Consider the following 135,640-nt stretch of genomic DNA (forward strand, 5'->3'; position numbering starts at 1 on the left):
TCCCTGCTGAGCAGAGAGCCCAGTGCGGGCCTCAGTCCCAGGACCCCGGGATCATGACCTGAGCCAAAGGCAGAGGCTCAAACCTCTCAGCCACCCAGGCGCCCCATCATGTAGTGTATTTTTATTTTTATTTATTTATTTTTTTAAAGATTATTTATTTATTTGACAGAGAGAGATTACAAGTAGGCAGAGAGGCAGGCAGAGAGAGAGAGGAGGAAGCAGGCTCCCTGCTGAGCAGAGAGCCCGATGCGGGACTCGATCCCAGGACGGTGAGATCATGACCTGAGCAGAAGGCAGCGGCTTAACCCACTGAGCCACCCAGGCGCCCATGTAGTGTATTTTTAATATCCGTTATTAGGTTCTTCATCTCTGATTCATTCTTTTTTATGTTTTCTCTCTCAGTTGAGTGTCTCACTGAGGTCCTCCATTCTTTTCTCAAGTCCAGTTAGTATCTTTATGACCACCACTTTAAATTCTTAGGTATTTTACTTATTTCATTAGCTCTTCCTATGGTTTTGTCATGTTCACTCATTTCCTCTGTCTCCTCATTTTGTCTCTGTGTTTGTTTCTCTGTGTTAGGAAAGTTAGCTAGGTCTTCTGCCTTTGAAAGTGGTGGCCTTATGGAGTAGAACTGGAGTGTCCTGCTGTATAACACCCCCTGTTCATTAGAATCTGGCACTGCAGGGGACTAAAGTTCAGGGGAATTCAGTTCAAGGACACTTTAGAGGTGTGTGTCCTACTCTTGTAGCTGAGCCATATTTGCCTTCAATCTAGTCATCTGGAATGGCCCTGTTGTGAGCAGGGTTTTGTCCCTGTGTTAATGGGCCAGTTTGGGGCTGCCTTGGGCTTGAGTTGGGCACACCAGGCATTTGCCGGAGCTGTGGTAGCCCCAAACTCAGGGGACTCTCCCTGTGTTGATCTCTGAGAAGTTTTTTGGGTGGGCAAAACCTGCAGTCAGACCAGATGTCTGCCCCCAGCCTACTGCTGGGCCCGCAGTTGAACTGATGTGTGTGGTTAGCTTCTCTCCTCAGGGCAAGAGTCACTTTGGTGTGGTGCTGGTTTCTTTTTGGGCTGCTTGTACACTGTCAGGTTCTGGCAACTCCTGCTATAGACGGGTTGGAGTAGGCAGTTCCACAGGAGAGCCGCGAGGGGGAAGGGACCGTTCGCATGCTAGGTGGAGAGTGTTTGCATTGGGTCCCACAGGTGTCCATGTATCTCGGTTGGGGGTCAGAGAAGGTAAATGGTGGCCGCGAGCTTCTCTGTTCTTGGAGAAGTCTGAAAATCCCTGCCCCTCCAACACACCTTCCAAAATTAACCAATAAATCCTTAGCAAATACCCCAGGTGCCTCACACCACTGCTTGTATGCTGTATTTCAGTGTGGCTGTTTGTAATGGTATCTGTTTTAGGGCGGGAACTCCGTTTCTTTCAGACCCCAGCTATTGATTTTTTTTAAATTAAGATTTTATTTATTAGACAGAGATCACAAGTAAGCAGAGAGGCAGGCAGAGAGAGAAGCGGAAGCAGGCTCCCTGCTAAGCAGAGAGCCCAATGGGCGCTCCATCCCAGGACCCTGAGATCATGACCTGAGCCAAAGGCAGAGGCTTTAACACACTGAGCCACCCAGGCATCCCAAGCTATTGATTTTTAAAGTTCCCAGTGTTAAGCCTTATTGTAAGAACTTTGTAAAAGTTGTAAAATCTCCCTACACTTTCAAAACCAAATGTTATGGGGATTCATCTTCCCAATGTGCGCCCCCCATGCCTGGAGTGCCTGGTGAGGGATCTGCTCCTCTCCCCGATTAGTGCCTATGGAGGGTGTACCTCCCTCTCATGGACAAGCTTGGTTCCTAACCAAATCTCTGCCTTTCTTAGTACTTTTGATGTGGCCTGTTCTCTGCATCTGCTTGTACAGAGTCTGTTCTGCCAGTCTGTTCATTTTCTGGATTATTTACCTTGATGTCGGTGTTATCTGGGTGTATCTGTGGGAGGAGGTGAGGTTAGGATCCTCCTACTCTACCATCTTCTCCAGAATTCTACTTAAGATCTTTGCTTCTTAGTGTAGGTGATTATTGCTATGATCTTCCCACTTAGAATGGTGTTATAGTTCATCCCATAAGTTTTGCTGTGTTTTTCTATTTTCATTTGTCTCAGTATTTTTATTTTTATTTTTTTAAAAGATTTTATTTATTTATTTGACAGAGATCACAAGTAGGCAGAGAGAGAGAGAGGAAGAGAAGCAGGCCTCCTGCTGAGCAGAGAGCCCGATGCAGGGCTCGATCCCAGGACCCTGAGATCATGACTTGAGCCAAAGGCAGAGGCTTTAATCCACTGAGCCACCCAGGTGCCCCTTGTCTCAGTATTTTTAAATTTCTCCCTCTCTTTTTAAAGATTTTATTTTATTTTTTTTTTAAAGATTTTATTTATTTATTTGACAGACAGAGATCACAAGTAGGCAGAGAGGCAGGCAGAGAGAGAGAAAGGGAAGCAGGCTCCCCACTGAGCAGAGAGCCTGATGCGGGGCTTGATACCAGGACCCTGAGATCATGGCCTGAGCCGAAGGCAGCAGCTTTAACCCACTGAGCCACCCAGGTGCCCCTAAAGATTTTATTTTTAAGTAATCTCTACACCCTATGTGGGGCTTGAATCTGCAATCCCAAGATCAAGAATCACATGCTCCGTTGACCGAGCCAGGCAGGTGACCCTTAAAGTTCTCTTTTGATTTCTTTTCTGACCCATGGGTTGGTTAGGAGTGTATTGTTTACTGTCCACATATATGTAAGTTTTCTTCTTGTGATTGATTTCTAATCCTTTTTTTTTTTTAATATTTTAGGTTTTTTTGTTTTTTTTTTTTTAAGATTTATTTATTTATTTGACAGAGAGAGAGAAATCACAAGTAGGCAGAGAAGCAGGTAGAGAGAGAGAGGGGGGAGGAAGCAGGCTCCCTGTGGAGCAGAGAGCCCAATTCGGGGCTTGATCCCAGGACCCTGGGATCATGACCTGAGCCAAAGGCAGAGGCTTTAACCCACCGAGCCACCTAGGCGCCCCATCTAATTCTTTTTTTTTTTTTTTTAAGATTTTATTTATTTGACAGAGAGAGAGATCACAAGCAGGCAGAGAGGCAGGCAGAGAGAGAAAGAGAAGGAAGTAGTCTCCCCTCTGAGCAGAGAGCCCAGTGTGGGGCTCGATCCCAGGACCCTGAGATCATGACCAGAGCCAAAGGCAGAGGCTTAACCCATTGAGCCACCCAGGTGCCCCTGTGTTTTCATTTTCTTAAAAATGTCTTTTGCATAGCAAGATTTTCGAATTAAGTACAATTTATGAATTTTTTTCATTTAATGTTTGTTTTTGATGTCAAACTAAGAAATTTTTGCTCAATTCCAAGTCACAAAGATTTTGTCCTGTGTTTCTTTAGAAGATTTCTATTGTTTTGGCTCTTATACTTTTATAGTGATCCATTTTATTTAAGTTTTATTGCATATCATATTAGCATGGATCTTAGTTCTTTTTCTTTTTGTATGTGGATGTATAAATGTATGAGTATGATTTTTTGAAAAGACTAGACTTTCCCCATTGAGTTACATTGGCATCTTTGTGAAAAATCAGTTTACCAGGGCACCTGGGTGGCTCAGTGGGTTAAGCCTCTGCCTTCGTCTCAGGTCGTGATCTCAGGATCCTGGGATGGAGTCCCACATCAGGCTCTTTGCTCAGCTTGGAGCCTGTTTCCCCCTCTCTCTCTGCCTGCTGCTCTGCCTACTTTTGACCTCTCTCTCTCTGTGTCAAATAAATAAAATCTTTTTTAAAAAAGATTTTTTTAAGTTTTTTTTAGATTTTTTTGTTAAGATTTTATTTATTTATTTGACAGAAAGATCACAGGTAGGCAGAGAGGCAGGCAGAGGTGGGTGGGGAAGCAGGCTCCCTGCTGAGCAGAGAGCCCAATTCGGGGCTCGATCCCAGGACGCTGAGATCATGACCTGAGCCAAAAGCAGAGGCTTAACCCACTGAGCCACCCAGGCACCCCAAATAAATAAAATCTTTTAAAAAATCAGTTTACCATAAATACAAGGGTTTCTTTTTCAACTTTCTATTTCATTGAGATATATGGCAGTCCTTATGCCAATACCAGACTATCTGAATTACCGTAGTTTATAAATTTTGAAATCTTGTAGTGTAGGTTCTCCATTATCTTTCAAAAGTGTTTGGCTATTATAGGTTCTTTATATTTCCCCATAAAATTCAGGATTCTTTTGTCATTTTTTTACAAGAAAGCCTGCTGGGATTTTACTAGGAATTTTTGTTGAATCCGTAGATCAATTTGGGTGGAAATGCCTTCTTAATTATTGAGTCTACTATCCCTCCACTTATTTGGATCCTTATTTTCTCTCAGCATCCTTTTTTGGCTTTTCTTGTACAGTCTTATACTATTTTTTAAAAAAATTTTATTTATTTGAGAGAGAGTATAAGAGTGGGGAAAGGGTCAGAAGGAGAAGTAGACTCCCCACTGAGCGGGGAGCCTGATGTGGTGCTCTATCCCAGGACCCTGAGATCATGACCTGAAGGCAGATGCTCAACTTACTGTGCCACCCAGATCCCCAGGTCTATGTTGTTAAATTTATTTCTAGGTGTATTGTTTTTCATTCTGTTGTAAATCAAAGTGTTTTATTAGTGTTTTCATTTTCATAGTCTGCATATAGTATATAGAAATAGCATTGATTTTTGTGTATTAGCTTTGTATCAGTGACCTTCCCAAACCTGCTTATCAATTTTATAATATTTAGCCGTATAATATTTTGTAAGTCGCTTTGTATTTTCTGCATCCAATTGTCAGACTTTTTCTTAAAAGATCAAATAGTGATGATTTCAAGACTGTGGCCATGTGGTATCCTTTGCAAGTACAGTTGACCCTTGAACAAAATGATTTAACCTTCATGGGTACACTTATATACTCCCCCAATAAATACAGTACAGTACTGTAAATGTATTTTCTCTTATGATTTTCTCAATAACATTTCTTCTCTAGCCTACTTTATTGTAAGAATACCATACATTATATATATATATAACATACCAAACGTGATAATCAATTGCATCTTATCAGTAAGTCTTCCGGTCAACAGTAGGTTATTAGTATTAGTTTGGATAGAGTCCTTAGTTACACACAGCTGTTCGACTGTGCAGGTGTCAGCACAGTTGTTCAACTCTGTTGTTCGACTCTGACATGAAAGCATTATTCAGCAATACTACATAAATGAATGGGCAGGGCTGTGAATCAGTACTTTATTTCCAAATTTACGTACTCTTTGTATTTGGTAGGTAAACCGCAGGCTGTAGTTCTCTAATCCCTTTTTTATATACATAGTTATGTCATTTACAAATAAACACCATTTGTGTGTGTGTTTCAGTTTATAATCCTTTCATATCTTGTTGTCTTTTAACATTGGATAGAAAATACTGTAGAAGATAAATGAATAGTGTAGAATCGGTCATCTTTGTCTTACTCCTTATCTTAGGGATAAAGAATTCAACATTTCACTGTTAACATTATTCTTAACTGTAGAATCTTTTGTAAATGCTCTTTATCACGATAAGGAAGTTCTCTTCAAATCTCCCATTGTTGAATATTTTTTAAAAATCTCAAATGTTTAAGTGCTTTTTAATCATTTATGATAAAACATCATCATGAGACTTTTGTCCTTTATTCTTTTAATAAGGAATATTATATTAATTGGCCTTTAGCTGTAAACCAATCTTGCATTCTTGGGATAAATCCCTTTGGTCATGTTTTATAATCTTTTTTGTTAGTTGCTAAATATGGTTTGCAGTTTTTTTTTTTAAGTAAACTCTATCCCAACCTGGGGCTTGCACCAATGACACCAAGATCAAGTGACATGCTTCACTGACTGAGCCAGCAGGTGCCCCTGATTTGCTTCTTTTTTTATTTTTCTTTTTCTTTAGTGACCTCTGTGCCCAACATGGGGCTAGAACTCACTCATGACCCTGAGATCAAAAGTTGCATGCTGTATTGACTGAGCCAGCCAGGGTCTCCTGGTTTGCACCATTTTTTTGTTTGTTTGTTTAAAGATTTGTACCTCTATGTTCATGGGTATTTTGGTCTCTAACTTTTATGGTGACTTTTTCTAGTTTTAATACTGGGGCAATACTGGCTTCATTGAATGAATTGAGAAATATTCCCTCCTTTATTTTCTGAAGGAAATTGTGAAGAATTGGTATTATTAAAACAAACAAACAAACATCTCACAAAGAAGCCATGTAGCCCTAGGCTTTTCTTTTGGGGAATTTTTTAGACTCTGTTTCTAAGACTATGCCCATTTTCATCGTGGCTTCGCATGAAATTAAAATTTTTTCTTTTATGCGTCTGGATTTTAATGACATTGAAAACTTTCCTTTTCATCCAGCAGCACACCAGTCAGTTCTCAAACATTTCCCTTGCTCCTCCATCCACTCACCACTCTCTCCAGTGACTCTTTTGTTTCTCCCCACCAACCAATGTAAGTCTGCTGAGTACATCTTCTGAAAAATCAAGGAAACATGATCCCTACAACCAAGGATACAATTTTCCAGAATCTGACTCTAAAGAAATGGAGATCTGTGTTTGCCCTGATGGAGTATTCAAAATACGTGCAAGGAGGAAACTGCAAGAAAATACAGATAGAATGCAATGAAATTAATAAAATGATATGCAAACAAAATGACACTTACTTCAGAGAGTTAGAAATAAGAAAAGAACCAAAGAGAAATACTGGAACTTAAGAGTACAATTAAGTGGGCGCCTGGGTGGCTCAGTGGGTTAAGCCACTGCCTTCGGCTCAGGTCATGATCTCAGGGTCCTGGGATCGAGTCCCGCATCGGGCTCTCTGCTCAGCAGGGAGCCTGCTTCCTCCTCTCTCTCTCTCTGCCTGCCTCTATGCCTACTTGTGATCTCGCTCTGTCAAATAAATAAATAAAATCTTTTAAAGAAAAGAATACAATTAAGTAATAAAATGAAATACAGAGATCAGCAGACTTGACCAACCAAAGGAGATAAACTGTAAACTCGACAAGAGGTCATTTCAAACCATTTAGTTAAAAGAAGAACAAAGAAATAAATTAAAATGGTTAAGAAAGCCTATATGAATTAAGGGAGACCATGAAGAAAAGCAATTTATATATTCTGTGGACTCCTGGAAGGAGAAGAGATGGAGAAAGGGACAGAAAGCTTATTTAGAGAAATAATGACTGAGAGCTCCCCAAATCTGAGGAACAATTTGGACAGTCAAGTTTAGGAAGCTCATAGGTCCTTGGAGAAGGAGATCTTCTCCAAGATGCATTATAGTAAAACGGTCTAATAACAAAGACAAAGAAAATTTTAAAGCAGGAAGACCAAAAAAAAAGTCCTCATCTAGAAGGAAACATACATGAGGCTATCAGTGGATTTAACATTGTAGGCCAGGAAAGAGTGGGTGTATATATTCTAATGGTGAAAGAAATAAGCTGCCAATAAGAATACGTTATCTAGCCATTGCTTTAGAAATGGATGAGAAGAGACTTTCCCAGATGAACAGCTGAGGGAGTTTACCACTTCACCCGCCTTACAAGCAATGCTAAAAGGAGTTACTCAAACTTAAATAAAATGGCACTAATTAATAATATGAAAAAATATGAAAATGTAAAACACATTAGTATAGGTACATATATACTCAAATTCCATTATTTGAATATTGTAATATGGTGCTGTTATAACCATTTGTTTTTAGTATAACTGTTAAAGGACAAAAGTATTAAAAAATAACCATGGCTACAATCATTTGTTAATGGATACACATTTTTTAATGGATACACATTAAAAAATGTAAACGGAGACCTGAAAAATGAAATGTGTGTGCTCAGTTTTGCAGCACATATACTTAAAAATTGGCATGATTCAGGGGTGCCTGGGTGGCTCAGACGGTTAAGCATCTGCCTTCGGCTCGGGTCATGATCCTGGGATCCTGGGATCGAGCCCCGCATCGGGCTCCCTGCTCGGTGGGGGGCCTGCTTCTCCCTCTCCCTCTCCTGATGCTTGTTGTTCCCTCTCTCACTGTCTCTCTCTCTCTCTGTCATATAAATAAATAAAACCTTTTAAAAAATTTGGCATGATTCAGAGAAGATTATCATGGTCCCTGTACAAAGAATGACACGAAAAATGAAAGGTGTGTACGGGGATAAAAGAGTAGAGTTTATATGCATTCTAAATTGATTTATCAGTGTAAAAGAGACTATTATATCTGTAAGTTGGTTTATGTATGCCTCGTGGTAACCAAACAGCAAAACCAATAGTAGATACAGAAAAGATAAAGAAAAGGGAGTCAAAGCATAGTACCACAGAAAATCATCAATTCACAAAAGAAGACTGCCAAAAAGGAAGAAAGGAACAAGGGTACTATAAACAGCCAGAAAACAATAAAATGTCAATAATAAGACCTTATCTATCAATAATTACTTTAAATATAAGTGGATTAAATTCTCAAATTGAAGGCATAGTGTTGTTGAAAGATTGTAAGAATAAGACCTAATTGTATCCTGCTTATGAGAGACTCCTCTTAGTATTAAGGACATATATAGGATAAAAGTGCAGTCAAATGCTCTACCACTGAGCTATACCCCCTATATAGGATAAAAGTGAAGGAATGGAAGAAGATGTTCCATGCAAGTGAAAACCAAAATATAGGGTAACTGTACTTATATTAGAAAAAATACACTTTAAAGTAGAAAGCTTTAACAAGAGAGGGTCAGTCCATCAATTGACATCAACTGAAGGTCAGTTCAGCAAGGCATAGTAATTGTAAATATACATGCAACATTGGAGCTTCTCAGTATATTAAAAAAATAGCAGATATGAAAGGAGAAATAGATGGAAATACAATAATAGTAATGGACTTCATTACCTCTTTTTCAACATGGATAGATCATCCAGATAGAAAATCAGCAAGGAAACACTGAACTTGAACTACCCTTTAGAAGAACTGGACCCCCTTCTTTCAGTTTCCCCTATAATTAGTATCTTGTATAGGTGTATGATACTTTTGTTATAATTGATGAGGCAACATTGATATATTATTAGTTGAGCCCCATAATTTACATTTGGAATCACTCAGTGTTGTTTAGTTGTATGCATTTATAAAATGCATAATGTCATGTGTCAGACAGCATCATGTTACTCCCATAGAAGATCACACAGAATAGTTTTATTGCCCTAAATATCCCCTGTGCTCCAGCTGTTCATCTCTCCCTCCTATTCCAGGGAATCCATTGGTAATTTCATTGTCTTTACAGTTTTGTTTTTACACAGTGTCATGTAGTTGGAACCATACAGTATATAGTCTCTTCAGAGTGGCTTTATAAAAAATTGTCCCAGGATTTGTTTTAATCAGCTGTGGTAAGACACAACCACAGAGATGACTGTCATGAAAGGAGTTGTTTTTATACTTAGAGGAGGTACAGTGTGCAACATAGGCTTACATGGGGAAGCACCTGCCTCTGTTTTGAGGTAGAACAAGGGGAAAAAAATGGACAAGAGACTTTACTGTGATTTCTGCAGAAAGGAATGGGTGGGTTAGGGTAAGCAGGCTTAGATTTGATTAGTTTGAACAATCTCAGAAGGCTTTATGGCAAAGTGTTGTCCCTAGTTGCTAGTGTATGTGATTAGGGCAATGGAATAGTGGCCCTGAGTATGAGCCCAGTAAAGGAGGTTCAAGTTTGTACTCTGGTTGGTTGGTTTGTATGTGAAAGGCATACTTCCAGGTACATTTTTAAATTTTTTATCTGTAAGGAATTGGTTGCCCTAGGAGACACAGGTAGCCACAGAGACACACACTCTCCAGAGTCTGTAAATCTCCTGGTATGAAAGAATCAGAAATCGAGAAAATAGAAAGGCACTTATTTCATTCACTACACAGTATGCATTTAAGCTTCCTCCATGTGTATTTGTGGCTTAGTAGCTTAATTTTTTTTTTTAAATCACTACACAAAAATCCACTGTATAGATGTATCACAGTTTGTCTTCATCTTTTGAAGACCTTTTAAGGACCTCTTGGTTGCTTCCAGTTAGAGAAAATTAAGAATACTGTGAACATCCAAGTGTGGATTTTTGTGGACATGAGTTTTCTCCTTATTTGGGTAAATATATAGGAGAAAGATTGCTAGTTCATATGGTAAGAGTAAGTTTAGCTTTGGGAAAAACTGCCAAATTCTCTTCCAAGGTGATTGATCCATTTATCATTCCTACCAGCAATGAATAAGTGTTCTTTTGCTAGAGGTCTTTGTCAGCATTTTGGATTTTTGCCATTTAGATAGGGGTATATTGGTAGTGCATTATTTTAATTTGCAGTTTCCTAATTGCTCTAAGATAGTGAGCATCTTTGCATAAGCTTATTTGCTATCTGTATATACTTTTAAAATATTTGTTTATTTGATGGAGAAATAGAGAGCACAAGTAGGCAGAGTGGCAGGCTGAGAGAGAGGGAGAAGTAGGCTCCCTGCTGAGCACCACTCGGGGCTCCATCCTAGGACCTTGGGATCAGGACCTGAGCAGAATGCAGCCACTTTAAGGTCTCACCCACCCTGTGCTATCCGTATATCTTCCATGAGCAGTCTGTTCAGATCTTTTCTGTTTTTCAATTGGATTGTTTGCTTTCTGTTAGGTTCTAAAGAGTTCTTTGTATGTTTTAGATTCAAGTCATTTATCGTACATGTATTTTCCAAATAATTTTCTCCTACCCTGTGGCTAGTCTTTTTATTCTCTTAAGAGTGTTTTTTGCGGGGCGCCTGGGTGGCTCAGTGGGTTAAGCCTCTGCCTTCTGCTCAGGTCGTGATCCCACCGTCCTGGGATCAAGCCCCACATCAGGCTTTCTGCTCTCTTTCTCTGCCTGCCTCTCTGCCTGCTTGTGATCTCTCTTTCTTTCTTTCTTTCTTTCTTTTTTCTTTAAAGATTTTATTTATTTATTTGACAGAGAGAGATCACAAGTAGGCAGAGAGGCAGGCAGAGAGAGAGAGAGAGGAGGAAACAGGCTCCCTGCTGAGCAGAGAGCCCGATGCGGGACTTGATCCCAGGACCCTGAGATCATGACCTGAGCCGAAGGCAGCGGCTTAACCCACTGAGCCACCCAGGCACCCAGTGATCTCTCTTTCCGTCAAATAAATAAAATCTTTTTTTTTTTAAAGTGTTTTTTGCACAGCAGAAATTTTTAATGACAACTGACTTAAGAGGATTATGCTTTTGGTTTCTTAAGAAATCATCCCCAAGAAATCATTCCCAAGCTACCTAGTTACCTAGATTTTCCTCTGTTTTATCTTCTAGAAGTCCTTTAGTTTTGCATTGTACATTTAGGTTTGTAAAGAATTTTGAGTTTCTGAAGAATTTTGAAACCTGTCCCTAGCTTTATGTTTTTAATGTGGATATCCAGTTTTTCCATCTGCTTTTGTTGAATGACACCTTTCCTCATTGTATTGTATTTGTTCCTTTGTAAAAGATCAGTTGGCTCTATTTGTACGGATTTATTTCTGAGCACTCTGTTCTGTTTCATTGATCTGTCCGTTTTTTTTGACAGTACATAGTCTTGATTACTTTATCCTTGTAGTAAAGCATGAAGTCAGTGTTAGTGCTCCAACTCCTTTATCTTCAGTATAGTGTGGACTTACTTTGGGTCATTTGCCTTTCCATATGAACTTCAGAATCAGTCAACATCTACATAATAACATACTGAGATTTTGATATAGTAATGATTCTGTAGCTCACGTTTGGAATAACTGTCATCTTAACAATACTGAGTGTTCCTATCTATGAATATGGAATATTGCTTCATTTATTTAGTTCTTTGATTTCTTTCATCAGTTTTTTAGTTCTGTTATACATATTTTTAAAAAATTTATTCCTTAGTACTTTTTTATGTGCTAAATGGTTATGTATTTTTAATTTTAGTTTTTTATATTCATTGCTTGTATGTAGAAAAGAACTTGACATTTGTATGTTAACCTTGTAGCCTGCAACCTTGGCTATAATCACTTATTAATTCCAGGAGTTCTTTGTGTTGATTCTTTTGGAGTTTTGCATTGTCAACCATGTTGTCTGCAAACAAAGATGGTTTTATTTCTTCCTTTTTAATCTGTCTTCCTTTTAGTTATTTTTCTTGACTTGTTCCATTAGCTAGGACTTCCAGCACAATATTGAAAATAGTGGTGAGAACGGATAGGTTTTGGTAGGCGTTCTTATCAAATTGAGTAATTCCTAGTTTGCTGTGCAATTTTTAATCCTAAATGGTATTGACTTTTTTTTTAAAGAATACTTTTTCCACATCTATTGACATGATACTATGACTTTTCTTCCTTTAGCCTGTTGACGTGTAATGGATCACATTACTTGATTTCGCAGTGCTGAGATAGCTTTGCATGTGTAGGAGAAATCTTCTCAGTTGGTTGTGTTGTATAATTCTATACATTGTTACATTTGGTAATGTTTTGTTGAGGATGTTTGCTTTTATGTTCTCGAGAGATACTACTTTGTAATTTTTCTTTCTTATAATGTCTTTAGGTAATTTTGGTAGTAAGGTATTGTTAGCCTCATAAAATGAGTTAGGAACTCTTGTTCTATTTTCTGGAAGATATAGAGTATTATTATTACTTCCTATTTAAATGGTGGGTAGAATTCACCAGATGAAACCATCTGTGTCTGATGCTTTCTGTTTTAGGTTGTTAGGGATTCAGTTTCTTTAACAGGTACAGACATAGGTTATCTTTCTTTTTGTGTGTGTTTTGCTAATTTTGACTTTTTAAAAAATATTTTATTTCTTTATTTGAGAGAGAGACGGTGAGAGAGAGTATGAGCGAGGAGAAGGTTAGAGAGAGAAGCAGACTCCCCATGGAGCTGGGAGCCCGATGCGGGACTCGATCCCGGGACTCCAGGATCATGACCTGAGCTGAAAGCAGTCACCCAACCAACTGAGCCACCCAGGCGCCCTAATTTTGACTTTTTAAGACTTTGTTTAATCTAAGTTATCTAATATGCTTTCATACAGTTCATAGCATTTTTTTTAAAAAAGATTTTATTTGACAGACAGAGATCACAAGTAGGCAGAGAGGCAGGCAGAGAGAGAGGAGGAAGCAGGCTCCCTGCTGAGCAGAGAGCCTGACGTGGGGCTCAATCCCAGGACCCCGGGATCATGACCTGAGCCGAAGGCAGAGGCTTTAACCCACTGAGCCACCCAGGCGTCCCTTCATAGCATTTTTTTATAATACTTCTAATTTCTGTGATGTGAGTAGTCAGACACTTTTTCATTATGGATTTTAGTAGTTTTAACCTTTTCCTTTTTTATTTTCATGATCATTTCAGATAAACATTTCTAATTTTGTTGATCTTTTAAAGAAACATAGTTTTGTTTTATATATGTTCTCTATTTTGTTTTCCTATTCTCTCATTTATTTTTCACCTATTCTTTATTTCTTTAATTCCTTTTGTATCAAGTTTTTCTCCTTAGTTTCTTAAGGTACAAAATAAGGTTATTCTTTTGAGATTTTTTTTTAAAGATTTTATTTATTTGACAGAGATCACAAGTAGGCAGAGAGGCAAGCAGAGAGAGAAAGAAGGTTCCCTGCTAAGCAGAGAGCCCAATGCGGGACTCGATCCCAGAACCTTGAGATCATGACTTGAGCTGAAGGTAGAGGCTTAACCCACTGAGCCATCCAGGCGCCCCTCCTTTGAGATCTTTTAAAAATATTGGCAGTTACAGGTCTAAATATACCTTTTTTGTAATGTTTTATATGTATCTCTTATGTTCACTTTCATTCATCTGAAAGTTTTCTAATTTTCCTCACAATTTTTTCTTTGACATTTTAGTTAGTTAAGAGTGAGTTGTAGGGGCACCTAAGTGGCTCAGTCAGCTAAGCATCTGACTCTTGATTTTGGCCCAGGTCATGATCTCAGGGTTGTGGGATCAAGCCCTGCTCTTGCTCCGCACTCGGTGGGGAATTTGCTTGGGAGTCTCGCTCTCCCTCTGCACCTCCCCCAGTGCTCTCTCTCTAAAATAATTTTTTTAAAAGATTTTATTCATTTATTTGACACACTGAGATCACAAGTAGGCAGAGCAGCAGGCAGAGAGAAAGGGGGAAGCAGGCTCCCGGCTAAGCAGAGAGCCCAATGTATAGTTTGATCCCAGGACCCTGAGACCATGATCTGAGCTGAAGGCAGAGGCCTAACCCTCTGAGCCACCCAGGTGCCCCCAAAATAAATAAATCTTCTTAAAAAGTAAGTTGTATACATTCCACATAGTTGTAATATTTGATTTTTTTCACATTTTTGTTATTGACTTCTAATTCATTATTAGAATATACTTTGTATGATTTTTATTTCTGTAATCTTATTGAGACATGGCCTAAGACATGTTCTAAGATGTATTCTATCCTGGAGAATGTGTTGTGTACTTGAGAAGAATTGTATTTTGCTATTATAGATTAGCATTTTTATTGAAATCTTTGATCTGGGCGGTTTATAGTCTTGTTCATGTCTTCTGCTTTTTGTTGAACATCTTCCTAGTTCTTCTAGCCATTATTGAAAGTGGTTTGAATGTTCTTAGTACTGTTAAATTGTCAGTTGTTACTTCATGTATTTTGTAACTATGTTTTTAGGTGCATTCTTTGTCACTGAAGCATTTTTATGATAGTAGCTTTAAAATACTTGTAAGATAATTCTAACATGTTTGTACATCTTGTTAGTGTTTTTTGGTGGTCTTTTCTCATTTACGTTGAATATTCCTCATTCTTGCTAGGATGAGTTAGTTTTGATTGTACTCTGATAATTTGGTCTTATGACATTCTGGTTTCTAGGTAGATGTTACTTGGTGAGCTGGAATTTAGTCATGGCTCTATTCACACACGCAGTTTGTGGAGGCCACCGCTTGGTGGAAGGGGAAAAGGCCTTTGTTCCTGCTGTGTTAAGGGCGGTAGTGTCTGATTATACACTGCCTCTTCGGATGCCTGTCAACTAGTAGAAGGTGGAACACCAATGCCAGGTCACAAGGATAGTCAAGGCCCTAATCACACTCACACCTTCCCAGTGCACCTGTCCACCAGGAGATGATGAGGTGGGTTTTATTTCTGGGCTATGATGTCAGTGTTCCACTCACATCTTTGTAGGGTCCACATTATTGATGTGCCAGGATTGGCAGCCGGGTTTCTGCTCATACAGCAACTCAATGTACCTATTGTTGGGGAGAAGGGACAATGCGTCTTTATTCCTGGGCTGGGATGATAGCACTGACAGATAACTTACCGGCAAGGGAGTGGTGCTCCTGGTTGGTGTGCAGGACGGTGTGGGAGATAGGGAGCATTTCTCTTTGTACCATTCAGGTAACACAGAGTTGGCATCGTCAAAAGGGCTTTTTGTTCTGGAGGCCACAACCTTTTCAACCCTTGTCTGAGGAAAACAGGCATATCATGGATGTTTTTTTGTTTTCTTGTTATTAGGGCGGGATTTGGTTTTTTTGGTAATTATTTACATCTGGTGACCTTACTAATTTGCAGTATTCTCTGGTAATTAGGTCTGAAGCCAAAAAACAAAAACAAAACCCAACTCTCCTCCAAGGAAGTTACCACTGGGCTGGGTTGTTCCTTGAGTCCCAAAGTCCATAACCAGTTTGCCCCCAGTTCTGTTTCAGATTCTTCTTATGTTTGTTTCATGTACTTATCCTCATGGACTTTGTCTAGTAAGTGGGGAGGAATGGGGCAAAATATGTTGACTCCATCTTCAGAATGCTTTGGGCTATCTTTATTCTTTTGCACATAGGATTTTTGGGGTTTTTTTCCTCCTGATGTTAAGATTCTTCTGTTATGGCAGCACCTGGGTGACTCAGTCAATGTGTCTGCCTTTGGCTCAGGTCATGATCCAGGGGTCCTGGGATGAAGCCTCACGGGGAGCCCGCTTCTCCCTCTCTTACTCCCCCATCTTGTCTGTCAAATATACATAAAATCTTTAAAAGAAAAAAAAAGATTCTTGTTATTACTGATTTTAATCCATTTGGTTGTGATTGCTTTATTGTGATTTGCTTGGATGAGTTGAACTTCCTGGATGTGCGGGTTTATAGTTTTCACCAAATTTGGAAAATTTCTTTAAATTTCTTTTTTGGTCCTGCTCATTCTATTTGCTCTCTTCCAGAGACCCCAATTACAATAAAGAGGTTGACTGCAATTATTCCATAGTTTTGTTAACCAATTTACTTAAGTCTGATTTTCTGTTTCAACTTGTAGTTTTTGATGCTGTGTTCTCAAGCTTACTATTTTTTCGTAGTGTCTACTCTATGTCGTTGACTGTATTTTTCAATCTTGGATATTTTTTAACCTCTTGAATTTTGTTTAGGCCTTTTTAATATTGTCCACTTCTTAACATAATTTCTTCTTCCTTGTTGGGTATGTGAAATAGACGGTTGTAGTGACAGTATCTATTGCCAAATATAAAATCTAGCAAATCAAATATAAAATCATTTTGTGATTTCTGCAGATAAACTCTTCCCCTCACACCCCTGCCACACCCAGACTCTAGCAGAGCCCAGCTGTTGAGCGAGCAAGGTTTGGTATAAGCCTCAGATGGCGAAGCATCCCCCCCACACCCATGTTATGTATTGTACCTCAATAGCTAATGCTTTAAATGGCCACTTTGGTTTGCATCTGTAAATGAAGGCCTTGGATGTTGTTTAATTGTCCTTAAAAGAAATAAAACTTTTCTGAGTAAAAAAAAAAATTCTATTGATTTTCCTTATTGTACTCATGTATTCCTGCAATTTTACATTCCTGTTTTGTTTCCTACCAGTCATACATCATAAAATTTGCTGTCCTTGGTATTTTTTTGGTTCTAGAAATACACTGAAGCTTTATTCTGCAATATAACTATGTTACCTGGTAACAGTTTTTTCCTATTTAAGATTGTCTTTAGGGGCACCTGGGTGGCTCAGTGGGTTAAGCCTCTGCCTTCGGCTCAGGTCATGATCTCAGGGTCCTGGGATCGAGTCCCGCATCGGGCTCTCTGCTCAGCAGGGAGCCTGCTTCTCTCTCTCTCTCTCTCTCTCTCTCTCTCTCTCGGGCTGCCTCTCTGTCTACTTGTGATTTCTCTCTGTCAAATTAATAAATAAAATCTTTAAAAAAAAAAAAGATTGTCTTTAAACTTTATTAGGTGGGACCAGAGAGCCTTCAGTACTAACTTGCTTCTCTATTGAGGCAATAACTTTTCAAGTAATCTAACCAGTGCCCTTTATATCATGGAATTTATTGCTCTGGATGACGGGGACACAAACTATTCCTGGCTGTGTGAGCTCCCAAGGGTTACCTGTGCTTTTTCTAAGCATTTCTTTTGCTGGCTTCAGGTGGTTACCTCCATGCACTGATCAAGACTTGCTCTAGTAGTCAGGCCTGCAAACTGGCTTTCTGTGCCTCCCTGGGCTCTCATCTCCATCTTGGTATCACGGTGCTCCCCCTGTATTCCTCCTTCCTATGCTGAGATGTGGAAATGTCTACTAGGAAGTAAGTAGAGTCAAAAATATAGATATCACATTAGTTTACACTTGGTTAGGTGTTTCTGCTGTCCATTGTTCAGTATCTGAAAACAGTTGCTGCTTGTATTTTATCTGTGTTACTTTGGGCAGGAAGGTAAATCCAGTCTATTCTCCCATTTTGACTGCAAACAGTATTTTTTTTTAAAGTTCTGTTCTTAAAGAAAAATTGTCAGGAACACAAAAATTCCATACATTCTTCTCCAAGTTTACATAATATTAACATATTACATTACTATAATATAGTGATCAAAACGAGGACATTAACATTGGCATAGTGTTGTCAAATTAAATACTGGCTTTTTAAAAATTTATTTTTATTTTTATTTTTATTTATTTTTTTTTAAAAGATTTTATTTATTTATTTGACAGAAATCACAAGTAGATGGAGAGGCAGGCAGAGAGAGAGAGAGGGGGAAGCAGGCTCCCCGCTGAGCAGAGAGTCCGATGCGGGACTCGATCCCAGGACCCTGAGATCATGACCTGAGCCGAAGGCAGCGGCTTAACCCACTGAGCCACCCAGGCGCCCCAAAATACTGGCTTTTTTTTTAAAGATTTTATTTTTCATTTTATTTTAAAGATCTTATTTATTTGACAGAGACAGTGACAGTGGGAACACCACCAGTATGAGTGGGAGAGGGAGAAGCAGGCTTCCCACTGAGGAGGGAACCCAATGCGGCACTCCATCCCAGGACCCTGGGATCATGACCTGAGCCTAAAGTCAGACACTTAATGACTGAGCCACCCAGGTGCCCCAAGATTTTATTTATTTTAAAGATAGAGAGTGGAGGGGAAGAACGGAAGGAGAGGGATGGACAAACTCTGTGCTAGGCACAGAATCCAAAGCGAGATTCAGCTCCATGACAGAGATTATGACCTGAACCGAAATCAAGAGTTGGGCGCTTAACTGACTGAGCCATCCAGGCGGTCCTAAAGTACCAGCTTTATTTTAATTTCACCAAACCTTCTCCAGTAATGTCCCAAAGATCAAATCCAAATTCCTGCATTGTATTTAGTTGTCAAATATCCTCAGTCTCTTCCAGGCTTTTGGGAGTTTTTCATTCTACCCTTGCCACTTATGACCTTGAAAGGTCATGGGTTTCTGAAGTACTGGGTAAGTTATTATATAGAAAATTCTTCATTTTCAGTTTTTCAGTTTATCTGAAGTTTCCTCATGATTACATTATGGTTATGCTTTTTTTTTTTTTTTAAGATTTTATTTATTTGAGAGAGAGAACACGAGAGGCGGGGAGGGTCAGAGGGAGAAGCAGACTTGTTGCTAGGCAGGGAGCCTGATGTGGGACTTGATCCCAGGACTCCAGGATAATGACCTGAGCTGAAGACAGTTGCTTAACCAACTGAGCCATGCAGGCACCCCCCCCCCGCTTTTTTTTTTTTTTTAACTAATTAAAAAACTGTATTTACTGGGGCACCTGGGTGGCTCAGTGCGTTAAGGCCTCTGCCTTTGGCTTGGGTCATAATCCCAGGGTCCTGGGATTGAACCCCACTTCGGGCTCTCTGCTCAGTGGGGAGCCTGCTTCCTCCTCTCTCTCTGCCTGCCTCTCTGCCTACCTGTGATCTCTGTCAAATAAATAAAATCTTAAAAAAAAATCGTATTTACTTAGAAGCATTCAGAATGTCAACAAAACAGCTGCAACTTTTTTTTTAATTAAAGTAGTGTTCAGTTAACAGAACAATAATTATTTTGTAGAAGCTGCATCAGAGACAACTGAAGACGAAAAACTACCATCCCCGTATATAACTAATTTGTTATTAACAAATAGTGCACCAACAAGAACCTGCTTTAAGTTTCCATGCCAATTTACAACCTCCATACTATACCAGGCAAGGTTAGTGGCTATTAAAAACACCGCCAGGACAGGGCTATCTAAAGACACATTTGGTGGTTTGTTAACTATATTAAAAAAAGACACCATACAGTTTAAAAACAAATCTTACACAGCCTACGTTAAAATTTTTTTTTAAAGACTGAGTTGCATATAGGTGGGTTAAATGCTTTATAGACCAAAAAACCTGCTAGAGCCGCCTTCCTCCTCCTCATCATCATCTTCATTTGCCCCCTCCTCCTCCTCATCTTCCTTCTTTTTCTTGCTCTTTTCAGCCTGGACAATTCCCTTCTTTGCCGCATCAGACTTTCCTTTAGCTCGGTATGCAGCGATGTCCTTTTCATGTTTTTCCTTCAGCTTAGCAGCCTTCTTGTCATAAGGCCGCTCGTTCTCTGCAGCAGCATCGTTCCACATCTCTCCCAGTTTCTCTGCAGCATCACCACCGGATAGGCCGGGATGTTCTCCTTTCATTTGGGGCGGTCCTCAGAACAAAACAAGAAAAGGCCAATGGAGGCCTCTTGGGTGCATTGGGATCCTTGAACTTCTTGTTTCATTTCTCTTTCATAATAGCCCTTGTCCGCCTTTGCCATCTCTTCAAATTTTCCTTTCTCTTCCACCTTTCTGAGGGCTTCTTAGAAAACTTTGAGAAGCTGACTGCAGCATCTGGGTGCTTCTTTTTGTGCTTCTCTTGGCAAGCTGGCACAAAGAATGCATATGATGATGTTTTGCCTCTTAGGATCTCCTTTGCCCATGTTTACTTTCCTCAGTGAGGCACAGAGTCACCCAGTGCCTGTCTGGCTCTCACTTGCTCCAGCGGGTCTTTTTTCTTTCTTTCTTTCTTAAGTCAGACTACTCCTCCCACAGTAAGCCCTTCTTAGTGCCTCACTCTGGGTACTATATACGCCCATGTCTTACTACTGGTGATCATTTCAAAAAGGTGGTTATATGGAATGTTCTCCTTGTAATATATCATATATATATATATATATATATTCCAATATATATATTTGGGATAGATACTTTGATGTAATTCTAATGGCTTGTTTCTCTTTGAACTTTTGCCTTTATGTTTTAGTATCCATCAACGAATTTTGTATGTAATTATTACTATTATTACAGTGTTTTCCTATCTTCCTCATTCCTTTTACATCTGTTAATTAGAATTCTTCACCACTAAGCGGAAAAAGGATTCCATTATTGGAAGCTAATTTCAGGGTTCACTGCAACAAAAAACAAGATAGTCGGTGGGACATTCTCTTGTATTTGGGGGGGAAAAAACCAAAAACTTGTATGTAGACTAGGGAGAATGTGGAAAGGATAAAGTACCACATGAAAATGGAAAGGAATGAAGTTTTAACAATTTGAGCACCGAGAGAAGTAGCAAAAAAAAGTTAATAGCAATAATTACATTATGGTTTATTGAATCAGTACTCTGTGAAATGACAGGGGTTCTTAACAAAGTCCAAAGAAAAATGTTAATGTAATGTGACCAAAATATAGCTGTAATTACAAATAAGACATAATAAGGATATCTTGTATTTATCGAATTTTCATTTACTTATTTAATCATTTCAAAAAGTAAGTGCCAAGATACGTGGTTATTTTGTTTCAATTTTTAAATATATATATATATACATATATATATATGTAATTTTTCAGGTCAGAGAAAAGGAAAATTATAAAATACACAAAAGCGTGTAAGGCAAGGAGTTCTAAAGTATTAACAATAAGAGAGAAAGAAATCAGCATTGATGGTAACTCAGAATAACCAAATAAAATGGGATCAAAGAGCAAATCAGCAGTGTGATCACATTATATAGCCCAGTAAACAGGATTGTAATAAAATAGAGTTGAACTGGTGCCTGGGTGGCTCAGTCCGTTAAGCATCTACCCTTAGCTCAGGTCATGAACCTAGGGTCCTTGGATTGAGTCCCACATTGGGCTCTCTGCTCCATGGTGGAGCCTGCTTCCCCTTTGCCTCTCTCTGTCTCTCATGAGTAAATTTTTTTTTTTTAAGATTTTATTTATTTATTTGACAGAGAGAAATCACAAGTAGACGGAGAGGCAGGCAGAGAGAGAGAGAGAGGGAAGCAGGCTCTCCGCTGAGCAGAGAGCCCGATGCGGGACTCGATCCCAGGACTCTGAGATCATGACCTGAGCCGAAGGCAGCGGCTTAACCCACTGAGCCACCCAGGCGCCCCAGTAAATTTTTTTTTTAATCATTTAATAGTTCAACTCTTTTTTTTAAAAGACATTAAATAGCATATATCCTAATAAAAAGATTAACAACAGAGACTTATTATTTTGTAGCATGATACATCTACCAAATGTGTGTGTATGCATGTGTATACACAAACTTTATGTATACATGTATATGTGTGTGTGTACATATGTGTATCTATGTGTGTGTATACATCTATATCTATGTATACATATAGTTTAAATATTTTATTTACTTGAGAATGAATGGGTAAGCAAGAGAGAAAGCACTGGGAAGAAGGAGAAGCAGATTCCCCACTGAGCAAGGAGCCCAATCCCAGGACCCTGAGATCATGACTTGAGCCAAAGGCACATAGATGCTTAACTAACTGAGCCATCCAGGCACCCCTAAGTGTATATTTTTAAAAATTGATAATTAAAATAAAATACTAATTAGGAATATTTAAAGCAAAACAATTCAATATATCCAGTAAGATTATTGCTGGGTCATGCAAAAATTCTGGGGAAGACCAGTTTGAAAAACTAAAATCCCCTAATGGTGACATAACTGTATCTAACACTAGGTAAATTTTCTTAAAAAACATCTGATAACCAGTGGCTCATAATTAACATTAATTGCATAACCAGGTCAACTCTCCTGACTAAAGAAAGAGATGATGGACAATTAAGAATTGCAATTTTAGGGGCACCTGGGTGGCTCAGTGGGTTGAGCCGCTGCCTTCGGCTTGGGTCGTGATCTCAGGGTCCTGGGATCGAGTCCCGCATCGGGCTCTCTGCTCAGCAGGGAGCCTGCTTCCCTCTCTCTCTCTCTCTGCCTGCCTCTCTGTCTACTGTGATCTCTCTCTGTCAAATAAATGAATGAAGTCTTTAAAAAAAAAAAAGAATTGCAATTTTATCTCTGTTCACTAATTTTTTTCTTTTGTTTTTCCTTTCCTTTCTAAAATCGAAGTTCTATTGATTGTTAAGTTGCCACAACCCAGCAAGCCAACACTAACAGGGAACAAAAAGTATAAATATACAAAACCCAATTGAAGCCATGGTAATAATAGAGTTGAAGACCCTCCAAATTTAAGTTTAACTAAGTTTATAATCATTAAAATAGTTGTAGATTTTCTCCTCCTTTATAAATCTTAAGAGACAGATACAAATTGTCTTAGTAAATTTTACAAAAGATTTATAAGTGCCCCTTTCCTTTGGATGCCTTTTGGTACTGCCTAGAGGTCAAAAGGCTCTTTAAAGGAATTGTGTTGTGGTTGGTAGTTAGCCAGCTAAGTCTGTCACGTCAAAACAGAATTTTTTTAAAAAAGATTTTATTTATCTACCTAACGGAGAGAGAAAGATCACAAGTAGGCAAAGAGGCAGGCAGAGAGAGAGGGGGAAGCAGGCTCCCCACTGAGCAGAGAGCCCGATGCTGAGCTTGATCCCAGGACCCCGGGATCATGACCTGAGGTGAAGGCAGAGGCTTAATCCACTGAGCCACCCAGGCGCCCCCCCAAACAGAAATTTTAAAAGAAATCAATCACTTGATGGCAATGGAAAGAAAATTACTTATCTAACATTAAAAACAATAGAAAATTAAAAACCTACAAAAATATCAGGGAGGGCCACAAGACTTTAAAACCACATACATAGGGGCACCTCGGTGGCTCAGTGGGTTAAGCCTCTACCTTCAGCTCGGGTCATGATCTCAGGGTCCTAGGACCGAGCCCCGCATTGGGCTCTCTTCTCAGCGGAGAGCCGGCTTCCCCCTCTCTCTCTACCTGCCTCTCTGCCTGTCAAATAAAATCTTTTTAAAAAACCACATACATAGTATGTGACTAGAAGTTTTAACTCTGGAGGAAGAAAAGTACATCATGTGTAACAAAAAGTTAGAATGCAAAAGATTTATTTGAATAATATTACAAATTAATAAGCCAAAAACAATAGACAAAAGAATGAAAACACAAACATGTAACTATAAACAAAACATGTCTGGAAAAGAAATTCATGTGAAATTGACTAATTAATAGGTGTGGAAAATGTTTCACTAATTATCAGAAATGAATAGGGACCATCCTATCTAAATAGATATTCAGAATGTTAACCAATATAAAAAGGAGAAATGAAAACAAATATTTGGCAATCTAACAAAAAAAACATACATCACCTGTCACTGAGTAATTCTGCTAAACAGAGTGGCCAGGAAGTCTGGAAACAATAAGAGCAACATAATCCCCTTGATTACTTCTTATTACAATGCATGGACTTCCCTAGTAAAACTCAGAAGCAAAGGCTTTTGTACATGTCTTTCATTCAAAAGACGAAACACCAGTACAACTTTTTTTTTTATGTCAAGTAAGGTGCTTACCCACACTAAAGGCACTCCCGCATTCCTTACATTCATAGGGTTTCTTACCAGTATGAATTCTCTGATGTTTTGTAAAGGAGGAACTGTGTCTAAAGGCCTTCCCACAGGCCTTGCATTCATAAGGTTTCTCTCCAGTATGAATTCTCTGATGCTCAGTAAGGGCTGAACTATGTCTGAAAGCCTTCCCACACACCTTACATTCATAAGGTTTTTCACCACTGTGAATCCTCTGATGTTGTATAAGTGCTGAAGTAAGTCTAAAGAACTTTCCACACTCTTTACATTCATAAGGTTTCTGACCACTGTGAATTCTCTGATGTCGAGTAAGTTCACTGCCTACTCCAAAAGCTTTCCCACATTCCTTGCATTTATAGGGTTTCTCACCAGTATGAATTCTCTGATGTCTAGTCAGCGATGAACTGTTTCTAAAGACCTTTCCACATGCCTTGCATTCATAGGGTTTCTTTCCGGTATGAATTCTCTGATGTCGAGCAAGTTCTCTACAGACTCCAAAGGTCTTCCCACATTCTTTACATGCATAAGGCTTCTCACCTGTATGAATTCTCTGATGTTCAATAAGCTGTGAACTAATTCTGAAGACTTTCTCACATTGTATACATTTGTATGGTTTCTCACCAGTATGAATTCTCTGATGTTCAGTTAGCTGTGAATGGAACCTAAAGTCCTTGCCACATTCCATACATTTGTAAGGTTTCTCATCAGTATGGATTTTCTGGTGTCGAGTAAGTTGTGTATGAACTCTAAAGGATTTACCACAGAAAGTGCATTCATAGGGTTTCTCAGCATCATGAATTACTTGAAGTGGAGGCATTTCTTCAACTCTTCTAATGGTCCTTTCATATTTCTTACATTTATAGCACTTCTGATCATCATGCATTTTCTGTATACTAAGGTCTTCATAAAAACTAAATGCATTTTCAGATTCCATATATTTACAAGGTTTCATACCACTATGTATTTTCAGTTGTAGGGTATGTGGGTCATCGCCAAAGGTCTTCCAATATGCATTATATTGATATGTTTTCTCACCAGTGTGTATTCTCTCATACTCACCAAAATTTAAGTCACAGCTAAGGACCTTCCCATATTCCTTATATGCATGGGGGTTTTTGCTATCATGAGTTGTCTGATGTGATATAACAGACTTGTAATCAGGCACTTTTTTGGAGTTGATTTTCATTTGACTGAAATATCCCACTTCAGATCTTTGTACTTCACACTTGCCTTTGCTTTGCTGGTCATTTCTGAAAATGGAGCTCTCAAGACCAATGAATTTACTCTCTGTTACTTTGCACTGAGACCCACTGTTTTCAGTGATGTCCTTTCTAGTAGACAAACACTTCTTGTCATAGTTGGAATCCAAATCTGAAAGAGAGGGGAAAAGAAACACAATTTTTGTTTTTGTGTGCCATAAAAATGAAACATTTATGCAATGCAGAGGAGAAATACTGTGAATACAAACAATACAAGTGATACAAGTGAGTGATTAAAATACCTCAATTAAGTTTTAAGAAAATCAGAGAATAATGAAAGCATAATGTAAAATTGTGACGTTTATGATAAGGGAAACAGATAAAGTCAGTGGGTCTGACATTTAGGTGTTGATCATCACTTAGTAAACTTGTTGAGAGTGCTAATGTTTGGGAACCAATCCAGGTAAACTGACCAACATCTAAAGATGTAGAACAAGTCAGTATCATGTACAGATAAAGCTAATGCAGATCAGAATTTGATAATCTATACAAACTAGCAATTTTTTTTAAAGTAGGCTCCAAGCCCCACGTGGAGCCCAGTGAGGACCTGAATGCATGACCCTGTGATCAAGACCTGAACTGAGATCAAGTGTTGGACACTTACCTGACTGAGCCACCCAGGCACCCCAGGTATGTTTTTTGTTTTTTTTTTTTTAAACAGTAGAATCCAAATACTTTACTGTGGAAACAAGGTGCTTATAAGACCTCATCTTAATCCGTTATCCCCTTTCACCTAATCTTTTTCTAACCTTTTTTTTAAAATTTATTTTTCATTTTTAACAATTATGTACAAGGGCATCTGGATGGCTCAGTTGGTTAAGGGTCCTCCCTTGGCTCAGAACATTTATCCCAGCATCCTGGGATCAAGTCCTCATCAGGCTCCTTGCTCAGTGAGGCTTCTCCCTCTCCTCCCAGCTTGTGCTCTGTCGCTATCTCTTTCTCTCTCAAATAAAATCTTAAAAAAAAAAGTTATGTATATATAAGAATAACACATTCACTTGTCTCCGTGCCTTCCAACCCTCACACTACACTGCAGTGATCTATATTCACACACGAGTAGTGAGTGTTTATGAACGATTTTTTTCTAATTGACTCTTTACTTACATATACTGTCTCCATCACTGCTGTTAATTTCCTGCCCTGCATAACCATGATTTTCTTTACCCAACATGTCAATAAAGATGAAGAATTTTATTTACTGTTCATTAGCTTTTTCACTGTGACACATCTATCCTACTGAAATCCTAGTCTGTATTTAAATGTTTCCTTCATGCTCTTTCCCAGATAAGCGCTTTCCTTCAGGCTCTTTCATTTTCCTGTACTCAAAGTCAACCATTGTTATACTCTGCAAGGCAGTTTCAGAATATTTTAGATATTACACTAGGTATAAATCATATCATAAGGCTTATGCAATTCTGAAAAGGGAAGAAGCTAATAGAAGCTAATAGAATGGAAAAGGTGGTACAGGTGAGCAAGAATGGAAGGAACTCTGTAATAAAGAATTTGTTGAGCAGTGGCTAGAGACTGGCAATTAGATAAGGAGGTAACCGGAGGAAAATCCAAAATGAATGATAAACACTGGATGATACAGGGCTAAAATAACTTCCTGTGACTGAATTATGTTGTAAGTAACAAAGGTATAATAATGCAACCATTATTTGATTAGAATAATAAAATTCTAAATGAACACCAGTATCAGTAAATCAAAATGTACTTCTACGTAAAAATGAAAGACTTTCCACCAAATGTGGAAAGGTAATTGAAATTACAATAATTTCAGAGAATGACCACATTGAAATTGCAGCTGACCCCAAAACTGGGTTGGGGTGCCCATGCCCTGCACCTTCAAAAACCCTTATAGAACTTTTGACTCACCCCAAACTATTAATAGCCTACTATTGACAGAGGAAACCTTTCCAAGAACAGTTGATTAATACATATTTTATATGCTTATATATTATGTACTTGTACTCATACAATAAAGTAAGCTAAAGAAAAGAAAATGTTAAAAATGTAAGAAGGGCACCTGGGTCGTTCAGTTGGTTGAGCGCCTGCCTTTGGCTCAAGTCATGATCCCAGGGTGGGATCAAGGCCTGCGTCTGACTCCCTAGCCTGGGGAGAGCCTGCTTCTTCCCCTCTGCCTGCTGCACCCCTTGCTTGTGTGCTCTGTCAAATCAATATAGTCTTTTAAAAAAGAAAAAATACATTCACATATTATACTATCTTAATCAAAAAATTCACATGAAAGTGGACCCACACAGTTCAAACCTGTGCTGTTGAAGGGTCAACTGTATTACATATTAAAGTCTATGGAAGTCATCATTAGTCACACAAAAAGTAAGGATTTAAATGTTTACTTATTTTCATTTTTCCTTATTAACATAATGTGTACATCCCAATCAAGAAGATGGGAAACAATATAGTGACCTAATAAAAGGTGAAGGGGGGAATTCAATATATACAGAAGCAGATGTAGCTAGAAATCCTATAAAAATAAGTAAAATTATAAAAAATGATGAAAGAAAACTACCAGAGAAAGTATTTTCTAAACTGTTTTAAGACTGCTATGCTAATCAATTTGAAAATGTTGTCTTAGGGTGAATTATTTTCTAGGGAAATAGATATTAGAAACCCCAGAAGCCAAAAAAAATTTGAAAAAGACCAAGTTGCGAGACAGAAAACTGACACACCTCCCATGAAATAAAAAATCAAAAGTGTGCCTATTGCTCAGGTTGTGGTAGTAAAACAAGTAACAAGCTAGGGCTTCTGAAAGATTTGAGTCATGATGTGTGGCATAGGGAAGGGACATGTGCCCTTGATTATTGTGACAGAAAACAAGAAATCTGAATATATACACACTACTGCGGTGTGAGGATGGAAGACATGGGGACATGCTTTAACCGGACCCAAAACACCTGGAGGAGATAAGGGAGACCACCATCTGACAATACAAAAATCAAAGAAAGGGGAAAAAACCTTTGTGTAACTAAACTATGTTAAGTAAATAAGTAAAATTAATACCTCATATTGGTATTTTTAAAAAGATTTTATTTATTTGACAGAGACACAGCGAGAGAGGGAACATAAACAGGGGTAGAGGGAGAAGTAGGCCTCCCGGCTGAGCAGGGAGTCCAATGCTGGGGCTCGATCCCAGGACCCCGAGATCATGACCTGAGCCAAAGGCAGATGCTCAATGACTGAGTCACCAGATGCCCTCCTAGTATTGATTTTTTAAAAAAATACAACAGAAACAACAAAACTTAGACCAGAACAATACACTTTTTACCAATTCAGGTGTCTGGTCTGGGATAGGGAAGGTATAAGGTGGGCCTGGGAAAGTCTCAAAAAGCAAGAATAAATTTTAAGATTAAAGTACTGAGTCAGGGTGCCTGGGTGGCTCAGTTGGTTGGGTGACTGACTGTCTTTGGCTAAGGTCGTGTTCCCAGAGTCCCAGGCTTGAGTCCCACATCAGGCTCCCTCTGACCCTCGCCGCTCTTGTGCTCTCTCAAATAAATAAAATCTTAAAAAAAAAAAAAAAAAAAAAGGACTGAGTCAGAGATACACGAAAATCACCATAAGAAAGAGCCATACAATTGGGCATCAAGAATTAAGACTGGTGAGCTAAAATAAACTGAACCAATAAAAAAATCCAATAAAAAATTCCATAATGAGATACAAACAAGAGAAAATCAGAAAATTTCAGATGCACCATTTTAAGTCACTAATTAGTTACAATCATAGGAAGAACATAAACACTCTTGCTGGTAACAGAACAACAGGGTAACTAATAAGTGCAGAAGGAATGATAGAAGAAAACACTGATAAAATCTTTAAAAAACTTTTCATTTATGTTTATTTGACAGACAGGGATTGTAAGTAGGCAGAGAGGCAGCCAGCAGGTGGGAAGCAGGCTCCCTGCTGAGCAGAGAGCCTGATACGAGGCTCAATCCCAGGACCCTGAGATCATGACCTGAGCCGAAGGTAGAGGCTTTAACCCACTGAGCTACCCAGGCGCACGATAAATGAAAATATTAATTGTAAAAATCATTAGGCAAATTATTAATAAGGAACTATATATTCATAGAATGACAAACTAAGACCACAGAGATTTCTTTTTTTAAGTATGCTTAACCAACTGAACCACCCAGGTGCCACTTAATGGAGATTGCCTTCTGACCATACTGTGTGAATTCACTTTCTCCCTCATTCTTTATTCCTTTGCTGTTATTTTTACCTTTCTTTATAGCACTTATCACTACTGTATGGGGTACATTTCCTAATTATTTGTTTTCCTATTTATTATACATCTCACTAGTGAGTCAATTCCATAATAACTATCCATTTTTCTCATCTCGTACTAATAGGGCTACCACAGTATTTCTCTCATTGCACACATGGTTTTTTGTTGAGAATTTATAGAAATCCAAATAGCAACATGGAAAAAACATTGGTTGTATGGGGGAAGATCTTAATTGGCTTCCCCAAGTGTTGAGCTTTTTTCCACAGGGCTTTGAATGGAGTTTTCCAGAAACATCACAGGGACCTTACTTCTTCCTAGAAAACCTGGGCTTTTTATTCTGATGATGGCTTTTCCTCTCTTACTAGCCCTCACTCACCTGATCCTCTGTTCTTGTCCTATCCCTCCCAACCCTCCAGAACAACTTCCCTTCCTCCAGTAAGGTGATTGGAAATGGCTTAAAAATGGAACAATCTGCTTACAACAAAGAAATGTAACCTAAGGGATTAAAAAAAGAACTACAATTATATAAAACACTTAAGAGAATTGGTTAAGTTTTGATAAATGAAGTTGAAATAATACTGATAGATTTCAGAGAAATGTGAGGAGACTGAAAAACCATTCACTTAGAGTGACCACAAAATTACAAAGTATACAGAGTTCTTTACTTAAACCCATTTCAACTCTTTGTCTTGTGAGGCAATTTATTATACCAGTTAACAACATCAGCTTTTGTGTCAGATTCTTTGGGTAGAAACCCTCCTTTGGGGGCACCTGGGTGGCTCAGTGGGTTAAAGCCTCTGACTTGGGCTCCAGTCATGATCCCAGGGTCCTGGGATCGAGCCCTGCATCGGGCTCCCTGCTCAGCGGGGAGCCTGCTCCCCCCTCTCTCTGCCTGCCTCTCTGCCTACTTGATCTCTGCCTATTTGATCTCTGTCAAATAAATAAATAAAATCTTAAAAAAAGAAAAAAAGAAAAAGAAAACCTCCTATTGACACTGATGAACTATGTAACCCTGGAGAAGCTGCCTAAATACTCTTTATCTTAGCAAAATAATACAAATATTCATGCATAGAGCTGATGAGGAATTAGGATTCAATAGATTAAAAGTGCTCAGAACAGCGCCTGATACCTGGCAAGAACTATGTGATCTGACAGGAAAACAGGTAGCTTTCTAAAACATTAAGAGATCCTTCCTGGAATACTGACAATGTTAAATGCAATGTTCTTTAACCACAGAACAGGTATAAGACAACAGATGTGAGGCAATGAAAATGAATTCTGTTTATCCATCTAACATACAAATTATGTAGATTCTTTTAATAATCCTAAATCAAGACACAGGTTCTTAGCTATTCTTCAAGAAGGTGGGATAGAAAATAGCAAAGCATTTACAGCAATTCTGACTTTCAATCACATTATAAGAGCTATCTCAAAGGATGTGCCGTATGTCTTCTAAAATTCAAATTAAACTCCCTGGGTATCAGGGAAAATAGAAATATGAAGGGACTGAGAAGATACAGACATCATGAAGAATGATGAATGTGCTTATGGAGGTGTCCTCTCCAACTCATAGTTCAACCGTGCCTCTGGAAACAGGAAAAAGAAATGTACCTATTTTCTTTCAAGATAGCCTTGGGTTTACTAAAAAGCACCTGATATTCAATACAGCATATTCTAAATTATATGAAGCAGATAAACTTACCCAGTGAGACCAAGTTGCTATAGTTCTCCATCATCACATCCCAATACAAGTTCCTCTGAGCTGAATCCAGATATTCCCATTCCTCTGGAGAGAAGGTGATGACCACATCCCTGAATGTCACCAACTCCTGAAAGAACAAACCATATATAGGTGAAATTGAAGGAAATGTTTTGAGAAAAAAAGAAAAGAATTACATTATGGTAAGTAGACTAAACAGTAAACTAGTAGGCCAGGGGTAGAAGGTTATGGTATGAGAAGTAAGGAATTGAGTGCTCTGATAATAGGACCATCTACATATCTTTGTAAATTCATTTCCAGAAAATGGATTTTTTTAAATTTCAAAGTGTATTCATGCACACTGCATACATACTACATGCCTGCTGCATGAACTAATAATGGTGAGTTTCTACATCCTTGAAGTTAGAAATACCTAACTTCGAAAATGAGATGTGAACACTACTTTCTAATTTTTTGCAGCCCCAAATTCAGCACTATGTTAAGTATAATTTAACATGATATGATCAGAATTTTTACTTCTAATGACAAACTATTTAATAAGTACTTTTTAGTGGCTATAGAGTAGTCTGTTTGGTGAAAAAAATATTGGCTTAATTGTATTTAGACATTTATATTGGATAAGGTCTTCTCCCATTCTGGAAGTCTATAATCTTCTATGCATGATGGAAACCAGTCAAGATCAAAATAGTCTACCCAGAAACTCCTGTCTCTTCAGGAGAAGTACAGAGTTTGCCCATATGTAATCAAATGGATCTATCTGATCTTTTTCTCTATCCAAGAATATGAAAAAGGATGGTAAATGCCTCTATCTTTCTACTCTACTTGCTGTTGACAAAAGAATGAACACATAAGAGTGCTGAACATTATTTGGAGAATAGATGGGCACATAGAGTTATACCATTTATGTGTGGTTCCAACTCTCACTAGAAAGTGAAAAACTATGGGAATGTGGGGCGGGCTCTATTTGGTACGAAGGTTCAGAAAAAGGAAATGTTCACAAAGGAAACAGATTCAGCAACTTACATGGTCCATGCTTAGAACTGTGAAGAATTGGTCTGGGAATTCCATTTCTGCCATGACAGTGTGAGGAACGCTGTTGACATGTTCCTCTGTCAAAACTGGTGAAAATTATATATAAAAATATATAGTAAATGAAAAAAAATTTGTTCAAGAAAATCTACTAAAACTTATTACAAACTGAAATTCTGTAGTATCTGAACCAAACCGTTCCTTGTTCATCCCTTCTTAGTGACAAAAATACTCTATACTGGTACAGTCAAGGCTTCCTTACCACTTGTCAGCTCTTCCTCCCAGACAGATGGTCATCCTCCATGGAGGAGCAAGACATCAACATTTCTCATCCTTCCCACACCTGTCTATTGCTCAGGAAAATGTAGCCAATGGATAGATTTTCTTCTGTCTAGCAGCCACAAACAAAATATATACCCTGGATGTGGCACTGGTAAGAATACCAGGGTTCATTTGTCTGCCTTGGATCATGGGAGAGGATGGTGGATCATGCCGAGAGCAAACTGCAACCCCTGACTGAAGCATCTCCCCCCACCACCCCGCAGCCAATCTACCAAGCACAGTTATTAAAAGCAGAGGTGTGACTCAGAGGGAAGCATGTTAATACCCCTAACTGCAGTACTAGATCTGTGGCTCAGGATTTTGTCCAGGGGGAGAAGCAGGCCACAGACAAGAGAGCTCTATATCCCTCTCCAAAGGAAATTACTTCATTTGTAATGATGGAAAAGTTCTGGCATTCTCGAAAACAGGGACATTTTGGTAGAAGACTATTAGGAAAAGACTGAAAGTGCTCACTGGAGGTGAGTATTTGATTTTCACAGGCAGTAGATACTTTTTTTTTTACTTTTCTCTTAACCATTCTGAATATCACTGTATAAAATAATGTACTTTTGGGCCTATTACATATAAAAGTATAATATTTCCATTAATAATGTAAAGGAGATAGGTAAAAGTGAAGCCAAATTGGGCTAAGTAAATGAATATAAATGGTACTTCAGATCCACAATATCAAATCAAAACAAACAGTAAATAAAGGGCACCTGGCTGGCTCAGTAGGCATAGCATGTGACTTTTGATCTTAGGGTTGTGAATTCCAGCCCCATGTTGGGTGTAGAGCTTACTGAAAATTATACATAAGATTAATGTAACAAAAGCTATAGACAGGCTTTCTTTTCTTCCCATACTTTTAAAAAAAGATTTTATTTATTTGACAGATCACAAGTAGGCAGAGAGACAGGCAGAGAGAAAGGAGGAAGCAGGTTTCCTGCTGAACAGGGAGCCCGATGCGGGGCTCGATCCCAGGGCCCTGGGATCATGACCTGAGCCCAAGGCAGAGGCTTTAACCCACTGAGCCACCCAGGCGCCCCTGTTCTCATACTTTTTAAAAAATTTTAAATGAAATAAATTTAAATTCAATTAACATGTATTATTGGTTTCAGAGGTGGAGGCCTGTGTTCATCAGTCTTGTATAATACCCGGCGTTCATTACATCACATACCCTCTTCAGTGTCCATCGCCTAGTTATCCCATCCTTCCACCCCACCCCTCCACTTCCAGCAACCCTCAGATTGTTACCTCTGATTAAGAGTCTCTTATGGTTTGTCGCCCTCTCTGGTTTTGTCTTGTTTCATTTTTTCCTCTCTTTCCCATGATCCTGTTTCATTTCCTAATTTCCACATATCCATGAGATCATACGTCTCTGACTTATTCCACTCAGAGTAACACCCTCTAGTCCATCCACATCATTGCAAATGGCAAGCTTTCATTTTTTTGATGGCTATGTAATATTCCATTGTATTTATATACCACATCTTCTTTATCCATTCATTTGTCAGTGGACACCTGGACTCTTTCCATAGTTTGGCTATTGTGGATACTGCTGCTATTAGCATTGGGATGCAGGTCCCCCTCAGATCACTACCTTTGTATCTTTACAGTAAATACCCAGTAGTGCGATTGCTGGGTCGTAGGGTAGCTCCATTTTCACCTTTTTGAGGAACCTTCATGCTGTTTTCCAGAGTGGCTGCAGAAACTTGCATTCCTACCAACAGTGCAGGGGGATTCCCCTTTTTGCTCACATACTTTATTTATTTATTTAAAGATTTTATTTATTTGACAGAGAGGGAACACAAGCAGAGGGAATGGGAAAGAAAGAAGCAGGCTTCCCACTGAGCAGGCAGCCCGACGCGGGGCTCCATCCCAGGACCCCGGGATCACACCTGAGCCGAAGGCAGATGCTTAACGACTGAGCCACCTAGGTGCCCCTGTTCAAATACTTTTTAAAAGACAAGTACCACTTCCCTGTCTCATTGGATTTTATATGGGAAGCTGTTTCTCATTAGATGTATACATTAAGCGCTGGATCAACCACTAAAAACAGGTGCAAATCATATATCTCATAAGGGGTTAAATACCCAAAATACATAAATGACTCCTCAATTCAGTATAAAAAAAAGACACCATCCAGGTAAAAATGGGCAGAGGATCTGAATAGACACTTTCCCCAAAAACACAAATTGTAAACAAATACATGAAAAGGTGCCGCATATCATTAATCATCAGAGAAATGCAATTCAGAACCACAACGAGATACTGCCTTATACCTGTTAGAATGGCTGTTATCAGAAAGACAATGATTGGTGAGATCAAGTGTTGGTGAGATGTGAAGAAATGGGAGCCTCCTGCACTGTTGGGAATGTAAACTGGTGCAGCTGCTATGGAAAACACTATGGAGGTTCCTCAAAAAATTAAAAATAGAACCACCACATGATCTACGCAATTCCACCTCTGGGTATTTATCTGAAGGAAATGAAAGCCCTCGAAAAGATTTCTGCACCCCCTGTGTTCACTGTAGCATTATGGACAACACACAGGCATGGAAACAAACTAAACGTTCACTGATGCATGAATGGTTAAAGAATATTTGATGTGTACACAGAATAGAGTAGTATTTTGCCATAAAAAGTAAGGATATCATGCCATTTGCAATTGATTAGCCTTGAGGGTATTATGCTAGCTGAAATAAGTCAGAGAAAGGAAAATACTCAATGATCTCACTTATATCTGGAATTAAGATTTAAAAAAACAACTTCACAGATACAACATAGTGGTGGTTTCCAGGGTTGGGGGTGGGGGGAGAGGGGATGTGGGTGGGCAAAATGGATGAATATAGTCAAGGAATGTACAAATTTCCAAGTTTAAAAGTCAGTCAAGGGGATGTTAATGTATAGCATAGCAATTATACTTGATGCTGTATTGTATGTTTGAAAGTGGCTAAGATGGTGAAGCTTTAAAGTTACCAGGAGAATAAAAAGTTCTCTGAAGAAGGTGATGGATGTTAATAGAATTTATTTTGGTAATCACTTTGCAATATATACATATATTAAATCATGTTGTACACCTAAAACTAATGCATTATATGTCAATTATATCTCAATAAAGCTAAGAGAAATAAAGAACAATGGTGAAGGCAACTGAAAGGCAAATATATAATCCAATAATATTGTATTTTGTGTTTGTTCCTCCCTTTTTCCAATGTCTTTAAAGACCTGCATAAAATATAATTATAAACCTATTTAAAGGGCACACAATGTATAAAGATATAATCTGGGTCTAAAACAGCATTGGAAAAGAAGGCTGGAACTAAACTTTTCTATACTATTTAAGTTAAATTGCAAGGTTTGACTCAATAGGTCTGAAATGTTTAAGCCCTGCCCATTCCAAACAAAAGTTAGGCCCTTAACCAGCTCCTAGTAGATTACCTATAGTCCCTGGAATATTTGGCACTTAATGGTTTTAATCAGTATCCTGTTACTAGGGGGGGGAAAGGAGTACAACACCTTTTCTGACATGAGTCCTTCTAGCAAATCATTGAACCTGAGAGTAGTCTTGGGACCCTTGAATGAAGTCTGTTTTATTTCAAACTAGTTCATCATAAATATAAATTTTTAATTGAAATCTATAGGATAAATGCTAAGAAAATAACTAACTGGTATAATGAATAGGAAATAAAGGAGTGACATGGTAAACTACAAAAACATCAATGGAACATAAAACCAATTAGGGACAAAGTAAGAGAGTATACATTGAAAACAGTAGAAAAATGGTAGAAGCAAGTCTTCAGTTATTACATATTAAACGTAAATTGATTAGACTTTTCAACTAAAAGGCAGAAATTGGCAGGATGAATAGAAAATATGGTTTAACTGTACTCAACCTACAACAAACATGACAAATCCAGTATATAAATAGGTTGAAAATAAAAGGATGGAAAAGTAAATTGCATCCAAGTAGTCACCAAAGAGCTTGAGGGCTATACTAATATGAGACTAACCAGGCTTTAAGTCTTACAAGAGCAAAGAAACCTTTCATATGTTGATAAAAGGGTCTGCCTATAAAAAGACACAACTATGAACATATATGCCTTAAACAAAGCCCCAAAACATATGAAGCAACAATTGACAGGACTGAGGGGGAAAAACAGAAAGTTCTTTATTTTTTTAATACTTACTTATTTATTGGGGCACATGGATGGCTCAGTAAGTTAAGTGGCTGACTCTTGATTTTGGCTCAGGTCATAATCTCAGGGTTGTGAGACCGAGCCCTGCATCTGACTCTGTGCTCAGCTGGAAGTCTGAGATTCACTATCCCTCCCTCCGCCCCTTCTCCTCCTCACACACAATGTTCTCCCTCTCAAATAAATCTTTTTTTAATTTTGTCTATCCATAATAAAATTAGAAATAACAGAAAGAAAAATGGGAAACTCAAAAACATGTGGAATTTAAACAAAACACTCCTAAATAATGTTATCAAAAATGAAAAGGGAAACTGGAAATATCTTGTGACTAACACAACACATCAAAATGGTTATGACATGCAATTAATGATTAGAGGAAAACTTTTAAAGCTTAAAGTGCATATAATTAAAAGTAACTATCTAGGTCAAATCCAACCTCCCTCAAGTCACTGGGAAAAGATTAAAGATATCAAATAGGAAAAATACTCCAAAATAAATAAAACTGAAAGCTAGTTCTATGAAAAGTTTTTATAAGTTCATAAATGTTTAGATAATCTAGAATGACTAAAGAGAGACAGGAGTCCCATTACTATAATCATAAGTGAAAGAGGGGACAGGACTACCAACCTTACAGAAATAAAAATTGATTACAAAGGAATAAGATGAACAATTACACAAGAAATCAGAAAATCCAGATGAACTAGATAAATTCATAGAAACATACAAACTTTCAAACTTACTCATGAATACAGAATATTTGAATAATCTCATAACAAATAAATGGAATTAGTTATTTAAAAAACTATCCACAAAGAAAAGCCCAGGTCTACACAGCCTCACTGTTAAATTCTATGAAACATTTAAAGCAGAATACTAATTCCACAAACTTTTCAAGATGTTAAAAAGGAGAGAAAAGGAAAGAAAACTTCCAACTCATTTTATGAAGCCAATATTAACTTGATAGTAATATCAGAAAAAGACACTACAAGAAAGGGGCAACTATCACTAATATCTTTTATGAAAATGGATGCAAAAATCTAAACAAAACAAAGTATTGAACCTGGGAACATATGACTAAGTGGGATTTACCCCTGGAATTAAAGATTAGATTGTTAATCTAATATACTATATCATATCACTGTAATAAAAAAAAAACTACATGACTATCTTCATACATGAAAAATAAGGATTTGACAAAATTCAAAATCCTTTCATGACAAAAGAGTAAATTTAGGAATAAAAGGGAACTACATCCACATTTTAAAACTGTCAGCTACCATTAGACTTAGTGATACTTACCCCTAATATCAGAACAGGATGAGGATATATATACCTTATTGCATCTTTTTAAAACATTTTATTTGAGAAAGACTACGTACAAGTGGGAGAAGGAGATGGAGAGAGAATCTTAAGCGGACTCCGGCTGAGCACGGAGCCCCACTGGAGGCTCAATCTCATAACCCCAAGTTCACAACCCGAGCCAAAACCAAGATTTGGACACACAACCAACTGTGCAACCCAGGTGCACTTACCCGCTTCCTTTTTTCTAATCAACATTGTTCTTTAGGTCTAGCAAGGACAAATAGGAAATTAAAAAAAAAAAAGAGGAAAGATGGAAGGAAAATAATCTCCACTAATAGATGACATGACCTTGTATACAGAAAACCATACAAAACTGACTGTAACATTGTTAGAATTCAGCAAGATCACATGATGCAAATAAATATGCAAAAATCAATTATATTTTTATACAGTGCAATAATAATCTGAATTAAAATAATTCCAAGTTGCCTGGGTGGCTCAGTTGGTTAAGCGACCAACTCTTGATTTCAGCTCAGGTCATGATCTTGGGGTTGTGGGATCAAGCCTCCTGCTCCACACTCAGCAGGAAGTCTGCTTGAGACTCTTTCTCCCTCTGTCCATTACCCCCACTCACACTTGTGTACATATGCACTCTCTAAATCTTTAATAATTCCATTTGTAACAGTATCCAAAAGAATAAAATATTTAATAAAAATGAATACTGTGTACTTTAAAAAAAAACACTAGTGAACTTAAGTTGAAAGTCATCCCACATTTATGAACTGGACTACTAGACAGTAAGATCGCAATATTCCTCAAAACAATCTACACATTCATTGTAACCCTTATCAGAGTCCCAGTTGGCTTCTTTGTAGAAACTGACATGCTGACTTTAAAATGCATATGAAATTGTAAGTGATTCAGAACAAGAACAGTCTGGAAAAAAAACCAAAAAATTGGAAGACTAGCATTTTCCAACCTAATCAAAGCAACTGAACATTGCCATAAAGTTAGTTACGTCAATCAACAGAATGAAACTGATTGGAAATTAAACCCATGTCTCTCTAGTCAATTGATTTTTAAAGGTTTATTTATTTATATATTTGTGGGGGGGGCGGGCACAGAGGGAGAGAGCAAGAATCTCAAGCAGACTCCCTGCTGTGGGGGGACCTTGACTCCTGCCTGGATCTCACACTGAGATCATGACCTGAGCTGAAATCAGAGATGCCTAACTGACTGAGCCACCCAGGTGCCCCAAGTGATTTTTGTGTTTTGTTTTGTTTTGTTTTAAGATTTTATTTATTTATTTGACAGACAGAGATCCCAAGTAGGCAGAGAGGCAGGCAGAGAGAGGAGGAAGCAGGCTTCCCGCTGAGCAGAGAGCCCGATGCCGGGCTCGCTCCCATGACCCTGGGATCATGACCCGAGCCAAAGGCAGAGACTTAACCCACTAAGCCACCCAGGTGCCCCAAATGATTTTTGACAAGCACACAAAGATCTTTCAATGGGGAAAGAACAGTCTTTCCAATAAATGGTGCTAAGAAAACTGGATATCCACATACAAAAAGAATGAAATTAGACCCTTTCCTCATAATATATATAAGAATTAACTAAAAATTGATCAACGACCCGAATGTAAACCTAAAAATACGAAACTTTGAAGAAAATGTAGGAGTAAATCATCATGACCTTCAATTTGGCAATGGATTCTTAGGATACCAAAGCACATATAACAAGAGAAAAGGAAAAACTGGGATTCATCAAAACTGAAAATTTGTGTGTATCAAAGCCACATTTTGTAAACACCCCTACAACTCAAGAACAGAAAGATACCTGGCGAAAGATTTCAATAAACATTCCTCCAAAGAAGATACACATAAGCACGTGGGAAAAAATTCTAAAAGTCATGATCAGGGAAAGGCATATCAGAACCGCAATACGAGTGACAGCGGCAGGATGTCAGACTTGGAAGGCTCCAGGTCCATATTCCCTTATAGCAAAGAATAAAAACTAAAAACAAAATTCTAGGAATTGGCCAAAATAATTTTCATACGCGTTTTAGAAATCTAAAACCTACAGCAACAAGTAAATGCTCAATCAAGTAAAATCACACTGAAGAAGTAGGAAATTTTGTGAGGCTTTTACTTCCTCTTACCCCAATGCTGGCACAATCAGGAAGAACTGTCCTGTTTCACAGTTCCCTCCTTTGGGCTGAAAGCAGCAACACAATTCATTTGCAACATTCCAGTTTGTCTTTGGGCTGCCTAATCGACTTTTCTATCTTCTACCTGAATTGGAGTTCGGACAGGTAATGGTGGCACAGTTCAGATGTTATGCTGTAATGGACCACAGAAGTCAGTGGCAGGCATCATGGTTCAAAAATCTGCAGGGGGACTGTGACCTGTGGATGCCTAGGGCAGAAGATCACAGGGAGAGAAATGCAATAGAACCTGTAAGGCCCACAGAAGATGGGTGATATTCTTTAGAACTTAAGATATTTACTATTTTTTAAAAGATTTATTTATTTATTTGAGAGAAAGAGAGAGGGAGAAACTTTAGCTGACTTCTGCACTGAGGGCAGAGCCTGATGCGGGGCTCAATCCCAGGACCCAGAGATCACAACCTGAAGGGAGACCAGGTTGAATGCTTAACTGACTGTGACACCCAGGTGCCTCTAGAAATTAAGCAGGTGGTGTATGAGGAACACTGAGCAAAAAGCACAGATACAGGCACAGTAAATGCTGGGGGGGAGCGGTGGTATGAAGAAGACCTTGTGTTTTCACCCGGGGCTGACACAAGGCTCAGAACACACCCTACTAATAAGTGAAGGCCTACCCCACCAGTCTGCATAGACTCAGAGACAGTTTTATCAAATGCCCAGTTTTCAACAGAATTCATATGGCATGCAAAGAAACAGGAAAACATGATCCAATCAATGGACCAAAATAAATACCCTGAAACCATTACTGAAGAAATATTAGAATCACTAGGCAATGAGTTTAAAATGACTGTTTTATATATATTCAGCTAACTAAAGGAAAATAGACAAAAGAGTAAAGGAAATTAGAAAAATGACATGAGCAAAATGAGAGTATCATCAAAGAGAAATTCAAAAAATAAAGAACGGAACAAATTCTGGACCTGACAAATCCAATAACTGAATTTTGAAATTCCACAGCTCACTCAAAAAAGTTGTTAAATGAGGGGCACCTGGGTGTTTCAGTTGGCTAATTGTCTGCCTTCAGCTCCTTGAATTGAGCTCCAGGTCCTGGGATTGAGCCCCGCATGGGGCTCCCTGCTCAGTGAGGAGTCTGCTTCTCTTTCTCCCTCTGTCTGCTGCTCTGCCTACTTGAGCTCTCTCTGTGTCAAATAAATACATAAAATCTTTAAAAAAAAAAAAAAAGTTGATGAATGAGTTGGCACATGTGAAAACAGCTCACTGGAAATTATCAAGTCTGACGAGTGAAAAGGAAAAATATGAATAAAAGTCAATTAAGCATTAGAGACTTATGGGACCTTGCAGATTAACACCTGCAGTAAGGGATCCACAAAAGGAAAAGAAAGAGAGAAATGAACAGTGTAATTTTCTGAAGAATAGGAAAAGCTTCCCAAGTGTGAGGAAAGACAAGGATTTACAGATCCAAGAACCTCAATGAACTAATAGCATAAACCCCAAGAGACACACAGCAAAATACATTAACATCAAAATGTTGAAAAACAAAGAATATTAAAAGCAGCAAAAGAAAAGACATTGAGGGACGCCTGGGTGGCTCAGTTGGTTAAGCAGCTGCCTTCAGTTCGGGTCATGATCCCAACGTCCTGGGATCGAGTCCCACGTCGGGCTCCTTGCTCAGCGGGGAGCCTGCTTCTCCCTCTACCTCTGCCTGCCATTCTGTCTGCCTGTGCTCGCTCGCTCTCCCTCTCTCTCTCTGATAAATAAATAAAATCTTTAAAAAAAAAAAAAAAAAGAAAGAAAAGACATTGATCTTGTACAAAGGATCCTCCATAGCAGATTTTGCAGTGGAAACTCTGAAGTCTAGAAGGCAGTGGAATGATAGACTTAAAAAGCTAAAAGAGTCACAGACCTGTACCCCTGGGGATAAAAATATATGTTTATAAAAAATAAAAAATAAAAAAAAAAAAAAAAAAAAAAAAAAAAAAAGCTAAAAGAGGGGCAGGGGCTGACTCGGTTAGTAGAACATGTGACTCTTGAACTTACCATTGTGAGTTCAAGCCCCATATGGGGCACGGACATTACTTTAAAAAAAAAAAAAAAAAAAAAGTTAAAGGGACCTCGGTGGCTCAGTAAGTTAAGCTTCTGACTCTTGATCTCAGCTCAGGTCTGGAGCCTACTTTAAAAAAAAAAAAAAAATTAAAATGCTAAAAGACACCCTGTCAACTGAGGATTTTATATGTGGCAAAACTGTTGTTCAGAATAATGAAGGAGAAACTAAGACTGTCCCCAGATAAAGAAAAACTTAGGGAGTTCATTATCACTAGACATTCTGTACAAGAAATCCCAAAGGAAGAATTTCGGGTAGAAATGAAAAGAAGCTACACAGTGACTCAAAGCTATATGGAAATATAAGAAAATAGTAGAGGCAAATATATGGGGGAAAATATAAAAGCCAGTATTTTTGTAATCTTGGTTTGTAACCATTTTTTTCTCTACAGAATATAAAAGATATATGAATAAAAAAGTCATATCAGGGCGCCTGGGTGGCTCAGTGGATTAAGCCACTGCCCTCGGCTCAGGTCATGATCTTGGGGTCCTGGGATTGAGCCCCGCATTGGGCTCTCTGCTCCATAGGGAGCCTGCTTCCTCCTGACTCTGCTACTTGTAATCTCTCTCTCTGTCAAATAAATAAATAAAATCTTTAAAAAAAAAAAAGTCATATATTTACATTAATGGGTACAAATACATAAAAATGTTAACTTACGACTTCATTATTCTAAAGTGGGTGAAAGTAGAACTGAAAAGGAGTACAGACTTTGTATACAATCAAAGTTCATGTCAATTTTAAACTTTGGATATTATACATACTTCCCACGGTAACCACAACCAAGATATCTATAGAACATATGCAAAAGGAAAACAAAAGGGAATCAAAAAGGGTCATTATTATGGATACAGAGCTTCAGTTTAGGAAGGTGAGAAAGTTCTGGAGATGGGTGGTAATGACTGCATAACAATGTAAGTGTACTTAATGCCACTGAACTGTAACTTTAAATGATTAATATGGGGTGCCTGGGTGGCTCAGCGGGTTAAGCCTTTGCCTTTGGCTCAGGTCATGATCCCAGAGTCCTGGGATCAAGCCCCACATCAGGCTCTCTGCTCAGCAGGGAGCCTGCTCCCCCGCTCTCTCTGCCTGCCTCTCTGCCTACTTGTGATCTCTATATCAAATAAAGAAAGAAAGAAATCTTTTACAAAATGATTAATATGATAAATCTTATTTAAATATATTTTAGCAGAGTAAAACTCTACAATGAGATACTACTTTATACTTACTAGGTTATCTACAAAGAAAAAGTCAGATGGGGAACCTGGGTGGCCCAGTCAGTTGAGTGTCTGCCTTTGGCTTGGGTCATGATTCCAGGGTCCTGGGATAAAGTCCTGCATCAGGCTCCCTGCTCAGTGGAAGTCTGCTTCTCCCTCTTCCTCTGTCCCTCCTTCTGCCTCATCTCTCTCTCTTGTTCTGCGCTCTCTCTCAAATAAAATCTTAAAAAAAAAAAAAAAAGAAAAGAAAAGAAGTGTTGGTAGGATGTGGGCAAATCAGAACCCTCTTACGTTGTTGACTGAAATTTTAAAACTCTGGAAAACAGTCTGGCAGTTTTCCAAAATGTTCAAAATAAGAGCTACCATGTGACACAGCAGTTCAACTGGTAGGGATACAGAAAAGAAACAAAAATGTAGGGCGCCTGGGTGGCTCAGTGGGTTGGGCCGCTGCCTTCGGCTCGGGTCATGATCTCAGGGTCCTGGGATCGAGTCCCGCATTGGGCTCTCTGCTCAGCAGGGAGCCTGCTTCCCTCTTTCTCTCTCTCTGCCTGCCTCTCCATCTACTTGTGATTTCTCTCTGTCAAATGAATAAATAAAATCTTAAAAAAAAACAAAAAACAAAAATGTACATCTACACAAAAACTCGAACACAATATTCTTTGCAGCATTATTCATAATAATCAAAAGGTGGAAAACACCCAGATGTCCTTAATATCATGAGATCAATGTAATGTGGTATAGCCCTACAGTGGCATGTTACTCAGCCATGAAGAGCAGGGAAGCACTAATATGTTACAACAAGCGTGAGCCTCGAAAACCTGTTAAGTGAAAGATATCAGACACAAAAGACAGCATATCAGATGACTGCATTTATATGAAAAGTCTAGAAAAAGAAAAATAGAGATTAGTGTTTTCTGGGGGCTCAGGTGTGAGGTGGAAAATAGAGGGGTAAGGAGATTCTTTTTGGGGTGATGAAAATGTTCTAATATTGGTTGTGGTGCTATGTGCATATATCTGAATATACTGAAAAAACACAACAGTATACTGGTGAATTGTATGGTATGTCAATTATACATCAATTTTAAAAAAATGAAGCAGCAGGGCAAAGTCCATCAGTGGTTCACTGATGGGAGAAGCAGATTCCAAAGAAGCCAGAGCTAGGAGATAAAGGAGACTATTAACAATAGTTATATTAATATTATATTAAATAGTTATATTAATATTAATAACTATTAACAATAAACATGCGTTACAGCTACCAATTTACTTGAATTGATGCAATTCTTTTTCTTTCTATCTTCCTGCTTTTAAACTCCTCTTGCTGAACTCACACACAAAATATATTCAATAAAAGGGACAACGGACAGACCTCTGGGAACAGAGTTCTCCAGTAATGGATTCAGAGCAGAGAACCTTCTGCACTGATGTAGGGAGAGAGTGGAGCAGAAAGGTTTCTAGCCAGTCCACCATCTGGTTGATGTAAATTGGACGAGGGATTATGACACTCACACATGCCCTGGGGAGATCTTCCTTCCTCATCCTACACCTTCTAGAGCTGAGGAGGAATGACATCATCCACACTAGAACCTCTTGCCTGGCTACCACAGACAGAAAGTAGAAAACAGAACTAACCAAGCCCAGCAAGCCCCACACAGACTCTCGGACTCCTTGTTGTATATATCCCTGAAAGAGGTGTGATCTTCAAGTATGATAATGGATTGGTATTTTTTTCTTCTTAATTTTATTAATGTTTGCTTTATATACTTTAAAGTTACATTTCTGTCAAAACAAAATATTTTATCTTCCTCTAAAAATAATCCCTCTATTATTAATGAAATATGCTCCTTTATCATTCATAACACTCTGGTTTCAAAATGTACTTTGGAGATACCAATATACTTTTACAAACTTTCTCACAGTATTAGTTTACTGTATCTTTTAAAAATTTTTTTCTTTTTAAAGACTTTATTTATTTGAGAGAAAGGACACAGGGGAGAGTGAGAGGGTGAAGCAGGCTCCTCCATGAGCAGAGAGCCCAATGTGGATCTTGATCGAGGACCCTGAGATCATGACCTGAGCCAAAGGCAGACAATTAACTGACTGAGACACCCAGACACCCCCTTTCTATTTTTTAAACTTCAATATATCAGAATTCTTTTATTTAAAACACCTCTTACTGAAAATAGCAAATAGCTTTTTTTAAAAAAAAATTCCAATCTGACACTGTCTTTAGTTTGGAGTATTTAGTCCTTTTACCTTTAAAGTGCCTTTTTAAAAAAAGATTTCATTTATTTATTTGACAGATCACAAGCAGGCAGAGAAGAAAGCAGAGAGAAAGGAGGAAGCAGGGACGCCTGGGTGGCTCAGTTGGTTGGGCAGCTGCCTTCGGCTCAGGTCATGATCCCGGCGTCCTGGGATCGAGTCCCACGTCGGGCTCCTTGCTCCGCAGGGAGCCTGCTTCTTCCTCTGACTCTGCCTTCCACTCTGTCTGCCTGTGCTCGCTCTCGCTTGCTCTCTTTCTGACAAATAAATAAATAAATCTTTAAAAAAAAAAAAAAAAAAGAAAGGAGGAAGCAGACTCCCCGCTGAGTAGAGAGCCCAATGCAGGACTCGATCCAAGGACCCGAGCCAAAGGCAGAGGCTTAACCCACTGAGCCACCCAGGTGCCCCGAAAGTGCTTTTCACAGGATTTAATAAGCCTGTTACCCTTTTGGTTTTCTGTCTGTCCCATCTGTACTTACTACTCTCTCCTTTTCTCAACTTTTTTTGGATTAATCAAATTTATTATCCCATTCCATTCCACTATTAAAATTCCCACTATACATCCTCATATAATTTTTTTACATGGTTACTTACACTTAAGCATGTACACTCAAACAGAACAAAATTTCTCCAAATAAGTGAAAATTGATGGAGGGGGGAGAGTCTTACTTCTTTTATGTATAAAGCGCAAATATACACATAGCACATAAAGAGATACACAGGGTATATGTATCTGTGGTTCTAAACTGTCATAGGGGAACTCAATTAGGAAAAAAACAATGTCTAAAGATGTTTCCTCTGGAGGGCAATAGGGAAAAGAAGTTTGCCAGGTGCCCCCAGCTACACTGCATCAATTTGACCCCTAGAGGGGCTTGAAAGGGAGTAGCTCAATTACACCACATAGCTGCTCCCTGCCTATGCTTGACCCTCAGTAAAAACCAGGGACACCAAAGCTCAGGTGAGATTCCATGGCTAAACTTCACATGTATTCTTACAAACTGTTTCTGGGAGAATTAAGCACTACTGTGTGACTCCAGTGGAAGCTCACATCTGGGTTTTCCTGCTCTTCAGCCTATGCGAATTTTCTCCTCACTGATATGAAACTATATCCTTTCATAACCACCATTTTTCCTAATTTTGTAAGCCCTAGCACATCATCAAATTTAAGGATGGTTTTGGGGAACTCCCACAAACCATGGCTTTGATGTAACCTGGTCAAGACCTTCTAGCTTTGGGGATGTCTCCATAATATCTTTCCTCAAGAACTACAAAGGTACACTGCCTCATTTTTTAAATAGTTCTTACCATACCCTAGCAGAGTTTTAGTCCTATTCATAGTGTTCTATTTACACAATCAAGTATAAACAAGGGATGAGAGCTATGTCTCTTTAATGTAGGCACTTAATAAATACCTGATGTTCGACTTATTTTTATTTTTAAGAACTTATTTATTTATTTGACAGAGATCACAAGTGGGCAGAGAGGGAGGCAGGGGGCGCGGGGAAGCAGGCTCCCTGCCAAGCACAAAGCCCGATGCAGGACTCCATCCCAGGACCCTGAGATCATGCCCTGAGCCAAAGGCAGAGGCTTATTAACCCACTGAGCCACCCAGGTGCCCACTGATATTTGACTTATAAATGCAACTTCTAGAAATTCTTAAGAATTTCTTAAAATTCGGGACGCCTGGGTGGCTCAGTTGGTTAAGCAGCTGCCTTCGGCTCAGGTCATGATCCCAGCGTCCTGGGATCGAGTCCCACATCGGGCTCCTTGCTCCGCGGGGAGCCTGCTTCTCCCTCTGACTTTGCCTTCCACTCTGTCTGCCTGTGCTCGTTCTCACTCTCTCTCATAAATAAATAAAATCTTTAAAAAAAAAAAAGAATTTCTTAAAATTCTATCATAAAGATCTATATATATTACAAAGTAGTTTATGATAATTCTAAATATCTAAGATTAGGCAATAGGTTAAATAAAATATGGTGAGCTATATGTTATCACTCTATGGATCTCTGACATTGATCCATATTAAATGTTGATGAAAAATGTTTTCTGATGAATTAGACATCAGATTTAAAAAGAGATTAGAGGCTGGATACTGTCATAATAAAGAACATAGCATCTGTCATCCAAAATTCAGGTTGTTAACTTTATCTTTGGTTGTTACTGTGTAGCTTTTTACTATATTACTTAACTGACTTTATTTCCTCATCAGCAAAATGGGAAAAACAAGATACCTACGTCAAAGTGTTCCTCTATGTATCAAATGAAATAAAACATAAAGCACTTTCAGTGGCATATAATAAACACCAAATTACACCAAGTAAAAGTTGCCCATTAATTAATGAACTTGTAAAGAATATTTCATTTCCCTTGTTTCATTATCTTTTAAAATTCCCTTTGTGCTTCTTTTTCTTACAGTAAAATTTGAAATTCTTAAGCTGTGCTTCCATGTCATGTTAACTCAGTTCAGTGTCCAGTCTTCAGATTTCAATTCTTCCTCATTAATATTTGTCGCAAAGACTCTCAAAAGCAAAGGAAGACAATATATTCTTGCTCTCCACATAAGGCTGCACACATATAACCAGCTCAAAAAATGTGATCTAATAAGTAACGACTCGAGCATAATAATAAAAGGCTCAATCTTGTTCCTATGTCCAATACAGGAGTTACTGCATACTTATTTCTGTTCCCATAAATCTGTCCTTTCAAGTATAATGTGTATAATGATGTGTGTATGACACCTGGATCTCCCAGATCATTCCTATGTCCTATGAAAGAAACCACAATCTTTAAAAAATATGAAATTCTGAATAGCAGTCTTAATTCATATTTTGTTACCCTGGTCACTGAAATTCCAAAAGTTTTGAATACTTGGATGTGTCAAATCACACGGTGACCATTGCCAGTATCTACTTATAACTACTTGCCTAGAAATATGGAAAAACTGCAACTTTGTCTCTTTTATGTGGCAAATCCATGTGCCAAATTTCCTGTTGGCAGAAACAAAATAAAAAACATATCCAGAGCGCCTGGGTGGCTCAGTGGATTAAAGCCTCTGCCTTCGGCTCAGGTCATGATCCCAGGATCCTGGGATCTAGTCCCGCATGGGGCTCTCTGCTCAGCAGGGACCCTGCTTCCTCCTTCTCTCTCTCTGCCTGCCTCTCTGCCTACTTGTGATCTTTGTCTGTCAAATAAATAAATAAAATCTTAAAAAAAAAAAAAACATATCCAGACGCAAATACCCTCAACAAAACAGCAAAATGAATTCAACAATATTAAAAGGATCATATACTATGATCAAATGAGATTCCAAGGATGCTAGGATGCTTCCATATCTACAAATTAATCAACACACAATGAAGGATCAACAAAATGAAGGGTAGAAGGATAAAAAAGGATAAAGCCACATGATCATCTCAACAGATGCAGAAAAAGACATTTGACAAAATTCAACATCAGTTTGTTAAAAATGCAACAAAGTGGGTACTGGGTGGCTCAGTGGGTTAAGCCTCTGCCTTCAGCTCAGGTCATGATCTCAGGGTTCTGAAATCGAACCCCCCACTGGGCTCTCTGCTCAGCAGGGAGCCTGCTTTCCCTGCTCTCTCTCTGCCTGCCACTCTGCCTACTTGTGATCTCCATCCATCAAATAAATAAATAAATAAAATCTTTAAAAAAAATAAATAATAGGGACGCCTGGGTGGCTCAGTCGGTTAAGCAGCTGCCTTCAGCTCAGGTCGTGATCCCAGGACGCTGGGCTCCTTGCTTAGCGGGGAGCCTGTTTCTCCGTCTACCTCTGCCGCCACTCTGCCTGCCTGTGCTCGCTCGCTCGCTCGCTCTCTCGGGCAAATAAATAAATAAAATCTTAAAATAATAATAATAATAAAGGCAATTAAATCTTCAAGGTTTACTTGTTTGAATTTTGTTTTTTATTTTTCCAAAGCATTTGGTGGCAGCAGTAGAATCTAAAGAGAACTACTGGCATTTGGGGAAAATGAGGAACACAGGTGTGGCAGCCCTTGAACCCATCTAAATTCACTGTCTTGCCATTTCCAAAGCCTGCTGGTTAAGTCCCTTCTTAGTTTGAGCTCTGCTCTCTTTGCATTTGAGCAACCGATCTAATTGCCTTTTAATCCAGGTTGAACAGGTCAGTCTAGACTGACATGAGGCTCTAACAGAGCTATTCCTTAGTCCTCGGTTCAGTCTGCAATTCCATGTCGGAATCTCTTCCCCAGTTCCAGTCCACAGTCCCCATTTACTACCTTTCTCCATTTCTAATATGCTGTCTTCTAGTTTGGTTCATGCTGGAATTGCGGGTGGTACACAACTTTCTCTTGGCCCGTCCACCATGACATCTCTTGGTTACTGTCAGTATGTTAAGGTACACACTTGTTTCTCTTGTTTATGGAAATAAATGCTTAGCTGATGGGATCTTTAAATTCCAAAAAGTTTAGCATTCCACCTTCTGGCACACTTGCTTATTTTATATCTAAGGTCTATGGCCCTGGAAGCTATAAAAATCTACCTGCTTGGTTTGAGTCCTAAAGAACTTGGCTTGGTAACCATCCAGCTGGGAACCCCAGAATAAGGCTAGACAGAAATAGGAGTTGTACCTTATTTACATCTAGACATGGTTGGGGAGAAATGTGGGTTAATTCCATTTGTGGTTAGGGTCCTATCAAACTGCTGCCAGCCCTCCTGGGAAATAATACAATGTAGAAATACAGTGGTCATGACAAGAAACAATCCAATTGTGTAAGATCATTTAAGCGCACTTGAAAGCAAGGCTTTCCAAATTAAACAGAACTGGCAAGGAGAAGCCCCCCAACAGTTTAAAAATTCCAAAATAGTGTCACTAAAAGATTAGGCTGAAGAAGCCTGGAAAAAATTAAATATGTAAGAGGTACCTACAGTAAAACACTGTAAGACTTAACTTCTAGGGCTCCCCTCTAACCTCCTTTGAGGGCTCATTCTACCAATCCTCTGAATTGTTTACCCACTGTGAAGATTACATAACTATAAGTAAAAGTCGGCCAAGTTAGTGGCCTTAGAGGCACCCCATTACCACCTTCAAAGGAGGGCCCCTCCCAGAGTTGACAGAAGTGAGGGATTTTCTGGTAAACTTACACATTTTCCTTTAAACAGTTAAGGGGAAACTCTGGTAGATATCAGAGCCTACAGAGTTGATCCTAGAAAAACTGGCAGAAGCCAGTAAAGGGGGGAAATTCTTACCAGAATCACTTCTTTTGAATCTCTATCTGTAATGCCCAGTTGAAAGGAAAATAAAATTTCACATCATCTCCTTCTTTCCAAATCTATATTGATCCTTTGTCTCTCAGGGATGCTACTGCCTTCTTGCACATCTGGTTGTGTGAGACTGGGCTTGGCTTTCTGCCTGCCTGGGATGAGCAGGTTGTTGGTTCTTACTCTTGGCTATATTTGGGAGTAACTCTGGATTTGGGGAAGGTACTATCCTTTACATGCTCTTTGTTGACCGTCTTAGATCGAAGGAAGGTTATTCAGTACTGCCAGAAATACTTAAAATTGGCACTATTTACCCATGAAGAAAGAAGCAAATTGAGGATAATATAGTTGGATAGGTGGATCAACCTACAATGTCAATTTAAGTTACAAGCCAATTCTCTGAGGAACTGAGAGCAACTATCCTTACAAATCCTTTGGACAACAAAAGTCAGCCTTTTTTTTGAGATTTTATTTGAGAGAGACAGAGAGAGAGCATTGAGCGTGGGACAGAGTGAGGGTGAGGATGGAGCCTGATGCAGGGCTGGATCCCAGGACCCTGGGATCATGACTTGAAGTGAAGGCAGATGCTAAACTGACTGAGCCACCGTGGTGCCCCAAAAGTCAGCTTTAAAGGCAATTCAAAATTCACCTAATCCTTACCAATTCCAAAACTTCCCTGGTTTATCTCAGAAGGCTTGTAAATTACTGGCCTTGGGAAACCAAAGGCCTTCTTGGAAGCATTTATATTCATTCTCTGTCCCTAAAAGTTACATCTCTTATCATGTTTTTGAAATATAGACCTGACACTGAAAGAAAGAAAAAGGGAAAGAAGCCTTTTAAAAATACAGACTGCTAAAAGGGCCCTTGTACCCAAACTTTAGCACAACCTCTTTAATATTAGTTCCAAGGACAAAAACATCTTAAAATTTTTCTCCACAAATATTAGTAACTATACAGTCTTTGCATCTGTGTGTTTGTGTCTATGTCCATATACAGTTGTATATGGATGTATATGAGATAGTCTACCTCCAGATGGTATTACTAAAATTAATTTGTAAAAGCCCTATTCAAGTGAAGCACTTGAAAGTATGGGCCATTTCATAACTCTCAGAAAGACAGATACTAATGCAAATGTTTTTCGAGTTTTTGTTATCTGGAGAAACAGTCTATATGAAAACTAATTTAAGGTTGATGTTTTAATTAAAATAGGCAAGTCTTCAGAGTTAGCATTAAATAAAAAACTTTTATTCTACCTGGTTTACTAGCCAAGTAAGTTCATGTTATCTCTTACAAACTCCATCAACAAAAAGTAACAGCTTGGGGAAGACTTCCAGGAAAGACCGTGGAGCAGGAGGATCCTAAAGTCACCTCAGCCCATGGATACAACTGGTAACAGTGCAAATAACCCAGAAAACGACCTGAAGATTGGCAGAACAAATTCCACGACTAAATGTAGAGAAGAGGCCACACTGAAGAGGGCAGGGAGCGCAGAGATGCAGTGGGGAGCTAAATCCTGCAGGACGGAGGGAGCTGCAGATTCGGAGAAGGGCAAGAAACAGACTGTCACACTGGGGAGCCTGCACAGGGAAGATGAATCCCCACAACATTTGGCTTTGAAAGTCAGAGAGGCCAAATATCATGAGTTCTTACATCCAGGAAAACTTAAAGCCTAGAACTTCAAAAATCAGCAGGCTCAGCTCTGGGAAAGGCCAGAGGGTGATACGAAGCTGAGTCCCTGCCCCTAAAGAGTCAGTTTAACAGACAGGCCCACTGAGGTGCAGCCTAGAAGCAGCAGTTTGAAAGAGGCCTGGGCAGTACATGAAGGAGAGCAAGTTACTACTCTCAGGGGTCACTGGGGGACTTTTCCAGGAACAAAGGAGCTGGCAGATACCATTTCCCTCCCCCCACCCCAGCACTGTGGGAACCTGGGCAGTGCAGGTTCACTACCTAATATGTTTACACTACGTCCTGCCCCCTCCAGCCAGGCCTCTCTCAGTCTCTGAACTGTGGGTCCCCTCCCCAAGAGACTGACACAAACCTTGCCAATACTGCGTCTTCTGACCTCTTGCGGAGGATGTGGGCACCTTGGTACAACTGCACCCCTGACCTGAGTGACCTTGCAGGGCACTCGCTTCCCTGGTCTCTACAGTGGCTGCAAGTTCCCTCTGGAAGAGGACCAGCACCACTTTGTTAAAAATGCGTGCTTCACCCACTACTTTCAAGAGAAAGCAACATAGCTGACTTCATAACACACAAAACAGACATAGAGAGTTGGGCAAAATGAGCACACGGCAAAATGAGAGTTGGGCAAAATGAGCGTAGGTCCCAAATGAAAGAACAATAAAAGTATAGTGGGGTGCCTGGGTGGCTCAGCGGGTTAAGCCTCTGCCTTTAGCTCAGGTCATGATCTCAGGGTCCTGGGATCAAGCCCTGCTCCCTGCTCAGCGGGGAGGCCTGCTTCCCCCTCTCTCTCTGCCTGCCTCTCTGCCTACTTGTGATCTCTGTCAAATAAATAAATAAAATATTTTTTTAAAGTACAGCAATAAACCTAAGCAAAATGGAGATACGTAATATGCCTGATAGAAAATTTAAAATAAGGATCATAAAGACTAGCTGTACTTGAGAAGAATCCAGGACCTCAACAAGACTCTTAATACAGAGATAAAAAAGAAACAATCAGGGCACCTGGGCGGCTCAGCTGGTTAAGCGACTGCCTTCGGCTCAGGTCATGGTCTTGGGGTCCTGGGATCGAGTCCCACATCAGGATCCCAGCTCCATGGGGAGTCTGCTTCTCCCTCTGACCTCCCCTCTCATTCTCTCTCACTCTGTCTCTCTCTCTCAAATAAATAAATAAAACCTTTAAAAAAAATCAGAGATGAAAAACACAGTAACTGAAATTAAAAATACACTTGATGGAATAAATAGTAGGCTACAGGAAGAAGAGAGCTGAATTAATGATCTGGAAGACAGGGTAATGGAAAGAAAGCTAAGCAAGCTAAGCAAGAAAAAGTAGTGCAAAATGAGAACAGATAAGGGAGCTCAGCAACTCCACAAAGTGTAATAACATTCACATTATAGGAATCCCAGAAGAGAAAAGGGAGCAGAAAACTTCCTTAATCTCGGGAAGGAAACAGATATCCAGATCCAGGAGGCACAGAGATTCCCCCAACAAAATCACCACAAGGAGATTTACACCAAGACACAAAGTAATTAAAATGGCAAAAAGTAGTGATAAGGAAAAAAAAATTAAAAGCATCAAGAGAAAAGATGACAATTACATAAAAGGGAAATCCTATAAGGCTATCAGGGGGTTTCTCAGCAGAAATATTCCAGGCTAGAAGGGACTGGCATGATAATATTCAAAGTGCAGAGAGGGAAAAAAACCTGCAGCCAAGAATACTCTACCCAGCAAGGCTATCATTCAGAATGGAAGCAGAGATAGTTTCTCTGAAAAACAAAAACTAAAGGAGTTCATGACCACTATACCAGCTCTACCAGAAACATTAAAGGGAATCTTTGAGTGGAAAAGAAGACCATAAGTAGAGTATGAAAAGCATGAAACACAAAAGCTGTAAAATAAGTATATCTATAAAACTCAGTCAATGGATTTATAAAATAAAAGAATATAAAACATTACATCGTATACCTAAAATGTCAGGATAGGAAGGAGTAAATAGATTCAAACTTAAGTGATCATCAACATTAGATAGACTTCTTTTTGCAGAAGATGTTATGTACAAACCAAATGATAACCACAAATCAAAAACTAGTAATAGATAGGCAAAGAATAAAGAGAAAGGAACCTAAGTATATCATTAAAGAAAACCAGCAAACCATGAAAGAGAGCAAGAGAAGGATCAGAGAAAACCTACAAAAATAACCACAAAACAAGTAACAAAATAGCAACATATACATATCTATCAGTAATTACTTTGAATGTAAATGGAGTAAATGCTCCCATCAAAAGACACAGGGTAATGGAATTTTTTTTTTAAAGGCCCATTTATATGCCTATAAGACTCATTTTATTTTTTATAAAGATTTTATTTATTTATCTGACAGAGCGAGAGATCACAAGTAGGCAGAGAGAGAGGGGGGAAGCAGCCTCCCTGCTGAGCAGAGAACCCGATGCAGGGCTCAATCCCAGGACCCTGAGATCATGACCTGAGCTGAAGGCAGAGGCTTAACCCACTGAGGCACCCAGGCATCCCAAGACTCATTTCAGACCGAAAGTCACCTGCAGATTGAAACTGAGGGTATGGAGAAATATTTATCATCAGAAAGCTGAGGTAGAAATACATCAGACAAAACAGACTTTAAAATAAAGACTGCAACAAGACACAAAGAAGGACACATGTTAGCATCCAAATACATAAACAGCTAAAAACAAACATAAAGGAACTGATAGTAATACAGTAATAGTAGGGAACTTTAACACCCCATTTCGTCAATGGACAGATCAACCAAACAGAAAATCAAAAAGGAAACACAGCTTTGAATGATACCCTGGATAGTGGATGGTTGTAACAGAAATATTCAGAACATACCATCCTGAAACACCAGAACACACATTCTTTTCAAGTGCTTATGGTACAATCTCCAGAACAGATTACATATTAGGACACAAAACATGTTTCAACAAATTCACAAAAACTGAAGTCATACCATGCATCTTTTCTGACCACAAAACTATGAAACTGGAAATCAACCACAAGAAAAAAATCAGGAAAAAGCACAAACACACGGAGGCTAAATAACATGCTACTGAACAATGGATGGGTCAAGCAAAAAACCAAAGAAGAAATAAAATTATATAGGAATAAATGAAAATAAAAATAAAATGGTCCAAAATTTGGGGGATTCAGGAAAAGCAGTTTTAAGAGGGAAGTTTAACACAATACAAGCATACCTTGAGAAATAAGAAAAATCCCAAATAATAACCTAACCTTACATCGAAAGGAGCTAGAAAAAGAACAAACAAAATCCAAAACCCACAGAAGGAAAGAATAACGAAGAAATGAAGATTAGGGCAGAAATGAGTGATCTAGAAACTAAAATCAGAAACAAAACCAAAAGAACAGATTAGTGAAACCAGGAGCTGTTTCTTTGAAAAGATCAATAAAATTGATAAGCCTCTAGGAAGAATCATCCCAAAAAAGGGACTCAAAAACAAAAGAAAAGAAAAAAAAAACAGAAATAAGAGAAATAACGACCCATGGCACAGAAATATAAACAATTGTAACAGAATATTATGAAAAATTATATGCCAATGAACTGGATAACCTACAAGAAATGGATCAATTCCTAGAAATATATAACCTACCAAAACTGAAGCAGGAAGAAATAGAAAATCTGAACAAAACAATTGCTAGCAATGAAAATGGATCAGGAGGGGCGCCTGGGTGGCTCGGTGGGTTAAAGCCTCTGCCTTTGGCTCAGGTCTTGATCCCGGGGTCCTGGGATCGAGCCCCACATTGGGCTCTCTGCTCAGCAGGGAGCCTGCTTCCCCCTCTCACTCTGCTTGCCTCTCTGCCTACTTGTGATCTCTGTCAAATTAAAAAAAAAAAAAAGGATCAGGAATGCCAAAAAACCTCCCAACAAACAGAAGTCCAGGACCAGATGGCTTCATAGGCAAATTTGACCAAACATTTAGGGAAGAGTTAATACGCTTCTCAAACTATTTCAAAACATGGACAAGGAAGGAAAACATCCAAATTCTTTCTATGAGGCCAGCATTACCCTGATACCAAAACCAAACAGACACCACAAAAAAACAGGACTATAGGCCAATTATCTCTGATGAACGTACATGCAAAAATCATCAACAAAATATTAACAAACCAACTCTAACAATACATTACAGATAATTCACCATGATGAAGGGGGATTTATTCCTGGGCTGCACAGGTGGTTCCATATTTGCAAATCAATCAGTGTGGTATATCACATCAATAAGAGAAAGAATAAAAACCATATGATCATTTCAACAGATGCAAAAAAAGCACCTGACAAAGTACAGTATCCATTCGTGATAACCTTCCACAAACTAGGTTTAGGAAAAATACTTCAACATAATAAAGGCCATGAAAAACCCACAGCTAACATCACACTCAGTAGGGAAAAACTGAAAGCCTTTCTAAGATCAGAAACAAGAAAATGATGTCCACTCTCACCACTTTTATTCAATATAGTACAGAAGGCTTAGCCATAGAAATCAGACAAAGGAATAAAAAGCATCCAAATCAGTAAGGAAAAGAGTATAACTTTACTATTTGCAGATGACATGATACTATATATAGAAAACCCTAAAGACTCCACCAAAAAGCTACCAGAACTGAAAATGAATTCAGTGAAGTTGCAGGATACAAAATCAATGGACAGAAATCTGCTGCTTTTCTCTACACTCAGGAGAAAAAGAAATTTTAAAAATAATTCTATTTAGGGGCGCCTGGGTGGCTCAGTGGGTTAGGCCGCTGCCTTCGGCTCGGGTCATGATCTCAGGGTCCTGGGATCGAGTCCCACATCGGCCTCTCTGCTCAGCGGGGAGCCTGCTTCTCTCTCTCTCTGCCTGCCTCTCTGCCTGCTTGTGATCTCTATCTGTCAAATAAATAAAATCTTTAAAAAAATAATAATAATTCTATTTACAACTGCAGTGAAAAGAAGAAAAATACTAGTAATAAACTTAAGTATAGAGGTAAAATACTTGTACTCTGAAAAGTAGAAAACAATGATACAAGAAACTGAAGATGACACAAAGAAATGTAAAGGCATTCCTTGCTCATGATGGAAAAACAATTACTGTTAAAATGTCTATACTACCCAAAGGAATTTACAGATTTAATGCAATCCCTATCCAAAATACCAACAGCATTTTTCACAGAACTAGAACAAACAATCCTAAAATTGAATGGAAGCACAGAAGACCCCAAATAGCCAAAGTAATCTTGAAAAAGAACAACAGACTGGAAGTATCTCAATTCCAGACTTCAAGTTATATCATAAAGCTATAGTATTCAAAACAGTATGGTCTTGCTTAAAAACAGACAGTGATCAGTGAAACAGAATAGAAAGCCAGAAATAAACCCACAACTATATGATCAGTTAATCTTCGACAAGAGAAAAGAGACTATCCAATGAGACAAAGATAGTCTCTTCAACAAATGGTGTTGGGAAAACTGGACAGCAACATGCGAATGAAAGAAACTGGGCCACTTCTTACAACATACAAAAAATGAACTCAAAATGGATTAAAGACCTAAATGTGAAACCTGAAACCATAAAAATCCGAGAAAAGAGTATAAGCGGTAATTTCTCTGACGTGTGCTGTAGCAACATTTTTCTAGGATCGAATGCCTCTCCTGAGGCATGTAATCCATCATAATAGAAATATGTCTCTTGAGGCATAAACTCCATCAAAATAAAAAGCTTCGGCACAGCAAATGAAATAATCAACAAAAGTAAAAGGCAATTGAATGGGAGAAGATATTTGCAAATGACATATGTATAAAAGGTTAGTATCCCAAATATATAAAGAACTATTTACATAGCTCAATACCCAAAAAACAAATATCCAATTAAAAAACAGCAGAAGTCATGAACAGACATTTCTCCAAAGACTTAAAGATGGCCTACAGACACATGAAAGGATGCTCAACATCACTGACCATCAGGGAAATGTAAATCCAAAGAATTATAATGGGATATCAATTCATACTAGGCAGAATAGCTAAAATCAAAAACACAGTAAGTGTTGGTGAGGATGAGGAGAAAAAGGAATCCTTCCTCTTGCACTGGGAGTGCAGACTGGTGCAGCCACTGTGGAAAACCATATGGAGGTTCCTCAAAAGATTAAAACTAGTGAGAAGGGGTGCCTGGGTAGCTCAGTAGGTTAAGCCTCTGCCTTCAGCTCAAGTCATGATCTTAGGGTCCTGGGATCGAGTCCCGCATCGGGCTCTCTGCTCAGAAGGGAGCCTGCTTCCCTCTCTCTCTCTCTGCCTGCCTCTCCATCTACTTGTGATCTCTCTCTGTCAAATAAATAAATAAAATCTTAGGAAAAAAAAATCTTCCTCCAACAGTTATTTATAATAGCCAAATTACGGAAACATTCATCAATAGATGAATGGATAAAGAAATAAGAGAAAGACAATTACTGTATGATTTCACTCATATGATTTCATTCATTTACTGTACGATTTCACTCATATTTAAGAAACAAATAAGCAAAGGAATAGAAAAAAAAGACTAAGAGACAAACCAAGAAACAGACTCCTTACTACAGAGAACAAACTTATGGTTACCAGAGGGGAGGTGGAAGGGAGGGGATGGGTGAAAGAGGTGATGGGCATTAAAAAGTACCACTTGCCATGAGCACTGAGCAATGTACAAAATTGCTGAATCACTATTTTGTACACCTGAAATTAATGTATGTTACTATACCAGAAGTTAAATACAAAAAAGAAAATAATAGCTCAAGACAGTGGCTTTGTCTAATGTTTAATAAAGTTTTTGTAGGTAATATAAACATAATAGTTAAAAACAATTAAACAGGGATGCCTGGGTGGCTCAGTTGGTTGGACGACTGCCTTCGGCTCAGGTCATGATCCCGGAGTCCTGGAATCAAGTCCCGCATCGGGCTCCCAGCTCCATGGGGAGTCTGCTTCTCCCTCTGACCTTCTCCTTGCTCATGCTCTCTCTCACTGTCTCTCTCTCAAATAAATAATAAAATAAAATCTTTAAATAAAAACAATTAAACATAAATTAAATGTGGAAGCAAGATAAACTTTGTAAATGCAGCTTTTTTAAAAAAAGATTTTACTTATTTATTTGATACAGAGAGAGAGAGAGAGAGGGACCACAAGGAGGGGGAGTGGGAGAGAGAGAAGCAGGCCTCCAGCCGAGCAGGGAGCCCGACACAGGACTCGATCCCATGCCCCCGGGACCACGACCAGAGCTGAAGGCAGACGCCCAACCGACTGAGCCACCCAAGTGCCCCGTAAATGCAGTTTTCAATAATATTAATGTCTACTAAGTTTTCAAATCTTTATGGTAACCTAAAAATTAAAGTTTTGCTTAGTTAGGTTAAATGATGAGTGAAGTTAAATTCACTAAATATCTAGATCATTTCTAAGTAAGATAAAATACTGAAATATTAATCACTTAACAGATTTAGCTACTTTTGGCTTCTTATGGGGAAGCTAAAAGATCTATGGATGTGTTAATGCTACACTGGAAAATTTAAAAGGCATATGCCTCGAAAATTTATGTAATACGTTCATAAATTTGCAAATCTAAAGACTGCTGGTACACCAGACAGTTCATATATGCTTACTACTTAATTTTCACTAGAAATTAAGGTTTCTAAGAGTTAAGAATGCTAAGAAATGTAATTAAGACTACTAGAAAGAATAAGGGCACCAACTCTGCATGCAAAGAAAGATGTGTGTTTTTGCTAAGAAAAAGCATGAGTAATGGAAATACATTTTTCTTAAGGAAAAGAAGTTGTCCTACAGTGGGGCTGGTTATTTAAAGAAGGAAAACATAAAGCAAAATCTAAAAAACAAAGTGATGTAAAAAACAAAGTGATAGATTTGTTGGGAAAGAATCCTTGGAAAGAAATTTTATAATGTGCTCAAGCTGGCTTTCGTCAGAGATAGCAGCAACGCATCATAAAGATTGTGACACATGTGGATAAAAACCAATTCTGCTTTTGCAAAAATGGCCCCTCATTGCCATACTTTTGCCATCTTGAGGTACGTGAAACACAGCAACAGTTTCCCCCTAAATCAAAGAACTCAAGATGGGTATACAACGACTATAAATTAAAAGAACACTCAGTGGTATGGGAAACCCACAACAGCTGCTTAGTTTTTCCCCCATCCCTGGAAATCCCTGTATTTTGACTTTTGCTTTCCTTTACCTACCACAGGACATTTAGGATGACTCATTATTAATAAGACATTGGTGGGGACACATCTGTAAAACTGCAAAAACAGTCTGTCAATGCCTGATCCGTCAGGTCCATAATCCTGAAAAATTATTATTTTTTTTAAAAGATTTTATTTATTTATTTGACAGACAGAGATCACAAGTAGGCAGAGAGGCAGGCAGAGAGAGAGAGAGGAGGAAGCAGGCTCCCTGCTGAGCAGAGAGCCCGATGCGGGACTCGATCCCAGGACCCTGAGATCATGACCTGAGCCGAAGGCAGCGGCTTAACCCACTGAGCCACCCAGGCGCCCCTGAAAAATTATTTTTGTTCCCAGAGGCCTCAGATGCCCTCCCTCTGGACCCTTTGAACACCTGTAAGTAAATTTCATTCAGCTGCAAGTCAGTATGGATTGTTATTGTAGGTATGTTTTCCCTCAAAGCCTTCACATGTCACAAGGTCTCAAAGTGTCAAAGAAAAATATTATTAACAAGTGTGTTTCCCCATTTTTTTTTATATGATTGCCTGTTTTGTGTGTGTTGAGTTTGAGAAGTTCATTATAGATCCTGGATATCAACCTTTTGTCTGTACTGTCATTTGCAAATATCTTCTCCCATTCTGTGGGTTGCCTCTGTTTGTTTTTTTTTTTACTGTTTCCTTTGCTGTGCAGAAACTTTTGATTTTGATGCAGTCCCAAAAGTTTATTTTCGCTTTTGTTTCCTTTGCCTTTGGAGACAGGTCTTGAAAGAAGTTGCTGTGGCTGATATCGAAGAGATTACTGCCTATGTTCTCCTCTAGGATTCTGATGGATTCCTGTCTCACGTTGAGGTCTTTTATCCATTTTGAGTTTATCTTTGTGTATGGTGTAAAAGAATGGTCGCGTTTTATTCTTCTACATATAGCTGTCCAGTTTTCCCAGCACCATTTATTGAAGAGACTGTCTTTTTTTCCACTGTATATTTTTTCCTGTTTTGTCGAAGATTAATTGACCATAGAGTTGAGGGTCCATATCTGGGCTCTCTGCTCTGTTCCACTGGTCTATGTGTCTCTTTTTCCAATGAAGACATACAAATGGTTATCAGACACATGAAAAAATGTTCATCATCACTAGCCCTCAGGGAGATTCAAATTAAAACCACATTGACATATCACCTTACACCAGTTAGAATGGCCAAAATTAACAAGACAGGAAACAACATGTGTTGGAGGGGATGTGGAGAAAGGGGAACCCTCTTACACTGTTGGTGAGAATGCAGGTTGGTGCAGCCTCTTTGGAGAACAGTGTGGAGATTCCTCAAGAAATTAAAAATAGAACTTCCTTATGACCCTGCAATTGCACTCCTGGGTATTTACCCCAAAGATACAGATGTAGTGAAAAGAAGGGCCATCTGTACCCCAATGTTTATAGCAGCAATGGCCACGGTCACCAAACTGTGGAAAGAACCAAGATGCCCTTCAACAGACGAATGGGTAAGGAAAATGTGATCCATATACACTATGGAGTATTATGCCTCCATCAGAAAGGATGAATACCCAACTTTTGTAGCAACATGGACGGGACTGGAGGAGATTATGCTGAGTGAAATAAGTCAAGCAGAGAGAGTCAATTATCATACGGTTTCACTTGTTTGTGGAGTATAACAAATATCATGGAGAACAAGGGGTGTTAGAGAGGAGAAGGGAGTTGGGGGAAATTGGAAGGGGAGGTGAATCACGAGAGACTATGGACTCTGAAAAACAATCTAAGGGGTTTGATGTGGCAGGGGGGTGGGAGGTTGGGGGTACCAGGTGGTGGGTATTATTGAGGGCACGGATTGCATGGAGCACTGGGTGGGGTAAAAAAATAATGAATACTGTTATGCTGAAAATAAATAAATTTAATTTTTAAAAAAGTGTGTTTCCCATTTGGGGTATATACAATCCACGATCTGCAGTGATTGAAACACCCACTTCATTGGACAAATCATACAAGCCTTAACAAAGACCTTATAAACTTCTTGAAATCCTCTCAGTATATAACCTTCTGCTGATCCTTTATTGTCTCATGCTAGTATGACCAGCTACTCTAATGTCTCTAATGTCTTATCATCTATAGGTAAAGAAGCCTTCCTGGATCCCAGTTCAAAGGGTGTGGTTTGTCAGTACAGAGCCTGGTAATTGGGTGTTCTCCAACAATCACCAGAAAAAGACAACCCGTGAGCCAGTTGTAAAGAGGGCATTACTTACCAAGTGCTCCTAACCGCTAACACTGCTGCAAAACTATAAGGTATCAAGCCTTGGGTATACATCACATAACTAGAGAAGGTTCCACATGACACTTGATGGCATACAGATGCTGGAGATTTATAAATCAAATTGACAAGGAAGAGAAGTAGCTGACATCAAGGTAGACTGCTTTCACCCACGACTACAGATCAAGACTTCATACTTTAACTACATATGAAACCCTTTCTCCTTCTGTTCCTTTTCTTTCCTTTGGTATTGGCCTAGAAAGAGAACACCCTCTTCTTTATCTCCCAGCCATTACTGGGGGCAGAAGGGGTAACCTTTGGTATTTAGAACCTTTTATTCAGGTGAGGAGAAAATCTAACTGTGCCCCTAACTTTTCATAAGTAAAATAAGACATCTGAATTTCCATCATCAAGTTATAAAGGATCTACAAGGAGGCATTCATGATTCAAGATTCACTTGTTTTGGCAGGTTCCTATCCTTAGTGATTAGGGATTGATAAAAATGAAGCTAACGTCTTAGTTCTTGAGATTCTTGCAGAATCTGCTGCTAATGCAGTAACTGTCCGAAAAAAATCTTTAGACTCTCAAGAAAAAAGGTTTTTTTGTTTGTTTGTTTGTTTGAGGGAAAGTGGGCAGCAAAGCAAGATTTATTGAGGGATAGCAAAGTGATAGTACAAAGCTCCCAAAGAGGAAGGGGGCCTGAGAAGGCTGGCCTAGACAAAGTTGTTCTTGCTAACGGCATAACTCTCAATTATCTTTTAGCTGAGCAAGGAGGTATCTGTGCTGTGTACACCACCACCTGCTCTACCTGGATTAACACTCCTGGGGAATTAGAAAATCATTTACATAAGATCACCAAAAAAGCCACTTAAAAAGATGATGCCTTCCGCAGGAGTTTATTTTGTTGGTTTTTTAAAAAATATTTTATTTATTTATCTGACAGACAGAGATCACAAGTAGGCAGAGAGAGAGGAGGAAGCAGGCTCTCCGCGGAGCAGAGAGGCCGATGCGGGGCTCAATCCCAGGACCCTGGGATCATGACCTGAGCCCAAGGCAGAGGCTTTAACCCACTAAACCACCCAGGCGCCCCTAACAGTTTTTCTTTAACTTATTTGAGTTTGATTTTTCTGGGTCTTGGGGATCATGGCTTCAAAGTGCACCCCTAACATTGAGAATTATCCACTTACAGTCATCATAATAATCTCCTTGATGCTTTATATTCTCTCAAAAGCATTAGGTGTACATTTGCAGCCACTGACCACTAACCAAATGATCTCTCTAAGACTGGAAAATCAGAAAGGAAAAAAGAGGATGACTGACTTAAAAACTGTGAACCTAAAGTTGTAACCTATGAATATTAGAGATAAAGCCAAAAGTCAGGACCTGTGAATGCGGCGCAAAGAATCACCAAAAGCGGCAAGAACTAACAAGTGGTAGCAAATTGTACTAATGTGTTAAATTCTGATCTCTCAGTTAAGCTGATCAAAGGAGACGAATTGTTAAAAAGAAAGCCACAGACCCAAAATAGCATCACTTAGGTTGGGCCCTAAGTCAGTAAACTGAGACTTAATACCTAACCTAACTGCAATTTCAACCCCCAAGGAATGTAACCTTTAACCAGTCAACATGGAATTTTCTAGTCAAAACTATGAAATTTACTGATGGACCCTGTCAGCTCTCTTCAGGAGGTTAATCCTGCTTAAACAATGCATTCCTTGCTAATAAAAAAAATTTTTAATGCCCTCTCTTCCTTTTAAAACCTTCCTTTTGTTCAGCTCAGTGGAGCGCCCTACTATTTGTTAAATGGGATGCTGCCTGACTCATGAAATCCAATTAGATCTTCTAATTTACTTCAATTTTGGTTCAGTTTTCCTGAATTTTATTAAAAAGACTAAATAAGAAAACGTGTGTAAATGAGGCAAAAACGTGTTTCGTACAGAGTATGTGCTTATACATGCCTTCATTCTTTTATTATTCAATGAGTGATATTTTAGATATATTCTTACAAGATTGCTTACAAATGCAATCTTAGTAAAACTGATTCATATATAATATTAGCAATCTGAAGTATTCTTCTTCCTATGGAAATATATTGTATAATATTAATATCATTTTCCTTTTTAAGACTACATAGTTTTTCTTACCTATATGTTATTATATCACATTTATGGAATGTGATTAACTTAGTTTTGAACTTTCATATATGTTTCATGTAACCCCAAGAAATTAAAGATACTCTGCAAATAAAACAAACCAAAAATAAAAATTAAAAATGTTAGGCATTATATTAAATGATTTTGAATAGAATTTCAAGAGATTTATGGTCCCTGTGAGAACAAAAATAGAATCAATTTGCCTTAGGTTAAGAAGTATTTTGTTTTTTGTTTTTTTTCCCCCAATTTATTTATTTATTTATTTATTTATTAGCAATTTCTTTTTTTTTTTTTTTAAGATTTTATTTATTTATTTGACAGAGAGAAATCACAAGTAGATGGAGAGGCAGGCAGAGAGAGAGAGAGGGAAGCAGGCTCCCTGCCGCGCAGAGAGCCCGATGCAGGACTCGATCCCAGGACCCTGAGATCATGACCTGAGCGAAGGCAGCGGCTTAACCCACTGAGCCACCCAGGCGCCCCTCCCCCCAATTTATTTTTGAGAGAAAGTGAGCGAACAGGAGCTGGGGGAGAGTGGAGAGGGAGAAGCCGACTCCCCACTGAGGAGGGAGTCCCATGCTCCCTGGGATCATGACCTGAGCTAAAGGCATTCCCTTAACAGACTGAGCCACCCAGGTGTCCCTAGGTTAAATTCTACTGTAGGACATCAGCAAATGTGATTTTCAAAGATTCTTTTAAATGGTCATCAAGGGGTGCCGGAGTGGCTCAGTCGTTAAGCATCTGCCTTCAGCTCAGGTCATGATCCCAGGGTCCTGGGATTGAGCCCCACATCGGGCTCCCTGCTTGGTGGGAAGTCTGCTTCTCCGTCTCCCACTCTCCATGCTCGTATTCCTGCTCTCATTGTCTCTCTCTCTGTCAAACAAATAAATAAAACCTTTAAAAATAAGTAAATGCCCATCAAAATTAACTTTATATTTTCACTGTTCTTGATTTATAGAAAATTTACAGTGAATACTTAGAATCTTCACATAACAACAGTTTTGTTTCTTGAGTACAAAGTTTTGTTTCTTGTTAAGTGCAAGACTGTTATTAAGTGCTCTAGGGCTGTGCCCAGGTTAATGCATCCAATCTTTACAAAAACAGGCATTAATATGATCATTATCTACATTTTACAACATAAAATTATAAAACATAAAGACTAATAACTACTGACCTCCTTGAAATGTGGCTAGAGTGAACAAGGAACTGAATTTTCCATTTTAATTTTTAATTCAAATACAAAAGCAGTATGTTTTTCAATTAAACACAACTTAATTTTTTTGTCTTATTGTTTTGATACAATTTGTTTTGATATAACTAGGCTCCATAGCTCAGGGGTTAGAGCACTGGTCTTGTTTTGATAAAACTACACTTTACCATAACCATTGAAAATTTAGCATTCAAACTGAGAAGTACTATAACAGTAAAATATGTATCAGACCTTGAAAACTTAGTATGAAGATAGGAATTTAAAATATTTCCACTTATTTATATTATTACATGTTGAAATGATATTTTTAAGTTATATTATCCAACTTAATTTCAACTGTTTCTTTTAACTTTCTCAAATGTGTGCAAAAGAAATTTTTAAATTACACAAGTGGCCTGCATTGTATTTCCATAAGAAGATGCTGCTTCTGGGGCGCCTGGGTGGCTCAGTGGGTTAAAGCCTCTGCCTTTGGCTCGGGTCATGATCCTGGGGTCCTGGGATCGAGCCCCACGTCGGGCTCTCTGCTCCGCAGGGAGCCTGCTTCCTCCTCTCTCTCTGTCTGCCTCTCTGCCTACTTGTGATCTCTGTCTGTCAAATAAATAAAATCTTAAAAAAAAAAGTCTTTAATAAAAAAAGAAGATGCTGCTTCTAACTCAAATACCAATATACCATGCTGCCTCTCGCAGTTTATACCACTTCGTGGTCTGAAAGAGAGTCATACTGCCAAATCTCAAGACATAATCATCACCATTCAAATCTCATGGACTCTCGGGAAAAACTCCCTGCCCTCTTCACACGAACCTCTCTTCACAAAACTCCAATCATATTCCTATTCCTAAAATGTCTTCCTGACTTTGAAAATCAAGTCTATGAATAAAATCTAAGGTTATCTGGTGTTTTATTCTACCAAACCACCAGTCTCTTCCTTGACAACACACATTCTAAAATAAGTCCTTAGTTTATCCTTGAAGAGTTCAACTAGTTCTATTTCTGTACCATCCTTTGGAAAGAATAGAGCACATGGGGAAACTGAATAAACCAACAGCGATGTGAATATTAACTGAGAAGGAAAAAGGCATTTGCAAAGGCACTGGAAAGAGAAGGGGACTCCTCCCTATGGTCCTGTTATGAATTGGGTAGGAGCAACCTAGGGACCAGGTAAATGGACAGCACACAATTAGGTCTTAACATTTAGAATGATAGCAAATATTTAACGTTCTGTAGAATAAATATACATGACAGAAAAATAAACATGAACTGACCTTGAACAGGCCTTTAAGTGGCAACGCTCTCCTCCACTTCAGGGGGCTTCTCTTGCAGAACTACAGGACCAAGAAGAAACTCTTGAGACCCTGGACAGGCTACGTAAGAACACACTGTCCACCATCAGACATAACCCATTACCCATCACACACCCAGGTGGAAGTAAGAGGTAACTAGGATACTGCTGACTTTTACCAATTCAGAAAAACAGGTCAACATCACCTGTAACCAGTGCTGGAATCTAAGTTCATAGCAGTTTCTAGGGGGCACAGGTGTGGTTCTGAAACATGTAAATGCCCTCCGGTGTGTCAAAAGAGGTTCGCTCAGGAAGAAATCCTTTCCCTGTGCCCCTCCCCTCATGTCTTCCCAGAAGTCTGTCTTGAAGTCCAGCGCAAGGCTAAATTCTCATCCCATGACTTCGGATGTACCTTCCTGCTTGGGACTTTCATTCTAGGCATGAAATCAATGACTTCCCCTCTGATGCCTGGTTCTCTACAGCTAGACCAAACTGGCCCTAGGGTGTAAGAACAAAGGAGAATCCAGGGAAACACGTTCCAAGGAACCATGGAACTTAGAGTGGATCCTGGGTGGGCAACACTCACTTCACCAATGTCCCCCTGTGTTGAGCACCAGGCTGGGTACTGAGGACAAGGTGATATATATATATATGTAAAAAACCCTATTTTACACACACTTACAAGCTCATCAAAACAACAACGACAACAACAAAACTTCAAACTCCTACAGGTTTACACCCACTTCCTTCAAACTGAGTACAACCGAGCTGTCACAGAATCACTCGGTCCCAGTATCGGACACCCACATCACCGGAGACTATGTAATGATAGTCCCACTAACCCAACTGTATACCAGTCCGGGCACTTAAGGGCCCGTCACACACTCTCACTCACACGCGTGCGCGCGCGTGCTCTAACACCACACAGTAACACCACACACTCGTCACAGACAATAACACCGTAAACCAACGTCCACCCGGGTTCAGGCCGGGGACGAGCCCCCTGGCTCCACCCGCCCCACCCCGCGCCCGCGGAGCTTAGGGCCTCCACACCGAAACCCGCTCCCACAACGTAACCTGGGTCAGCTCAACTCACCAGGCATACTCCAATAACCACGACGATACCGGAAGGGGAACCAAAAGTCGAAGTTCATTCGTGTCCCTGGGGCCTGTGGGAAACGAAGTCCAACACTGAAACTGTCCCGGTTTTCGAGCGCAGCCGGGAGGGCAACGGTCGCAAAGTCCGCGCCACCCCGGGGAAAGTCCTGGGAGTTAGAGGGTGCGCGGGTCGCTCCTCCTGGGCGAAGGACGGTTGCCACAGACGGCCCTTCAGACGCCGAAGAGCCGGCTGATTCTTTGAGAGCGAGGTGGGGTCCTGGGTTGAACCAGAGCCCCAGCCGAGGAAGAAACTGGAAACCTGGTTGGGGAAATAAGGAAAAGGGAAGCGGAAGCCAGCCGGAGGCGGGACGAAGAGGATGATGGAAGAAACCTGTGTCCGGGAGGACCTGGAGAGAAGCGGAATCCCCAATCCCGGAGCGTTGAGAACAAAGGAAAGAATCCGAAACCTAGCGTAGGAGGACCAGGAAGGAATCGGGAATCCGTGCTGAGGGCGGTCGGGCCAAGAAAGGCTGAATGGGTATCGCAGTTTGGGCGGAAACGGCTGAGACGAGAATAGGGAGCCTGTGGAGGTTTCTCTCCCCTCAGGCCTGCATGTTGCGGTACCCCAGGCCCGGGGTCGTGAATCAGAGGGTGAAGAGTTTTCTTGTCGGTTTTGCCCCTTGAGAAAGCCCCAGCACCCAGAATGGCATCTGGCACACTGCAGAGGCTAAGTATGTGTATTCCTGCCCTGGTGCGGGTTTTATACCATCACTGCCAGGAAGTTCTCTGGTGTCTTTTTCCAGTCAGTCTCACAACAGAAACAGCCATAGTTAGGAGATACGTCGCCGTAATTTAGTTTTGTCAGTTCTGCAATTACATATGTCTCCTTTTGCATATCCCAGTTTTGTGATATTTATTAATGTTGTGTGGTTCATTCTTTTTATTTATGGACAGCATTCAGTTGTGTGAATATGCCAGTTTGTTTATTCGTTTTTCTCTTGAACACTTGTTGTATTTCCAGGTTTTATGTATTATGAATAAAGCTGGCACGTTTCCATTTCTCCTTGGTAAATACCTAGAAAAAAAATGCTGGGTAATAGGTCAGTTTATATTTAACTTTTTTTGAGATTTTATTTATTTATTTGACAGAGAGGTCACAGGCAGGCAGAGAGGCAGGCAGAGAGAGAAGGGAAGCAGGTTGCCCGCGGAGCAGAGAGCCCCAAGAAGGGCTCGATCTCGGGGCTCGAACCCAGGACTCTGGGATCAAGACCTACCGGAAGGCAGAGGCCTTAACCCACTGAGCCATTCAGGTGCCCCTATATTTAGCTTTCTAAGAAGCTGATAAACCTTGCAGAATAACTGTGAGTGACAAATGTTTGAAGCTCATTGTGTCTATGCAGTAAGTGGTTTCAAAGATTTGGTATTCTGGTATGGAATTATGAGATGGGCTTAGTGGAGTTATGTAAGGTCCATGGGATTGTGGTTTTGTGAAGTGGATGAGATAGGAAACTGAAGGTGTCTGTACAAACTCTTACTTATCATGATTTTGTATATTCCACGGTGACTGTGAAATAAGAACTGTACATGGTATTAATGAATAATTGAGAAGCACTGTGTCTAGTCAGGTATGTGTCATCTTGATTCTGTTTGCGGAGTTATGATGTTTCTAATCAAGTAAAATAGCAATATAGAGCTATCCAAAGGAAATGAAAACAAGATATTGAAGAAATATCTGCAGTCCCATACTCACTGCAGCATTCTTCACAATAGCCAAGGCACGGAAACAATCTAAGTATCCACTGATGGATGAATCAATGAAGCAAATGTGTATATATATATGCAACAGAATACTATTCAGCCTTTAGAATTAAGTACATCATGCCATTTGTGACCTTGGATCACCTTGGATTGACCTTGAGGTTATATGCTAAGTGAAATAAATCAGAGAAAGACAAATATTGTATGATCTCCCTTACATGTGAAATCTAAAAAACCAAACTGGTAATTGCCGAAGGGTTAGGAGGGTGGGAGAAATGAGATACTGGTCAAAGGATACAAAAGGTGAGTAAGTTTTAGAGAATCTAATGTACAATATGGTGACTATAATTAACAATACTATATATTATGTACTTGAAAGTTAAGAGATTAGGTCTTAAACATTATCACCACAAAAACAAAAAAGATAATTATATGAAAGGATAGAAGTGTTAACTAACCTTATAGTGGTAATCATTTCATAATATATGCATGTTTCAAATCATCACATTGTAAACATTAAACTTACACATGTTATTTTTTTAAACAGAATAGGAAAGTAAGAGGTAAAATTACAGATGAGAGGACTACATACTTGGAATACTATTAGCAAATCCTAATGTGTTGAACTGACTAGGAAAATTTTAAAATAACAATAATAATAAAGAAATGACCAGGATTCAGTAGTAGCACACAAGAAGAACACATTTTTTTTTTTTTAAGATTTTATTTATTTATTTGACAGAGAGAGATCACAAGCAGGCAGAGAGGCAGGAGAGAGAGAGGAGGAAGCAGGCTCCCTGCCGAGCAGGGAGCCCAACGCGGGGCTCGATCCCAGGACTCTGAGATCATGACCCAAGCCGAAGGCAGTGGCTTAACCCACTGAGCCACCCAGGTGCCCCAAAAAACACTTTTTTAAAAATATTTTTTATCACTATGTGCTTTTAACAGATTTGAGAGGTTCCCCGCCTTTTCCTAGATGAAATCATGGTGATTTAATAATTTTTCAGACACTCTAAATATTCTGCAATACTTCTAGTCACAGTCTTATTCTCTAAAAAAAATTTGCTGTAAAAATTACTATTTGAAACTTAGAAAAATGTATTCCGTATGACAGGCCTGCAGTGCAGAGAAGTACATAATCAGTTTCTTCTCTATTACTCAAACCTGTATTGCTGAATTTTTAACACATTGATTCTTAATACTTAATAGTAAATGTTTACTACTTAACTAGGCAGATTTAATCAAGTTATTATGGAAGTTCTTATGGTAAGTAGGGTTTAACATTGCTTCTTTTACCTCTCTTGTCTCCCTTGTTCACTTTTTTAACAAAGAATCCAAAAGAGAAAAAGGTCTTTTCTTGCAAATCTTAAAGCCATGCCTCAGGTAAAATGTTTCTTCTCTCTTTTCTGAAATACTCTTTTTCCCTCTAGAATATATGAGCATTTTCCCATCTTGAAACTTCGTGGAGATATGATTCCCCTTCACAAAACTGGTCATTTCCTTTTATTCTCACCAGATAAACCTGTGCCTTCTCCAGGTTCTTCTAATTTTAAATAATGTTCACTTAATTGGGTATTTCACTTAGTATCTCCTTTCTCATCCCCACAAACGTAAATATATTCTCTTGAATTAAATAACTCTTGAATTAAATAACTTCTTGAATGAACTGTCCTGTCTAGACAGTGATTTGATATCTAAGTAGTGAGTGCTTAGGAGAACCCATACAAAGGAAAGACTTCTTCATGTCCACAGACCCTGGTTTTCCAGTAAGTACAGGCAGAGGTAAAATCAGATTACTAGATTAGTGGCGAAAAGGGAGGTCCCATTTCACACTGTGTCCTCCTTCCTTTTCCAGCTCACCTTTCTGGATCATGTTTCTTTTTTTTTTTTTTTAAGATTTTATTTATTTATTTGACAGAGATCACAAGTAGGCAGAGAGGCAGGCAGAGAGAGAGAGAGAAGGAATCAGGCTCCCTGCTGAGCAGAGAGCCCAATGCAGGACTCGATCCCAGGACCCTGAAATCATGACCTGAGCCGAAGGCAGCGGCTTAACCCACTGAGCCACCCAGACGCCCCCTGGATCATGTTTCTGCATCTCTCCCTTGTAGTCACATCCCTGGAATGCCTTGTTTATATGCCTCCACTCGCTAACAGACACCAAAGGCATGGAAGTAGTCTATGGTTGAAAGAACAGATGGGAAAGCCTACTTTCTTTTTTTCTTCCCCACTTTTTTTTTTTTTTTTTTTTTTTAAGATTTTGAGAGAGAGCATGAGAGAGGAGACAGAGGGAGAAGCAGACTCCCTGTGGAGCTGGGAGCCTGGTGCGGGACTCGATCCCCGTACTCCTGGATCATGACCTGAGCCAAAGGCAGTTGCTTAACCAACTAAGCCACCCAGGCGCCCGGAAAGCCTACTTTCTATACACAAAGCACTCCAAACAAAACAAAACAAACCAGAACAAGAGGGGCAGGTTCATGATGACAAGTGCCTAGGAATAGAGTAGGCCTTGAATCTCAGTAAAAGAGGAAATGGGGTCCTAAGCCTGCCTTTGAACATAAATTCAATACTGTCCACTTTTTTCTTTCATAGACTCACTGGAGAATTTCTAAAGGATGTATGGTAGCAAGAAGTAAATTAAACCTGGAAAAACAGAATGAGATAAAATTAGTAAATATGTTGTGAAGTCTATGCATATACTAAGTAACAATGATTAATGGGATTTCAAAACATTAAAATCACAAGATAACAATAGAAAGAATGTACTTAAAGCATTCTCCTTTTTTTTTTTTTTAAGATTTATTTGAGAGAAAGAGCGTAAGGGGGAGAGGGAGAAAGAGTCCCAAGCAGAGGCCACACTGAGCGCAGAACCCAATGCAGTCCCATTCCCAGGACCCCAAGATAATCTGACCTGAGCCCAAACCAAGAGCTGAATGCTTAACCAACTGCACCACCCAGGCACGCCAGTGCTTAAAGCATTCTAAGGTGTTTCTTGAAATGCCAACTAATTACGAATCAAAGATAAAGTTAAAAATTTAAGGGTAACCTCTAAAAGCAATAGAATATTTTTTAATCCAGTTGAGGAAAAAGAAGAAGAAGAATAAAGAAAACCTGATAGATCCAGTAGAATTCAAAGTCTAACAGAAGAACCAAGTATAAGCTTGAATAACAAGATATTAGGGAGGTGGGATGTGGCACTAAAGGAGGCTTGAGCAACAGCTCTTGGAAGATGAAGGCTCAGCAGGATAACGGGTCAGTTGTTAAGGCTAACGTGCAGTGTCATTGCTTTTCTTAGTCTGTGTATTTGGGAAAATGAAACCTGCTGACTGTAGAAAGAAAAAGTATTGGTTAAAGATTCAAGCCTGTCACTTTGCACTCCCTGCCCTCCCATTACTCCCAGTTTAGAGGTCTATGGGGGCTAAAGTATGAGTGTGAAGTTTTTTTACAATCTGATGTAAAATGGGCTGCCTCCTGACCAGCAGGTATTCCCAGATCCAACCTCGTGTGGAGAGAGTCAGATACAGGTTAATGTTCATGAGTTCTGGGGTCAAACAGATCTAGATTCCACATGCAGCATTTTTCATTAATACAACCTTTAGTATCACGGAGACTCATTCTCTTCAGATAAAAAATGAAGATAGACGTGCTGCTGCTCTGCCCCTTCTCTGTAAATGAAAGGGTATTTATAAAGAATATAAAGTGCCTGCAGTGTAGTCATTCAATAAATGAGTGTTTTTCTACCTGTATGTCACAAAACTAAAAAACAGCTGAAAGTTGTATAATGTAAGGCACTATGCACACCAAAAGAGATTGCTATAAATTCTTGTTAATTAGCTAAGTAAATCATATTGATATGCCCCCTTTCCTTCAGCAGTGTCAACGTGGGAGGTTGCGTTTTGGTGGGACAGGAGGTAATGACAGCCTGGATCCTTACTGAATCCATCACTGGCTGGTGATGGTTAATGGTACAGACAGCCCAGTTCCGAAAGGGGTCAGTAACTGTGGATCTGTAAGCAACGTCATACATTTACCTTTATGTCTTGTGAGTATGAATATATATGGTTTCTTGATGTACATGCTACATTGTTTAGGTGGCTCACATATTCATCATGAGGCAGAAGATGAAACAGTGAGAAACTGGCAAAGATAGGATTGTATAAAACGGAACATGAAATCTCATCCTAACTACAGAACGTCAGATGCTCTACATTATATTGTGTCTTTTAAAAATTTCCTCTGCATTTTTCTATTATATTTTGAGCTTTTAAGTCCTGTTTCATCTTACAAAGTAAACATCTTAGCCTAAGGCTTAATTTATTTCAAAGAACCTGATATAATAAGGTGTTGAACTAAGAATAGTAAATGAATATTGGCCTCATTCTCCTTTCGCTTACCTTCTAAACCTGTAAACCTAATTAGTTGTTTATTTCACTGTTTGCTAGCCTGGTAATAATATTTAAATTGTCATTGGTATTTTACTGAATGCCAATAAATACTTACAAGATTTTATGTTAAGGGAATTGTTTACTTTCTGTATACATAAAGGTATAATACGATCCCATGACCTCCTTTAGCCAACAGGCTAAAGTTATAGTTCAGACCCTACTATTATGCAAAGCAAAATAATAATAAAATAGTACACACCCACAAGGATGGCTATAATCAAAAATAAAGATAATGAGTATTGGCAAGGACATAGGAAAGCAAAAACTCATAACACTGCTGGGCAGAATATAAAATGGTGAGTTCCTGGGGAAAATAATCTAGCAGTTCCTCAGATGGTTAAACATAGATCCACAGTTCTACTCCCATGTATATACACAAGAGAAATGAAAATATATGTCCATGCAAAACACACACATACGTTCATAGCAGCATTATTCATAACAGCTCCTCAGAAAGTGAAACATAGAATTACTATATGACCCACCATTTCTACTCTTCCATATATATTTAAGAGAATTAAAGCATATATTCAATGAAAACCTTGTACATGAATATTCATGATAGCATTACTCACGATAGCCCCAAACTAAAAACAACCCAAAGGTCCATCAACTGATAAAGGGATAAACAAAATGTAGCATATCCACACAATAGAAAGAAATTAATACTGATACATACTATATACAACATGAACCTTCAAAACTCTATGGTAAATAAAAGAAGTTAGTCACAAAGGACCACGTGTTATATAATTCCATCTACATGAGATGTCCAGAAAAGGCAAATAAATAAGTGAATTAATGTTTGCCTAGGACTAGAGTATATTGAGGGGTACTTAATAAGGGCAGTTGATATTTTTCATACCTATGGATACAGTATATACAAATTTTATATCAAAAAGCCCTAAAATACAGTAAAACAATGAGAACATTTAAAACTATTTTCCCTTCCCTTGCTCTCTTTTTCCCACCAGCTAAGGGTGACAGTGTTTAGAGCAGGAGTGGATCAGCCCTTCTATATTCCCGGCTTACCTATTCCTCCCTCTTTAATTTCCATATTGAGGTCAGAAAGAAAGTGATGCAGTATACAACAGATACTCTAACAAAGCCCAAGCGAATGTTGTTCTTTTCAGCAAGTTTTAAACCATGAAACCAAACATTAGTTTCCCAGAATCAAACTTTGTAAAAACAACAACAACAACAACTCCCTTTGTTTTTCGGTTTGGTTTGATTTGGTTTGGTTTTGCTTCATTTATACCCCTTCACTGGTTTTTCTGGGCATGGAACAGTTCAGGCCCTTCTTCCATCTCCTCTTGAAAACACCATTTTCCTCTGACATTTTCCTAAGCTGGTAAATGCAGCAATAACAATATCTTATCTGAAATGTCTATTTGTGGGCCAGCTGGATGTCTCAGTTAAGCATCTACCTTTGCTCAGATCATGATCCCAGGGTCCTGGCACTAAGCCCTGCGTCAGGCTCCCCACTTGGTGGGGAGTATGATTCTACACTGGCAAAAAGAAAATCTGCCTGTTAGAGCAACAGATGTCAGATTTAACACACAAAGACTTCAAAGAAACCACTGTAAATATATTCAAAGAACTAAAGGGAATCATATTAAAGAAATAAAAGCATGATGACAATGCTATATCAAATAAGGTTTCTCAAAAAAGATAGAAAATCCTGGGGCGCCTGGGTGGCTCAGTGGGTTAAAGCCTCTGCCTTGGGCTCAGGTCATGATCCCAGGGTCCTGGGATTGAGCCCCGCATCAGGCTCAGGCTCTCTGCTTACCAGGGAGCCTGCTTTCTCCTTTCTCTCTCTGCCTGCCTCTCTGCCTACTTGTGATCTGTCTGTCAAATAAATAAAATCTTTTTAAAAAAGAGAAATTCCTTCAAAGAACCAAATGGAAATTTTGTTAGAAGGGCTCAACAATATATTCGAACTAGCAGAGGAAAGAATTAGCAACCTAAAAAATAGGTCATTAGAGAGTATACATGTTGAAGGACAGAAAAAATAATGAAGAAAAGTGAGCTTCAGAGAAATGTGGGGGCACCAGTGAAGTGTGCCACTATGTGCATAATGGGAATACCAGCATAAGCAGAGAGGGAGAAAAAGGCATAACAAAACTTTAAAAAACTCCCCAAATTTATTGACAGTAATGAGAGTTTAGCTATACTATTTCATGGTATTGCTGCTTTGGCATACATTTTGTCTGGCTAAGTGCCTCGCCAAAATCTTAAACTGACACTAAGCCCCTCATAAAAGCACATGCTCTACATAGCAGTCTGTAGAGTTATAGCAAGTGGAAGCTCCTGTTACGATTTCCCAAAAGCCTTCTGTTCAAGTCTCCCCTGCCTCCCAGCATCTATGTGCCTAATGTGCCCCTGAAATAAGACCGCTGTGAGCCTTACTAAAATGCCACTCTCAGTTTGTATTGACCAATTCAGCCCCAACCCAGGAACCCTAACACATTCCATCCATGGACTCTAATAAAGACCTGTGCCCCAGGTACTACCTCTCTCTGCACTCTGCCTTGACCTTACCATCTGGCCTCTCGAGGCATGCTATGTACTTCCTCCAAGACCTGTGAGTAATACACTTCTCTATTTCAACTTCTCTTGTGTTCTGTTGTCAAACCACAACTCACTAGCATTCTGTGCTTCAATTAAATGTTATTTTAACAATCATAACAATTTATGCATCCAGGAAGTTCAGCAAATTAAAGTAGTAGAAACACAAAGAAATCCACAAACATATCAGAGTAAAAATGCTTAAAACAAAGGCAAGAACATCACATCTTGAAAACACCAAGAGAAAAGAACTCATCACTTAAAAGGGAGCCCAAATTAGAGTAACAGGTGACTTCATATCAGAAACAATGGAGGCCAAAAGGGAGTGGGGAAACAAATTCAAATCCTGAAAGAAAAATCCTTTAGTCAAGAATCCTATACGTAGAAAGAGCAGCTTTCAAAAATGAAAGCTAGGGGCATCTCGGAGGCTAAGTTGGTTAAGCGTCTCTCTTTTGGCACAGGTCACAAGCTCAGATGTCATGAGATGGGCCTTGTGGCTGACTCTGAGCTCAGCAGGGAGTCTGCTTAGGATTCTCTCTTCACTCTCCCCTCCCCTCACTCACACTCCAAATAAATAAAATATGCTCCTGGGTGGCTCAGTGGGTTAAGCCTCCGCCTTCGGCTCAAGTCATGATCTCAAGGTCCTGGGATCAAGCCTCGCAACGGGCTGTCTGCTCGGCAGAGAGCTTGCTTCCCCCTACCCCATCCCTGCCTGCCTCTCTGCCTACTTGTGATCTCTATCAAATAAATAACATCTTTTTTAAAAAATTAAATAAAATATTAATTAAATCTTTTTTAATTAAGGTTAAAGAAAGACACTCCAAGAAAAAAAACAACTGAGAGAATTTGTAGCCAGCAAATCCACTTTAAGAGACTACTAAAGTAATTGGTTCAAGCTGAAAGCAAATGAGCCATGACTCTAATTTTCATCTACATTAAAAACAAGGAGCACCTGTGAAAGCAATTATGTAATTATAAAATACAGTACAAATCACATTTTTCTACTTTACGTCCTATTTTAAAAGCAATTGTATAAAAAACATGTATATAATGTGTTGGAAAAATAATGCAAAATGTTAACATGTAATACTGCTATACTAGTAACAGTACAAAAGAACAAAAGAGGTGGGAGAAAACAATACCATAGGGAGGTAAGGAAATGACGCCAGATGGTTACTCAAAACCGTAGAAACAAATGAGAACCAGAATAATAAGAAAATTAATATCACAAAATCTGTAAATATATACTTATTCTATTAGCTTTAAAACATGTATAGTTATAGAAAGTAATAAGCATAGGAAAGTACTGTAGAGTTTATAACATAGATGGGAGTATGTATAATAATAATACCTTAAAAATCGAGAAAAGGGAATAAACACATAGGAGTAACAATTCTCTTACTGGATTTAAGTTAGCATAAATCTGAAGCTGTTTCTGATAAGCCCCAGAAGATTATTTAAGGAAATAACTCAAGTAACTATAACAATATATGGGGTGCCTGGGTGACTCAGTCATTAAGTGGCTGCCTTCGGCTTGGGTCATGATCCCAGGATCCTGGGATCAAGTCCCGCATCGGGCTCCCTGCTCAGCGGGAAGCCTGCTTCTCCCTCTCCCACTCCCCCTGCTTGTGTTCTCTCTCTCAATGTGTCTCTCTCTGTCAAATAAGTAAATAAAATCTTAAATAAAAATCAAAATAAACTATAACAATATAGCAAGAAGTCATTAGTTACATGAAGATATTAGAAAATGTTCACATAAAAGAATGTGGTAAGTTAGAAATAGAGGAAGAAAAAGGACATGACACATATAGAAAACCAAATGTACAATGATAGGCATGAATTCAACCATGTCAACGCTATCCCAGTGGCTCTCACCTAACTGGGGAGATTTTCAAAAAGAGACAAGAAGCAGAAGCAGACACATGCCTACTGTCCTCAAAAAAAGCACACAGCCATGTTGTGACTAGGGTTGGGGTGTTGGCAGCTAGTGGCCTCTAGGAGATGAAAGTGACCCTCAGCCAACAACAAGCAAGAAAATGGGATCTCAGTCACACACCTTCAGGGAACTGAATTGCACTAACTACCCTAGTAAGCTTAGAAGAATCTCTACCTCCAGATGAAACCGCAGCACCAACCAGCAGCCGAATGATACAGATAGATACAGTCTAATGTATCTATTCCCTATCATTAGGTAACTCTACTTCTGTGTAAAGAACGGCAATAAGGAAAAAAATGCAGTTAAGTTTTGGAAACTGAACTGCATCCTTTACTTCTGTGATAGGCTAAAGGTGCACGTTTGCTCAGTGAAAATCAGGTACACAAATCATCCATGACAATGTAACAAACACTACAGAGGTACATGAAGGGATTGATGGAAATGCTGCTATTAAGTTATAGTACAATTTTGTACAGCACCTGGAACTACATATTGGTAATGAAACATAACTCATTAAATGTATGTAATGTCACCAAATATGTATTTTATTGTAATATCAATAAACCATTTGCTATGTATATTCATATTTCTAGATTTATGCCTACCTTATGTATATGCCTCAGAGAAAATTCTACTTACATAAAAGAGGAGGACAAATATAATAGTGACAAAAATTTTGTAATAGTGAAAAGTGTTTCAACAAATTAAATCTTGAAGAATGGGAAAAATATATTCCTATATATGAGTTAGAAGGATTTCCATTATCAAATTTATTACATTAACAGCGGTATTTTTTGGCATGAATTTAAGTATAAGTAACATGAATAATATGAAATAGCTTATGATTTATTACTGTGATGAAAAGAAAGTAATTTTCAAATTTACAGACTTTTTCTCTAATAAGAATATCCTAATATTCAACAAGAGGAGGAATTAATGAAAGTTATTAATATTAGTTCAATACATTAAAAATTATCTGATTCTTAGAAAGTTGGGAATGTTGTTATAAAAGCCTTAATACATCTCTTATATGTTTTCTCAACATATAAGTTCTGCTTGTCATTAGTGTATGAATAAAATCTTACCATTACCCAAATTTCTATTTCATAGTGTCTTGGGTCTCATCAGGAAACCTTTTCTGATATACTCAAAAGTATCTTCCACAAAAAGGCCTTGTCACATTCCCTAAATTCATGGGACTTAGCAGCAATATGAATTCTCTAAATTCTCTAAAGCTCTTCCTACATTACTTACATTCATGTGGTTTCTCAATAGTGAATTCTTCAGTGATTTTTAAAGTTTCTACTAATCCTCAAAGCCCTGCATATTACTTGCATTAATAGGTTTTCTAATCAGCTGGAAATATACTGTTGTGGTTTTAGAAAGCAGTTATCTTGCTAATAAATGCTATGTGGAAATGAAATGCCTATTAGAGGGTGATGCTCTTCCAGCATATTTTTTAGTCTATTTGTTTAAATTGAGCTATAATTCATGTAACTATAGAATTTACCCCTTTAAGCATATAATTCAGTAATTTTTAGCCTATTCACAAAGTTGTGCAATCACTACTACTAATTCCAGAACATTTTCACCATCCCAGACAGAAACACTATAACCATTAGCAGTCACTCTCCATTCTTCCCTCTCCCCAACCCCTTAAAACCACTAATCTACTTTCTGTCTCTGCGGTTTTACCTATTCTGAATACTTCATATAATCATACAGTATGTGGCCTTTTGTGTCTGGTTTCTTTCACTTAGGATGATATTTTCAAAGTTCATCTATGTTGTAGAATGAATCAGTACTTTCCTTTTTATGGCTGAATAATATTCCGTTGTATGGATAGATAATATTTTATTTATCCATTCACCATCTCATGGATATTTGGGTTAATGTGCATATTTTTGAGTGGATCAGTTAGACTCTATGATTCACAAAAAAAGCAATCTAGGCTTTTTCTGCTGCCAAAGAAAAACTACTGGCTTTTTTTTTGTTTTGAATCCTGAATTCATTCTAATTGCCTGGGCCTGACACTTTTTTCTTTAAGACTTTATTCATTTATCTGTCAGAGAGAGAGAGAACAAGCAGTAAGCAGAGGGAGCATTAGGCAGAGGGAGAAGCTGGCTCCCTACTGAACAAGGAGCCCATTGTGGGACTCAATCCCAGGACCCTGGTATCATGACCTGAGCTGAAGGCAGATGCTTATCCAACTGAGTCACCCAGGCCTCCTGCATAGGCATTTTTAAAATTAACATATAATGTACTACATGCCCCAGGGGTAGAGGTCTATGAAACATCAGGCTTACACATTTCACAACACTCACCATAGGACATACCCTCCCCAATGTCTATCACCCACCCATCCTTTCCCTCTTCCCCCACCCCCCAGCAACCCAGTTTTTTTTCATGAGTTTAAGAGTCTCTTATGGTTTGTCTCCCTCCTGATCCCATCTTGTTTCATTTTTTTCCCTCCCTACCCACCACAACCCTCTGCCCTGCCTCTCAAATTCCTCATATCAGAGAGATCATATGATAATTATCTTTCTCTGATTGACTTATTTCGCTCAGCATAATACCCTCTAGTTCCATCCAAGTTGTTGCAAATGGCAAGATTTCAGTTTTTGATGGCTGCATAGTATTCCACTGGAGATATGTATATATATATATACATATATATATATATATATATATATACACACACCACATCTTCTGTATCCATTCATCTGTTGATGGATATCTAGGTTCTTTCCATAGTTTGGCTATTGTGGACATTGCTGCTAGAAACATTTGAGTGCATGTGCCCCTTTGGATCACTACATTTGTATCTTTAGGGTAAATACCTAGTAGTGTGATTGCTTACCCAGTAGTGCGATTGCTGGGTCATAGGGTAGCTGTATTTTCAACTTTTTGAAGAAGCTCCATACTGTTTTCCAGAATGGCTGCACCAGCTTGCATTCCCACCAACAGGGTAGGAGGGCTCCCCTTTCTCCGCATCCCTGCCAACATCTGTTGTTTCCTGACTTGGTGATTTTAGCCTAGGCCTGACTCAAGATGAAACCTGACCCTGAGCTGGATAAAAATTGGATAAAATTGCTCTGTTCAATAAACAGGGCTCAGACTCTGGAACTGTTGAAGATTTGGAACACCCCGCTGTGGGGCCATAAACCACAAAAACATCATGATGCTGGCTGGACCAGCTGGGTCACTTAATATCCACAAGTATTAAGTGATGAGCACTGAGTGATGTATGGGATTGTTGAATCACTATATTGTATACCTGAAACCAATATAACACTGTATGTTCACTAACTGGAATTAAATAAAAACTTATAAATGGGGGCACCTGGGTGGCTCAGTTGTTAAGAATCTGCCTTCGGCTCAGGTCATGATACCAGGGTCCTGGGATCAAGCCCCGCATCCCGCTCAACGGGAAGCCTGCTTCTCCCTCTCCCACTCCCCCTGCTTATGTTCCCTTTCTCACTGTGTCTCTCTTCCAAATCATAAATAAAATCTTTAAAAATAAATAAATAAAATAAAATCTTTTTTTAAAAAGCCTTATAAATAAATTAACAACCTTTAGAAAACCATAATGTTAGAAACATTAAATAATTTTTTACTAGTACCTAGAACATACAAGCATAGTGGTCAGATCATAAACTTAAATGCTTATATTAATAAAAATAAAATAATAAAGATAAATAAATGAAGCATCCCCTTCAACATGTTAGGGACAAATAAGTAAAACAAAGAAAAGGAGAAGAAAAATTAATAAACATAGAGGTAGAATGTAATGAGTTGGAAAATATTTAAAAGTATAATAAAATTAGAGGAGAAATAACCATCAGAGAGCATATATTTCCATTTAAATGATAAACAACTCCTATGCCAATCAATTTGAAAATGTAGTCAAATTCTAGTAAATAATCTAAATCCCAGAAAACAAAAAAAAAGTTGAAAGAGATCAATTTCAAGAAAGAGATAAAAGACTCAAAATTAAGGCAAAAAAAAAAAAAAAACCCGAAGCAACCCTTGTTGCTTATACTGTAGTCACTAAATACCAATACCCATTTTATGAACTCCCTGGGAAAATGTCTGAATCTATGGTAGGGAAAGCACAAGATAAGCTCTGAACATTTTGTGCCAGGTAGAAGTAAGCTTTCAAATACTAACTGATCATATTAATCGGCTACAGAACCACCTGAAATAGTTATAACAAGCCAGCATCCTAACTCACAAGAATCAAAATTAAAAATAGAATGTTTGTGGGCCGCCTGGGTGGCTCAGTTGGTTGGACGACTGCCTTGGGCTCAGGTCATGATCCTGGAGTCCCGGGATCGAGTCCCACATCAGGCTCCCAGCTCCATGTGGAGTCTGCTTCTCCCTCTGACCTTCTCCTCGCTCATGTTCTCTCTCACTCTCTCTCAAATAAATAAATAAAATCTTTAAAAAAAATAGAATGTTTGTAATAGGGGTGCATGGGTGGCTAAGTGGGTTAAAGCCTCTGCCTTCGGCTCAGGTCATGATCCTTGGGTCCTGGGCTCTCTGTTTAGCGGGGGGCCTGCTTCCTCCTCTCTCTGCCTGCCTCCCTGCCTACTTGTGATCTCTCTCTGTCAAATAAATAAATAAAATCTTTTTTAAAATGTTTGTAATAAACATAATAAATATTTTAAACAGAATAATATCTACTGATACTGAAAAAGGATACAGAAAAAGGCAGTTGTTTCAATTCAAGTGTCTGCTCATGTGAAGAGGAGGTATAAAGTTTAAGTGTGGCACATCTTGTGTCAGCAAGCAAGAATTAGGGGTGCCTGGGTGGCTCAGCTGGTTAAGCATCTGCCTTCGGCTCTGGCCATGATCCCACAGTCCTAGGATCAAGTCCCACAGGGAGACTGCTTCTCCCTCTCTCACTCCTCATGCTTGTGTTTTCTGTCAAATAAGTAAATAAAATCCTTGAAAAAAAACAAAGAGGGGCACCTGGGTGGCTCAGTTAAGCGGCTGCCTTCAGCTCAGGCCATGATCCCAGTGTCCTGGGATAGAGCCCTGTGTCGGGCTCCCTACCTGGAGGAGAGCCTGCTTCTCCCTCTCCCTGCTGCTCTACCTACTTGTGCTCTCTCCCTCTCTGTCAAATAAATAAATAAAATCTTAAAAAAAAAAAAGCAAGAATTACTTCAAATATCACAATATTAAATCAAATGTCCACAGGAATCAGTTTAGAACTTAACTAGCCAATGTTGAAATAATGGAAACATTGTGGTGGAAAATGTGTAGGTGCTGGTCCTCCAAGAGTCAGGAGTCTGGGGACATTTAGCTAGGTCTTCTGCTTCAGGGTCTTTCACAACTCTGCAATCAAGGTGTGGTTCAGGGCTAGGTCTCATCTGAAAGCTTAATGGGGGAAGGATTTGCTTCTAAGCACACATGCTTATTGGCAACATTCAGCTTTTTGCAGGCTGTTGGACTGAGGGCCTCCTGTTTTTCTTGTTGGCACTTGCCCAGAGGCCAACCTCAGTATTTTGATACATGGACCTTTCCAATTTGGCAACTTGCTTCATCAAAGCCAGCAAATGAGAGTCTCTTGGAAAAACTACTGTTATAGTCTTATTTAACATAAGCCCAAATGTGACAAGCCCACAGCTAGTGTCATAATGTTGAGAAGCTGAAAGCTTTTCCTCTAAGAAAAGGAACAAAAGAAGAATACCCACGCACACCACTTCTATTCAACATCATACTGGAAGTCTTAGCCACAGCAATTAGGACAAGAGAACTGTGTTAGCTATGATTGCTAAATATTTGTTTTGCTAAATGCTAAGGGGGAAAATGGAGCTTTTTGAAACATTCACAGGTCCTTTCTAGAATGCTAACTATTGATAAATGCAAAGTTCATGGATTGTAACTGTCAACAACAAAGTAGATATAAAATGATTTTTGTCGCAGGAAAAGAATATGTTCACTTTATTTTTATTTATCTTTTTTTAAAAGATTTTATTTATTTATTTGACAGAGATCACAAGTAGACAGAGAGGCAGGCAGAGAGAGGAAGGGAAGCAGGCTCCCGGCTGAGCAGAGAGCCCGACGAGGGACTTGATCCCAAGACCCTGGGATCATGACCTGAGCCGAACGCAGAGGCTTTAACCCACTGAGCCACCCAGGCACACATGTTCACTTTATTTTAAATACATTACTTTGTTTCAATCTATTACCATGTAGAGATTATTTTTTATAATTTAAACAAATGAGGATTTTTTTTCATCTAGCTGTTTTCTTTAAAGGTGGGCTGGAAATTAACATTATCAATTTGGAGTTCAAACACAATACAGCACTTGGTTCATTTGAAAATGGACATACCTTAGTTGCCCCACAATTAACATCTAGCTCCCTAAGAATCAAGAAAAGTGGAAATATATAATGGGCCTAAGAAATGTCTGAATATCATGAAGAATGGTGAAGATGTTAAAAGGAGGTGTTATCTGCAACACAAAGCTTTGAATTCACCTAGCTTCTTAAAAGATAACCTTGATATTCCAGAGAGCATATTCTGAATTATTTGAAGCAGATAGCTTCGCTGGTGAGGCCAAGTTGCTGTTCTCCATCATCACATCCCAGTACAACTCCATCTTGAGCAGAACCCAGATATTCCCCCCTCTCTCAAGAGAAGTCTAAGGCCACGATCCTGAATGTTACCCATCCCTAAAAGCACAAACACAAGTATTCCTGGTGAAAATTTTAAAATGTCTTCAAAATAGAAAGTAAGTAGATAAAGGCTTGTAATCCAAGAAGAGGGCTATTACATAGCAAGCAAATAGGCTATGGCTGGAAATCTATCGTAAGAGGAGTTACAGAAATCAGTGTTTCTGATTTCTCTGTAGAGAATCAGATTCTCTACATATTTTTAAGAAATCTAGTTGTTTCAGACAAAATTTCCTATGTTTTTAAAAAAAATTTATTTATTTTTAGAGAGAGCATATGCATCCATGAGCTTGAGGCAGGCAGAGGGGAGAGAGGAAGAGGGAGAAGGAAAGAGAGAATTTCAAGCAGATGCCCCACTAAGGATGGAGCCTGATGTGGGGCTCAATCTCATGACCCTGAGATCATGACCTGAGCCAAAATCAAGAGTTAGATGCTTAACCAACTGAGCCACTCAGGTGCCCCATAAGTTTCTACGAATTATGTAATTCCTCAACTATCCAAACATGTCTAGAAACATGGCTAGAAGTGAAGAAAATAATCACAATTTACCAACTAAGTGAAATAGTGAATATAAGCAAACTGCATGCCATATACCTACCCTATAAATTATCAATAAATGTGAATTCTTACATCCTTTTTCCCATTACTGGCTAAGAAAATATAATTATGGAATTACTTTTCTAATACAGTATTAAATCTCTAGCTTAGATAATAGAGTTCACATTAAATTTAAAAATTTTCTTGAAACCTTGGGCTCACCCTTAGGTCACATACTATTTTTTTCCTAGTTGTCATTGTTTTGTTTCATTTTTCACATTATTATCCCCTACCCTGTTTGGGTTTGGATATAAGACATTATTTTAAAACATATCCTAAGCACTACATTTTCTTATACCAAATTATTTAGTAAATTGTTGTATCGGCTACAATACAGTCTACCTTGTAGATATATGTCATCCTTAATTATTCTTTTATATGCTATACTTATGTTGGGATAAAAAAAAAAATCTCTAACATCTTTTCTACTGATGGAAGTCTAGAGTCATCTACTTTTAAATCTGGATGATCCGCCATCTCTCACTGAACAGTTTCTTTGATTCTGAGTTCGAGGACACAAAATGCAGAATGGTCCAGACACACAGATAATCACACTAAAACAGCAAAACCTTTTTCAGACACAATATATCTTCCTTTTGGAATTCATCGTTCCATGACTGATTCTTTGTGCAGGCCCCAGTCTTACTCCTCCTATTCAATCTTTAAATAAAGCCTCATAAAACATGGAATCTCAACACATACTAACATTGAGATCAGTCAAGTACCAATCTTATATTTTCCTAGAAATTGCAAAGAATTTTTAAGTTTTCCATGAGTAATCAAATGAGACCAATTCTCTCTCCTCTTTTCTTTTTTTAAAGATTTATTTAGGGGCACCTGAGTGGCTCAGTTGGCTAAGTGGCTGCCTTCAGCTCAGATCATGATCCCAGGGACCTGGGATCAAGCCCCACAGCGAGACTCCTTGCTCCTCGGGGAGCCTGCTTCTCCCTCTCCCTCTGCTTGCCTGCCTGCAGCTCCCGCTGCTCGTGCTCTCTCTCACTGTCTCTGTGTGTCAAATAAATAAAACATTTTTTAAAAGATTTTATTTATTTATTTGTCAGAGAGAGAGAGAAAGAGCAAGCACAGGCAGACAGAATGGCAGGCAGAGGCAGAGGGAGAAGCAGGCTCCCTGCTGAGCAAGGAGCCCAATGTGGAACTCAATCCCAGGACGATGGGATCATGACCTGAGCCGAAGGCAGCCGCTTAACCAACTGAGCCACCCAGGCATCCCAAATAAAACATTTAAAAAAAAAAAAAAGATTTATTTATTTAGGGGCGTCTGGATGGCTCAGTCATTGAGCATCTGCCTTCAGCTCAGGTCATGATCCTAAAATCCCAGGATCCAGTCCCACATCAGGCTCCCTGATCGGCAGGGAGTCTGCTTCTCCCTCTGACCCTCACCCCACTTGTGCTCTCTCTCTCAAATGAATAAATAAAAATTTTAAAAGCATTGTATAAAAAAGGAGATCTATTTATTTAGTTGAGAGGGAATGTAAGCAGGAGGGGTAGGGAAAGGAAGAGAGAATCCAAAGTGGACTCCATTCTCAGCAAGAAGCCTGACACAGGGCTCCATCTCATCCATCCTGAGATCACGACATGAGCCAAAACTGAGTCAGATGGTTAACCGAGTCTACCACCGAGGTGCACCGAGACCAATTTCTCTTAATCATTCCTTCACCATTCTTTGCATGGTCAAATATCTCTTCCTCGGGGATTAATTTTACTTCTTTGAAAGAGGACAAACTTATAAGAGATGCTACATATTAATTAGAGGAACCATTCAGGAGAACTTTAGGTTGTCTGGCATCATCTTTAACCTATATGGAAAGACCTGAGCTTCTTTGATATATTTCTGCTATATACGGCAGTTCAAAATAAGAAGTGTTCACGTAATCTGATGTAGAACTGTGCTGAAGAACGAGAGGGAAAGAGGCTTACTAAAGCCATAGTTAGGGGCGCCTGGTTGGCTCAATGGGTTGGGGCCTCTGCCTTCAGTCAGGTCATGGTCCCTGGGTCCTGGGATCAAGCCCCACATCAGGCTCTCTGCTCAGCAGGGAGCCTGCTTCCCTTCCTCTCTCTCTGCCTGCCTCTCTGCCTACTTGTGATCTCTGTCAAATAAATAAATAAAATCTTTTTTTTTTTTTAAAGCCATGGTTAAAAATGCTTAAAAATTTGTCAATACTCTTCAGCAGCCCCTCTTGGAGAAACACAGAGACCACAAAGACAAGAACTGGGAAAAAATTGGTTATGAAACCAGATGAACCTCTCAGCTCCCAAAATGATGAACACTAACGTGAGCTTTTCTTGTCTTCCTGCCTGCAAACAACAGCTTATGAACACACATTCAAAAAATGAGATAGGTGGCCTTAGGGACTATCACATATTGTAAATTCCAGTAAAGCCCACAACATCTCAGGTGCCACATTTTCTTCCCGAACTTTCCCACTTGTTCATGAAGAAGCAGAGTTTATTTCTCTTTCTCTTGAAACAGAGCAGGCCTTTGCGCTTCACTTGGTGAAGAGAATGTAGAGGAAATGCTATTGTTTACCTTCCTTGGCTAGGTTAGGAAAGGCAAAGTAACTTCCTACTCTCTCTCAAGATGCTCACTCTAAAATCCAGCCATTTAGCCACGAGGCATCCAACCAGCTATACAGAAAAGGCCATAACAACATATTCTAACAACAGTCCAAGGTTCCAGTTGACTGCCAGCATCAACTCTAAGTGACCAAGCCTTCAGATGATTCCAGCTCCAAACCTTCCAGCCACCCTAGCTGAAGTCAAATAGAGCAGAGACTAGCCATACCCACAAAGCTCTGCCCAATGAACAGATTCATGATGAACATAAATGTTATTTATCATTGTTCTAAGGCTCAGCCACTAAGTTTTGGGGTGGTTAGTTATGCAAAAACTCGGCACATCTGACCATCTCACACACAAAAGCAGAAAACAATGCTGTTGCAACATTGGCCCACTTAGAGCCCAGCCTGCCCCTAGCACCAGTCCCAGAATCTTCTGGTTTAGCACTTCCTACTCCTTTTTTTTTTTTTTATTAAGATTTTATTTATTTACTCAGGAGAGACAGGCAGAGGGAGAAGCAGGGAGCCTGATGAGGGACTCAATCCCAGGACTCCAGGATCACGACCTGGGCTGAAGGCAGATGCTTAACCTACTGAGCCACCCAAGCACCGAGCACTTCCTATTTCTTAATTCCAATCAGCTACACTGGATTACTTCAGTAACATCATTCACCACTTTTACTTTTCTCCAGAAAAGTAAATTCATGCCCCTTGCAGCGTGAAGAAAAAAAAAGTATTTACTGAGAACGCTATGTGATAGGTGCTTTGTAAATCTAGCCATGTAATTCTCATCAGTCCTCTATAATTTTAGTCTCTCCATTCAACGAACACAAAAGGTAAAGAAGTGAAGCAATTTGCAATTTCAATAAGGGGGATTGGCTGTATATGTATTCTCCAGTTGTTGGATATGCTATTTTATATATGCGAATTAGGTCTTTTGCTAACCTCTATCATTGATGATTTTTTAAAGATTTTATTTATTTACTTTACACAGAGAGATATCACAAGCAGGCAGAGTGGTGGGGGAGGGAGAGGGAGAAGCAGCTCCCTGCTGAGCAGAGGACCCTGGGATCATGACCCAATCCAAAGGCAGATGCTTAACTGACTGAGCCATCCAGGTACCCCATACCTATTAATGATTTTTAGTTTGCTTGTTCTAACCGTTATTGAAATGTATGCTAAAATCTTCAACAATGACTGTAATCTTCAACATGTGACTGTCCCTAATTCATACTTTTGTTATCTTTGATTTGTATATCCTAAAGCTTCTATTAGGTATTTATAAATTTGTGACTACTGTATCTTCTTTTTAGATTTAAACATTCATCATTATGAACTGTCTCCCTGTTATCTCCCCTACTATTTCTTGCCTTAAAGTCTTTTAATATAGAGACACCAACTTTCCCTTAGTTAGTATTTGCATTATTATCTCTTTCATATTTCTATTTTCAACTTTTCCGTCATTATACTTAAAGTGTGTCAGCTGCTAAAATCATATAGGGTGGCTGATTTTCTTTTCATTCAGTCTGACAACAAATTTCTTTTTATTGGAGTATTTAGTCCACTTTAATTAGATTAAATTACTATTAATGTTGAGTACATCAACATTTACTTTTATGTGTCCCCGTTTGTTCGTTCACTCCACCATCCTTACTTTCTGTTGTATTAATCAAATAATTTTATTATTTTAGTTTTCCCCACTAATTTATACTGTCATACACTATTCTGTTAGTGGTTAGCATAAAGACCGCAATATTATGCTCAACTTAGTACAATTAGAAATCTCATGCAGTGCTTGTGAGAACATGACACACTGGAAATCTAAACACAGATATATTACATAAACCAGTAGTCCTATCCCAGAGGATCTCCATCACAAAATTGAATGCCTATGTCCACAAAATACATATACAATAATGTTTATAGCACCAGGATCTCTAAAGAAAAAATTAGAAACAATCCAATCCAAATTTCCAGTAACAGAAGAACATAAATAATCTGTGCCACATCCTATAATGGAATACATAAGAAAAACAAAGGTGCCCATAACACGCAACAACATGAATAAATCTCAAAAAGATGTTGGAAAAAAAAGATTTTACTTATGTGAAATTAAAAAAGGATTTTTTTTAATTTTTATTTTTTATAAACATATTATGTAATTTTAGCCCCAGGGGTACAGGTCTGTGAATCGCCAGGTTTTTTCACACACTTCACAGCACTCACCATAGCATATACCCTCCCCAATGTCCATAACCCCATCACCCTCTTCTGACCCCCCTCCCTCCAGCAACCCTCAGTTTGTTTTGTAAGATTAAGAGTCTCTTATGGTTTGTCTCCCTCCTGATCCCATCTTGTTTCATTTATTTCGAAAGGGATTTTAAATGGGGAGGTACACAGAGGAGATATTTTTATTCGGTGAGATCCAGTTGACAGGGTAAGCACTCCAGTTCCTACATTATTCCCCTGAATAATTACATCTATGCAGGTTGCTCTCATCTGCATTCCACCCAGTAGAAACCAATGCCACATTCCTGAACATACTGTACACTTGAAATGACACGACAAATATTCCCAGAGGGCACTGGAAGAAGTAGAGTTGGTCAAGACACAGGAGCTACACATCAAGTAGAAGAAACTTCCCAGGTAAGATTCAGCTTTAACAATAGTTGAATGGTTAAAATAAATTACATTACTGATATTCTTCTTTTAAAGACTTTATTATTTTTTTAAATTTATTTGACAGACAGAGAGAGATCACAAGCAGGCAGAGAGGCAGGCAGAGAGAGGTGGGGAAGCAGGCTCCCTGCTGATCAGAGAGGCTGATGCGGGGCTCGATGCCAGGACCCTGAGACATGTCCTGAGCCGAAGGCAGAGGCCTAACCCCTGAACCACTTAACTGAACCACTCAGGCGCCCCCATTACTGACATTCTTGAGTACTAAGGTATTCGTTAAATACAAAGTTATAAAAAATACTTATAATTTAAAATATCAATTATATCTAATGGGGAAAATATTAAAATGTTCAAAATGTTCAATAGTAAAAAAATAAAAAGCATATATGCAATATCATTTTGCTTTTAAATATATAATATAAACATATAGAAAAAAATGTTCTAGACAATTTTTCTGTCTAGACAGTTTTTCTAAAAAATTAGAAACAATCCAAATTTCCAGTAACAGAAGAGTAACTAACAGTTACTAACAGTCTTATGTAGCATTGTTCCTCTGTGTTCTCTATGATTTTCTATTTAAGGCTATTTAATTTAACAGCAGCCATGTATTAATATAAATATGCATTTTAAAATTCTGTGAAAAGGGGGGGTACCTGGGTGGTTCAGTTGGTTAAGCTCAGGTCATCATCTCAGGGTCATGAGATAAGCTCCGCTTCATGATTCCTGCTCAGTAGGGAGTCTGCTCAGAAAATTCTCTCTCCCTCTGCCTCCCCCCCACCCCACCCATGCAGGCACATGCTTTCTCTCTCAAGTAAATAAATCTTTAAATAAAATAAAGTTCAGTAAAAAGGAAGCTATTTTTCAAAAAAAAATAGTAATACTGATACAAGGCCACTATTAAAAGGTAGTCTTAAACATTCTTCCCTTGAACTCTGAAAAAATGCTCAGGATGAATAGGTACCAACTCAGAATGGCTTTTGTTTCTTTAGATCCCAAAACCTAATTTAACACTTAGACTTTTACCGGCCAAGGAAGGTGGATTTTTGCCTAGAAAAGAACAGCTAAAAATTCATAAGAGAAGTCTCAGGTACTTCTGACGTTCTAAATGCTGCTTTCATGTCTCTCTGGTACATGGGTTTAAATTGCTTCTAATTCATTCCTTTTAGCCCTGAGGCCTCCCAAATACCTATTTAATCTTGTTCTATTAGTCTCCCTTCACATCTAAGCTTACTAAAAAACTGTAAGTCATAGGGGCACCTGGATGGCTCAGTCAGTTACGAGTCTGCCTTCAGCTCAGGTCATGGTCTTAGGGTTCTGGGGAATCTCCTTCTCCCTCTGTCCCTGCTCCATCCCCCTCCCCCTCACTCAAGCTCTCTCACTCTCAAGTAAATAAAATCTTTAAAAAATTGTAAGGCAGGGACGCCTGGGTGGCTCAGTTGGTTAAGCGGCTGCCTTCGGCTCAGGTCATGATCCCAGCGTCCTGGGATCGAGTCCCACATCGGGCTCCTTGCTTGGCGGGGAGCCTGCTTCTCCCTCTGCCTCTGCCTGCCACTCTGTCTGCCTGTGCTTTCTCTCGCTTCTCTCTCTATGACAAATAAATAAATAAAATCTTTTAAAAAAAATTGTAAGGCATAAATCTTGAATAAAACATATTTACCTCCACAGAGCTCTTATGTCATCAGTACAATCTGGTTATAACCTGAGAATGCTGTCATCAGAACGTCTCTTCCATATGGATTCCCAACATTTGTTTCTTTAAAGCCTTTATCACAGTCTACCTTACATTTATTCCCACATATATTTGATCTTCTTTGTTTAATAATGAGCAAATTACCTCTGTTTAGTGGTGTTCCCTCAAGTACTAGAGTAAGTTCTGTGAGCAGGAACTAGATACAAAAGTAGACAAAAATTTATCCCAAGGATAATCATCACAGAGTTATTTTACCAACTATAAATAATCTCAAAGTAGGGAAAAAGTGAAATAAATTATTGGTAGCTACTATAAATATGTTAATTTTTAAAAATTATTATCTTAATTCATATTAAATGTTGAGGAAAGTAATTTGTAATGAATTAATGAGTAAGAAAGGTTAAAAATTGAGAGGTTATATACAGTCATCAATAAGAACAAGTTCTGTGGTTAAAGCTTCACTTTGTCAATCTTAGCTCTGAAAGTTACTCTGTGACAGTAAGTACATTATCTGCTCTGCCTAGATTTCCTTCTAAAATGAGAAAAACAATAGTACCTGGCACCTCAGCAAGTTGTCAAGATTAACTGAAAACAAGCAAACAAAATATTATCTATTTTTTATTGATGATGGAGAAGCTATTTCATATCCTATAATCCACTATTATTAAAGGAAATTCTCTTCAGTTCTTAACATTTTTTGAGAGTGAAAATTTGAGCTTCTTGGGCTACCTTGTAGGTACTTTGTACCTCTTGGGCTTCCTTATAATGCTAATATATTACAGAGCACAGGCTTGAAAATAGAGTCTTCACTAACGACATTACCATGACGATTTTCAGGAAAAAAAAAGGACAGCAGCTACAGAGTCACCACTCTGCCTCCTAAAACTAGCTCAGAGAATCTGACCCACTTAGGTAACAAACTGAAAATGTTAACAAAAACTCAATCTTGTTTTCTGTCTAACCTAGACTTTAATGTATAACTACTAACATCTAATTCTGTTATCTGAAATTATAAACCCAACCTTGTCAGCAAAAATTATATAACGGAGACAAGATACTTGCTCCTGAGATATTGGTGCTGTCTTGTGAAAGAAAAAAGAAAGAAGAAAAAAATGAAATACTTAATTCTGAGTACCCTTACTTGATAATATGTTCTCCTGGAATTATGCATAAATTGATATCTATATAATTCCAAAAGATGCAAAGAGTCAAAAAGGTTTATCAAATCAGTTGGGCATCATTGTCACTTCCTTCTTATACCAACTGATAAAACTGATTTGTATATCAAAACCCACAAAATGGAGGCCACCCTAGTGACCTGGCCCACATCACAAATCTAAACTTTAGTTGGTCTGCACCTAAAGGAAACAACTGTCAAGGAATCCTAACATATACCAATCACAATCTGTCATCCCAGCTTTAGCTAGCTTTACCTCACCCGAAAAAATAGGACCTACTAGTCTTTTAAAGAAATTCCTGACCTCTTAGCCAATCATACCATTTATGTCTTGGTACTTCTAACATTCTAGAAAACTCTCTCTTGCCCAAAATCCCAGATATGTCCCACTATGTGGGAGGCACAGTACTCCCCCAATCCATGGATTGTTTCCTTTGAATAAAAAAACATCAAACTTATCACTAAATTGTTTTAGTTCTGTCATTTGATGCTACAGACATTGGACTGAAATCCTCCTTCAGTCTAAGAGGTCTTATTTCAACGACTAATCCTTGTAAATTTTTCTAAAAGCACAAAATCATAAACATACATACAAGGAAAACTTCAGAAGAAAGTATACCAAAATGTTAGTGACTATTTCTAGATGCTGAAATTATGCATACTATTTTAAAATTTTATTTATTTTTTATTAATTTATATACCCAAGGTGGGGCTCAAACTCAAAACCCCAAGATCAAGAGTCATGTGCTCTTCTGAGCCAGCCAGGCACCCCTAAAATTATGAGTACTCTTAACTTTCTATTATATAAGTTCACCTTGGATTAATAATTTTTTCAAGAAGACTATGTGAATTTCATCATCAGGAATATAGAACAAAAATTTCCATTTAAAGCATTTTTCTAAAAAGAATTGTGGGATGGGCCATCTTTTACTTATGAAAACTATGACTTAATAAACCTACCAACTCTCTTTCCCTCTTTACTTTAATTCATCAATATGAGACCCTTTCCATTTTAAGACTGGCCTGTGAATGAGCACAACTCAGGTGACATTTTCAGACTAAACTGGTCCATAGTAGAGCTTTTTTTTTTTTAAGATTTTATTTATTTAACAGAGAGAGACACAGCAAGAGAGGGAGCACAAGCAGGGGGAGTGGGAGAGGGAGAAGTAGGCTTCCTGCGAGGAGGAAACCCGATGCAGGGCTAGATCCCAGGACACCGGGATCATGCCCTGAGTTGAAGGCAGAGGCTAAACGACTGAGCCACCCAGAGGCCCCCACCGTAGAGCCTTAATAAATGCGGCTTTATCATTGCCTTTCTCACTGAATGCCTGGTTAATGTACCCTATTGGATATAATTCTTGAAAAACTGCTAAGAAATGCATATAATAGTTAAACTTTATAATCTGGCAATTTCTTGAGTACTTTTGTTCATAAACATGAAAACTGCATAGCATTAAATTTTATATATTTGATATTAGAATATCTCTTTATATAATATTAATCTAGATGTAATGTGATTAATAATACTTACATAATACAGGAAATTAATTTTAGACAAACTCCTCCTAAAGTCAACTTCCAAGTATAAGTTATTATAAATAAGTTAGTGGTTCCAAACTTGTTTGGGTCATGTACACCTTAGACAGTATCATAAAATTATAGACTTTTCCTCAAGAAAAATATGCATTAATAAAATAAATATGCAATAATTGGGTATACAATTCCAAGGAAAATCATTTAAGGCGAAGGATTCCTTTCTAGACCATATGAACATATGGTCCATTTTCTTACTTACAAGTGTCTTTTACAATTAATTTCTCATTTCCACTGCTCCTTATCTATGAAGGTGGACTTAGATTATCCACATAATAACAATTTTTTATTAAAAATAGAGCTTCTCTATGACCCTGCAATTGCACTACTGGGTATTTACCCCAAAGATACAGATGTAGTGAAAAGAAGAGCCACTTGTACCCCCATATTCATAGCAGCAATGGCTACAGTCGCCAAATCGTGGAAAGAACCAAGATGCCCTTCAATGGACGAATGGATAAGGAAGATGTGGTCCATATATACTATGGAGTATTATTTCTCCATCAGAAAGCTTGAATACCCAACTTTTGTATCACATAGACGAGACTGGAAGAGATTATGCTGAGTGAATTAAGTCAAGCAGAGAGAGTTAATTATCACATGGTTTTGCTTATTTGTGGAGCATAAGGAATAACATGGAGGACATGGGGAGCTGGAGAGAAGGGAGTTGGGGGAAACTGGACAGGGAGACGAACCATGAGAGACTGTGGACTCTGAAAAACAATCTGAAGGTTTTGGAGGGGAGAGGGGTAGGAGGTTGGGTGAGATGGGTACTATGGAGGGCACATATTGCATGGAGCACTGGGTATGGTGCATAAACAATGAATTCTGGAACACTGAAATTAAATAAATAAATAAATTTTTTTTCAGATAACAAGTTTTTAACTTAAGTATTTATTATTGTCAGTCACTGTTCTAGTGCCCTATTAATATTAAAGCTCCTAATCCTCAAAAAACCCTTTAAATTCATATTATTTGCATTTTACAAATTATGGAATAGAAAGATGCTGAACATATTATCCAAACTCACAAACACTAAACAGCAAAACTAAGATTTTAATTTAGATACTCTAGATTAGGGGTCAGTAACTTCTGTAAAGGATATTTTCTAATATGCTAAGCTTTGTGGGCCTAAAAGTAAAATCAAGGATATTATGTAGGTGCTTATTTAACAAAAGAGTTAACAAATTTCCACAAACTTTTTAACTGACCAAATTCAAAACTTTATTTGTAGACATCAAAATTTGAAATTCATATAATTTTCACATGTCATGAAATATGGCTCTTCTTCTGATATTTTTTTAATTACTGAAAAATGTTAAAACCAAACTTAGTTCACAGACCCAAATAAACAGGACACAAGCTGGATTTGGCCTGCTGGGTCAAAGTCGGCTGACCCCTGCTCAAGACTCAGAGACCAGGGATGCCTGGGTGGCTCAGTTGGCTTCAGCAGCTGCCTTCGGCTCAGGTCATGATCCCAGCATCCTGGGATCGAGTCCCACATCCGGCTCCTTGCTCGGCAGGGAGCCTGCTTCTCCCTCTGCCTCTGCCTGCCGTTCTGTCTGCCTGTGCTCGCTCTCTCTCCCCCCCCCTCTCTCTGATAAATAAATAAAATCTTAAAAAAAAAAAAAAAGACTCAGAGACGATTATATAGTACACTGAAATCAATCAAAGTATCCACCTTGCCATTTTTCCACTCATGTGTCTGGAGAATATCTAAAGTATCAAAGGTATAATTCTACCTGAATATTGGTTTCTTCCTTAACAAATCACTGTGTAAAATAAAAAAGGACTATGGCTGCATGATGAGAACACAACAAAAAGCATACAAGGGGAAGTGTTGGCAAGTGTCTATATGAAAATTAACTGTAGAAACAGCATTTGATGAGGAACTGGGAAAGGAGATCCATCCTCGTGGTACCATCATTAACTGGGAAGAGAAGACCTAGAGACCAGGTAAATGTATAAGTCACTATTTGGCAGACATTTAAGATGAAGTTATTCTGTATCCTGAAAAACAAAAATGAAATTTCACAAAACAAAGAGAAAGCTCAAGATGACTTCTAGCTTGGCTTTGAGATGTGTGACTATAACAATGTTCTCCTCTCATTGCTCTTCTTTGGAATACAGCAAAAAGGGGAAAGAAAAGGGAAGCACAACACAGCAGGCCTTTCCTGGAGCCCAGACAGACTAAACAAGAACATACTTCCTCATCACTAACAAGCCCCCGTGATATGTACTAAGCACACACTAATGGAGGTATGAGAAAGACTGGAATACTGTTAACTGTTCCCTGTACCATAAGGAAAATTCACATTCATTGAAACCTGGGACTGCAATCTGTTTCTATGTTCACAGCAGTTTTCTGTCAACGGAGCTATAAAAATGCCATGGATCTGCAATACGCAGCCTGACCCCACAGAGCTAAGGGGCAGATTCACAGGAAGTAATCCTATTCTTTTTTTTTTTTTTTTTTTTAAAGATTTTATTTATTTATTTGACAGACAGAGATCAAGTAGGCAGAGAGGCAGGCAGAGAGAGAGAGAGAGAGAGGGAAGCAGGCTTCCTGTGGAGCAGGGAGCCCGACGCGGGGCTCGATCCCAGGACCCTGAGATCATGACCCGAGCCGAAGGCAGCAGCCCAAACCACTGAGCCACCCAGGCGCCCCAGTAATCCTATTCTTGGTGCCTCAGTATCATGTATTCCCAGGACCTTGCCTTGGGGGCAATTCCAACTCTAAAATTGCCACAATAAACATAGGGCTGTGCTTTTTTAGTAGTAACCTTCATTCTAGGTCTCAAATGTTCAACTTCCCTTTGACAGCCATTTTTGTGCAACTAGCATTTCTGTGCAGTGTGGGTATAAGATGAAATGATAGAGGCAGTGAAAGAAAACCCAATACAAAAAATTCCAAGTGGAACTTAAAATTGAGTCAAGAATAGGCTACACTCACTGTACTCTTATTCCTTCAAGCAGTAGGCTGGATAATACATACAGCGTGCACTGATGAAGGCAACAAAGGCCATCCTTCAGAACAGGGGGGTCCCTTGTGGTTAACTAGAGCCTCGAGGTCTTTCACAGGCACAGACTGAGTCACACGGGGATCTTGTCCACAGATTCCTCAGCACCAAAAATGCAAAAATGAAGCTCTGCCTTATCTAAAAAATAAAAAAGCTACACTAGGCCAATTCTGATTAGCCTTCGGTTGGTCACAATAGCGCTGTCATGGAATCACTTAAAGTACAACCCATCTCACAGTCACAACTGAACATGGTCATAAAAAAAGGCTCCGCCCCCACACAGTCCCAGGAGCCTTAATCTGGCCCACTCAGAGCCTCCCCACCACGCGCGCGCGCGCGCACACACACATTCATGATCACATCCCACGCCGATTCAGTCACACAATCACGCACACACAAACGCACAATCACCTTCTCCACACTGGCCTGACGCTCCTGCTCCACCTGCTCGTAACGCACGAACCTGGGAAACTCCGGACCTCCCGCGGGGAGCTCCTCCCGCACCCGGACCGGGGTCACTTCAACTCACCACACGGAAAACTGTGACCGTAAACCTAGAGGAAAATGAACAGAGGATGAAGTTCACTAACTCACTAACCTGTGAGAAACGTAGTCCACTCTGGAAAAGCGCGGACGTTGACACAAACAGCCCCGAGAGCCGGTAGCTTGCACAGTTAGGCTACTAACGCGCCGCCCCGCGGACTCCTGGGAGCTCCGGCCCACGCGGGAGTGCGCAGGCGCAGACGACTGATCCTTGGCCGGGGGTGAGGTTGGTAGGTCCTAGGGGCTCCTGAGGAGGCGGGAACCCGGTGTTCGGACCGAGAGGCCAGGATAGCTATCCGGTCCCGGAGGAAAGGCCAGGGAGGAAACAGGGAGTTCAAGCCCGGCTTGGTAATTCTGAGGAGGGAACCGGAACCGAGCCCACGGTAACCAGTCACTCGGATCCGTGCGAACGGGGCCTCGGGCGTGGCCCGTGGGCGTGACCCTGAGGGTGACAATCAGGTCTGACCTGAAGCGCGAGCTCCGCGAGGGGAGGGGTTTGTCTGTTTTGACGCGGAGGAAGCTCGATCGTTGGGAGCGGGGCCTCAAACAGCAGGCGCTGCGTTTGTGTCCCGAATTGAGGCGGCCTCTTGTGCCCAACCTGCTGCGTTTTGGGTGCCTGCTATCTGTGAGATGTTGGGACCGAATGTGTGTAAAAAGTGGACGGAGTTGTGTAGCTGCCTCGGATTTCCTCCTTATGTGTCTAATTTTAGAGTAGGTGTGAGTCCTGCTTGATCCTATAGGGGACTATGAAGAAACGAAAGTGATTTTGTGACTTTGCCTGGAATTATATGCAGTGTGCTGTCTGAGGTTGTAAATGACATATGGGTACTGTGAGATGGGGGTTTTCTGAAGTAAGTTTGGTTGACTGTAACTGTGCATGAGTTTGTAACCTACTGTTATTATTTGTGATGGTTTTGTGATTGAAAAACTGCATGACCACTGTCTAGTTGGGTTTTTAAGATGTGATTATCTGAAGAGTGGTCATTAAGCCTGCCTCCAAAATTGTACCTCAATAGCAATTTAGCAAATAGAGGTATGAGTATTGGAAAGGAAGAGGTAAGATTTCATTTCCCAGATGGTAAGATTCAATACAGGGAAACACTATGTAAACTAAAACCAATGTGTTGAAATTAACAGTGCTCCATGAATAGGAAGCAGTAAAAAACAACTTTTGTCCATAACTAGTACTTTCAACACTGATGTATGCGTGAGGTTTCCTGCTTCTGGATGAAATCGATGGCAGGGTATACTTGGTATACTTTTAATCACAAGGCCAGTCTCATTTTAATAGTTAAAATAGTTTGCTAATTAAAACATTCACTGTAGCAGTCAGTACTTTAGATTTCATTTAGCATGGTATCATCCTCTCCCCAGGAAACCTACATTACAGAGAGGAAAGATCAATTTCTTCTCTAGTTCCATACCTGTACTATTAAAAAGTGTTGTTCAATAGTTAAATTAGCTATTAGTAAATTAGTAAGTTAATTTTCAATAATTATGCTTATCACTATGATACAGGTGAATCAATAAAGATTAAGTGGAGGAATTTAAAGTTCAGATATTCTCAAGTATATAGGGATATGTAATATATGATAGGGATGCCATTTCACATTAATTGAAAAAATATGGATTACTTATATATTTGTAGTATTGCTAAACAAGAAAACATACAAAGAAAGCTTCACAAGGGACAAGGGGGGGGCGCCTGGGTGGCTCAGTGGGTTAAGCCTCTGCCTTTGACTTGGGTCAGGATCCCAGGGTACTGGGATCGAGCCCCATATCTGGCTCTCTGCTCAGCGGGGAGCCTGCTTCCCCCTCTCTCTCTGCCTGCCTCTCTGCCTACTTGTGATCTCTCTGTCAAATAAATAAAATCTTTAAAAATAATAATAATAAAAAGAAAGCTTCACAAGGTAAAAACACTTTAATAGTCATAGAAGCAACTAAGAATTATTTCTAATTTAAAATAAAGGGTTAGTTTACTAAATAAAAAAGATAATATCAATTAGGAAATTAAAACATGAGAAAAATAGACATACTATAAGAAGATGCCATCATAGGGGCGCCTGGGTGGCTCAGTGGGTTAAGCCGCTGCCTTCGGCTCACGTCATGATCCCAGGGTCCTGGGATTGAGTCCCGCATCGGGCTCTGCTCAGCAGGGAGCCTGCTTCCTCCTCTCTCTCTGCCTGCCTCTCTGCCTACTTGTAATCTCTCTCTGTCGAATAAATAAATAAAATCTTAAAAAAAAAAGAAGATGCCATCATAGAAATAGAAAAGAAATAAAAGGAGCTTATTCTCTCATAGTAAGAAATGTGTAAGCTAGAACTACAATATACATCTATTAGGCAGAGATTAAAAATTTATTATTAACCGCATTCATCAGGGTATGGGGAGGTATTCTCCTGTGCTGATACTAACAGTGTAAATTGGTAGAAAGTCCATGAAGAACTATTTGGAAACATATGACAAACCTGTCTTCCATGGAGATGGAAGGTAGAGCTGCAGAGGGAAAAGCACAATGTTCCCTCTCTCTCTCCACCAACAACAGATTGCCCAGATTCATTCTAATTCATGAAGAGACTAGGTTTCTGGTGGCGAGGGAACAGGATTTGCCCTTTTTCTCAAATAATCACCACCCTGGATACGTGTGGGTACACAGAGTGGGCAAGTGCTGCAACAGTGAAAATCGATGCAGATTTAACGGAATTATTCTGGGAGATCTAAGTCAAATATGATTTCACATGCTCTTTGTATCCTCTCATCCCTGCCTTCTCAGGATTCTTCCCTTTTCCAAAAGAAAGGCTCAAAAGAGAAGGTTCATCTCTTGCAAATCTCAAAGCCATGCCTCAGGTGAGATGATGTTTCCTCTCTTTCTGAAATAAGTTGTTTTCAGGTGATATAAACATTTGCTTCCCTAACTTAAATTTCCAGGATGTTGGCCATTGCTTCCATGAAGCTGGTCATCAGTAGGGCAAGCAAGTGGCCTAAGCATAAAATGTGAGGAGTGCGTTTAGGGTTTTACATCCCTAAATTTTGCATCCTGTGTTCCTTACCTTCCCCACCTAGTTGCAGACCTCTTCCCAGTTTTTCTTATTCCAATCAGATAAACATAAGCCTTTGCACATGTACCTCCTAGGTGTAGCTAATGTTTACATATTGAGTTGGTATATTACTCATCATCTCCTTCCTTAGTCTTCTCACAAAAGTACTGCTAGAACAGCAATGTATTATTTTGATTTAAAAGGGAATATATTACTTTACTGAATCTATCCATCTTTAATGAACCTATCTTGTCTAGACACTGATTTGAGATCTAAGTTGTGAGGAGTCAAGGAACAGACATGGAAAAGCTTTGATCATCTCCAATAACCTAGGTTTTGCAATGATACAATGGGAGGTAGAGTTGGTAAATCACATTATTTGCTTGTGGTAAGCTGTCTTGTTGTGTGAGGTTTCCAAGATAGAGATTTGTTTGCATGCTTGTACAGAAAACCATGATTTTGCATTCTACTTCTGTGGTCCTCCTGTCCATTTTATCCAATTCATACAAACGGTGGCCAGCCAGTGAAAACCTTTCCAGTATTTCAATGCTGTTACAGATTTTTTTTTCTTATCTTTTTAGTTTCTTCTTATTTTTTATATGTGGGTGCAGCAGAATGAAATGCATATGCTAGTCCATTCTTGAAACATTCTACTTTGAATCAAAGGTGGCACTTTCCCCTATTTTCATGTCTGTCAGAAAATTCCTCTTCATCTACCCATCAGCCACCCTGGGTGGCTCAGTGGGTTAAAGCCTCTGCCTTCAGCTCAGGTCATGATCCCAGGGTCCTGGGATCGAGTCCCGCATCAGGCTCTCTGCTTGGTGGGGAGCTTGCTTCCTTCCCTCTCTCTGCCTGCTTCTCTTCACAATAGACTTGTGATCTCTGTCTGTCAAATAAATAAATAAAATATTTTTAAAAAATACTGATTTTCCCCAGATGCCAATTTGTTCTCTTCTCTTCACTGTCTCTTTTTCTCTATGCACAGATCCACTCTAAAGGTTATACTGATCTAATTCTAGTGACTCTCAAATACCTCTCTCCATCCTAGACTTCCATTCAGAGTGTCAGAATCATATATCCAATCCCCAAAAGTTAGGACCACCTGAGTGTCCCATAGACACTTGAAGTACATTTCCAAGGTTTACTTCATTACCTCCTTGGTCCAGCTTATTCTTTCTTCTGTTTTCCATTTCCATTTTCTAGTCTCAGCACCTCCCCACTTGCCTATACAGGTAACCCAAGAGCTATGCTTCTTTTTTGTCAATCTACAACCAATTTATGACCAATTCTTTTGCAACCCATTATCCACTAACCAGTTTTCTCCTCTCTAGACCACTAATACCACCTTAATCTAGGAAACATCTCCAACAATGGTTACTTAATTTTCTTTCCCACTTAACACACCTCAAGCCTTCTCCATTCTTCAAGAGTATTGCCTTTGAAGTACAAATTTTATCAGATAACATAGGTGCTATTTAGCCTTTCTTTATACTCCACAAAGCAGCAGAACAAGCAAAGTGGGGTATGCATTAGAATGGAATGTACAAGACAATATATTGAAAGGGAGGAAAATACTAACAGATCATATTCAGGAGCAGATCATCAACTCTGTGGATTGCCTTTAATGCTGATTGATGCCTTATAAATAAATATAAATATGTTGAGAGTGTTCTCAGTACATTTTTAAGACCACTGCTCTGTAGGAAAATTCTAGTATTATTCCATAAACGTGCCCATTGCCCACCTTGATCTATGTTTCTTCTTAGAGCACAAAGACTCTTTCCTAACATACTGTGCCTTTTGCTATTTCCTCAATTTACTAATTTTCTTCTCCCCATGAATTTTAAAAGCAGATACACTGTACAAAACAAATTCATTGTGAGGACAAAATTTTGATGTCCTCAGTGAAGCCTTGGAATACAAAATGAAATTTTTCTTCACTTCATAGCATTTCCCTTGTACATATTTCTGTCATTCATCTGTAATACCTGTTGAGTGTATGTATTTATATGTATGCCTCTCACGTAACCAGTAACTTTTCATGAGCAAGGCCAGGGTTTTATTCATTTTGGTCCACCAGGCAACCAGTCACATTTAAGGCAAATAGTATGATCTTATATATTTTTAGCATGAGATAATAAGTAAATATTATCAGAGAGAAATTTCTACAGTAGAAAACACAAAATAAGAAAACTAGTCTGACCACTGAACATGGTCTCCAATATCTAGTTCTCACTAGTTCCAATCACTTTAGGATGAACTAGAGTATGCCCTTACAGGGATCAGTGTCATTCAAGGATGTGACTGTGGACTTCACCCAGGAGGAATGGCAGCAACTGGATCCCGCACAAAAGGCCCTCTACAGGGATGTCATGTTGGAAAACTACTGCCATCTCATCTCTGTTGGTAAGGAAAATTCCTTGAATCTTTCAACATCATTCATCTCCTTTCAAGAATTTCTAAAGCATATGGAACTTTGGATTTCAGAGATCAGAGGTGATGACTCCCTTTTTGTTAGCAGACAGTGTGATTAGGTCCTCACTTGCCTAGTGCAAGGTATTAACTTGGTAAGATGTTAATGCGTACCTTGTCTGTCACCTTAGAGCTCTATCTTTCTCTTCCTTCAGTAGTTTTGAAGCCCAAGCAGCTTATACCAAGTCTCATTTTTTACTACCAGGGTTTCACATGACTAAGCCCGAGATGATCCGCAAGTTAGAACAAGGAGAAGAACTGTGGACAGTGGAGAGAATTTTTCCAAGTCAGAGCGACCTTGGTGAGTCTGTATAGAGCAAATCCAGTGGACTCAGGTAGTTGACACATTCAAATATTTTGCGGGATCTATTTTTTTAATTGTGGTAAAATAAACATAACATAAAACTTAATATCTTAAGCATTTTTAAGCATATAGTTCAGTGGCATTAGGCACATTTACATTGTGCAACTATCACCATCATCCATCTCCAGAACTCTTTAAATGTTGTAGGACTAAAACTGTACTCATTCAAAAATAACTCCCCATTGGGGCGCCTGGGTGGCTCAGTGGGTTAAGCCGCTGCCTTCGGCTCAGGTCATGATCTCAGGGTCCTGGGATCGAGTTCCGCATCGGGCGCTCTGCTCAGCAGGGAGCCTGCTTCCCCCTCTCTCTCTCTCTGCCTCTCCATCTACTTGTGATTTCTCTCTGTCAAATAAATAAATAAAATCTTAAAAAAAAATAAATAACTCCCCATTACCTTCTCCCCCTAGCCTCTGGCAACTACCATTCTACTTTCTGTTTCTATGAATTTATCTGTCTAGGTACTTCATAAATGTGGAGTCATGGGGTATTTACCTTTTTTTGTGATTAGTTTTTTTCATTTAACATAATGTCTTCAAGGTCTACCCGTATTGTAGTATATCAGAATTAACTTCCTTTTTAAGGCTGAGAAATATTCCAACTGCATGTATATATCATATGTTGCTCATGCAGTGGACACTTGAGTTTCTTCTACCTTTTGCCTACTATGAATAATGCTGCTATGAACATGAGCATACAAATATCTACTTGAGTCTTTGCTTTCAGCTTTTTTGGTATATACCCAGAATGTATATACATGCTAGAACGTATGTAATTCTATGTTTACTGTTTTGAGGAACTACCATACTGTTTTCCACAATGGCTACAACATTTTACATTTCTAAGGGTTTCGGTTTCTCCACATCCTCACTAACACCTGTTATTTTATATTTGGGGTTTTTAAATTTTTTTTATTTTTATTTTTTTAAGATTTTATTTATTTATTTATTTATTTATTTATTTGACAGAGAGAAATCACAAGTAGGCAGAGAGGCAGGCAGAGAGAGAGAGGAGAAAGCAGGCTCCCTGCCAAGTAGAGAGCCCGATGCGGGACTCGATCTCAGGATCATGATCTGAGCCAAAGGCAGAGGCTTAACCCACTGAGCCACCCAGGTGCCCATTATTTTGGGGTTTTAAATATTTATTTATTTATTCATTCATTAGGTTTTTATTTATTTATTTGACAGACAGAGATCACAAGTAGGCAGAGCAGCAGGCAGAGAGGAGGAAGCAGGCTCCCCACTGAGGAGAAAGCTCGTTGAGGGGCTTGATCCCAGGACCCTGGGACCATGACCCGAGCTGAAGGCAGAGGCTTTAACCCACTGAGCCACCCAGGCACCCCAATTTTGGGTTATTTAATTTTTTTTTTTAAGATTTTATTATTTGACAGATGGAGATCACAAGTAGACAGAGAGGCAGGCGGAGAGAGAGGAAGGGAAGCAGGCTCAGCGCTGAGCAGAGCTCCTGATGTGGGGCTGGATCCCAGGACTCTGGGATCATGACCTGAGCCGAAGGCACAGGCTTTAACCCACTGAGCCACCCAGGCGCCCCTGTATGTGGAGATCTTAAGTGTGAAGTCTTTTGAGTTCTGACAGAAGCATAAACCCATGTATGTCATACCCAATATAAAGAACATTTCCATTAACCCATTAAGTTCCTTCAGGCCTCTTCCAAGTCAGTCCCTTCCACTAGGACAATCACACTTGTGATTTCTACCAGCATAGGTTAGTTTTGTCTATCCATACCTTTTTCATATCTATTTTCTTTAATTCAGCTTAATGTGTGAGACATATATACATGTTTTTGCAGTAGTTTAAGTAGTTTCTTTTAATTATAGAATAGTATTCAGTTGTATGAATATACCAGTTTGTTTACACATCTCCAGTTCATAGACACTTGAAATGTTTCAGTTTGGGGCCATTATGAATAAAGCTATTGTGAACATTCTTGTAAACATCTTTTTCTGAACAAGTTTTTATTTCTTCTCAGTAAACACCTAGCAGGTGGTATCACTCATTCATTATGAAGGTGTATATTTCTCTTTTTTAGAAACTGTCAGCTTTTAAAAGTTACTGTACCATTTTCAGCTTTTACCAGAAATGTGTAAGAAGTTAAAACAAATTTTTTTTATCATTTTAAAACAATATACTTATTACATGTTGACTTAAAATCATTTTTTACAAAAAATAACTATCTCCCAAAAGAAAAAAAAATAGTGACAAAAGTGGAATTGTTACATAATTGAAATTTATTTAATAAGTAGCTGACTTTCACATATGATTCTGTATTCAATTGTTGCAAAAAATTGTTTGAGTTGAAATATAAATATATATTTTTAAATATTTTATTTATTTTTCAGAGATGAAAGAGAAAAATAGAGAGTGAACACAAGCAGTGGGAGTGGCAGGCAGAAGGAGAAGCAGGCTCCCTGCTGAGCAAGGAGCCCGATGGAATTCGGGACTCAATTCCAGAACCCTGGGATCATGACCTGAGCCAAAGGGAGATGCTTAACCAATTGAGCCACCCAGGCATCCCTGAATGAGACATATTTAAGAGCCTATTTAGATTGTCATAGATATTCTTCATTAATACTACACCCAAGGGGCGCCTGGGTGGCTCAGTGGGTTAAAGCCTCTGCCTTCGGCTCAGGTCATGGTCCTGGGGTCCTGGGATCGAGCCCCGCATTTGGCTCTCTGCTCAGCAGGGGGCCTGCTTCCCTTCCTCTCTCTCTGCTTGCCTCTCTGCCTACCTGTGATCTCTGTCTGTCAAACAAATAAATAAAATATTAAAAAAAAAAAAAACCACACCCAAATGTAACAATTGGTAGTTCCTGAACAGCTAGTTGCAATATAGAACCTGAAATCATAACAATGAACTTTTGTACACTGTTAAATAAAATCCAGTGGTCTACTTAAATGGGTATTTTACCCATGCATTTTCGGTAATATTATGTATTAATCATTTGGAAAGTAACAGTTCAGTGACATCTAAGATCTTCCAAATTTTAACGTATTTCTATATACAATATTAATTTTAAAAAATACCACAGGCCACATTTGTTAATATCATCAAAAAAGTCTAAGAATTGGGAAGCTGACAAGCTCACAGTAGCAAATAAAAGCTTTCCAACAAAATGACCTTTATTTGAAAGCGTGGGTTTTATCATTGGTCACAAATATTAGCATATGTTTTCCTTGAATTAACATGCTCACATTGTTCAAGAAAATGTCTACTAGAGGGACGCCCGGCTCAGTCAGTTAAGTGTCTGCCTTTAGCTTAGGTCATGATACCAGGGTCCTGCATCAGGCTCCTTGCTCAGTGGGGAGCCTGCTTCTTCCTCTGTCTGCTGTTCCCCCAGCTTGTGCTTGCTGACAAATAAACAACATCTTTAAAAAAAAAATGTCTAGAGGCACCTGGGTGGCTCAGTGGGTTAAAGCCTCTGCCTTCAGCTCAGGTCATGATCTCAGGGTCCTGAGATCGAGCCCTGCATCGGGCTCTCTGCTCAGCGGGGAGCCTGCCCCCCCCACGCCTGCCTCTCTGCCCACTTGTGATCTCTATATCTGTCAAATAAATAAATAAAATCTTAATAAAAATGTCTACTAGATACCCATGTCTGAATAATAATCAGTTGTACTCTCAAATAAATGCTCTTCCATAAAAAGTAGATACAGATATTCCCTGCTTTTTGAAAGTTCATGTTATGCCACTTTGGTTTTCGTAAAGATCTCCATTAGTACCTGTCTTCACTAACCAAAAAAATCTGAAGAGGATTCTTTGCTTTAATAAAACAAAGTGAAAAGCAAAAATAGCACTTTGTTTTGCTGAGAGCTGTAGAGGCCTAGTTAAGCTCCTCCCCCAGAACTACACTCAGCATCTCATCAGCATCAGGCTGCCATAGTTTTGAGCATCTGTGCTTTGTCTCATTTTATTCTGCACATTGATTAGCAAGATGTGTCAGAATAGCTGAGGAAAGGTTATTTTTTTGGATCTGGGAATGCTCAAAAAATTTTCTGTGTAAATTAATGGTAATTGCTTCTTCACTTTATGCCATTTCAGCTTATGAAAAGTTTCACAGGAACATTCTGTTTTTGGATGCAGCAGGAGGGGAAGAGGGCCCTGTATTCAGTTCTCAACTCAAATTATTACACCAGCACTTCTCTTCACAAAATATATTATACTCTGGTATGCAACAGAAGTGCTTCATGCATGCTCGTCTTTAATCATCACACAGAATATTGAAAATATGTGTACTCAAGGATGGAGATCTAATAAAATTAATGATTTTTTCCTGCTCTATCAAAAATAGACTTACATGACACCTTTTTTCTTATGGAATAGAGATGTAGTGATTACTATTATAGATTGGTGCCAGTGTTTTCATTTCTGCTGATGTGCCAGCATTTTACCTGCTGTATTAATCATATTTTTTATCTTTTATATTTTATGATGTTTTGACAACTTTGGAGGGCCTTGCTGGCTGGGGAGAGATTGCCCCTCCCAGAGCTAGCTAATCTGTAGAGAGAGTAGGCAGTCTGTTGGTAAGCCCGCCTTTCATACAAAAACCAACCAATCCCAAGTCCATACCCTCAACTACCTCCTTTACCTAACTGTCACACACCAAGGCAACATTTTCTGGCCCCTAAATCACCTGGGGCCAGTACCTTACACAATTATAGACCACCCCTGTAAAACCCATAGCTTCCAATACTGTTCAAAAATGCCAATCTTAGACTGTTTCCCCTATCCTGCTTTGCCTTTCCCATGCAAGCAAGTCCCAAAAAAGGCTTTGGCTAGGCTTTCCACTCTCTCCTTTCTGCCTCCTGACCAAGCCTGCTGCTCCTATGTGTGGCCCTACAAAGCATGATATGTCGCCTCCTCTCAGGAAATGTAGTGAAAATCTTCTCATGACATTAGCCTATGTCATAAACCTTCAAAAAATAAAATTCTGTAAGTACTAATGAGACACCCAGCTTAAAAAGACAAATGGAGTTTTGTTATTAACAAAAAGAGTTTTTTTGATCAAAACCAAAAGGTTTGATTTTGTGGACTGCCTCTCCCCTTCCCTGCCTCTCACATAAGGATCTCATGTACTAAGGTCCAGAATCACATTTTGGGATTTAGGTTTAGGTCTTTCTTCTTGATTTTCATGTCTTTAACATTTCAGTTATTTCTCTTTTTTCTTTCATTTAATTTCCTATTTATTAGGTATTCTTAAATCTATTAAAAAAAAAAAAAAAAACAGAGAGGGACGCTTGGGTGGCTCTGTTGGTTGGACGACTGCCTTCGGCTCAGGTCATGATCCTGGAGTCCCGGGATCGAGTCCCACATTGGGCTCCCAGCTCCACGGGGAGTCTGCTTCTCTCTCTGACCTTCTCCTCGCTCATGCTCTCTCTCACTGTCTCTCTCTCAAATAAATAAATAAAATCTTTAAAAAAAAAACAGAGAAAACATTGTCTAATATTTCTTCCTCTTAGTTTTCATTTTCTTTCCTTCCTTTCCCTGTGCAATGTCTTAACTGTTTCTTGCAGTCAGGCTTACATCCTATTTTCACCATGACATCTGCCATCAGATTTCAAAATTCATACACTGTGGACCTAAGATAATTTTAGTATCACTTTTTTCCAATATATTTATTTCCAGTAAGTTTCTGCATTCCATGGCATAGTGCTCAGATACCTGATGCCTACCCGCCTTGATTTGGGTAAAAAACACTAACTCATTTTAATCCTCTTTCCCCAAGTGCCTTTTCACATCTTCATTGCTTTTCCTCCCTCCTTCTTTATTGCCTAGGAAATTAAATACTTACTGAATAAGTTGAATTATTTCAGTGGTCTCTCATTGGTATCCTTAAAGGCTCTTTCTTCATCTTTAATCCTTGCCTTTATAAAAGTCCTATGAGTTGGGGGACCTGGGTGGTACAGTCAGTTAAGCATCCGACTCTCAGTTTCCACTCTGGTCACTCAGGTTTTGGTCTCCAGTTGTGGGGTCAAGCCTTGTATTATTAGGCTCTGAACTCAGGGCAGTCTGCTTGGGATTCTCTCACCTTCTCCCCTTGCATATCCCCCTGACCACTTCCACGTCTGTGCATTCTCTCTCTCTTAGAAAAAGTCCTGTAAACTATAATAATCTGATCCATTCTCAAGTGTGGTTTTCTTGTTTTATGTGAATGGCTTTCAAATATGCTTTTTCAGCCCACTTCTCCCATTTGAACTCTAGTGTATATTTTGATCTGCCTACAGCAATACAACAATCGGTTGTGTCATCCTTTTGATTATTGATTTATCAGAAATAATAGTCATTGTCTTTATCTTATCCTTATTTCTTTCTATTTCCTTTTTTCCCCATAGTCAGCCCCTTCTAGTATCAGGTTGCTTCCATCATCTTTGCTATACTTTTTTTAAAAAAGATTTTATTTATTTATTTGACACAGAGAAAGATCACAAGTAGGCAGAGAGGCAGGCAGAGAGGGAGGAGGAAGTAGGCTCCCTGCTGAGCAGAGAGCCTGATGTGGGGCTTGATCCCAGGACCCTGGGATCCTGACCCAAGCCAAAGGCAGAGGCTTTAACCAACTGAGCCAGCCAGATGCACTCATCTTTGCTATACTTAGTGATCTCTCCACAATTTGTGTTTTTTCACTCTGAAATATCTTTACATCTATTCTCATATTCTCATTTGCTACCGACCTCTTCCAAAAGGAGAGCATATTATTTCAGTAACTGCTGTAATTACTATTTGGATTTGCCATGGTTTTTACCTAGTTATTCCATTTATACTATCAATATACCAAAAAGATATCACTTATTATATAAAATTTAAGTTCCTTCTGACAGAAAAATTTCCCATCTGATCATTTCCAAATTTATTTCTCTCTGTGACTGAGAATTCTATTCATCTCTCTTTGTTCTAGTCTCCCAGGTGTATTCCATACAATTGATTTTATTCATCACAACTGGACCTTTCACTGTGTGATAGCTGCTACATACTCATGTAGACACTTGCAAAGTTAGATAACTACAACTTAGACTACCCTCACTTCTGATACCAACTGTAAGTTCAGGAGTCCCCAAGCCTAGCACAAATATCAACACTATGCTATAAGGACTCAGGGAACTTGCTGAAAGCTGTAATAGTTATGGTTTATAACAGGAGAAAAAATATGGATTAGAATCAGCTAAACAGGGCGCCTGGGTGGCTCAGTGGTTAAGCCGCTGCCTTCGGCTCAGGTCATGATCTCAGGGTCCTGGGATCGAGTCCCGCATCGGGCTCTCTGCTCAGCAGGGAGCCTGCTTCCTCCTCTCTCTCTCTCTCTGCCTGCCTCTCTGCCTACTTGTGATTTCTCTCTGTCAAATAAATAAATAAAATCTTTAAAAAAAAAAAAAAAGAATCAGCTAAACACAAAGTGCAGAGTCCAGGAAGGTACCAAACATGAAGCTTCTAGTAGACCTCTCTCTATGGAATCATGGACAGCATTACCTTGCTGGTGTGACAATACCTACAGAACATTGCCAGGGAAGCATCCCCTGAGCCCATTGTCCAGAGTTTATATTGGGGCTCCATGACTAGGCATGATTAACTGTACATGTAGCCAATCTCAGCTTCTAGCCCCTTGAGAGGTTCAGGCTGATACTGTGTGACCCGAAGCACCCACCCTAAATCACACTGTTGGTGTGGGTCAAAGACCTCCCTAAATTACATTGTGATTTTCTGGCTGGCCAAAAGCTCCCAGGCAAACAAATATCTATTCCAAGGGCTTAGTGATTACTTCCCAGAAGCCAAAGGCAAATGTCAGGTTATATTTGCGCAAGGTTATATTCTTCACTATACAATACTACATATCATTTAGTTAAAAGATCAAGTTTTGCTTCCTCCATGAATGTTCCTGGACTACTCCAGGCCACGTCAATTCCTTTTTTGCTGCATTCATATTCTACTCATATATGAAAATTATGAATAGGTGCATCCTCTGTTATGATCAAACTTCTTTCCCCATCCAGTTAACATTTCCCCCAAATAAGGTTCTCTCTTTTACTTTTTCTTACTGTAGTAATAGAGACTATTCAATAGTTACCTCTCTCTTGTTTTTAAGATTTTATTTATTTATTTGACAGAGAGAGAGAGACACTGAGAGAGGAAACACAAGCAGGAGGAGTGGGAGAGGGAGAAACAGGCTTCCCACTGAGCAGGGAGCCTGATGTAGGGCTCATGAGCTGGGCTGAAGGCAGATGCTTAACAACTGAGCCACCCAAGCGCCCCAGTTACCTCTCTTGATACTATGCAAGGAAAACATCTTTCTCATCCATTCAGAAATCATTTAATGATAAGTTCTTTTAAATATACATGCTATGATCACATTCCTTTATCTCAGATAAACAGGTGTTAATATATACTCAGAAGATAGTCAATAAAATATTGACATCCAAGAGCTTAACTTTTAGTTGGGAAGGCAATATTATCAAATAAGCATTTTACATATAATATTCATACTAAAATAGCAGATTGTTGAAAGAGTTCTTGAAATGGATGGTCCAGGCTATAATTATAATCTAATTTCAGATAAATTGTACATTAAAGGATGCAAATAATATATGAAGGCTTTTGGATAAATCAATAGTAGAATGTCTCTGAAGGTGGTTGTGGGTCTTAGAAAGATGATGTAACTCTAGTTACTAATACAGATTAGTTTTAGTGTGTACTAGAACTGCACGTAAGTGGAATTGTATAATATATACTCTTTTGCATAAAGCTTTCACTCTGAAAAATGAGATTCATCTCTTTCCACTGTGTATCAGATTTTTTTTTATTGGTGAGTAGTATTGTATTGTATATATACATGACACAGTATTACCATTTACCTTTTGATGAATACTCGGGCAGTTACCAGTTAAGGGCTATGGTAAATAAGACACAAGTCAATGGCACTTGTGTCTTATTTACAATACATATGGATTCATCAATCCGTATTTAAAATTACCCTAATAGACATGGGTGGTGGTAAGGTAACAATAATAAGATATAGCCAAAAATTATAAGAAAAATAATATAGTTTTAAAAAAAGAAAGAAAAATAAAGAATCAATTAGTGCTGTAAGCACATGGTTGCGGAATCTAGGCCTTCACATCCCCTGTAGGGAATAATGGAGTTAAGTTATGTTACTGCATTGGGAGGAAAATGTAAACCCATCATTCCTGAAAATTGAAAGAGTAATTCAGCAAATAAAAGGAGGAAAAGTTAGAATTGATGGTCAGGAGAATTTAGTTACTGACCATTTCTGGAAGAAAAAATTGATGGTACCAGCAGTCAGAATACAACAATGATTATATTCATGTTTTAAGTATACTTTGTTCTCTGGTTTATTTTACAATTCCTAATGGAAAGAGGTTTCTCAAAGTCTTCCCTTTCCGGAGAATTTAAGTTGTGTGGAAAGTTAGGGCCTAGGCTATAAACAGTGTTTCTCTCAACACTAGGAAATGAGTGCTTGAGAAAGTTCATTTGCCATGGATGGGATACATGCAAGTGAGGAAGAAACAAGTGAAAGTATTTTATAACACATATTTAGGCATGAGGGAATAATATTTAGGCTTTCATTTCTACCTGAACATTTTCCTTGCTTACTGGTTAGTACCCTTAATAAGCTCACTCCCTTATTTCTGAATCTGCCCATTCCAAGAACAATCCCACTTTCATCATCCTTTGTTTGTCTTCTGTTTACTTGTCCTTGTGTTTATTATACCTGCTCAAGGTAGCTTATATTAACAATATGCCAAGGTATAAGTGTTCTTTTCTTGTGCCATTTTTCCCTCATTTTAACTGTGTAGCAGGCTTTGTGTTTGTATCATAAGAATTTTCCCTACCAAGAGGTAATTTATTTTGGCCTTTGTGTAGATCACGATAGTGAGGCAGACAGTTGCACAATGGGTTGTTTGTATATACATCCGATCCAAAATATTTATGTGAAAACTTACAGTGTTGTTATTCTCTTCTAGAAGAAGATGGAAAAGCTGACGATGCTTTAGTGAAGTTCAAAGAATACCAAGACAGGCACTCTCGATCAGTCATATTCATCAACCATAAAAGATTAATTAAGGAAAGAAGTAATATTTTTGGGAAAACGTTTCCTGTAGGCAAGAACCGTATTATGTCAAAAACAATACTACGTGAATATAAGCCTGATGGAAAGGTTTTAAAAAATATTTCGGAATTAGTCAGTAGAAATATAAGCCCTGTAAGAGAGAAGTTTGCTGAGAGTAATGGATGGAAGAAATCATTCCTCAATACTAAAAATGAGAAAATTCATACTACAGTGAATCTCTGTAAACAAACAGAAAGGAGTCTGAGTGGTAAACAAGAGCTTATTCAACATCAGAAGACTCAAACTCCTGAGCAATCATTAGATCATAATGAATGTGAAAAATCCTTCCTTATGAAAGGAATGTTATTTACACATACTAGAGCTCACAGAGGAGAAAAACCCTATGAATACAATAAAGATGGAATAGCCTTAATCGAAAAGTCAAATCTCAATGCCCATTCACAAACTCTTATTGAGAAGAAAACCCATGGATACAGCAAATACGGTAAGTTCCTCTGCAGGAAGTCTATTTTTATCGTGCATCAGAGATCTCAAACAGAAGAGAAACCCTTTCAGTGTCCTTATTGTGGAAATAGCTTTAGAAGGAAGTCATATCTCATTGAACATCAACGAATTCACACAGGTGAGAAACCTTATGTCTGCAATCAATGTGGAAAAGCTTTCCGTCAAAAGACAGCCCTCACTCTTCATGAGAAAACACATATAGAAGGGAAGCCCTACATTTGTATGGATTGTGGGAAGTCCTTCCGCCAGAAGGCAACTCTCACTAGACATCACAAAACACATACAGGGGAGAAAGCCTATGAATGTACTCAGTGTGGAAGTGCTTTTAGAAAGAAGTCATACCTCATTGATCATCAGAGAACTCACACAGGAGAGAAACCGTATCAATGTAATGAATGTGGGAAGGCATTTATCCAGAAGACAACCCTCACTGTACATCAAAGAACTCACACAGGAGAGAAACCCTATATATGCAGTGAATGTGGAAAGTCCTTCTGCCAAAAGACAACCCTCACTCTCCATCAAAGAATTCATACTGGGGAAAAACCCTATATTTGTAATGAATGTGGGAAGTCCTTCCGCCAGAAGGCAATCCTCACTGTTCATCAGAGAATACATACAGGAGAGAAATCCAATGGATGTCCTCAGTGTGGGAAAGCCTTTAGTAGGAAATCAAACCTCATTCGCCACCAGAAGACTCACACAGGAGAGAAACCATATGAATGTAAAGAATGTGGGAAGTTCTTCAGTTGTAAGTCAAACCTCATTGTACATCAAAAAACCCACAAGGTAGAAACCATGGGAATTCAGTAAAGGATATGACTTTTTTGGTAAAAACTTTTGAAGTCCTAGTAAACACTGTATATGATGTAGCTTGCAAATATAATATTCAACAGTTTAAGGTATTATGCCACAAATTTACCTACTGTTTGTGAACCTATATAACATACAAAGAATGACTAGACAAATAGTAGTCATTGAAAATACAACCCTAAATTTTTTATTATTAGATTCAGCAGGCATAAACTTCCTTTGTCAAGTTTCTACAAACATTTAAAATCACTTGTTTTCAATTTCCTTACATACCATGTTGTGACCCAGTAATAAGCAACTGACCAGTGGTCCATGGACCACACTGTGAGCGGAAGTGTTTTTAAAAGAAAAGAAGTATGAATGTTCATAAGAGTGGTTTAAAAGAAAGGAAGTATGTATTTCTCATTGCAAATATGAAATAAAAATTAGTTGTTACCTCCTCAAAATTTACCACAGTTCTGACTTATAACAGAAATTAGGTTTTGCATATTATGAACCTTTATATAAATTGGATTATACATCATGTATTCTTTTATATATGGCTTGTTTCATTCATCATTATGTTTGTAAAACCCATCATTAGTGCATGCAGCAGAAGTTCATTTATTTCTATTCTATATTGAATTCCATCATATGATTAAATTACAGTTTATCCAATCTACTGTTGATGGACTTTTTCATTGTTTACAGCCTAGGGTCATAATAAATAATGCTTCTGTGAACATACTTATCATTTGGTGTACATGCATTCACTTCTCTTGTGTATACACTAGGAATGAAATTGCTGGGTCCTGGAGCATATGTATGTTTGGTCAGCTTTGGTAGGTACTACCAAACAACTCAGAACTTTCACAGCATGATATAATTCACTCTGAAGGAAAACAACTGAATATTAGTGATATGGTGATGGTTCCAAGCAGACAGTTCATGCTAGAGGGAAACTCTACAAATATGAAAACTGAGAATCCAATTATAATGTATGTACAAAGGCTTTTAGCCACAGCCCAAACTGTAATACAATACCAAACAAATGTAATAAATGTGAGGTTGTCTCTAGCCACAAAACTGCCATATTTGAAATCCAAAAGTCATATTAAGGAAAGGAAGGCTCCTAGCATGCTTCTTTGCATTAGAGAGTTCTAACTGGAGAAAAAACCTCCAAGAATAGTAAAGGAACAGGGGGTAATAGCATTTGCCTATGGCCTATATCTTGCTGGATGTATAAAAATGATGAATATGGAAAAGCTTATGGTCATAGTTCAAATCATACACAACACCATGGAATTCATATTGGATCGGAACTCTTTAAATGAAATTATCATAAGGGGTGCCTGGGTGGCTCAGTCAGTTGAGCTTAGGCCATGGTCTCACGGTCGTGAGATCAAGCCCCACATCAGGGTCCATCCTCAGAAGCCTGCTTGGAATTTCCCTCTCCCTCTCCCTCAAACCTTCCCCACAACCCCCAATACACATGCTCTCTTTAACAACAACAAAAAAATTGATCATAAGAATGACTAGCCATAGCTCATTCCTTATACAACATCAAAAAAATTATGCTAAAGAAAGGGAAGTTTTAAAAAGGGAATGGATGTAGCTTGGAACTCTAACTTGGGGAAAGCTGCTTCTAGGAAGAAGTCTGACCATACTGATATAATGCTAGAGTCTACATGTAGGTACCTGGGTAATAGCCCCAGCTAAGCTCCCAGCCATCATCCAGTACCATCTGTCAACTAAATGAATGAGCCACGTAGGTCACCTAATCAAGTCTTCAGATGACTGTATCCCTTTCTAACACCCAACTGGAACCATCTGAAAGACCCCAAGCAAGAACTGCTCAGCTAAAGCCTTCTCAGACTCCTGAACCACTAAATGGTTACATTTTAAAAATTAAATTGGATTGATTAAAAGAAAAGGAAAATAATCTCTGAGTATCTATATTATAAAATAATGGTATGATTTGGGTTCAGAGTCAATGAGAAAGTGTGGTGACTACTAGTAGATACTCGACATGAAAAGAAAAATGATCCTAAAACACAGTTGAAGATCGGATATAGTTTTTGTTTGCAATTACATACATAAAGAACAACTCAATGAATTGTTCGTATGCTATTTTCTTTCTCATTTTTTGGTAGTAAATTATATTTATCAACTTGGTTAGCTTAGCTATGAAAATGCATTCTTCACAATTTTACAAAAAAAAAAAACAAAAACAGCCCCAAAAGACCTACTGGATAATGTAGAGGAAACAAGTCTATTTTTGAAAGATCCTATGCAGGGTCATTTCCCTGATGTTCCATGAACTAAGGTGCAGAGAAAAATCAAGATATGGAGATAAGGGAGCGCCTACGTGGCTCAGTTGGTTAGGTGTGTCTGCCTTTGACTCAGGTCATGATCCCAGAGTCCTGGGATCAAGCCCCACATGTGGGTGGGGAGTGTCCTTGCTCAGCAGGGAGCCTGCTTCTTCCTCTCCCTCTCCCTACTCATGCTCTCTGTCAAATAAATAAAATCCTTCTAAAGAAAGGGAGATAAGTACAGCCATATCCTTATAGAAGATACTTTGAATGCTTTGAAGAAAGTCTAAATGAATTTTTGCTAACAGTTGTTCACATATAAGCTGCTTCTTAGAAAAAGCAGGCCAAATATTTTATGTTTTGATGTGATTGGGCTATGGATTGGGCTATATTCCATACTCCTGTATGAAGGTTTCTTTTGAAGAATTTGGGCATGTTCTTTTTACTTAATTTATATGAATACTTTATGAATGGATAAATATATGAAATGAGGACTTTGAACTCACTGATCTATTGGTAAATGAAGTTTGGGCATCTCTAAGGAGTGTACATGATTTTGGATTGCCAAGTCCACTTACTGCTACCAAACATATATAATAGGAATTAATTCACAAATTCATATTTTATACACCTAACTGAAGGTCATGAGACAAAAGAGAGTTAACATGTGCAAAGATTCCATCAGTCCAAAGGACTGACAAGACTCCACAGAGCATATCTATGTAATGCTTTCATTTAAAAACAAAAGGGAGGGTACCTGGGTGACTCAGTTAAGCATCTGACTCAATGATCTCAGCTCACATCTTGATCTCAGGGTCGGGAGTTCAAGCCCCACATTGTGGAGCCTACTTAAAAAAATAAATAGAACCAAAGAATGTGGCTCACTAAGAGAAAGAAAAGTAGGTAAGCAATTAGGGAGTCAGAATTATTTAGGTGCAAGCTCCCCAGTGTCCTTATCCACATGCAGACTGCAATTTATTTCCAGGTTGAGCCACTAAGATCTATGTGAATATTTACTTTGGGAGAGCTCAAGGCAGAAGTTCCTTGCAAGGGCATTTATGCCCCTCTGTTCGCTCATTACATAGTCAAGATAGGCTATCCAGTCAGTTACTTCATAAATGGGCTCTGGGGGCCTACAGGGGAACTTTAGACTTTAAATAGTGCCACACAGGGGCACCTGGGTGGCTCAGTGGGTTAAGCCTCTGCCTTCAGCTCAGGTCATGATCTCAGGGTTCTGGGATCAAGTCCCACATCAGGCTCTCTGCTCAGTGGAGAGCCTGCTTCCTCCTCTCTCTCTCTCTCTCTTTCTCTCTGCCTGCCTTTCTGCCTACTTGTGATCTCTCTGTCAAATAAATAAAATCTTAAAAAAAAATAAATAGTGCCACACATCTCTCTGCCCTTATCTCAATCCAAGGTCAAATGCCAGACATCCAAGCATAATGAACATAATGTTAGAGCTTTTCCAAATAAATACTGTTAACTTTTCTCCTATCCTCCAAATGAAACTGGCCATTTACCAAGGTAGCTGCATCCAGGAAAAAGAAATAATCATACTTTTTAGGAATTACTGTCACTGTGGTCCATCAGTTGTAGTCAGGGCTTATGGAGGTCAGGTGATCAATGGAATTTTAGCTCAAGGCTCCTTCACAGTGAGCCCACTGGTTTCCCAGCCCATCTTATTTCCCCAGTTCCAAATGCATAATTGGAATAGATATACTTGGCAACTAACAGAACCCCATAATAGTTCTCTGACGTGTGGGGTAAGGATTATTATGGTGGCGAAGGCCAACTGGAAGCCTTTGTAGGAGAACTGCCTCTACCCGTATTAAAAGTAATGCCACAATCCTGTACATATTGCAGATATTTATGACACAGGGACTTGAACGATGAGTGGTGGTTTCCAACATATCTTGTTCCAGTCACTTATTTGGCTTATGCAGGAAACAGACGGATCTTAAATGATTATCATAAATTTAATCAGGTGGTAATCCTAATTGCATTCCAGATGTGATTTTGTTGCTTGAGAAAATTAACACATCCTCTGGTATGTGCCATAAAAACTACTGACCTGGAAAAAATTTTTTCTAGATATCTTTTAGTAAAGACCACCAGAAATACTGTGTTTTCAGGCCAGCAATACACCTTCACTGTTCTAACTCAGGAGCTGTGTGCATCTGGGCTCTCCAGAGAAACAGAACCACTTAGGGATTTATACACACATATACATATCTGTATGTCTCTGTGTGTGTGTACACGCACAAACCCCTAAGTGGTACACACAGATACAATTGTATGCATACATGTCTGCTGTACATACATGCATATATGTGTGTAACATATATGTACACACACACAAAGAAACAGAAGGCAGACAAAGAGTAAAAGAGATTTAAAGAATTGGATGTTGGGGCACCTGGGTGGCTTAGTCAGTTAAGTGTCTACCTTCAGCTCAGTTCATGATCCCAGAGTCCTGGGATCAAGACCCACACTGGGCTCCCTGCTTGCTTCTCCTTCTCCCTCTCTCTCCCCACTCATTCTCTCGCTCTCTCTCTCAAATAAAATCTTTTCAAAGAAGAAAAGAATCGGATCATGCAATTGTGGAAGCTGGCAAGTCAAAAATCTGCAGGATAGACATGCAGGCTGGAAAACCAGATAAGAATTAATGCTGGAGTTCAAGCCTAATGGCAGTCTGATGACATAAAAATTTTCTCTTCTTCAAGAGAAGTTAGTTTTGGGTGCCTGGGTGGCTCAGTGGGTTAAGCCGCTGCCTTCGGCTCAGGTCATGATCTCAGGGTCCTGGGATTGAGTCCCGCATCGGGCTCTCTGCTCAGTGGGGAGCCTGCTTCCTCCTCCTCTCTCTCTGCCTGCCTCTCTGCCTACTTGTGATCTCTCTCTGTCAAATAAATAAATAAAATCTTAAAAAAAAAAGAGAGAAGTTAGTTTTTTTCTATTAAAGCCTTCAACTGATTGGATGAGGCCCATACACATTATGGAGGGAAATCTGCTTTACTCAGTCTACTGACTGAAATGTTAATTTTATCTAACAAATACCTTCAAAGAAATATCTAAAATAATGTTTGACCAAATATGTAGGTACTGTGACCTAGCCAAATTGACACATTAAAATTAACCATCACAACAGTATATCAACTCTCCAGCGCTGAGTCATAATTTAGTCCACCCACACCTCTATCAGATTTCCCTTGCACAAGTCATCATGCTAGACCATTAAATTAATAAAGGCTCTACATATATTGGCAAGATATTTGAATGTCAGATAGTGGGAAATAACTTTGGCAAAAATTCAGGGTCCTTCCATCTCAGTGGAATTTCTATAGAGTCAATGTGGTGCATACTGAGATTTATTAAGGTGAAGAATCTCTTCCCACAAACAGAGCATGACACATAGTGAACTCTCTGGATTTTAGAGACATGTTTAAAAAAGTAATTTGGATATACCATTATGGCCCATTTACATAATAAACTGAAAACTGCTAGTTTGAGGAGGGCCCAGAATGAGAGAAAGCTCTTCAACAGGTCCAGGATGTTCATACTATCTCAAATGAGATTGGTATACTGAAGATTTGGCTCAAGCAGGCCCTGAAGTCAAAGTTGCATGAAAAAGTGGACTAAAGGGGCACCAGGGTCAACTGAGCACACAACTCTTGATTTCAGCTCAGGTCATGAGCTCAGTGTCATGAGATTGAGCCCTATGTCAGGTTCTGTGTGGGGCATGGAACCTGCTTAAGGTTTTCTCTCTCTGCCTCCCCTTTGCTCCTCCTCACTATGCTTTCTTTAAAAAAAAAAAAAAAAAGATTAAATGGACTAAATAAATACACATTACCCCTACTCCTAAGATATTACCACTCCCAGCCCATCCTATGGTCTCATGGGGAGGGCCCTACAACCAGCTGGCTAAGGAAGAGAAACATGTGAACACAGCTTAGATGGTTCTTTATGACAGGTAAGTACCACCCAAATAAGGACAGCTGCAGCACTACAGCCCATTCTGGGACCTCCTTGAAGGGACAACGATGAAATCTTCCCAACGGGAAAAAAGTGAGGAGAGCATCTGGTTGTTTATTTAGCCTAGAAAATATGGCCAGAAGCAAGAGTCTATAGTCATAGGCTGTGGCCAATAGTTTGGTGAGATGGTCAGGGACTTAGAAGGAAGTCTGGGGAAGTGGTATGGGAACAGATTTCTCTGAATGGGAAATGATGGGAAGATATTTGTGTCCCATGTGAATGAATGAGAGGATCTTAATACACATAGAGATGACCAATTCTGAGGGTATCAGTCAGCTTCTTTTCTCAGCCACTCGTGTTATTACCCAGTGGGCTCATAAAGTGACCATGGCCCCAATGATGAAGGTTATGTGTAGGCTCAGCAACATGGACTTTCACTCACCCAAAATGTCCTTTTATAGCTACTACTGAGGGCCCAGTCTGCCAGTGGGAAAGACCAACACTGAGTCACCAAAATGACCTCATTACCTGGGTGATACAGCTTTTCTTTCCCTGCATTCAGTGCTTCCAGCACACTACCATCTTACAGATGGTACTTATAGAGCACCTTATGCATCACTGTGGTATTTCAAATAAAATTTGCTTCTGATCAAAGAGCTCATTTCATAGCAAATGAATTGTGGCAGTGAGCCCATACTCATGCTACTCACATGGTCTTACCATGTCTTCCATCATTCTGAAGCTTTTTTTTTCCCCCTGAAAAATCTGCCTTGATAGAATGTTAGAATGGCATTTTGGAGCCTTGATTTCAGTGCCATTGAGATAACTGTTATCTTGTGGGACTGGGGAAGTGTCTTTGAAGATGCTATGTACGCTTTAAATCAACATCCAATATATGGTGCAAACGTGTCCAGGAATCGAGGAGTGCAAATGGGAGTGGTTCCACTCATTATTACCTATCGTGATCCACTAGCAAAAGTTTTGCTTTTCATCCCTGCAACCTTGGGCTCTGCTGGACTGAAGCCTTTGTTGTAAGGAGAGGAATGCTTCCACCAGAAAACAGTAATTGTTCCATTAAACTTAAAGTTGAAGCTGCCACCTTGGGTTGAGGCTGCTTTGGGCTCCTCATGCTTCTGAATCAACAGGCAAAGGAGGAGGTTACTGTTCAATTGAGTGATAGGTCCTGATTACCAGGAGGAATTTGGGCTGCTAATACATAATGAATGTAAAGAATCCTATGTCTGAAATATAGGAGCTCCCTTAGCGTGTCTCAGTACTACCACGTTCTGTGATTAATGTTTATGGAAAACTACAACTGGATTCAGGCAGGACTGCTAATGGCTGAGACACTTCAGGAATATTTGGTTTATCCTGAAAGAATCAAAATCAGCTGAAGCACTTGCTGAGGACAAAGTAGATATGGCATGTATAGTAGAAGAAGATAGTTATAAATACTAGCTATAACAACATAGCCAGTTGTAAAAATGAGAACAGAAATAGCATGCATGATTCTCCATTTTGTTATGTTTGTATACATATTAACCAAATATTTTTGTTTCCTTCCCTCTCCTACCCCTGTCAAACATAAGATTTATTGGTTATAGTTAACTTTATATCACAGTTATAGGACCGGAGTGAACCTAACCCAAGGGCTTTTATGTCCTCTCTTGGGGAAAGCATTAATGTGTTTTCTACTATACACAGGATAGTGTCAGTAGAAAGTATGATTTATTGTCTTCATTTGAAGAGTGTGATTTAAGGAAATGTTGATAAGCAGTGGATTGTTAAGGTCATTTTTATGTGTCAACTTGGCTAGACTACAGTTATTCAATCAAACATTAATCTAGGTGTTGCTGTGAAGGTATTTTGTAGATGTGACTCAAGTCCATAATCAGTTAGCTTTAAGGGAGATCATCCTAGATAATCTTAGGAGGGCCCGATTTAATCAATTGAAAGACATTAAGAGTAGAGCTGAGAAATTCCTGGAAAAGAAAAAAATTTGCCCAAGGATAGTAGGTTCATCTCATGTCCAAGAATTCTAGCTTGCTCTTCCTGATTTTAGACTTGCTTAGCCCCCACAATCACATAAGCAGATTCACTGCAATAAATATATATACTCTGTTTTCTGGTTAAATACTGATGTAACATCTTCCAACCTTTCTTCTTCCAGGCCCCTGAGTAGGCCATTTTAACCTAGGAGTATGATTGTTCTTCTCTTGGGCCACTTCTTCTACATGAAGTGGATGACCAAATGCAATACCTAATGTTTCACCCACTGAGAAAAAAGTCCCTTTCAGAGATTCCCATGTGAAGCTTCTGTGTAATGCTGCTGCTTTTCATTTTGGTTTACATTTGCATATAGAGCCAAAAAACTGCAAGTCAAGTTCAGCCCTTTTCTTTCATTCTCAGCTGGTTATATGGGACTCCCATATGTCCACTATGAGTGATCTGAGACATTGGTGGAAGTGATGGGTGACATATCCATGTAGACTGTGTGCCCTTAGTACTTCTTGTGCACAATTCTGAATGTACCAGTTCCATTTTCTTAAATATTGCACTGGGCTCTTCCAAATTTATCACTTTGTGATTCTGACGGAACATAGCTCTCACAATGAGCAGTTCAGGATGTCTGGTGACTTGGCTTCACCAGGTCAAGCGTTCTGTCTTCACAGAGCCCAGTGGCACACCAGGAGCTTATTTTCAAAAACTGTGTAAGACCCCCATATGGGAGATTTCAAGATGTCTAGGTACTTTCCTTGTTCCAATGTGTAGTAGCTCAAGTAAAAGGCCATAGGTCCCTGTGGCAGAAAGATTAAGATGTCCCTCAATGATCTCTGACTCCTGATATGCATGCCTTTGTGTAATCCCCTTTCCTTGAGAGTGGGCTGACTTGCCAAGTTATTTCTAATCAACAGAACCCTATGGCATGGTCCCTTAAGAAAAGTGGACCTGAATACTTTATGCTCATCCCTTTTAAAGGGTGTAAGACAATATCACTGTATTAGCCAACGGTAAAATAAAACAATAGACTTTGGGATTGATGGAGGGCCACAGATTATCAATGTCCAGAAGGCAGAGTGGGAAAATCAGTACCTAGGGTTGCTAAAATATATAACATGATATATTACCTAATGTGTTAGTTTTATTGATATACTTTTTAAAAGAATTTATTTATTTGACAGAGGGAGAAAGAGCACGCACAAGCAGGGGGAGCAGCAGAGGGAGAGGGAGAAGCAGGCTCTCCACTAAGCAGGGATCCCAAAGTGGGGCTTGATCCCAGGACCCAAAGGCAGACACTTAACAACTGAGCCACCCAGGTACCCTTAATGTGTTAATTATAAGCAAAAAATTATGAGACATACAAAGAACAGAAAAATATGACCTAGACATAGGGACAATAAAAGCAAGCAACTAAAATTGTCTGAGAGGGCCCAGATGTCACTCTTAACAGAAAAGGACAACAAAACAGCCATTAAAATTATTTTGAAGAACTGAAGGAAAAAGCATGATTAAAGAAGCAAAAGAAAATATGACAACGCTTCATCAAATGTTTCATCAAAGAGCAAACATTAGGGGTACCTGGCTGGCTCAGTCGTCAAGCTTCAGCCTGCTTCTCCCTCTCCCACTCCCCCTACTTGTGTTCCCTCTCTCTCTGTGTCAAATAAATAAATAAGATCTTTAAAAAAAAGAAGAGCAAACAATAATAATGAAATTGAGGGGTGCCTGGCTGACTTCGTCATAGGAGCATGTGACTCTTGATCTTGAAGTCATGAGTTTGAACTCCACATGGGGTGTAAAAATTACTTAAATAAATAAAACTTTAAAAAAGAAAAAGAAATTAAAATTATAGAGGACCAAGTAGAAATTGAGTTTAAAACTGCAATAACCAAAATGAAAACTGACTTGAGGAACTCAACAGATTTGAGCTGCCAAAAGAATGGATGTATATATTGTGAAGATTAGTAATTCCAAGAATAGAAAGAAAAATGAATGAAGAATGAACAGAGCCTCAGAGAAATGTAAGACATCATTAAGAATGCCAATATACATGTAAAGGAGAGAAGCAGGAAAAAAAAAAAAACACTTAAAAAATAATGGCTGAAAATTTCCCAATTTACTGAAAAACTTTACACATCCAAGAAGCTCAAGAAACTCTGGGCAAAGATTCACAAAGACCTCATAGTAAAATTAATAAAATCTAGTCAAGAAGAAACCCTTGAAAGCAACAGAAAAAGATTCATCACTTAAAGGGAGCCCCAATAACGTCAATAGTGGGTCTCTTATGAGAAACAGCGGAGACTAGAAAACAATGGGATGAAATATTCAAAGTTCTGGGAGAAGGGGGTAAATCTGTACAGAAGAATTTTCTATGTAAGTAAAGCTGTCTTTAAAAAATGGTGAAATGGGATGCCCAGGTGGCTCAGTTGGTTAAGCAGCTGCCTTTGGCTCAGGTCATGATCCCAGGGTCCTGGGATAGAGCCCCACATTGGGCTCCCAGCTCGGTGGAGAGCCTGCTTCTCCTTCTCCCTCTGCCTACTTGTGCTCTGTCAAATAAAGTCTTTTTTTTTTTTTTTTTAATGGTGAAATATGGATGCCAGAGGGACTGAGTCAGTTAAGTGTATGACTTTTGGTTTTAGCTCAAGTCATGATCTTGGGGTCACGGGATCAAATCTGCCATCTGGCTCTGGCTCAGTGTGGAGTCTGCCTGAGATTCTCTCCCTCTCCCTCTTCAAGAAGTGCTCACACTCTCTCTAAATTAATTAATTAATTACATCTTTAATGAATGAATGAATAATAATTAAAAATGGTGAAATAAAGACATTGCCAGTCAAACCAACAATGAGGGAATTTCCACCTTACAAAATACACTAGTTCTCCAGAATGAAAGTGACTTTAGATGGTACCCAAAGAAGTATCAGTAAAGGTAATGACGTGATTATAAAAAATACAGCACAAATGCATATTTCTTCTCTTAACTGATCTAAAAAGCAATTCTATATATAAAACAATAAAGCTCCCAAGGGGTAACATTTCTGCATCTCATGGGAACTAAGTTAATACACAGGTAAAGTAGATTTTGTTAACTTAAAATGGATATGGCAAGGTATACATGCAAGATTAGGACATTTCCAGACAGACAAAAATTATGGGAGTTCATCACCACTTGAGAACTGCCTTAAAAGTAATGCTATAGGGAATTCAAGTTGAAATGAAAGGACACTAAGTAACAACACAAATTCTTAGGAAAGTATAAAACTTACTGGTAAAGGTAAATGGTCAATTTAAGAATACTTTAAAATTGCAAAGGTGGTGCATAAGTCATATTTGAGTATGAAAGTTAAAAAACAAAAATATTAAAATAACTAGCTAATTTCTTGATATACAATATAAAAAGATGTAAAATGTATCAGTATCAAATATAAAATGGGGGGGGGGTAAAACCAGGGCATTTCTATGTAACTTAAGTTGTGATTAGCTTAAAATAGACTGGTTATGTTTTATGTAAACTTCATAGTAACCACAAAGAAAAAACCTATAGTAGTAGATACACAAGTTAGAGAGAAGGAATCTATTTTAAAAAAACATCAGAGGTGCTTCGCTGGCTCTTTTGGTGGGCATGAGACTCTTTTGGTGGGTGGAGCCTACTTAAAATAAAAATAAAAGGGGTGCCTGGATGGCTCATTTGGTTAAGCATCTGCCTTTGGCTCAGGTCATGATCCCTGGGTCCTAGGATCGAGCCCCATGTTGGGCTCCCTGCTCAGCAGGGAGCCTGCTTCTCCCTCTTTCCCCTGCTCGTACTCTCTCGTTATCTCTCTCCCTGTGTCTCAGGTAAATAGTCTTTTAAAATTATTTATTTAAAACAGATAGGGACTGTGGGACACAACAAAGGCAGTCCTGAGAGGAAAATATATAGCGGTACAAGCCTTTCTCAAGAAACAAGAAAGGTCTCAGGTACACAACCTAACCCTACACCTAAAGGAGCTGGAGAAAGAACAAGAAAGAAACCCTAAGCCCAGCAGGAGAAGAGAAATCATAAAGATCAGAGCAGAAATCAATGAAATAGAAACCAAAAAAACAATAGAACAAATCAACGAAACTAGGAGCTGGTTCTTTGAAAGAATTAATAAAATTGATAAACCCCTGGCCCGACTTATCAAAAAGAAAAGAGAAAGGACCCAAATAAATAAAATCATGAATGAAAGAGGAGAGATCACAACTAACACCAAAGAAATACAAACTATTATAAGAACATACTATGAGCAACTCTACCGCAATAAATTTGACAATCTGGAAGAAATGGATGCATTCCTAGAAACATATAAACTACCACAACTGAGCCAGGAAGAAATAGAAAGCCTGAACAGACCCATAACCAGTAAGGAGATTGAAACAGTCATTAAAAATCTCCAAACAAACAAAAGCCCAGGGCCAGACGGCTTCCCGGGGGAATTCTACCAAACATTTAAAGAAGAACTAATTCCTATTCTCCTGAAACTGTTCCAAAAAATAGAAATGGAAGGAAAACTTCCAAACTCATTTTATGAGGCCAGCATCACCTTGATCCCAAAACCAGACAGGATCCCACCAAAAAAGAGAGCTATAGACCGATATCCTTGATGAACACAGATGCGAAAATACTCAACAAAATACTAGCCAATAGGATTCAACAGTACATTAAAAAGATTATTCACCACGACCAAGTGGGATTTATTCCAGGGCTGCAAGGTTGGTTCAACATCCGCAAATCAGTCAATGTGATACAACACATCAATAAAAGTAAGAACAAGAGCCATATGATACTCTCAATAGATGCTGAAAAAGCATTTGACAAAGTACAACATCCCTTCCTGATCAAAACTCTTCAAAGAGTAGGGATAGAGGGCACATACCTCAATATCATCAAAGCCATCTATGAAAAACCCACCGCAAATATAATTCTCAATGGAGAAAAACTGAAAGCGTTTCCGCTAAGGTCAGGAACACGGCAGGGATGTCCATTATCACCACTGCTATTCAACATCGTACTAGAGGTCCTAGCCTCAGCAATCAGACAACAAAAGGAAATTAAAGGCATCCAAATCGGCAAAGAAGAAGTCAAATTATCACTCTTCGCAGATGATATGATACTATATGTGGAAAACCCAAAAGAATGCACTCCAAAACTGCTAGAACTTATACAGGAATTCAGTAAAGTGTCAGGATATAAAATCAATGCACAGAAATCAGTTGCATTTCTCTACACCAACAGCAAGACAGAAGAAAGAGATATTAAGGAGTCAATCCCATTTACAATTGCATCCAAAACCATAAGATACCTAGGAATAAACCTAACCAAAGAGACACAGAATCTATACTCAGAAAATTATAAAGTACTCATGAAAGAAATTGAGGAAGACACAAAGAAATGGAAAAATGTTCCATGCTCCTGGATTGGAAGAATAAATATTGTGAAAATGTCTATGCTACCTAAAGCAATCTACACATTTAATGCAATTCCTATCAAAGTACCATCCATCTTTTTCAAAGAAATGGAACAAATAATTCTAAAATTTATATGGAACCAGAAAAGACCTCGAATAGCCAAAGGGATATTGAAAAAGAAAGCCAACGTTGGTGGCATCACAATTCCGGACTTCAAGCTCTATTACAAAGCTGTCATCATCAAGACAGCATGGTACTGGCACAAAAACAGACACATAGATCAATGGAACAGAATAGAGAGCCCAGAAATAGACCCTCAAATCTATGGTCAACTAATCTTCGACAAAGCAGGAAAGAATGTCCAATGGAAAAAAGACAGCCTTTTCAATAAATGGTGCTGGGAAAATTGGACAGCCACATGCAGAAAAATGAAATTGGACCATTTCCTTACACCACACACAAAAATAGACTCAAAATGGATGAAGGACCTCAATGTACGAAAGGAATCCATCAAAATCCTTGAGAACACGGGCAGCAACCTCTTTGACCTCTGCCGCAGCAACATCTTCCTAGGAACAACGCAAAAGGCAAGGGAAGCAAGGGAAAAAATGAACTACTGGGATTTCATCAAGATCAAAAGCTTTTGCACAGCAAAGGAAACAGTTAACAAAATCAAAAGACAACTGACAGAATGGGAGAAGATATTTGCAAACAACATATCAGATAAAGGACTAGTGTCCAGAATCTATAAAGAACTTAGCAAACTCAACACCCAAAGAACAAATAATCCAATCAAGAAATGGGCAGAAGACATGAACAGACATTTCTGCAAAGAAGACATCCAGATGGCCAACAGACACATGAAAAAGTGCTCCATATCACTCGGCATCAGGGAAATACAAATCAAAACCACAATGAGATATCACCTCACACCAGTCAGAATGGCTAAAATCAACAAGTCAGGAAATGACAGATGCTGGCGAGGATGCGGAGAAAGGGGAACCCTCCTACACTGTTGGTGGGAATGCAAGCTGGTGCAGCCACTCTGGAAAACAGCATGGAGGTTCCTCAAAATGTTGAAAATAGAACTGCCCTATGACCCAGCAATTGCACTATTGGGTATTTACCCTAAAGATACAAATGTAGTGATCCAAAGGGACACATGCACCCGAATGTTTATAGCAGCAATGTCCACAATAGCCAAACTATGGAAAGAACCTAGATGTCCATCAACAGATGAATGGATCAAGAAGATGTGGTATATATACACAATGGAATACTATGCAGCCATCAAAAGAAATGAAATCTTGCCATTTGCAACAACATGGATGGAACTAGAGCGTATCATGCTTAGCGAAATAAGTCAAGCAGAGAAAGACAACTATCATATGATCTCCCTGATATGAGGAAGTGGTGATGCAACATGGAAGCTTAAGTGGGTAGAAGAATAAATGAAACAAGATGGGATTGGGAGGGAGACAAACCATAAGTGACTCTTAATCTCACAAAACAAACTGAGGGTTGCCGGGGGGAGGGGGTTTGGGAGAAGGGGGTGGGATTATGGACATTGGGGAGGGTATGTGATTTGGTGAGTGCTGTGAAGTGTGTAAACCTGGTGATTCACAGACCTGTACCCCTGGGGATAAAAATATATGTTTATAAAAATAAAAAATTAAAAAAAAAAAAAACAGATAGGGAGACACAAAGAGAGAAGCAGACTCTCCACTAAGCAGAGAGCCCAATACGGGACTCAATCTTAGGACCCTGAGGTCATGACCTGAGAGCTGAAGGCAGATGCTTAACCCATGAGCCAGTCAGGCACCCCAAATAAAATCTTTTTTTTTTTTTAATTTTTAAAGATTTTATTTATTTGAGAGAGAAAGAGAGATTGAGAGAATGAGTAGGGGGAGAGGCAGAGGGAGAAGCAGACTCCCTGATGCAAGATTCGATCCCAGGACCCTGGGACCATGACCAGAGCTGAAAGCAGATGCTTAACCAACTGAGCCACTTTGGCGCCCCTCAAAACAAAGTCTTTTAAATATTTTTTTTTTTAATTTATTTGACAGATGGAGATCACAAGTAGGCAGAGAAGCAGGCTGAGAGAGAGAAGGATGCAAGGCTCCCTGCTGAGCAGAGAGCCTGATGCGGGGCTCAATCCCAGGCCCTGGGATCACAACCTGAGCCAAAGGCAGAGGCTTTAACCCACTGAGCCACCCAGGCCCTCCAAAACAAAGTCTTTTTAAAAAAATAAATAAAAATAAAAATTTGGGGGAAAAATCATCAAATTGCAAAGGAAAATAGCAAGAGAGGAAGAAAGTAACAAAGGAACTATAATACAGTAAGAAAACCATGAATGAGGGCGCCTGGGTGGCTCAGTGGGTTAAAGCCTCTGCCTTCGGCTCAAGTCATGATCTCAGGGTCCTAGGGTCAAGCCCCGCATCAGGCTCTCTGCTCAGCAGGGAGCCTGCTTCCTCCTCTCTCTCTCTGCCTGCCTCTCTGCCTACTTGTGATCTCTGTCAAATAAATTTTAAAAATCTTAAAAAAAAAGAAAAGAAAAGAAAACCATGAATGACAATGGCACATTTTCATGATCTTATCTATCAATAATTACTTTAACTGTAAAGAATTAAATTCTTCAATTAAGGCCATGCAGTAGCTGACTGAACAAAAAAAAAAAAAGGTTGGGGGGGAGAAGAAGAAAAAACATCCCAAAATATGCTGCCTACAAGAAAATCACGTTAGCTTTAGAACACACACATAGGCTGAAAATGAAAGGATAGAAAAGATATTCTGGGACACCTGGGTGGCTCAGTCAGTTAAGCGTCTGACTTCAGCTCAGGTCATGATCATGGGGTCCTGGGATGGAGCCCCACATTAGGCTTCCTGCTCAGCAGGGAGTCTGCTTCTCTCTCTCCCCATACGCCTCCCCCTGCTTGATTTGTCTCTCAAATAAATAAAAAAATCTTAAAAAAAAAAAAAAAGAAAGAAGACATTCTGTGCAAATGGTAATCAAGAGAGCAAAAGTGGTTATGCTTAAATCAATAAAAACAGAGTTTTAGAAAAAAACAAAAAAAAAAAAAAACAAAAAATCCCCAGAGTTTTAGTTAAAATCTGTCAGGAGACAAGGTTCGCTATATAGTAACTCATAGTTCGCTACATTCAAGTTTCACTACATAGTCAACTCATAAAGAGGACATAAAAATTATAAATATGTATGCATTCAACAGAGCATTTAAAGCATTAAAGCAAATACTGACAGACCTGAAGAGAGGAATAGAAAGCAATAAAAGGACAGTGGAGAATTTCAATATCCAACTTTAAACAATGGACAGCTATTTCAGACAGAAAATCAGTAAGGAAAAAGTGGACCTGAATAACACTTTAGACCAAATGGAACTAGCATACATACACAGAACATTCTATTCAATAGCAGCAGAATACACATTCTTCTCAAGAACACACATATGTTAGGCTATAAGACAAGTCTTAACATGTTTAAGACTGAAATCATATCAAGTTACTTTTTTTAGCACAATAGTTTGAAACTACAAACGGGAGGAAAACTGGAAAATTCACAAATATGTGAAAATAATAAATTTTCAGGAGTACACACTCTTGAACAATCAATGGATCAAAACAGAAACCAGGGGCACCCAATGGCGCAGTGGGTTAAAGCCTCTGCCTTTGGCTCAGGTCATGATCCCAAGCCCCACATCGGGCTCTCTGCTCAGCAGGGAGCCTGCGTCCTCCTCCCTCTCTGTCTGCTTCTCTGCCTACTTGTGATCTCTGTCTGTCAAATAAAGAAATAAAAATCTTAAAAAAAAACAAAAACAGAAACCAAAGAGTACATCAAGAAAAATGAAAATGGAAACAAATGTATGGTACAAAACAAACACAGGTCTAAGAGAGGAGTTTACAGGGATAAAAGCCTATATTAAGGAAAAAACAAACAAACAGACCTAAGTACCTAACATCAGACCTCAACGAACTAGAAAAAAAGAACTAAGCCCAAAGTTTGCATAAGGAAGGAAATGATAAACCTAGGAGCAGACATAAATGAAGGAGACTTAAAAGACAATAAGGGGGCACCTGGGTGGCTCAGTGGGTTAAAGTCTCTGCCTTTGGCTCAGGTCATGATCCCAGGGTCCTGAGATTGAGCCCCAAATTGGGCTTTCTGCTCAGCAGGGAGCCTGCTTCCCTTCCTCTCTGCCTGCCTCTCGGCCTACTTGTGACGTCTGTTAAATAAATAAACAAAATCTTAAAAAAAAAAAAAAGATAATAGGAAGATGTGGTCCATATATACCATGGAGTATTATACCTCCATCAGAAAGGATAAATACCCAACTTTTGTATCGACATGGACGGGACTGAAGAGATTATGCTGAGTGAAAGAAGTCAAGCAGAGAGAATTATCATATGATTTCGCTTATTTGTGGAGCATAACAAATAGCACGGAGGACACGGGGAGTTAGAAAGG

The 135,640-nt window shown here is 39.0% G+C and overlaps 2 protein-coding genes, 1 non-coding gene and 1 pseudogene across 23 annotated transcripts; 2 read left to right on the forward strand and 2 right to left on the reverse strand.

The window, feature by feature from the left end:
• The first annotated feature begins 8,092 nt into the window (after positions 1-8,092).
• On the forward strand, positions 8,093-8,203 carry LOC123391090. The gene has a single exon (XR_006605715.1). It is a non-coding gene; the product is annotated as a U6 spliceosomal RNA (small nuclear RNA).
• An 11,010-nt stretch (positions 8,204-19,213) lies between these two features.
• Positions 19,214-21,378, reverse strand: LOC101671580 (annotated as a pseudogene).
• A 2,121-nt stretch (positions 21,379-23,499) lies between these two features.
• ZNF529 (zinc finger protein 529) lies at positions 23,500-100,384 on the reverse strand. Of its 6 annotated transcripts, none has more exons than XM_045076549.1 (7): positions 100,262-100,353; positions 99,639-99,801; positions 68,945-70,021; positions 67,832-67,891; positions 32,236-32,330; positions 31,195-31,321; positions 23,500-25,364 (listed from the first exon to the last, which is right to left on the reverse strand). In XM_045076549.1, the coding sequence occupies exons 5-7, from the start codon at positions 32,287-32,289 to the stop codon at positions 23,962-23,964; spliced, it is 1,584 nt and encodes a 527-aa protein (XP_044932484.1). In that variant the 5' UTR covers positions 32,290-32,330; positions 67,832-67,891; positions 68,945-70,021; positions 99,639-99,801; positions 100,262-100,353; the 3' UTR covers positions 23,500-23,961. The 6 variants fall into 6 exon arrangements, with proteins under 6 accessions (XP_044932484.1, XP_012918258.1, XP_012918257.1 ...); XM_013062804.2 differs by lacking the exon at positions 100,262-100,353 and adding an exon at positions 40,215-40,470 and having other exon boundaries at positions 99,639-99,985; XM_013062803.2 differs by lacking the exon at positions 99,639-99,801 and having other exon boundaries at positions 100,262-100,384.
• Positions 100,348-118,208, forward strand: ZNF382 (zinc finger protein 382). Of its 16 annotated transcripts, none has more exons than XM_004765012.3 (5): positions 100,348-100,432; positions 102,980-103,053; positions 105,499-105,650; positions 105,922-106,017; positions 116,061-118,208. In XM_004765012.3, exons 3-5 carry the CDS (start codon positions 105,512-105,514, stop codon positions 117,482-117,484), a joined length of 1,659 nt encoding a protein of 552 aa, XP_004765069.1. In that variant the 5' UTR covers positions 100,348-100,432; positions 102,980-103,053; positions 105,499-105,511; the 3' UTR covers positions 117,485-118,208. The 16 variants fall into 16 exon arrangements, with proteins under 16 accessions (XP_004765069.1, XP_012918213.1, XP_012918216.1 ...); XM_013062759.2 differs by having other exon boundaries at positions 105,524-105,650; XM_013062762.2 differs by having other exon boundaries at positions 105,566-105,650.
• Positions 118,209-135,640: the final 17,432 nt, after the last annotated feature.

The sequence above is a fragment of the Mustela putorius genome, unplaced genomic scaffold, assembly GCF_011764305.1.
Source record: "Mustela putorius furo isolate JIRA1106 unplaced genomic scaffold, ASM1176430v1.1 tig00000174_pilon_pilon_pilon, whole genome shotgun sequence".
NCBI lineage: Eukaryota > Metazoa > Chordata > Mammalia > Carnivora > Mustelidae > Mustela > Mustela putorius.

Excerpts from the sequence above, each read along its gene's own strand:
- ZNF382 (XM_004765012.3), top strand. The coding sequence starts at position 105,512 with ATGCCCTTACAGGGATCAGTGTCATTCAAGGATGTGACTGTGGACTTC. Across the intron at positions 105,651-105,921 it reads CTGCCATCTCATCTCTGTTG|GGTTTCACATGACTAAGCCC; the intron begins GTAAGGAAAATT and ends TTTTACTACCAG. Across the intron at positions 106,018-116,060 it reads TCCAAGTCAGAGCGACCTTG|AAGAAGATGGAAAAGCTGAC; the intron begins GTGAGTCTGTAT and ends ATTCTCTTCTAG.
- ZNF529 (XM_013062803.2), bottom strand. The coding sequence starts at position 32,289 with ATGGCAGAAATGGAATTCCCAGACCAATTCTTCACAGTTCTAAGCATG. Across the intron at positions 31,322-32,235 it reads CAGTTCTAAGCATGGACCAT|GAGTTGGTGACATTCAGGGA; the intron begins GTAAGTTGCTGA and ends TTGTTCTTTCAG. Across the intron at positions 25,365-31,194 it reads TAGCAACTTGGTCTCACTGG|ATTTGGATTCCAACTATGAC; the intron begins GTAAGTTTATCT and ends CCTCTCTTTCAG.